Source organism: Galeopterus variegatus, unplaced genomic scaffold (assembly GCF_000696425.1).
Source record: "Galeopterus variegatus unplaced genomic scaffold, G_variegatus-3.0.2 Scaffold850, whole genome shotgun sequence".
In the NCBI taxonomy this organism is placed as follows: domain Eukaryota; kingdom Metazoa; phylum Chordata; class Mammalia; order Dermoptera; family Cynocephalidae; genus Galeopterus; species Galeopterus variegatus.
Genome location: NW_007726961.1, coordinates 79,602 through 202,769, shown reverse-complemented (window position 1 = coordinate 202,769; position 123,168 = coordinate 79,602). Strand labels below are relative to the sequence as shown.

General features: G+C 39.1%; 4 protein-coding genes and 1 pseudogene across 7 annotated transcripts in view; 2 read left to right on the top strand and 3 right to left on the bottom strand.

Annotated features, from left to right (window-relative positions):
* Positions 1–14,073: 14,073 nt before the first annotated feature.
* LOC103590653 lies at positions 14,074–16,491 on the bottom strand (annotated as a pseudogene).
* Positions 16,492–28,067: 11,576 nt separating this feature from the next.
* Positions 28,068–62,637, bottom strand: TOR1AIP1 (torsin A interacting protein 1). 3 transcript variants are annotated; one of them, XM_008572937.1, is made up of 13 exons: positions 62,154–62,637; positions 60,144–60,218; positions 55,932–55,991; positions 54,941–54,985; positions 47,474–47,515; positions 46,556–46,642; positions 44,324–44,380; positions 41,999–42,040; positions 41,394–41,462; positions 38,843–38,908; positions 34,316–34,360; positions 33,893–33,952; positions 28,068–30,521 (listed from the first exon to the last, which is right to left on the bottom strand). In XM_008572937.1, the coding sequence occupies exons 1-13, from the start codon at positions 62,626–62,628 to the stop codon at positions 29,731–29,733; spliced, it is 1,914 nt and encodes a 637-aa protein (XP_008571159.1). In that variant the 5' UTR covers positions 62,629–62,637; the 3' UTR covers positions 28,068–29,730. The 3 variants fall into 3 exon arrangements, with proteins under 3 accessions (XP_008571159.1, XP_008571161.1, XP_008571162.1); XM_008572939.1 differs by having other exon boundaries at positions 42,020–42,040; XM_008572940.1 differs by lacking the exon at positions 34,316–34,360.
* A 303-nt stretch (positions 62,638–62,940) lies between these two features.
* Positions 62,941–80,614, top strand: LOC103590646 (torsin-1A-interacting protein 2). Of its 2 annotated transcripts, none has more exons than XM_008572935.1 (2): positions 62,941–62,953; positions 78,004–80,614. In XM_008572935.1, exon 2 carries the CDS (start codon positions 78,678–78,680, stop codon positions 79,071–79,073), a length of 396 nt encoding a protein of 131 aa, XP_008571157.1. In that variant the 5' UTR covers positions 62,941–62,953; positions 78,004–78,677; the 3' UTR covers positions 79,074–80,614. The 2 variants fall into 2 exon arrangements, with proteins under 2 accessions (XP_008571157.1, XP_008571156.1); XM_008572934.1 differs by lacking the exon at positions 62,941–62,953 and adding an exon at positions 68,201–68,204.
* Positions 68,201–98,481, top strand: LOC103590647 (torsin-1A-interacting protein 2-like). Its single transcript, XM_008572936.1, has 5 exons — positions 68,201–68,204; positions 88,494–88,671; positions 90,745–91,263; positions 93,624–93,719; positions 94,375–98,481. The coding sequence occupies exons 2-5, from the start codon at positions 88,638–88,640 to the stop codon at positions 95,130–95,132; spliced, it is 1,407 nt and encodes a 468-aa protein (XP_008571158.1). The 5' UTR covers positions 68,201–68,204; positions 88,494–88,637; the 3' UTR covers positions 95,133–98,481.
* Positions 98,482–118,636: 20,155 nt separating this feature from the next.
* FAM163A (family with sequence similarity 163, member A) overlaps positions 118,637–123,168 on the bottom strand; it is a 5,844-nt gene continuing 1,312 nt past the window's right edge. Inside the window, exons 2-4 of the mRNA XM_008572933.1 lie at positions 120,763–120,784; positions 119,665–119,779; positions 118,637–119,041 (exon numbers count right to left, since the gene is read on the bottom strand). Coding sequence (XP_008571155.1) covers positions 118,637–119,041; positions 119,665–119,757 — 498 coding nt within the window. The 5' untranslated portion in view covers positions 119,758–119,779; positions 120,763–120,784. The remainder of the gene's footprint in view (positions 119,042–119,664; positions 119,780–120,762; positions 120,785–123,168) is intronic.

The following is a 123,168-nucleotide window of genomic DNA, read 5'->3' as shown; positions in this document are numbered from 1 at the left end:
TCAGCCAGTGAGCGGGAACTGGTCTGTATGTGGAATCCGAACCCTCAGGCGGGAGCGCCGCCGCACTTCCCAAGCGGTGCACTATCCAGTGCGCCACCGGGCCAGCCCCACAAACTGTTAATACTAGTTAACTCTGAGGAGCAGGAGTGAGGGGCCAGGATAAAAAGCAGATTTTTCAGTGTATAAGTTTTTTTAGTTTTTTAAAAGCAAATGCAAATGTCCTTATCACTTTTTGAGGGGGAAAAAACAAGGAAAACAATTTTTTCAAAAGTTTCCTTCCATATTAAATAACTCAGCTAACTGAAAGGCTGTTTAAGGAAATAAAAACTAATTTTTCTTTCATTGGAAGCCCTTACTGACTCCTTGACAGTATAATTGCTTCCTCTTTGTGGCACCACAGCACTTTATCATTCTTCTTACCCGTCTGTACTATTACTTACATAACGGTCCTGCACAGGATGTGGGGATGTTTTATTCCTCTTTATTTTTTATTTATTTTATTTTATTTTTTTTTTGTCTTTTGTCTTTTTCCGTGTCCGGCAACGGATCGCAACCCTCAGTGTTGCCCCCGGACCGGACCGGGGACTGGCAACAGGATCGCAACCCCTGGAGTTGCTCCCGCGCCTCGCTCAGCCAGTGAGCGGGAACTGGTCTGTATGTGGAATCCGAACCCTCGGGCGGGAGCGCCGCCGCGCTTCCCAAGCGGCGCACTTATCCAGTGCGCCACCGGTCCGGCCCGTTTTATTCCTCTTTATATCCCTAGCCCATGCACAATACACAGCTACACACTAGGTGCTCCACACCCGTTTGCTAAACAATGGTCCCATTGATAAATCTCAGAATATAATTCTTAAAAGCAAACAGGCAAAAAACCACATATGAATCCACGTATTTCATACAATATGAAGACATTAGCCTTTCTAAGCAGAAAATGTCTTACTTATATGGTAACATGAAAAAAAAAAGAAAAAAGAAAATTATATGTGTACATATATATTTCATAATTTAAAATAATCCAAAGCTAAAAAGAAATTCTTTAATAAAGTACTCTTATTGTATAAATTTAGACATGAAAATCATGAATGAAATGAAGCCTATTAAGTTGCAGCCAGTGCTAATGCTCATGAATAATTTTTAAACCTAGTTTTAAAAAGGGAAAGTGCCATAATTCCAGCAACAGCTTCTACAAGTCCTCTTATAGCAAGAAAAACTGGAAGTAGCTAAGTTAAAAAAAAAATTCACCAAAACCCAAACTTATCAAAGATAAATCAGATTCTTCTGTTTGCAAAAATATCCTTCCATCTGTAAAATAGGATAGATCTCCTTTACATCATGTAAATATTCATCATACAAAAATGTAGTTTCTACACAAATTTTCAGAGATGCATCTATTGTATAAAGTATAATCTAACTTCATTTATAACTAAGCAGAGAAACGAAGCATACTAACACTGGAAATTAGAGGTCATCTAGCCTCATGTTTTTCAAATGTGTAGTCACAATCCATCAGTAGGTCAAAAAGCAACAACAATCTGATGTGCTGAAGCTAGCATTTTTTAATGAAACCAAACAGAATTGAATTGAAAATATCAGGATATACTGAAAGCAGAGAGGGGATTTTTTTAGTGAAATTTTGTTTCATTTTGTATATAAATATATATATGTATAGCATGTCCTCATATATACTCATATATGAAAATGTATTTCTTACTGTGGGTATCCTGAAAAGAGTTTGAGAACTTCCCAAATATTTTCAGTTCACAGAACCTTTAGTGACTCAGTAATTTTTTCATGGCTCTCCTTAGCCAAAAAAAACCCTAACAGTTACATTTATTAAGTAGTTAGGTCCATACAACCTAACATGTATTTATGTCCTAACAACACAGTAGCAGTTTGAAAAATACATATAAATTGAAAGAAATAACTTTTATTACTAAATAACCACAATTACTTATTAATGGGATGTGTGTACCTACTAGACATTCTACAACTTCACAAACATTGAAATCATTTTGGACATTGCCACCTTCATTTACTGTACCACATTGATTTTTGCATAGTACTTGCTTTTTATCACAGCAACCTCCTAAAACCTAATTTTGTTTTTCGTTTTATTATTGTATGATTCCATTCATATGAAACATCTGGAATAGGGATATCCACAGAGACAGATAGTAGAGTAGTGGTTGCCAGGGGATGGGGAGAAGAGGGAATTGGGAGGTATGGGCTTTCTTTTTGGGGTGATGAAAGTGTTCTAGAACTAGATAGTGGTGACAGTTGCACACTGTGACTATATTAAAAACCACTGAATTATACTTTATTAAATGGTTAAAATGATGTATATTATGTTATGTGAATTTCATCTCAAAAAATAAAAAAGTAAAACACTTCCTAGGGGAAGCCAAGTTTGAGAACATCTTACATAAGGTAACGTGAAAATGTGCTCAGATATTTGCTGTCAAGATGATGCTGTTGACCAGAAGTCTTCAGCTTCAAATGCACATTGGAATGACCTGGGGAACTTCAAAAAATACTAATGCCTGATACCCCCCAAAAGAATCTGATTTAATTGTTCTGGGGTGTAGCCTGGGCAAGGAGGTTCTAATGGGTAACCAAAGTGGAGGCAGTGCGACTATCATGAAGATCAACAGGGGAGTTAAAAACCCAGCTCTTTGAAGACACATTGTCATGGAACAAAATGTAACACAATCTCATGTATACCACCTCATACTGGTAGTTTGAGCAGTGTCCCACAGATGCCAAATATCCCACAGATACCCCACAGCTGTCAAATATTATGTTTCCCTTGAAATTTTTCAAATATCCCTCAGTGCACATGTGAGTTCACTATGGTGCTCCAAGGTACCCCAGTGCATAATTTGGGAACTCTGGGTTTAAGAAACACTGATCTTGCCCATGGGCTTACTTTGCAAATAAATAAGACCAAGGTAACGGGGTTTGGATCCCCGTACCACTGGCTAGCTGCCAAAAACAAACAAACAAACAAAAAAGACTTAAGTTTCATAAAGCTAGCAGATAAATATGTTTATTAGGGATTTTGATAGATTAGCTTCAACCTTCCATTAACAAAAATTTTGAAACAGGATCTAATCATGTGATATTCTGTTGATGAAATCTGTAGGTCTATAAAAACTATATTAAAAACTATATCCAAAAATACATTTATATAATAATAGAAGAAAAATTCTCCTTTAATATTTTCTTTTTTTAGAAAAGTTTCCAAAATTATAAGAGAGGGACTTACAATGAAACAATACAAAAGTTTCTAAAGTAAAAAAGGAAAGTCAACCACTCTCCCAGGGATAACACAGGTAACAGTTTAACATTTACCCTTAAAGAACTTTTTTATGGACATAGAAAATCAAAACAAAACTATGTTTATTTGCCTATTTGTTTATTTTTTTATAAATCAGATCACATTCTACAGTGTAGTGTAACATTTTTTTCACTCAATATTATATCATGAACATTCTTCTATGTCAGTACATAACAGTAATAGCAAACACTTATGTGTTGCTTACTGTGCTTACTTAGGGCATACATATTAACTCATTTAATTCTCACAACAGCCCTGTAAAGTGAGAACTATTATATCTACCTTATAGATAAGTTTTAAAAACTTATTAACGGTCACAACTAGTAAGTGGTGCAGTTACGATTTGAACCCAGAAAGTCCCCTACATGCACTAAAGAATATGCTCAGCTGCTTCTCATGAAATAAAGACAGACATCTCAAAACCTGTTAACTGCATAGTACCTCACAGCATAAATATACTATAATTTTAACTATATATTCCCCTACCAATGGATATTTAGGACATTTTTGTTACTTATAAATTTACTGACATTTATTTATAATGCTAAAACGAACATTCATATAGATTTACTAAAGTGCTCTTGTGTTAAAAGTTATGTAACAAACTCCTAAAAATGAAATGATTCCATCAAAGAGAATGTACACTTTCAATTTTGATAGGTATGCCAAACTTCCTTCCAGAAGGTTGTTCCAGTTGTACTAATTTATAGTTCCAAAGACAGGAGGTGGTTGAGATTCATTTGTATGTTAAATATTTTTGATTCATGAAAAGAGAGGCCTATTTTGACTTTTTAATTAATACTCATGTAGAAAAGAATGCCAGGTTGATTACAATTATCCTCTAATTTGACAATTACCCAACCCATTAAACAAATGTACACTTAGCAACTATACAGTGGATTCTTCCTCCAGTTATGAAACCAATTATGGGTGAGATATTTCCCCATATGATTTCCTGTTTTCTTATGCATAAAATGTGGGATTTGGACTAGCTGGCTCTTAAGATTTAAAACTCCGAATGCTGTGATTAAGAAGTGACTTAAAGTTATAAGTACTCTAATTACAGTACTAGTATAACAGGTTAGTATCTTAAAGCTTGTATTTTCTTTAAATTACAATAAGTATTGCAAGAGCACCTAGGCAAATCATTAAAATAGCCAATAAAGTTTTCAGGATCCACCTGTGGCTTATTCTCAGTGGCTTTTTAATCCCAGGATGTCATTCCCCTGCTACCTAGCAAATTTGAACATACCTCTGGAGTGTATTCATAAGAGCTGAGGTGTGCCTAGGAACTAAGGACAAGTTTTTTGTTTTGTTTTTAAAATATTATCTTGGGACCACTCTTTAGTCAATTTATTCAACTAATACTTACTGACTATCTTACTATATGCTAGACACTGGGTGCAAAGAAATGAATGAAGGATCTCTACCATCATGGAACTTACAGATCAGATGAGAAAGGCAAATAATAACCAAAAATATCCACAAATAAATGTAAAATTACACTTAGAATGACAATGAACAAAAAACAGCAGTGCAGAAAAAAAAAACACGCAATCTTTTGATTACTGTTTGGTTTTTTACTATCTGTGACACTAAAAATATAAATGTAAAATTACACTTAGAATGACAATGAACAAAAAACAGCAGTGCAGAAAAAAAAAAAACATGCAATCTTTTGATTACTGTTTGGTTTTTTACTATCTGTGACACTAAAAATTGTTTTTTGTTTTTTTTTTTCCTTTTTGTCTTTTTCCGTGTCCGGCAACGGATCGCAACCCTCAGTGTCGCCCCCGTACCGGACCGGGACCGGCAACGGGATCGCAACCCTCGGTGTTGCTCCCGCACCTCGCGCTCAGCCAGTGAGCGTGAACCGGTCCGTATGTGGGATCCGAACCCTCGTTGGGAGCGCCACCACGCTCCCAAGCGGTGCACTGTAGCAGTGCGCCACTGGGCCGGCCCAAATTTCTTTTTTTTTTTTTTTTTTTTTTTTTTTTCTTTTTCCGTGTCCGGCAACGGATCGCAACCCTCAGTGTCGCCCCCGTACCGGACCGGGACCGGCAACGGGATCGCAACCCTCGGTGTTGCTCCCGCGCCTCGCTCAGCCAGTGAGCGGGAACCGGTCTGTATGTGGGATCCGAACCCTCGGCGGGAGCGCCACCACACTCCCAAGCGGTGCACTATAGCAGTGCGCCAGCGGGCCGGCGACACTAAAAATTGTTTGACATGGAACGTCAATAAGAAAACTATTTCACAACTTGCCCCACTCTAACAAAAATAACGGTCACAATTGTAGAGTTAACTTTTTAAGTCATCAGTTGTCTCTACAATAAAATCACCAAGATTTTACTACTTTTCTGTTATGCTACTGATCATGAGGCTTGAATATTTGTTTTATATAACCAAGAGTATAAATTATTTGAAGAACCAAACTGAAAATGAAAGTCAATAAATTAACCAGAATTTCTTAAGAAACTTGTTGAAGCAAAAAGTACATATAGAAATAAAGTGGTCCATTATAATAATTCATGACTTGTTAATAATTAACATGTATGAAAATACTAATGTTTTTAAAGAACTGACAATCATCAGCAAAAGGATCAAGTGGCATGTAAAAAGGAACAAAAATGCTATTTGTGTCCTATAGAATTTCTTTTAAATTTTAAAAGAATACTAAATGCCAGAAGTATCTATATTGATGTTTAATTTAAAATAAAATTAATTCTAGATTATCTGCAGAAATACGAGTGGCATTCGCCTAAATAAACTTCCTTGTGTGTCAGTTTTCACAACTGCAAAATAAAGACATTTGCCAAACCTACCTCACAAGATTGCTATGAAGTCTAAATACAACAATGTATGTGGAAGCACACCAAAAAATATAGTTATTTTAGACAACAGCTTCGTTTTTGCTCCCACTATAACTTATAGCAATCTGACATATATAAGGACTTCATCTCTTCTGCCCATGATATGCTGGAAGTGTTATAAAATGGGCCAAAGACTGGCAATCAGAAGCAGAAGAAAAAAATTCAAAAATTTCATAAATTGATTACAACACAGAAGATTGATTATTCAAGTTTTAACCCTCTTACATAACACTACACACCAATATATCTCAGAGAATCAAAGAAATTCACACTTGTATGAAACTGTTCACATATACAACTCACCATTACTACAAACACAAAGTTCTGCTACTGAGTGTGAAAAGATGAGATGATACACATGTATTTATCCACACATACAATGTATTCTAGCTTGACATTTATTTTCTGATTAAAGTATTTTAAATTTTATGTAATGACAGTTTAATGGTTCAGATTTATTTTATTACATTGAATGGAGTTTGTGGGTTTAACACACCAAAATTAATTATTTGAACTGGGTTTGAACTTCTAGTATAGGCCTAACAACTAACTAATCCCCCAAAGTCGTAATCCCATGTTAGCAGCATGTTGCCTTGTTTAAAAACAATATTTTAAACTAAGAAGATTTTTAAACGGAGGGTAGTTTTTAGTAATTTATCATTGCTTCTACAAAACTTTTCAGGTTGTTACTACGTCTGCCTGAGACAGCCTTCCTTTAAAACCCTTAAAATGCAGGGCAGGAGGTATCGTTAACATGGCAACATTAACGACTTCTCCAAATTCAAAACAAGGATCACCATCAAAACAAAACAATCAGGCGGAGTACATGGATATTGATCACTATTCCTGACAATCTGTTTTTCCCCATATGAAGGATTGGGTACTACATTAAAACCACACTGAAATCTATACCTATGTGCAATACTTCCTATCTGAAAATTTAAAATCCAGGCAAACTCCAACCCATACCTATGACATTAGCTAAATATTACTTAGCATGCTGGGCTACCTCTGGAGTGTATTCATAAGAGCTGAGGTGTGCCTAGGAACTAAGGACAAGTTTTTTGTTTTGTTTTTAAAATATTATCTTGGGACCACTCTTTAGTCAATTTATTCAACTAATACTTACTGACTATCTTACTATATGCTAGACACTGGGTGCAAAGAAATGAATGAAGGATCTCTACCATCATGGAACTTACAGATCAGATGAGAAAGGCAAATAATAACCAAAAATATCCGGGGGGGGGGGGGGGGGGAGGGAGAGGAGAATGCTGACAACTTCCAAAGTGTAAAGCTTTTTAAATCTCCCCCTAAATCTTTTGTGAATGAACCGGTAGACAACATTCAGCAGCTGCTTAACTGGAGCAGATCAAAGTTTTCCCTATACTTGAGAATGTTATCCCCACCGAAAAGGAACAGAAAGTGGTCATCCCTGCCACTGAAGCCAGTTCCCCGGAATCTCCCAAAATAAACCTGACTTCCAAACGAAGAAGGGTCACTTCTCCGAAGACCAGAGGCGAGAGGTATCTTACCTCTTGGCAGACGAGGGAGGGGCGAGGGAGGGGGAAAGACACTGGCAGGTAAGGAAGAAAATTCCGTCTTCGGCAGGCACCGGTGGGACCTGAAACCCATGTCTCAGGACTGCCTTCCCCGAAAAGCCTCAGAACCCAGGGAGATTCCCCGAGAGGGACGCTAGGCAGAGCCAGGGCTCCCCGCGCCCCGCCCCGCCTCTCTCGCCGCCACCGGGCACCCGGGACCGCGGAGAGGCAGCTGAGGCTGAGCGAGAGTCCGAGGTCCCAGCCAGGGCTCCCCACAGCTCACCTGAGAGTGTCGCCTCCGCCCTCTGCTCCCACGGTGCATCCCGCGGAGCCTGGCGGAGGGTGCAGTGACGCCGCCCCGACCGGCCCCAGGGCTGCCCGGCCTGGCCTCCCAGCTCCGGGGACGCACCGGGTGCCCGTCTCGCACCGGCTCTGGGATCCGCGGGTCTGCAGAGAAGGAAGGAGAGGCGGAAAGACTGCCTCCCCTCCCCCACAGCGAGCCACCCCCTGAGCTGCTGCTCTCTGCAGTTCCCTCTGGCGCAAGTCTGGCCCCGCTCCCCCGCCCGGGAGTCACTTCGGCGGTGGCGGCCCAGTCGCCATTACAGCCCAACAACTGACACGGAGGAGGAGCGGCGCCAGCGGCAGCGGCTGTGGTGGCGGCGCGAGGCAGGGCGGGAGCGGTCGGGCCCAGGCAAACCTCGCGAGAACTGTGCCGAGAGGGTTCCACGGGAATGCAACTTTCTGTTAGGGCCCTGTTGAGTGTGGCCCAAAGGTGAGCGCGAGAGAAGTGGGGGAGGGGAACCGCAAGGAAGCCATGTTTGGTGTGGCGAAGTATGACCCTTGCGGGACTTGGGAGGAGCCACAGTATATCCGCAGAGGAGACCGCCTCCCTTCCTTCCCTTAGTTGGGCCTTCTCGCTGCGCATTTCACCCCGGGCCGAGAAAACAAGCTGGGGATTTGACAAGAATCAGCTCGAAGTCTGGAAACGGCGTCTTTTGAGAGTTTACGATGTTTCACCAGTTGTCCAATTAATCGTCACCCCCGTCAGTTTCAGAGTAATTGCAGTTCTGCGGCTGCGGCAGTTACCCAGTGCTGTCACTGTGGCCGTTTTCTGCGTGAGGGTTACAGTTCTGTTACCATGCACTCCGTCTAATGGCTTAAGACTCCAAAGCAAGTAAAACGGAGTTTCCACCCATTAGATATTGGCATTGATATAACGGTGGTTTGAGAGACCTTCTGTCGTCAACATATCTTACCATATTTTTGTCGTCCGTGGTGAATTCCATCATCTGTCAAGATTTAGTTTAAAGGACATTCTGCAAATGATGCCACCTTCCGCTAGGTGCTCACTGCACACGAGCTCTCCACTCATCACTTTTCTTCACTTTCTGTACTCCGACATTTATTGACCCAGAGACTGTTTTTCATGTTTAGGTATCTTTAGGAGTTTAAGGTCTCTATTATCCATCAATACCCCAATAGGGCTTAGCATAGTAACTAGAACATTGTAGGTGCTCAGTAAACGTTGAGTAGATCTTAATAACAGCAGGAGGCAGTAACTGGTCCCTCTTTGTGGGGCCTTACGCTAAGTGGATAAACAAAAGTCCTGCACACACGTAAAGTGTATGTGTCTCCAGGAAGCTGCGCTGGAGGGAAGAACAGGACCTGTGGTATCCCAACGGTGCAAGTGGTAGCAAAAAAATAAATAAGTAAACCAAAAAATAAAGAAACAAAAATGAAAACCCAACATGAAGGCGTTGGGCTGGCCAGTTAGCTCAATTGGTTAGAGCACGGTGAAAAACACCGAGATCTAAAGTTGGGATCGCCTTACTAGCCAGCACCAAGGAAAAGTGTTATTCAGTTTTCCCCAACCTTGCTATGTAAAGCAATGGGATGGATGCTTTTCGTATGTTATTTTACTGAATGTGTGCAACCACCTTATTAAGTATATTCCCTTAAAAAAAAGAAAAAAATGAAATGGGTTCTGAAAAGCTAAGTAATTTGCCCAATATTATACCATCAGTAAAAAATAAGATACAAGATTTGGGATTGCTGTTACTCCAAAGGTTATTTATATTTTTCCACCTCCATGCTACTTCCTGGGCAACAAAGAAAACACCAAACGTTTCTGTCACTGTCCCAGAATAATGTTACCCTGGTGTCAGCCTACAGTGCAATTTCTACCTTTTAGAACTTGTGCTGATCTGTAATCTTCCTCGCCTACCAAATATCTCAAACACATCATTCTCTCTCCTTTTTGACATCTCACAACTCTTGTTAACACTCTACAGATTGGCTCTTTAATATATCAAGATTTGCTCATAGTTTCATGAGAGTAATTAATCTCTGGACAAGACTGGAAGCTTAATGAGAAAAGGTTTGTCACCCTTCCCAGAAGTTGCCACAGTGTTAGGTACATAACAGGTGTTCAATATAACTCCCTTTTTTCTCCTACTTCTTAGTAGACATCAAGATACAACCTAATAAGTATTTATGTCCTAACTACATAGTAGCAGTTTGAAAAATAAATACATATAAATTGAAAGAAATATTTTTTGTTACTAAATAACCACAATTATTTATTAATGCAAATCTTGGCTTCATCACTTACTGGTACTATAACCCTCAAGAACCTCCATCTTACTATCTATAAATCAAGGCTAATGATCTACCCTGCAGGGTTGTAATAACATCCATCAAGAGCTTGCCATTAACAGATAGAAATAAGCATTGTCTATTATCACTTCCCACTTAGGAAGAAATTGGGAATGTTACATTCAAACCAAACTAGGTCTCAGACACAACCCACTCATTCCTACTTCTAGGCTTTTGTTTCCTAACCTGGAACACATATTACCCCGGTTTGCAATTTCTGCCACATTCTTTAAGTGCCAGCTCAAAAGCTACGTTCTACAGAAAAAACTCCATGATTACTCACACTTTGCAGGTGCTCTTCCACCACTGAACTCCATGATGCTGTGTATCCCCCACAGGGCAGTATCTACTATCAATAGTTCTGCATTATTTTAAACATCATCATCATGTTAGATTGTAAGGCCATTTGTCTACCTCATAGTGGCTTAAGAGCATGAACTCTGTAGTCAGACAGGCCTGGGTTTGAAGTCTGTCTGAGCTACTTACTACTTGGATGGCTTTTGTCAAGGTACTTAACCTCTTTGTGCCTCAGCTTCCACATCCATACAGTGGAGATTGCAATAGTACCTATCTCATAGGGTTGTGTAAGGAGTAAAAGAAATAACACATGTAAAGGATATAGCATGGTACTTTGGCACATAATAGGTGCTCAAAAATGTTGGTTATTTTTACCAGTTTTATAAGCTGAATCAGAACCTTCCATATACTAGGCATTCAATATTCATTGAATTAAATTGAATGTTTGTTGAATTTAATTAAATTTCAGGTGAATAGTTAAATGTGTTCTCTTCTGGGAATGTGAATTTTAATATTGATCTCTAGACAACAAATTGAGAAATGGAGTGATACAGCTATGGTGATATAATGATGTCATTCACTATTTGTAGTTAGTTGAATAAAATTATGTGTCAGGATTGACCTAAGGAAATGTCTAAGGAAGTGTCAAGCCTGGGTGCCAAGTCTGATCTGTATTCTTATCCACTATCTTTCAATAATAAATTCAACCATTCAGATTACAAATCTCCCATTCTAACGAACTATGCAGACACCAAATTTAGGGGTGGGTTTTCTGGTTAGCTTTTTTTTTTTTCTAGATACAGTCTTTTGACTTAAAAGTTCAGTCTTGAATTTTTCTAGGATATTTGGTATTCTGATGGGAAGAATTATGGATAAACTAAAATTTACCAATCAGAACTTACCTTAACAAGAAAATAGACATATCCACCTATCTTCATATATATAAATATTTGTGTATGTGCTTGAGCATGCAAGCTGAGGATATATTGGTCAGAGAAATCCCTATGACATCAAATTCAGAGAGCAAAAGGAGAATAGGAATATCTACAAAGATGTCATTTAACCATATTTGATGGTAACAGGATATTAAAATTGGAATTTTTGAGTGAGGTCCTCAGACAAACTGATAGCAGCAACCACAGTAAGTTGTGAGACAGTCTCCTAAGATGCACATTTTCAAAGGACAAATATGAAACTAGGTACGTGATTCTTGGGTTCCTCATGCAAGATGCTTCAACCTGGTCACCAGTATGAAAGGATGGAGAAATTGTAGATTTAAAGGATTTAGAGGAAGATTTCTTCAGAGAGAGTAGGCAGCAGGGTGCAGAGATAGCTTCTTCCTTACCTCAAGCTAGTAGCAGGAGCTTGAGGAGACAATACGGAGGGCTTCATGTGTGCACCGGAATGTGGAAGATGGAGTAGCCTGAAGCTGGATTCAGGCCTGAAAAAGGTACAGTGACCTTGGAAGTGTAGTGGAGGATGGTTCCAGGGAAGTTAAGTGTTTCTGCTCCAAAAGGGGAGTCAGATATTGAGAATCTGAGGGACCAAATGTGGAACTGGAAGTAGGAATCATTATAAATTATAAATTGTAAAAGTAGGTGTCATTATAAAGAGAATACTATATGGATAGTAATCTACTATACATATTAAGAAAAAGAAAAGATGGAGAAATAAATAATATTTTCTTGTACATGTAGAAAACATCTTCAAAGGGATTCATAAGAGACTGTTAACACTGGCTGTCTATGTGGAAGAAAACAGATGACGGGAGTAAGAGGGAGACTTAGTTGAACTCTCTTATATTTTTAAAATTTTGAACCATGTGAATATGCTAACTATACAAAAAATAAAATTTTAAAAATAAAGGCATTTTTCTAAAGAAGAAGAAGAAGAAAATTAAAATTAAAGGGATTCCACCCCAAGGAGTTGGCCTAACAGAATGAGAAGACCCCAGAGAAAAAGCATTTGACTAGGGGCAGAAGATGAAAGGACAGAGGGAGTGGCCAGCTGAAGAAGATATAGACAACATACACATCCAGGGAGTTGCAGCCATAGAGGCTGGGCAGGAGAATTTTTTTTAAATACAGAAGAATACTCTTAAGGGGAGAATTGGCTTTAATTGTCTACTAAGCCTGGGGAGAGCAAAGCCACCTGACAACAGGGCTAGTCAGTTGAAAATGTTCTTGTATTTCTTACAGCTCTTCCTGCCTTCCCAATTCCCTGCCTTCCACCCTGGGCAGAGCAGATATCATAATTAGCAAACCTAAGGAAAGGGATATAGCCAAGACAGAAAAACAGAATAAAAGGACTATGCTTTCCCTCCCCAGAAGGAGATAGCACAATTCCAGGAAGCCCTAGATAGGAGAGGGTAGAAGAGGTTGTACCTTTGACTAAAGATTGAAAGGTTGATTCATATATTGGGCTGGATATTTTATTACTGAATTCATACTATGTTTGCTAGCTAATGCAATATAAGACTTTCTATTAACTAAAATTGATCAGAAAAGTCATGAGAGCTGCCTGAGTTTTATCCAAGAGTAAAAAAAGGATTTCCTCCACGGAACGGATTTAAAAGGATTGTGGGAGAACAAAATAAAGTTGCTTTTATTATTACACTCCTGAGCCTTGCTTATTCAACATGCATGAATAATATCTTTGCCAAATTTATGACATGTATCAAAAGTTCCCAAAAGAACTTGAACCAGCAAAGGGTGATAGAGAGGAAAGCAGAAAGCCAGTCATAGGAGCACCATTAACATTCTACAGTCAAGAATGGAATGATAGAAGGGGAAAGAGAGTAGAAGGAGGGGATAAAAACACAATAAGCTGATGTGGTCCACCTTTGGAACATTGACTAAAGGGAAGGACTGAATGAAGGAAAAACTCAAGATTAGCAGCAAAAGTCAAAAAAAGTTCAGTGATTAAAATAACCCTAAAAAGCAATTTAAATAAATGGTAAGATGCTCTACATCACTAGCAATCAGGGAAAGACAAAATAAAACGATAATGAGAAACCATTTTATACCCATCAGTTTGGCAAAAATTAAAAGATCTAATAATACCACATGTTGGCAAAGATGTGAAACAATGGGAATTTTGATTTACTTCTGATAGCTGTGCAAATTGGTACAATGATTTTGGAGAACATTTTGGACACATGCAGTAAAGCTGAAATGTGCCAGTGACCCAACAATTTCACTCACAATGGTCCACCTTCTTAAACTCTTTGTTATTGGACCACAATAAGATAAAGAGCTTGTACAAATATGTAAACCAACTATATCGCTAAGCACCACTGTTTAGGCAGACTGACTTTTTTTTTCTTATTTTGGTTGTCAAATGATTCTTTATTGAAATATTCTCCTCTGACTTCTTAACTAGTTGGAAATTCCTCTGCACCACTGTTGATGTCATCTATGATGTTATGACGGTGGTGCCCATCAACATTGCAGCCCACACTCTAAGCAGTCCCCAGGATCTCTTAAGTGGTTTCACTCAAGAAGTGGTTTCTCTGGCTAAAAAGATCAGGGCCACATCTCTTGGGCAATATTGACAATCTTATCAAAATTGATATTTCTGCTAAATGTTTTTCTGTTTCTTTCTGTCTCTTGGCAATTCCTTGATGATTAAGGCAGAGGCAGAAGGTATTGCCTCAATCTGGGCCTGTCTGTTCTAAATGGTCAGTTTCACTGTAATCCTCAGACCCTTCCAGTCACTGGTTGTCTTGGCAACATCATCAATCTGTTTTGGAGACAGACCCAGTGGGATGGTGTCAGGGGCCAGGGAAGATCTGGCATCAGTTTCGCTACCAGTGCACCTCAGGTATTTCTTGGCAACATCATCAATCTGTTTTGGAGACAGACCCAGTGGGATGGTGTCAGGGGCCAGGGCAGATCTGGCATCAGTTTCGCTACCAGTGCACCTCAGGTATTCGACTTCGGCTGGGGTCAAACTTAACAGGTATGGCAGAGGTGGCCAGTGTCGGATGAACACTGGATTCTGTAAGACAGAAGAAAGTTGCACCTTGGCCTCCTCCGCACAGAAAGCCGAAAGACCTGACTTTTTTTTTTTTTTAAGATAAGACTTTTTTGATGAAAGAAATGGTGTGTTGATTTATACTCTGACACAAGCTCCTTATCTCATTGCAGACTTGTATGGAATAGTTAACTGCCATAAGACACTCAGACGCACAAGGAGAGGAGTACAAGAATTTTTATGGAAGCATCATTTATAACACAAAAATAATAAACAACATGTCCATGAGTAGGAGAAAGGGTAAGTTAAACTGAGGAATACTCATACAATGAAATACTAAGCAGCAGTGAAAATAAAGGATAAATCTCACAAATATAATTTTTAAAAAGCAGATTGCAGAAGGATACATCCAGTATGAGGCCACTTCCATAAAGCTTAAAAACATGCATAATACTTGTATAGATTATTTAGGAATACATTATACTGGTATAGATTATTTAGGACTACGTTATACTGGTATAGATTATTTAGGACTACGTTATACTGGTATAGATTATTTAGGAATAGATTATTTAATAAGGAGCAACCTACCAACTAGGGAATGGTAGCATAGAATCAACTCTACTCATCCTGTCTCTTTACTGTTCCATACCAAAGGAGCAACCTACCAACTAGGGAATGGTAGCATAGAATCAACTCTACTCATCCTGTCTCTTAACTACTGTTCCATACCTGCAAAGAGAGATCATCTAGCTGCCTTGACTCAGCGCCTCCCCTACCTAAATTCCTAGGAAAGAAAGATGTGTGAAAAAACAGTACAGCTGGTTCTGAATAAAAGGAAACTCTAAGATAGTGCTAACATTGTCCAAATTTGAATTTACTCAAGCCAAACAAATTGTCTTCGATGGCAATTTTATTGTGTTCCCATTACATGTTCTTTTTATAAAACAATTTTCTACTCCTTACAGTCACATGAAAAATTCATAGTTTTACTTTGGACTTATTTTATGTGACATTAAGAAAAAAATCAAGATACTAAAATTTAGGGGAGTTAAAAACCAGAAATTAAGTTTTCAAATACACATTTTGCTAATAATAAAAATAGCTCTTTCAAATCAAGGAAGAAAAAAGAGAATGGTCAGTAAGTAGATCTACTCTAAAAGTACAGCATCAAGTATTAATAATTCTAAATAAATAGAAAATGTATTTCAGAATTTGAAGATGTTAGTCCAGCAGATGGTATTCTCCAAACATGGCTGCACCAATATATTTCATCCCACATGATCTTCTTTATAATGTGATGTCAACATTCCTCCACTGAGAGATACGGTGTGTGTCCCCTCCTCTCAAATCTGGGTGGGCCTTTGTAATTACTTCAACCAAAAGAATACAGCAGAGGTGATGCAGTGTGATTTCAGAGGTTAGGTCATAAAAAACAATACAATTGACTGGGCCAGCCAATTAGCTCAGTTGTTTAAAGCGCAGAGTTGTAACACCAAGCACCAAGGTCTGAGGGTTCAGATTCCTCGTACCAACCAGCCACCAAAATAAATAAACAAATAAATAACAATACAGATTCTGCTTTGTGCTCTCTAGAGACACATGCTTTGGGAATCCTGTTCTGACAGGAAAGAAGTTCACTTTAAGCTGCCATGCTTGAAGACCACATTGAGATAAAGAGAGATGCCTAAGAAACTCCAGGTATTCCTGACCCAATTGTTTAACTTTTTCTAGCATTAACCACCAGACACATGATGAAGTGATGATTCCAGTCCTCAGCTGTATTAATCAGGATTCTACAATGAACTTACCACATGATTGTGGAAGCTGGCAAGTCCAACATGTGCAGGGTAGACCGGCAGGTTGGAGACCCAGGGAAGAGTTGATGTTTCAGATCAAGGCTTAAGGCAGTCTGCTGGCAGAATTCCCTCTTCTGTTCCCTCAGTCTGTTTTCTCTTAAGGCCTTCAAATGAATGAATAAGCCCCACCCACATTTTAGAGGGTAAATCTGCTTTACCCAAGGTCTACTGATTTAAATGTTATTCTCACCTAAAAAATACCTTCAAAGAAATGTCCAGACTAGTGTTGGACCAAATATCTGGGTACCATGGTTTAGCCAAATTGACATGTAAAATTAACCATCACACTAGCCTTGAAGCCACCCCATCCAGCATCAGCTAGAGCAGAGACAGGCTGCCCCACTAAGTCCTGCTCAAGTTGTACACTTGTAAGCAAAACGAATATTGTTATTTTAAGCCACTAACTTTCAGGATAATTTGTTGTGCAGCAATAGTAACTAGAAGTTATATTCGTAAACCATAGTGTTAGAGGGTGAACAAAACCAGTGCCATCTTGTACCCCACCTGCCATTTTGACTCCTGTGTAAACTCACTGACCACTTACATCTTAATCTTAGGGCAAGCTGTAAAAGAAACAGGTTTCAGGAAGTGAATGTGTAGTCTGAGCACTAAAATCACAAGGCCCCCTCCCCCACCATGGATCACAAGACACGTGGTGAATTATATTATTACTTTCTTTTTCTTTTTTTTTTTTTGTCTTTTTCCGTGTCTGGCAACGGGATTGCAACCCTCGGCATTGCTCCCGCGCCTCACTCAGCCAGTGAGCGGGAACCGGTCCGTATGTGGGATCCGAACCCTCCGGCGGGAGCGCCGCTGCACTTCCCAAGCGGCGCACTATCCAGTGCGCCACCGGGCTGGCCCCTACTTTATTTTTCTTAAGGTGTTTCCTTGAAGTTATCCTTAGTCACAAGGGCTTTTGTTATATAAACATTGTCTAGCCTGCAGAGAGAGAATGTCTGATTCTTCACTGCATCTGGCTTCCTCACCTCAATTAATGAATATCTCTGATTACCAAATGGATCTGTCTGCTTCCTTCCTCAGTCTCAAAGTACCTTCTCAATTTGGAGGGCATTTATACTTTAACCCCCTCCTCACACACATAGTCTATTTGTATATGCATTTGTTTTTTCATATGCTTTGTTTTTCGCATTTGTTTTAGGCAGGAGTGATATTAAAACATAAACACCAGTAAGGCCGGGAGCCAATCAGAATGGAGCAGGATCAAACCCCCTCCCCCCACTGCCCCCATTGGACTGGGTGTAAACTCCTTACCTGTTAGATCTTGGGATTCAGGGAGCTAAGGGACAGCAGCCACTTATCAATCGGCAGTGTGGAATTATTTTAGTATTTAAACAACCAAACCAGTGCAAGCTAGTTATGTGTCAACTAAGAATTAGGTATATCTTTCTGTAGTGTTTTCAGTGGGCTTTGGCCCATTTGTTTAATCATTGTAATAGCCTTAGAAGAAAAACATGACTAGTATTTGCCTTTGGTAAGAATGCACTGGACTGCCTAAGCAGAGTTTGTTTTTCACTGGTCAAACCTCTATGTATGAGTCTATCTGAACAAAGTTGTGTTTGTCTCATGATGGGTGCCACTCAGTCCTGAGACCATGACTCATCTCAGAGGAATTGCCCTGAGATACTGAGATTCCACAGGAGAGCACATGATGAGGCCTATTGCTGACCAGATAGCCAAAACAAAACAGCCCATAATGTAGAATGTTCCTTAAAGTTCTTTGGGGATTCAGCCATCCATAGTCGCAGATAAAATATACCAGTAAGGCAACAGTGTTTGTCTACTACACAGAAAAAAAGAAACTTGGGGTTTGAGCTCATCATTGGCTCAGCAATCTCACTCTTCTTAAATGTGAGGTTAACCCGACCATTGCAGAAAGCTATAGCTTGGAAAAAAAGAAATTCTAATTATACAAGATCTAGTAAAATTAAAAGATATCCTAAAGATAAATCTTGTTTCGTCTACTTATGATCTCTTGTTAGTAAATATTTGTTCTACCTTATTTCTAGGTAAAAGATGTATTACGGTTTGGGAAAGTCAAGGAATCAAACTTCAGGAAAAAGATCAGAGAGATTTTCAGTCTTCGTTGCAGGTAAATGAATTTAGCAGGAAATAAGCCCAAATAAACACAATCTTATTTGGGATGGTCTTATTTTATGACTTTAAAAAAGCTCTTAAAATCCCCACTCCAAATAATCTATAAATACAATTAACACTAATTTTACACACACCAGTTGCTGAGAATTAAATCCTTTTATGACATAGCCCAGGGTTTATAAGGGCTTGAAATTTTCATGTTTGAGTAGCAGGACATTGTTGATCTAACCTGCATCTGATTCCAAACCTTGTACTCACACTGACTTGCCCTATGACTCTAGAATGAGGAATTTAACTTGTGTGGATCTAGTGTTAGCAGGGCTTCTGGTTTTAAAGTGTATGTCTTTTTTTTGAAGTATAGGATATAACTTGCAGATCTGATAGAACTATAGGACAAACAGTTAAATCAGTTAAATCAGCGGTAGCACCTGCATTTTCTCCCACCACCCTGTTTTTGAGTTATTGGTTCATTGGTAAAGGAAACTAGGATTTAGGAAGTATATCCTGTAATGTGTAAAGCTGACATGAAAAAGGATAAAAATGCCCTTCACAGAGTTAACTCTTCACAATAAAAATAAAACATAAACCTATTTGACACAGTGCTATGCATTTAGCTGACAGTTAATAAAAACTCATTGAATGGATGTATGGATTAATTCATTTCATCAGTGAAGTAGAATAGGAGAACTAATTGGAAATCCAAGGCAGCCCCAGATATACTTCTTAAATATCTGGTTGTTCAGATCAAAGTAGCTTTTTGGGATTGAATTATCTGGAATATGGCTTCAGATTCACACTTCAATTTTGATGGCTAATCTTGCCCTTAAAACCAGTACAGAAGTGCTCTTGGAATAGAGCCAGGCAACGGAACTAGTGAGTTTCTTCCTCCTCTCTTTATTTCTGGTAATAAAATCAGGACTTAGCAAAAACCTAAGGCTTTTTTTTTTAAATAGAGGCTTAGAATCATCGCAATTATGAGATATTAGAAATAATGGGTACGTCTACAAAACATTGTTTAAAAAAAGTATTATGTAAAAAAAAGCAAGTTGCTTGAATGATGTCTATAGTCTGTTTATATAAATAAAAAACAAATTAATTCTATGTGTTTGTACAAAAATATAACAATATATAAAAACAGTGAACTCCAGTGTTGGGAAGAAGATCTGAATTAGGGTGAGGCCAACTTTTGATCATTTTATTGCCATGATCTGCTTCCGTCTTGTTAGATTTCCTCAACAAGATTTATGAATGAGACAGCCAATATATTTGAATCTAAGTACTAAGTCTTTCCTATTTTCCCCAAATTAAGTTTTATACTTGATGGAGAGCAAGAGTACTTCTGAAATGTATAATTTTGGAATGTTTTTAAGCTTTAAAAATTATATTTCCCTACATTTAATGTTCATGAGCCTTCAAAGATTAGTTTCTTTTAGCGCTGAGTACCTTCTTTTCTTTAGTGTTTTCCCTATTGGCATTCTCTTTAAATAGCGTAGCAGACATAGTAATCAATTTAAATGTACAGAGGCAACCCCTTTTTCTTAGAACACTCTTAGAGAGAAGAGCATCTCTCGTTAGAGTACCTCTCTGTTTTGATGCTGATTTATGGATAATAATACAAATGAAATATGCAATGAAATATCTATAGCAAAACAGCTGCAATTAAAAAGAAAAGCTGAAGGATATGTCAGAATGAGGTTTTAGGTAACCAAAGTAGGTTGTATTTTGCAAGGGATGAACCATCCTATTTACAGGCAGTGGAAAGTTTTAAACTTTTGACAGGAGATTTTCTGTGGTCCCTCCCAAAATAGAAAAAGGCAGCTGGGTGCTCAGCCTGGAAGACCCACCGGCTTTAGTGAGGCTTATCAGCCACTAAAAACACTCCTGGAATCCAGGGACTGGGTTCTCCCCACCTGTTGAACAAGGAATGAGAACGTGTGAGCATGTGGTTACAAATCCTACTGCATTAACAAAAGGTCTGCAAAATATTATAAGGGGGCAGAAGCAACTGAAAAACTGACAGAAATAAGAGTGATGGTGAAGAGGTAGCTGGTTTTGGAAATATAAGTGATTGCATATATATTAAGCATGAATTGAAAAACTTGTGTAAACATATACACTGTTTTAACATATGCTAATTATTTATTAAACGTGTGCACTTTCAAATTTCCATTGTCTCACATACATAAATGGTTACTTATAACTAATGCATATGTACTTTATATAACATACATGTAAAAAACATTCATATAATTTCCAATAACCTCAGTACTTTCACACACATTGTCTTGTTTAATTCCATCAAAATCTGTGATATATTAACATCATGTCTCTTTCACAGACAAGGAAGTTGAAAAGTGAAAAGGAGAAGTGACTTGCTCACGGTCACAAGGTTGGAGAGTGGTATAGACTAGAGGTCGAACCTCCATCTTCTGAATTCAGAATGCATGCCTGTTCCATTATACCACGTGGCTGTGCAATGCAGCCCAGAGAGAAACTAGTTGGAAAGGGCACTGGGGTGTGGATTTCAGTGCTTTGGTTACACAAAAAAGATGTGTGACTAAATAAAATATAGTTCTGTTTGTGAGTTGATTATTCCTCTCTTTTCCCCAAGTATCTTTCTACCTTTTAACCAGCCCACAGAGGTGATAAAGAAAGGATTTGTGTATCTATGGATGTTTATATGCAACTCTCTGCCCTAAATTAACTTGATCTCCTGTCAGTAACTTTGATCCTGAGCTCAGGCCAAAATGAAGGAGAAATTTATTAAATTTTGAAAGGTAGAGTTTACATTTTGAAATGTAGTTAGAGTTTATGTGCAGTTGTTATTATAAAACATGTTTTGTCCTGTGATTACAGTTTACATTTAGCACAAGTATTTGATATTATTAGAATAGAATTTATCTTTATTTGTGACTTTTGTCAAAAGTACTAATATGGATGGGCCGGCCCGTGGCTCACTTGGGAGACTGCACTGCTGATGACACCAAGGCCATGGGTTTGGATCCCATATAGGGATGGCCGGTTCGCTCACTGGCTGAGTTTGGTGCTGACAACACCAAGCCAAGGGTTAAGATCCCCTTACCGGTCATCTTTTCAGAAAAAAAAAAAAAAAAAAGGTAGTAATATGGACTACACAGTCGAAAGATTGTGTTCGTAAAGCAGACTATGAATATTTATATGTGCTGGGAGATGAGGACAATAGTGAAAGGGAGAGTAACGTTCTTGAAAGGACAATAACCAAGACCTGCCCCTTCCTCCCAGAATATGTTCCCATACAGATTACAGCATTTTCAGGGTCACTTCTGAGTTAGGTGGGGGTAGGAAGTATAGAAAAATTCCTAGACCACTCCTTCTCCCCTCTTTTACCCCCAAATAACTTATGACACACACACAACAGCTATTAGGACACTGGACACTAACTGATGTAATTCCACTAGTTCTATATTAGTTATCTAAAATGGGTTTTACTAAATAACCTAAACCTAATGTGAATAACTTTTTGAATCTGGTAGAATTTATTTTTAATCACCTCTTAAATTTCTCTCATAAAAAGCAACTGTGATTTATAGCAAAAGTATTTCATTAAATTGTTTTCATAAGATAATAATCAGTTTTAAAAGTACATTTAAGGGCCGAGCCCGTGGCGCACTCAGGAGAGTGCGGCACTGGGTGCACAGCAGCTCTCCCGCTGCGGGTTCGGATCCTATATAGGGATGACCAGTGCGCTCACAGCGCTCACTGGCTGAGCGCGGTACGGCTGGTCTCAAAAAGGACAAAAAAAAAAAAAAAAAAGAAAGTACATTTAATAAAAATTTACACCAGCAAATGTGTTTTGGTATCTAGAAAGCTGACGTAGTGATTCAGATAGAAAAGTAGATTAGATTCTCCAAATAAATTTCTGCTATCATCATCAACTCATTGTGCATGCTTAAGCAATTTATTTAATCTCTTAGTATCTTAGTTTCTCCACCTATAAAATGGGGTAATAATATTTGCTAATAGATAATGTCAGCAAAGCACATGGAGAACCTTGGAAGAAAGGCGCCAGGAGTATTTTGCTATCTGAAGCATGACCTCATCCTGTCTGAGAAATGGACTTTACCGGGCTGGCTGATTATTCCAGCACCTTGATCCCAAACTTTCCCTGTTCAATTTGCTTTTTGGCTTTATTCATTTCTATTTATACTCTTTATGTATTTTAGCTTCATTGTGCTGTTTTTGTTGTTTTGAGGAGAGTTGATGCTTTGAAGAAACCATGAAACTGGACTTTAATTTTTTCGTCATTGTTTGAACTCTTATGCTTATATTTAGGATCTGAAATGAATTTTTTAAAAGCATTTAACTTTGTAATTATGGGAGATGATTATAGCTATGAGTGTTGTATTAGCCTTATCCATTCAATCCTCTTGTTAATTTATAGTTTTTTTCATATTATAAGGTAATATTTAGGGTGGGGTTTTAAAAAAGTAATTTTTAATGTGCATATATATATATATTCCTCTCTCTACATTTTGTGAAAGCTTTAAGGCAGTTGTTGAGACTGCTGTAAATTTTGATGTTTCTGTCCCTTTTCTAGAGGAACAAGGGATGATTTAAGGGTGAGGGATTACCTGCTTAGAATTAAATCTGAGCTTAACCTATAGTCCAATCAACTAATACATGTTGATCTCCTCAGGAAAACTGCAAAGGTCAAGGGGCCATCTTGGGAATAACCAGATGATTGAAAAAACAGGGCTGCTGATTCAATAACAAATCTTAAAGGTAAAGTCAGAGATAGTAAGCTGGCTGCTTTTCCTGAACACAAAAGCACTTCATTCCGTGTGTGTCTATCAACTGCTTATCCAAGGCTAATAAAAATATTTCAGAGGAGCAAATCTTTGGCCTTTGGAACCTACTAGTTAACAACAGAAAACCTATTTCTTTGGAACTATTTCCAAAGGAAAAGATTTCATTGGAATATGTCCACTAAGATGTCCATTTCAAGCAGCAGGTATGACACTACTATAACACAGATTGAGACGGCTGTTGAATGATGGGTTACATGGACTACAAGATCATGGACTACAAGAGATAAAGAGACTCTTTCAGAGGAGACATCAAGCAAAATTCTTCAGGCTTTACAGTATTTTGAACTATTATAATCGTTGCCAATTTTATGCAATCAGCGTTGACAGAGACTTTAAATATCAGCTAGTTCAACTTACATTCAAATTAGGAAATGAGAACTATAGTAGGCCTTTGTTATTAGAAAGAAATTCTCCATAATAGAGTTTCAAACATTATTGTCAGGTTTTTATCTCTATAGAGAGGTGTAAATGTCATTAGATAATCCAGTGATCCTGTGGGTCAGGCACTGTTTCCTTAACTTATCTTGATTATATGTTTACGGTTTATAAGATATGGTTTAATATTTTTGCTCCATAAGAAGTGGATATTATGGGGCCGGCCCGGTGGCGCACTGGAGAGTGCGCCGCCTGGGAGTGTGGCGGCGCTCCCGCCGAGGGTTCGGATCCCATGTGGAGACTGGTTCCCACTCACTGGCTGAGCGCGGTGCGGGCGCAACACCGAGGGTTGCGATCCCGTTGCTGGTCCCCGGTACGGGCATGACACCGAGGGTTGCGATCCCGTTACCGGTCAGTAAAAAAGACAAAAAGGAAAAAAAAAAAAAAGAAGAAGTGGATATTATGATGGGATGCAATGTAGAATGATGGTTAAGAATGCAGTTTTGGAGTCAGGCTGAGTTAAAATCTTAGCTCCACCGGTTACGAGCAGTATAGTTCTGGGTCTGTCTTTCCTCATCTGTAACATGGAGATCGTAATAGTACCTACTTAAAGATTATGAAGATTAAATGAGACACTGTATGTACAGTGCCCAGCATGTTGCCTGGCACATAGTAAGTGCTCAATAAACATTAGTGATTATTTACTCAATTTATAGACTATGCTAAGCTTGGAATATGACATACGTTGTGTTCCCTAAGAAGCAGACTCTGAGACAAAATTTAATGTACAGGTTGTTTATTAGGGTGTGCTCTTGGTATTGACACTTGTGGAAAGGAGAAGGAAGCAGGATAAGGGTGGGGGAAGTCATGGTATAATATAGCCTCAGCCAACCCCATGGGGAAGCTCTGGAGGGCAGATGGCCCATCAGAGTTGCACTGCTGAGAAGGCCAGCCCTTTATCTCCACTCAATCAAGTCATTGGATGTGCACCTCTGTCCCTCTCCCCAGGCAAGGTCTTGCTTGGGTAAGGTGATACTCTGTAGTTGAAGCAATCCATGAAGTGAAGGCTGTCCACTGAACGCACTCCCAGCAGCTGGCACAACAAATTCCTCCTTGAAAGGGGATCTGGCTGGTACATCTGTGTTCAACATGGGGTAGTGTGTGCAGCACTTGGAAAATAGCAAATTACAGTTGCTTGAATAAAAGAAAGTGAGGGCCTTTAAGGATGAGAGTAAGACAGTGAAGATGAATAAGAATAAGCCATGGAAATATAAAAATCATGCGTGTGTGATGGAAAAGCCTTCTTGTCCTTTACAATCCCCGATTTTGGGGGTGGGTGGACTCTGGTAACTGCCAGGTCCTTCGTTTAATGAACATTGTGATAGGCTGGGGTTTGTAATGGAGGTATAAGCTGGCAGAAAGTCCAAGTACTCTGCAAAACAAATCACCTAAGAGGGTGGAAGTAAAAGCCAGTCACAGTTGATGCCACACAGGAAAAGGAGAGAGAATTGTTAATGGTAAGAATTTTGATGAACAAAAATGGCTAACATTGTAGCCCTTTGATGTACTTGGAACTTTCCAAATGCTTGCATGTATTAACTCACTTAATCCTCACAGCAACATGTAAGATAGTGTTTACATTATTTTCCCCACTTTAGAGATGAGAAAACTGAAGCATATAGAGGTTAAGTAATTTGCCAATGTCATTCAGCAGGAAAGGGGTGGAGCTGGGATTTGGACCTAGACAGACTCCAGACTGTACGGCTTGTTCTCTTAATGATACCGTCTTGCATTACAATAGGGGTGAGGATGATTCAGTTTCCCACGGAGTGTGTTGTGTGCTATGGTCAATTTTTTCTCTGTATGAAATTGCCAATGCTCTTGATGCAATTGGAATTAGAGGTGCTGAATTTTGCTGAGAGAGTTCAGAACAGAGGCTGTATGGTATGCAAGGACAGTTAACCAACTCCTGGGTTACATGCAGGCATTCAGAAAGTCAACACTGTGGTAATATGAGTTACAAACATATGATACCTGTGTACCCAAATCCGCATCGATAGGACTGTGTGATGACTGTGTCATTATACTAAAAAAAAAATTTTTTTTTTAAAAAGATGACCGGTAAGGGGATCTCAACCCTTGGCTTGGTGTTGTCAACACCACGCTCAGCCAGTGAGTGAACCGGCCATCCCTATATAGGATCCGAACCCGTGGCCTTGGTGTTATCAGCACCGCACTCTCTCGAGTGAGCCACAGGCCGGCCCCCCAATTTTTTTATTGAAATATAATTAATTGTACATATCCGTGGGGTATAGCATTGAATATCAATATCTGTGTGCAATATGTGATGCTCAAATTAGGATAATTAGTATATTCAACATTTCATTATACTGAAAAATTTTCAGACCATTCTCTCTCAACACTCGCAGCCATCTCTTATCTGGATTATAATACCCTATTTAGGCGATAGAAGATGTAAGGAAACTTGCTATTTTAAGAAAACTCAAATGCCAAATCTGTGGAAAGACCTCATGGCTTCCCCGTCTTTTCCCTTGATAGTAACCTTGCCCTTGAGGATCGTTCAGTAATAATCACTGTCTCTACCAGAGAAGTGCATTTCACTTTTACCATTTGCATTGGTCCTCTTCCTTTTTAAATTATTCATTGCACTGCTGAATCCAGGCTGAAATAAGTTATATAAAGCTTTTAGAAAGGGCTCAGGAATAACAAGAAAAAAAAAAGCCCCTAATTAGGTAGGGGCTTGACCTTTTTATTCAATAAATATTTGAGCACTCTGATTATCGCCGTGCATATACTGATGACAGTTCTCTGCTCTCAAGAGGAATATAGTAGTGGGAGTGTGCTGAAGCTGTGACAGGGGTGATATATGATAAATGAGAGCATGAAGAAGAGGTACCTAGCCACAGTGTTTATCACCTTAGTTACTTTAAAATGCTCAGGAAAGACAGGATGCTGTGCCCTCTTGATCATCTGGAAGATTCACCAGTCATTTGAGTCTTTGGAGTGACTCATTCCCTCCCCACCTTGACTGGTTTGGGTGTGGACATCAGCCAGTTTTGGACAAGAGAACTTGAGCTGACTTCGACTAGCAGCTTGTAGAGGTTTCCCTTTGTCAGGGGCATTATCTGTTGTCTCATGATGGATTTTTCCAGCCTCTGAAGTCACCCAACCCAGGAACTCCCTACCCCACACTGTTGGTTTTTATCATAATAAAGGTCTTATTGTTTAAGCTACAAAAAAATAGATAAAATTAAATTAAAAAATTTAAAAAGGTACTTAAAACAGTATTTGCAGGGAGGGAATTAGAGAAGATTACACTGAAGTTCTGCCTAAGCAGCCAAGGCCTTAAGAACAAATAAGAATTAGCAGAGCACGAGATTGGGGAAAGGGAGAGGGTAGGAAATGAGTATAACAGAAATCTAACAATGTGCAAAAGAGCACAATATGTTTAGGAAATTGCAAGTAGTTCATTATGCCTAGAGTGTAGAGTGCAAGGGGTTCCTCCCTGTTTATGCTCAGGTGATAGGATATAACTTCCCTACCACCCAGAAGGCCATAAAGAGGCCATAAAGAGACAGGCAGTCAAGGGAGTTTCCTCCTCTTCCTCATTCAGCTCAGGGCTGACTTCTTCACCCTTGGTGGTTAATGCCAATAAAATCCTCTTCCTTAGAAAAAGACTCCACCTGCTCATACCACAGAATTTTACAATAACATGAGAGAAAACAGAATAATGTTTTAGGCAGCAATTACCTTAAACATAAATGCTCTTGAGCATGCATTCTCAATGGGGGTGAAAATTGGTTTGTGGTGGGCAAAAAAATCTATTTCGTATAAAGCACAAAAATATATACACTCCATAACAGATCTACAGTATATGTGTGGTATTAAAATCTCATGGGAGGGGATGATTAGGAAAAAAAAAATCTAAAAAGGCTATTTAGAAATGTAATAAAGAAAAGCTTAAGAAATGTTGCTGTAGAGATACTTTTGCCAAGCTAGGAATACCTAAATTAACTCCATTTTAATGATAATTCAGAATAGAACATAATGGATAAAACAGTAAATCATGGCTATTCCATTTCTAACCAACGTACTTGTGAATGGATCCAATTCTTTGTTTCTTCTAACCAAAGTCATTAAAACTGTTCAAGTGTAAAGAAAACACTCAAGATTAATTAAAGAAAAAAAGGGTTTATAAATCAAGAAATTTATAACGCATACAGGGAGTACAAACCAAGAAAGTAAATTTATTTAAATTACTAAAATAGCTTTTAAAGTCATTTACAGATCACCTGCTACAATTACTTTTTTTTTTTAAAGATATATGTAACATATTAATTACTTTAAAATTATTTGGGTCAGTGAAACATTTATTAAAAACATGTTTCTCCATATAATATGTATGTATAAAATAAGACTTTTCAAAAACTCCTGTTTTATAATCCTCTATAAATCAGATGACCTTACTTCTGACAGTCAGAAACAAATTACCATACAGGGTATCAATTTACAGATACTGTAGTACTAATGGAAAGAAATTAGCCCACTCTCTACCACCAGTCGTGGGACCATCAGAGGATAAACGATGAAGCCAATGACCTACTCTAGCACTCTAAACACAATATTTTCATTTAAAGGTTTGTGGACAATAAAACAACAAGGTCGATCCAGAATTATGGTTTTAAGAAAACCAAAGCAGTTAAATGAGAAAGCTTGGTTACAGATGAAAAGTCACAGCTAAAATACTATAGTAGTATGGAAATGCATTTAACTTTTGTTCATATATGGCAAAGCTCACTTTCTTGGCTTGAGGTACTATTAATAACATTTATCATGTGCATAGTAAATCTTTATATTTGTTATGGAGTGTCATTAAAGGACAGACCACAACAAGTGGGCTCACAGAAAATTAAATCCGTCTTCAATATCCCAGGAAAGCTGGTTAACAAATGGTTTATCAATTCCTGAAACTATATTTCTTAATTCAAACAAAAGCTTCGGGATATTTCCAAAATAAACTGCTCTGAATTAACCTACCCTTAAGAGTCAAATGAGCAAATATATTAAACCTCGTGAGATACATGCTTTAAAAATCCTTGGAAGGACCAAGAATTTCTTGGAGAAAAAAAAAAAAAAGGAAATATAAAAAACAAATCTCAACAGAATTCATTGAGTTAACAGAGTTCATATACCTATGTTTGACTAATCTATCTCTCAGTGGGTTATTCTAACATTTCATCTTGAAGTTTTTTTTCTCCTTTTACCCTCCCTATTTCACAATTTCTCTTTCCTAGCCTCCTTCTCTCCACCCTCCAAAGGAAAGAAAAAATTCAAACACACACAGATGACCTTTCATTACTTCTGTTCCTGTAAGCAGAACCTGACTAAGGAACTCACACCTAAATAGTGTAAAAGGGAACATAATGGGAAAACCCATGTTTACATTTAGGGAGCTGCCTTACTAATAAACTCAATAAATTCTGTGAAAAATCCAAGTTAAAAAATCGGGAAGATTCATAAGAAAGGAGCCTAATCCCTCTCATTGGTCACCCATAGCAGTAATGACTCAGTCCAGAATTAAAATAGATCCTCTATGAGACTCCATATAATTTATGTTCTTAAGATACTCTTAACAAAGCTCTCAATGGAAACAGAAATGATTCTCTTGACAGATAATTAGGTTGAATAAATGATTTAGATGTTCCATGTTTACGAAAGAATTTAACTTCCTTTAAAAAGAAACCAATTCTTTCAAGAAGAGCTCTGAATCCTGTCTCTGGTTGGAAAGTCTGAAAAATTCTCAGAACTTCAGACATGACTTTTTCCTGCTCTCACCCCTTATAAGCAGATGCCCCTTTTCAGGGCATTCTCAGGTTGTACAGGTAGGACTAAGTGAGAAATACGGCTCCAGAGCCCATTCAATTTGTCTGGGTCCATATGATTGTAGGAGTTGGGTGTGTTAGAGTTGGTAAACTTGACTTTAAGGAAATCCCTCACTTTTTCTTCAATTTCTTTTAGGCCTAGGCTGGTTCCAAGTGTCTCTTCCTCCAATAAGACAGTCAGGACTAAGGCTACATCTTTGAAGGCTGCATTTTCATGGTCACAATATTTATAGAAGATCAAAGTAGAGCCTGCGGGCAGTGACTCGAAGCGGTGTACCACAGCTGCATTCTGGCCATTTCTGAACCCATTGCTCAGTTCCTGATCTACTTCTAGTTTGACAGTATCACTGTCTTGAGCAGCTTTGCCTGCCCCATCAATCCGGATGGCACGAACACTACGGAAGGAAGAATAGGCATCAGCAATTTGTTCACTCAGACACTTAAGTGCTTCTTCAGCGTCTCGGGCAGCAGTGAGCAGCAAGATGGCAGGCTGAGCCCGAGGACGGGAGCTATTGAGATGTTTTTCCAGGAGCGTTAGGCTCCTTTTCCACAGCTTCTCATCTTGACCTTGGTACTTATCCATAAGTTGTTTCATCTGGTTCTGGAACTCTTGAACTGCAGTGGTTTCTACCTCAGGAGTATGAGTGAACAAAACACTCCCAACGGCAAGAGCAACTATCAGAAAAAGTAGCCACCACCACCTCTTTGCCTTGACAAAAGATGCATTTTTGGGTTGTCCAGTCACTTCTGTTCAGAAAAAAAGAAATGACAGATATAAGTAACATTTTCTTAGATTCAAGGGTGAGTGACTTTTAATTAGTATTAATCTTTATAAATATTAGGCAAAAGAGGAAGGACTTTAAAGAAGGGGGCTGATAATTTTCTTTCTTAAAGAAATAAAATAATTTATAAAGTTTTCAAGAAGATCTCACAGGCTTTAAATTATGTGTATAAATACACACATATCTCTTCAACGTAAAAATGATAAAAAGTCTTTAAGGAAAAAGTAGAATTTAAACATATAAAATGGCATAAACAAGTCAGAAATAAAACCATTTATAAAGAAAAATTTATTACCACCGCTAATAGCTGGCAGATAATATTAAAAGACCCTTTATAAAATATATTTTTTAATTTAGAAACTCAGCAGTTCACACGGGTAATTACCCAAGGTGGAATATTTCTGAAGTATATAAAGGGATAAAGAAAAGGATGCAATATAAGTGAACATCTTCCATGTATCATAATAGCTAGCTGTCCCTTTAGATGCTTACCTATCTTTTTGCGGTATTCAGCTTAACACTGATAAAATTTAGTTTGCAACTCATCCCTAATTATTATTTGCAATAATGAAAATATCAGTTTACATTTACCTAGTGCTTTTCAGTTTATAAAGCACTTTCTCATATACTACTTCATTTAATCAAATAATCATATGACAGTAACAACAATCCTTTTATATGTTTTATTTACTGATTGACTTCTTTAGATAATAATTGTACTAAGGACCTTTCAGAGCAACAGTTCTCAAAGTGTGGTCTGTGGGGTGCCTCAAGACCATATTTTAGGGGAGGATCCATGAGGTTAAAGCTATTCTCATAATAATAAGATATTATTTCACTTTTCCACTGTGTTGACATTAGCACAGGTGGTGCAAAAGCAATGGTGGGAAAAACTTCTGATGCCTTGGCATGAATCACAGGGCAGTCACCAAACTGTACTAGTACAGTTATTGTACTTTTCACTGCCGTGCAGTCAAGGTTAAAAATGGGGGGGGGGGGGCAGTTTCACTTAAAAGTGTCCTTTGTGAAGCTCTTAGTACTTATTTTATTAAATCTTAATCCTTGAGTACATATCGTCTCAATATTCTGTGTGAAGAAATGGGAAGTATACATAAGGAACTTACATATAGCACAGTACAATGGCTGTCTCAAGGAAGAGAACTCTGCAACTAAACTGCAAATTGAATTAGCCCTTTTTTCACGGAATACCATTTTATTTTGAAAGAACAAATAAAAAACCATCATGGTTAATTACATTTGTGTATCTGGCAGACATTCTCTTGAAAATGAACAAAGTGAGCCTGTTACTTCTAGGAAAATTGACAATATTGGTTGCCAATTATAAACTTCAAGTTTTCAAGTGAAAATAAGGACTTGGGAAATATTTTATCTGCCACCATGAGCTTGACCGCTCCCAATACTTAAAGACGTTTTTAAACTTGTGAGATTGGCGGTGATATTAACAAATATGATCTTTTATATTGTATTACAAATGTGTCAACATTTGGAAGAGCTGCATATTTTAGTAAACCAATATTTTTCGAATGACCAGTGCATGATAGCGCAATTCAAAGTACAGTTGGCCCTGTGTATCTGTGGGTTACACATCTGCTGATTCAACCAACCACAGATCAAAAATATTCAGAAAAGAAAAATAAATAAATAAAAAGTAACAACACAACAATAAAAAATACAAATAAAAAACAATACAGTATAACAACTATTTACATAGCATTTACAATATATTATGCTAGAGATAATTTAAAGTATATGGGAGGATGTGCATAGGTTACATGCAAGTATTACACCATTTTATTTTATTTTTTTTTCCTTTTTTTTTTTTGTCTTTTTTACTGACCGGTAACGGGATCGCAACCCTCGGTGTCACGCCCATACCGGGGACCGGCAACGGGATTGCAACCCTCAGTGCTGCGCCCGCACCACGCTCAGCCAATGAGCGGGAACCGGTCGCCACATGGGATCCGAACCCTCGGTGGGAGCGCTGCCACGCTCCCAAGTGGTGCACTCTCCAGTGCGCCACCGGGCCGGCCCTACACCATTTTATATAAGGGACTTGAGCATCTTCTAATTTTGATATCTGTGGGGTCCTGGAACCAACCACCCAGGGATACTGAGGGATGACTGTATTAAAAAGACTAATGCATGGGCCGGCCCGGTGGCGCACTGCTACAGTGCGCTGCTTGGGAGTGCGGCGGCGCTCCCGCCGAGGGTTCGGATCCCACATACAGACCGGCCGCTCACTGGCTGAGCGAGGTGAGGGCGCAACGCCGAGGGTTGCGATCCCGTTGCCGGTCCTGGTCCGGTACGGGCGCAACACTGAGGGTTGCGATCCGTTGCCGGTCACGAAAAAAGACAAAAAGGAAAAAAAAAATGACTAATGCATTTTAATGTAACATAGTACGAAAAGATCATTAATGTGGTTTCAGATTTCTTATTTCAAATAACATTTAAGAAACTACCCCTTGTTGAGTTTCGGATAGCATCAAAAAAGAATATCCACAATTATCTGAAAAGGCTATTAAAATTCTTCATATCTGTATAAAACTGGATTTTCTGCAGATACTTCGATCAAAACAATACATTGTAACAGACTGAACGTGGAAGCAGATATTAGAATACAGCTCCATTTTATTAAGTCAGGCATTAAAAAGATTAGGAAAAATGCAAAGCAATTTGTCACTCTTCTTACTAAATTATTTTTAAATAATAAACTAATAAATATTTAAACAATTTCTCAACTTTAATTTCTAGGTAAATATGGATAGATATAATCCACATTTTTTTAAAAAAAGGTCTTCGGGGTACTTAATAACTTTACTAATATAAAGGTGTACTGGGACCAAAAAAATTTAAGAATCACTGTTAATTAATTTTCTTAGTACTCATTCATGAGAATAAACAGGCTTAGAGAATAAAAGAAACTTGCTCCAAAGCTATACAGGAGGTAAGTGGTCCAATCTAGTTCAAATACAGGTCTGTGGACTCCAAAACTCATGGTAATCCCATTATGTCATGCTATGTGCTCTCTTATGATTCAGCATGGTTCGCTCAGTTGACAGTATTAGTAGCTTTTCTTCTTAACTTTTAATTTTGGTCTTATGGACAATAAAGTGAAGGGGAAAACCAGATGTTATTTCATATAGTTTGCCCATAAAGAATTTTACTGGTAGTAAAATATATGCTTTTCCCTCTGAAGTGCTTAAATATGATTCTTCAAATAGACTAAGTGATACTGCTGTCAAAAACTATTTTTTAACAATTACGGACTACCAATTTTAGAGATTCACTTAATCAAAATGGAACAGACAAACTTACGTTGGCTGGAGGTTGATGGAGGAGACTGGTTTCTAACTTCTGATGTCTGAATGCTGTCATCTAATGAAAAGAGTAATAAAAAAAGACTTTCAATGTACGTTTCTAACTTTGAGTATGTATTTCTAATAGAGAAAGAAGATACAAATTCCACCAAGAGAAAAGAAGGCGGAGATCAACCAGAAGCAGAAGAAAATGCAGAATATTAGAATGCCCATTAGACTGAAAGCTCCTTGAGAAACAATACCTATAGTTATTCACAGCATGTAGTGGTCTAGTACAAAGCACACACTCAACACTTAGTTTTGAGAGAAAGCCTTGAAGTATTTGACCCATAATTATTTAATAAGATTGTTGAAACTTCTGGAATAAAGGTAAGAGAACAAAGAAAATAAGCACACCACAATAAAAGGAAACATATTATACCATCTGAAAAACTGCCATATATTGAACTCTTGCCTGGTGAAGATGCTGTAAAAAGGGGGAAAAAGACAAAATGTGGATTATGGATTACTGAATTATCTGGATAAGGTGTTTCAATATAAAAGTCAATCCTAATCCTCACTATTTGCTACCCCAAACTTATTAAAACATTTTCTCTGGGTCTTCTGATCATTTTTTCAAATATTATTTTTAAAATAATATTTTAAAACTTTTTATCATTTCTGTTAGTAGACAAGTAATTCTGTTTTAGGTCTGTGGTTGAACAATAAAGCTCAATAATAATTTTCTCCCAACTCCATCGAAGCTCTGCTTCCATCATTACTTTAGAAAATAAATCAAAAACTATCCTAACCTTTCCCCTTTCCCTCCATCTTTCTTAGCATGGCAGCAGGTTTTAACATTTAAGAGGAAACGGAGGGACAGGGTTCAGAGGGTGGAGAGGCTGAGTCCTCTTATTCGTATGACCTACATTTACCAGAACTGCCATCTATAACTTGCCTGGAATTTTATAACTTTTATATATATAAATGATCTTCCTAGTGGATCTTCCTTATGTTTCTCAACAGCTTTCATTTGAGAAACACTGGACTAAACCGGAGGAATAAAATTAGCACTGCTAAGATACATAAATAGCCTCATTTTTGGTCATATGACCAAAAAACCCAAATAAAATGACATCAGTCCTAACTCTCAGAGGCACATTGTTTTTCAATTACTAATTCAGCTTAGGAAACTTCATTATTTAGAAGTTTCTAAATTAGGTTATCAAATTTACAACTGTATTACTTAAAACAACAACAACAAAAAATAGCTAAAACAAAAAATCCCTAAACCCAGCAGATAATGGTTATCTTGAATAACTCAGTCCATGATTGCAAAGATCAAATGAGGTAATGTACAGGCATATCTCATTTTATTGCACATTGCTTTACTGTGCTTCACAGATATTGTGGTTTTTACAAATTAAAGGTTTGGGGTAACCCTGCCTGGAGCAAGTCTACTGGTGCACTTTTTCCAACAGCATGTGATCACTTTGTGTCTGGTTCACATTTTGGTAATTCTCATGATATTTCAAACTTTTTCATTATTATTATTATATCTGTTATGATGATCTGTGATCAGTAATCTTTGATGTTACTATTGTAATTGTTTTAGAGTTCCACCAACTGGCTGTTCCCCCATCTGTCTTCCTCTCCTAGGGTCCCTGAGACACAACAATATTGAAATTAGGCCAATTAATGACCCTACCATGGCCTCTAAGTGTTCAAGTGAAAGAAGCAGTCGCACGTTTCTCACTTTAAATCAAAAGCTAGAAATGATTAAGCTTGGTGAAGAAGGCATGTCAAAAGCTGAGACAGGCTGAAAGCTTATCTTCTTGTGCCAAACAGCTAAGTTGTGAATACAAAGGAAAAGTTCTTGAAGAAAATTAAAAGTGCTACTCCAGTGAACACAGGAATAAGAAAGTGAAACAACCTTATTGTTGACAGGGAGAGTTGTAGTGGTCTAGAGAGAATATTAAACCAGCCAAAACATTCCCTAAGCCAAAGCCTAATCCAGAGCAAGGTCCTAACTCTTTAATTTTAGAAAGACTGAGGGAGGTGAGGAAGCTGCAGAAGAAGTCTGAAGCTAGCAGAGGTTGATTCATGAGGTTTTAAGGAAAAAAGCCATCTCCATAACATAAAGGTGCAAGATGAAGCAGCAAGGGCTGATGTGGAAGCTGCAGCAAGTTATGCAAAAGATCTAGCTAAGACAATTGATAAATGTGGCCACACTAACAACAGATTTGCAATGTAGATGCAGTAACTTTATATTGGAAGAAGATGCTATCTAGAACTTTCATAGCTAGAGAGGAGAGGTCAATCCCTGGCTTCAGAGCTTCAAAGGACAGGCTGACTCTTTTGGTAGGTGTTAATGCAGCTGGTGACTTTAACTTGAAAGTCAATGCTCATTTGCCATTCTGAAAATCGTAGGGCCCTTAAGAATTATGCTAAATCTATTTTGCCTGTCCTCTATAAATGGAATAAAGCCTAGAAGACAGCATATCTGTTTACAGCATGGTTTACTAAATATTTTAAGCCCACTGTTGAGACTTACTGCTCAGAAAAAAGATTCCTTTCCGAATATTACTATTCAGGGGCAACCCAAGAGCTCTGATGGAGATGTACAAGATTAATGGTGTTTTCATGCTTGCTAACACAATACCCATTCTACAGCCCACGGATCAAGGAGTAATTTCAACTTTCAAGACTCATGTAAAAAATACATTTCATAAGGCTACAGCTGACATAGACAGTGATTCCTTTGATGGACCTGGGCAAAGTAAATTAAAAAACTTCTGGAAGGGATTCACCATTCTAGATTCCATTAAGAACATTCGTGATTCATGGAAGGAGGTCAAAATATCAACATTAAGGGGCCGGCCCGGTGGCGCACTGCGCTAGTGCGCCGCTTGGGAAGTGCGGTGGTGCTCCCGCCGAGGGTTCGGATCCCACATACAGACCGGTTCCCGCTCACTGGCTGAGCGAGGCGCGGGGGCAACACCAAGGGTTGCGATCCCGTTGCCGGTCCCGATCTGGTACGGGGGCGACACTGAGGGTTGCGATCCGTTGCCGGACACGGAAAAAGACAAAAAAGAAAAAGAAAAGAAAACAGACACAGACAGAGGGAAAGCTATGTGAAGACACAGGAAAAAGATAGCCATCTACAAGTCATGGAGAGAGCCCTCCAAAATAACCAACTTTGCTAACACCTTCATCTAAGACTTCTAGCCTCTAAAATAGGAAATAAATTTCTGTTAAGTTACCCAGTCTGTGGTATTTGTTTTGGCAGCCTTAGCAAACTAATATAAATACAATATAAAGCACTTAGGAAGTGCTACATAACTGCATGTTCTCGTTCCTGTTTTCGTATCTCCACGTGTTCAGTGCTCTATGTACATTTAGTGCATGGTCTCAACCAAAGCTAGCACGAACATAAAATCTGTTCATTGTGCTTCTTGCATTCAAATTTAGAAAAAAAAAAAAAAAAAAAAAAAAAAAAAAAAAAAAAATCAACATTAACAGGCGTTTGGAAGAAGTTCATTCCAACCCTTATGAATGACTTTGGGAGGTTCAAGACTTCAGTGGAAGAAGTAACTGCAGGTGTGATGGAAACAACAAGAGAATTAGAATTAGAAGTGGAGCTTTAAGATGTGACTGAATTACTGCAATCTCATAAAATTTAATAGATAAGAAGTTTCTTCTTATGAATGAGCAAAGAAAGTAGTTTCTTGATATTGAATCTGCTCCTGGTGAAGATGCTGTGAGCCCCGTTGAAATAACAACAAAGGATTTAGAATATTACACAAACTTAGGTGATAAGGCAACGGCAGGATTTAAGAGGACGAACCCTAATTTTTTAAAGAAGTTCAAACAGCATCACATGCTACAGAGAAATCTTTCATGAAAGAAACAGTCAATTGATGCAGCAAACTTTACTGTTGTCTTATTTTATGAAATTACCACAGCCAACCCAACCTTTAGCAACCACCATGCTGATCATTCAGCAGCCATCAACACTGAGGAAAGACCGTCCACCAGCAAAAGATTATAATTTGCTGAAGGCTCAGATGATCCTTACTAGTTTTTGGCAATAAAGTATTTTTTAACTAAGGTATGTACATTGTTTTTTTTATCCCCCAGACATAATGCTATTGCACACATCACAGACTACAGTATAGTGTAAACATAACTTTTATATGCACTTGGAAACCAAAAATTTGTGACTCACTTTATTGTGGTGGTCTAGAACTGAATCCACAATATCACTGAGATATGCTTGTATATGAAAATGCTATGAAGTGCTATTCTATGATGTTAACGATGAATTATGTGTCACACATAATACTAATGTAATTCACAGAACTCAAACACATACTTAGCAGAGTATACACTGCTCAGGCATGGCATTGTCTAAAAGTTAATCTCTATCCCTCTTAACAAAATTTCTGAAAAAATTCTGAAAAAAAACTTCTTAAAAAAGAAAGCTCAAGCTTTTCCAGTCTGAAGAGTAATATAACAATCAATCACTCTATAAAAGTAAAGAGTGTAGGGCATAAATCTTCCATAGTTATTATTGTACAAAATACTGTTAACAATAAACATTAAAACTATGTGATAGCTAGACTTTAAAAAATTGTGTCTACATATATAAGATCACCACAAATAACCTGTTTATAGGCACTTATGTCTCTAAAGGTAAGAACATTGAGGTTCACAAGGTTAGTGACTACCAAGATTACTCAATTAGTAATTGGAGAAGCTAGGACAGTAACCCAAGCGCTCTAACTCCAAACTCTGTCTTCTTTTTTCTACACCAATGTTAGAGGCAGGTTCCAAAGCATGTATACAAGGGTAAGTTCAAAAAGTTTGTGGAAAAATAGAACTGAAAGATGTATTAGCCTGTTTATGCTGCTTATAATAGAATACCTGAAACTGGGTAATTTATAAGAAAATGAAGTTTATTTCTTACAGTTCAGAGGCTCGGAAGACCACAGTCCGGGGGTCACATCTGGAGAGGGCCTTCTTGGTGATGGCTCTAAAGAAATCCAGGGTATCACATGGTGAATGGGCTGCGCAAGATAGTTAACCTCTTCTCTTGTTCTCCTTTTAAGACCATCAGAACCACATTACCACCCATTAAACCATCAATGGATTAATCCATTCAAGAGGGTATAGTCCTTACCTCTTAAAGGCCCCACCTTACATTACCATAATAGGACTTCCCACTCTCTTAACACTGTTACAGTGGGGATTAAGCTTCCAATACATGAACACTTGGGGGACACATTTAGCCCACAGTGAAAGATAATACAAATCTTTCCATGAATTTTTTTTTTTTTTTCTTAAAGATGACCGGTAAGGGGATCTCAACCCTTGGCCTGGTGTTGTCAGCACCACGCTCAGCCAGTGAGCAAACCGGCCATCCCTATATAGGATCCGAACCTGCGGCCTTGGTGTTATCAGCACCGCACTCTACCGAGTGAGCCACGGGCCGGCCCTTTTCCATGAATTTTTTGAAGACCTCTCGTATTAATGGTCTGACCTCTCCATAGACATATTCTTCCCTATGCTGTTTTATCACCTGACAAACAGGAAAACGTAAAAATTGTAGTGCCATCTTCCCTAGAAGGTTATGATGCAGGGGGAAACCTGAACTGGGACCCATCTACCCAGGGAACTGGTGCTAACATGGGGTGACAAGAAGGATCTGAAGTCCCAGGTTCTTGAAATTTAAGAATGACATGTTTTTCTCACCAAAGCAGACAAAAATGTATACTTAAGAGAATGAGATAAATTTGAAATACTAAGAAAAACATTTAAAAAATGATCTTGAGGAGAAATCTATTATAAGGCTATTTGAAAATCACTGTAGTCTTCTACTTCCCGTGAAAATATTTTCTTTCTGGTTTCTGGTTACTGTTTTATCATAAAGTCTTCATGTGGTTAAAGGTCTAAAAAATTATGTTACATGCACATTTCTGGTATGTTACTTCATAAATCTCAAAGGTCGATACAGCACCTATATATGGTAGATGGCTATCTACCAATGTACAACTATATATGCCATAATAAATATTCTAATTTAAGAAAAAGTAGAAATGCAAACAGACAAAATACTAAAAATTGGCTATCAGTTTAGCAGCTAAAAAGATCTACTTCTAAATTTTAATCAAATATTCAATATAATTATTTTTTCTTCTGAATTGCAGTGCCTAATTGGATTCCTCCAATTATATTATATTATATATAAATTATATATATTATATATATAATATAACATATATTATATATAAAAATTATGTAAACATTTTCTGATAATGTGTACTACCTTCACTTACCTGGAAGTCATTTATCTGGTATTAATTACCTTGAATATATAGTTAGGAACTAAGAAATAACATAAGAAGCCTCTAAACTTTTCATAGTATACATAGTGAAACTCACGCATTTTTACTTCTAAGAGTATGTCCTAGGTCTCCAAATTTAATTTTAATTTTTGATTCTGTTATAAACATAATTTTAATAAGCTGAACAATTAATATTTGGTTTTCTAACTACAATAGGTCAGGAAGACCAAATTGCAAGAGGAAATAATTTCTAATAGCAGGCACACACTGTGATAAGAAATGACAGCCAACAATAAGGCAAGGGTAAAAAGCTACTTCAGCTGTAGACAGCTGAAGAACTCATATGTGGGTAAAAATTTCACTACTGAGAAAAAATAAATTGTGACTATTATTACTTTACTGATGATAAAACAAAGCCAGAGAGGTTATCTCGTCCAATTACAGAGTTAATCATTTCATGAGCAAGAGATACATGATGGGGATTTTTATATTATTTGAATAAAAGTAAGGGGATACCTAATGACTTCAAGACTTATTGTGGTAAAGTGACTAAAGAAGGGATAGAGGTTAAAGGTCACTTAAGGCAGAGACTATGCACTATGCATGAAATTTTTTTATACACTCAAGGTTTAATGAGGACACATTTCTACAAAAATTATGATAGGCACTGAGTTCAAAGTATGATTGTTTCATCACATCATTTTATTGTATTTCTTAAATTCTATGACATTTAATCCATCCTAAATCTAAACATGAAAATACAATTTGTAAATGTCAGCCTTTATTAACTAAAATAATGGGTATGCAAAGCTGCTCCAAGTGGTTATTTATACAAACAAAGCCTGCTAAAAGCAAAATACAGGTATTGTCAAGAGCAGAACTGCATTATCATATCCAGATTGTACTGCTGCTAGAACTGAAAACTTGTCAAGTCTTAGACTCATCATCCACTGGTTTTCTCACACCACTGTCTACATTCTATAATACCCAGTCCATCTGCTGTCAGTCCAAGCAAACGAAAACTACTAAACTAGTAATCATAGCTGCACTTTATTAGTGAAATCACAAACAACCTAAATGCTTATATGAAGAACTAAATATTTTTGTATATTTGATAATCAAGAAAAACATAGCAAATAAAATTATTCCAGTAACATAGATATAACTACTTACTTTGCATCCTAGTCCGTATTCCTGTGGTTTGTTCCATCCATTCCTGAGAGTTTTTTTTATATCTCAAGCCTGAAGCAAATACATATATGAAAATACCATTTCACATACTTTGAAAGCTTATACCACATTCAAATATTATAAGATAAATCTATCAGAAAGGCAAAATAAAGAGGGGAGTAAACTGGTGAAAGCAATAGTTTCAGAAGTAAAAGATAATTTCAAAGGATATCAGTGAGGATTATCCACTTTCCACAGCAAAACAGGTAGCAAATAACTATGCAAGAATTATCACCTAAAAGACAAAACTATGTACAAGTCTTTGGTCTGTGAGAATGACTGAGTTTCAAAAACGCTTCATTAGATTTCAATGTTATTTAAGAACAAAAGTTAACCATTTACTCTTGCAAGTAAATTACTTATGGTAAAATAGCCTTGAACACATTTCTACCTCACAAAATAATTATCACATGTAATACCAATGTGTGGTGGATTAAGAAAGCAATGAGGGTAAAATGACTTAAAATCCTATTAGAGCTTTTTGTTGGCAAAAAAAGGCAGGGTTAGATTTGATTGACTGAAAAAAGAGCAGACAACCAACTACTTTCGCAGCACTAAACTTGGCTCACCATGAGTTGTGAAGTCTTGACCTGAAACAGAAAACAGGAATAAGGTCATAGAATCCTTGAGAAAAAAAAATAAAAAAGATACTGTATAGACATTTTTCTTGTTTACTATGGATACTGTAAACCAAAAAAACCCCCCAAAACCCAACAAAAAAATCCAAAACTTTCTCTTGTAAGTCCCAAACATATATGATATATATATATATATATATTTTTTACATTTCTAAACTTCAAAATGTTCAGGAATTGAACAACAGAAGTCAGCTTTAGGATCACTACCATCAAAATAATGGTTAAATGTGATGTTTACCAGATGTCAAGAATAATTTCACTTAACTCTCACATCTTATGTGGTAGAAACTATTAATATCCTTATTTTGCAAATAAGGGAAAACTGAAATTAATAATTTCCCCAAGATTACATATCTAAAAGTAGTGAGGCTGAGATACAAATCCAGGCAGTCTATACTATATACCATATAATATAGAAAGGTATGTACTACATGTGAAAATTTGTGGATACTGCAAAGTAGCTATGAAATAAAAGATGATACTTCAACTTTTAAGATGATATTTAAGGACAACTGTAAAATGATGCAATGGGAAAATTAGAAAATGACATTACAATGATAATGAGGTAAATTTTCAAATCTGACCTACAGAAACTAGCTACTTCTAACCCACTGATGATACATACAAGTATCAATGTAGATTTATTTTCAACTTTACTTTTTCTGAATACAATGCAAAATATGCTAGCTGTAAAAAAAAAACAGTGTCATACTAGAAATGTGTGACTTAACAAATCATGAATATCTAGTAAGTATCTACTATGTGCAAAACATTGAGTGCAGGAATACCATGGTAAATAAGACAGATATTCTTCCAGGTTTGTTTCTAGTCTACACTAATAAAATACTTTTTAAAAAAGTAGACACATGCTTTTTAATATTTTCTTTGATCAAATTCTAAGAAGTACTTTATAAATCAATGGCACCTTAGATTCACTGCAATGTATCTTGATCACCATTCATTAGTATAAAAAGAACTCATTTTTCATATCTGAACAGTATTTTTTTTTTTTTTTTAAAGATGACCGGTAAGGGGATCTTAACCCTTGACGTGGTGTTGTCAGCACCACTCTCTCCCAAGTGAGCTAACCGGCCATCCCTATACAGGGATCCAAACCCGTGGCCTTGGTGTTATCAGCACCACACTCTCCCAAGTGAGCCACGAGCAGGCCCTTGAATAGTATTTCATTGCATGGGTACAGTATCATTTATACAGGTAGACACATTTCAGAGTTTCCAGAGATCAAAGATGTAAAATAGGGCAAACATATAAGATAATTCAAAGAGTAATTTTTCACAAGTGATTTTTTTGTTTCAACAGTTTATTTATTTTATGTCTCAGTTTATAGTCACTAACCCAGAAAATACTAAAAACCAAAATTAAAAAATACAAAAAATGGAATTCTGTGAACACAGTAATTATAAAACAGATTTCCAAAGGCTTTTTCTTGGGTGATGTAGAACGAAAAGAAAGTTCTTGAAGATTTCATACAAAGATATTATCAGTTGATGAATAATTAACTCAAATTCTGAGACTTGATTCGAAAATGGAAAAAGAAAAAAATAGTATTATTTTGCTTAACCTAAGAAATACATATGCATTGTTGATAACCTTCAATTCAAAAAATAATAAAAATGTCACTAATGATTCTATTACACTGAACAAATCATTGTTAGCATGTTAATTTATTACTTTCCAACATTTTTTGTTATATTTTCTAAACACTAGATCATGAAAATTTTCAAAATTGTAAGCAATGTTATAAGACTTTTATAATGAACACTTGTGTACCCCATCACCTAGTTTACCATTAACTTTTTACTATATGTGCTTTATCACTTATCTATTCCTCCAAACATTTGCAACAGAGTTGAAATCATACTACACAAAAAATTTTACACCCTTATTAGAGTATGTCCATAGAAGTAGGCTCAAACTACTACATTAAACTGAAAACAATCAACACAATATTGCAAGCAAGAACATTCAACAAATCACAGAAAGCAATAGTTTTTTATTTTGTTTTATAAATTTAAATTCATTTTGGGTACAGAGAATAATAATTCAACAAGTGAATTTAAGACAGAGGGAGATATCCGATGAGCTTTTTTTTTTTTTTTAGCATTCACTACACCTCTTTTTCAACATGTACATTAAATTGCAAGAGGATCTTCAAAAATAAGGACAGCATTTAACCATGCACACAGGTAGACCTGTAAACATGGCTTTACTTACTTTGTGATGACTGCCAAAGTGATTCTGTGTATTGACTAGATGATCTGTTGGTTTGATCTAAAAAAAAAAAAAAAAACAAAAAAAACCCAGTCCACTATAAATAACATTTAACTTTTTAAACATACATTTTAGAAGAGAACAAGCATTTAACCCAAAGAGCAAAAATATTCAGATAAACCCCAAGGGAATTCAACCCGTGGATGCATAACATATAGTTTCTAAAGAGTCATGTCATATCTAAAAAATTAGCTAATTATGTCTTTTCCCTAACCACTTTTTTTTTTTTTTTAAAGATGACCGGTAAGGGGATCTCCACCCTTGGCTTGGTGTTGTCAGCACCATGCTCAGCCAGTGAGCTAACCTGCCATCCCTACATAGGATCTGAACCCGTGGTCGTGGTGTTATCAGCACCACACTCTCCCGAGTGAGCCATGGGCCGGCCCCCTAACCACTTTTTAAAGAAAAAAATGTAATATGGCATGAGGTAAGGAGATAATGAAACCTTTAAGTTGGAGAAAATTTTGAAAGCTTACAACAATGGATTTTTTAGAAATCATTAATATTCATTTCTGCCTTAAATTTTTCTTGCAAGTGGGCAATATATTATGTATTTTAGTTTACTCTTCTTAAAAACATTTTTTTCATATGAAAGTGGAATTTATAACTAAATTTGTTTAAAAGTGATCTAATTGCTATTTTGGAAACAGAAGATTTTGACAAATAAAAGTATAGTGGCTAAATATTTTTGATAGTGTACTCCTATTGCTAAAAAAAATTTTCAGCATCAATCCCTGAAACATTTTTCTAACATTATATACACGTAGTACTGAAATAGTACATTAACTATGTGTTATGTATATTGTAAAACAAACAAAAATAGACATATCAAATGAATGACATAAAAAATAAAAATACACTCTAATATTTTCTTTCTGCATTCCAATTGTTCTTGTACCTCTTTGGTGATGATTGGCCCAGAAGATAACCTAGGAAGACCAGTATTCTCCTTAATATTCCTCAAAATTTTGTTCTTTAGAGTCATCTTCTACATGTGGGTATGTATGCTTTAATAAAGTCATAAGAACTTAGAATTCTAAAGGGATAAAGGACCTGGACTTTATGTAGTTCCAAATAGCTATATGCTGGTAGCAATAGCAGCAAATTATTGGCTATATTAATGGCTTAGTCTCTAATTTTTAGAGCTTTATATGTGAAAACTAATAATAGCATTAATTTGAGTGTTTACTATTTGCTAGGTACGTTGCATATATGAATTAATTTAATCCTTACAACAATCCAGATGAGAAGACTGAGGAATGCAAAAGTTAAGTAACTCTCTGAGGGTATGCAACTATTAAAATTGTTATATATCAACTTTAAGGATGTCTGCATCAAGAAAGAATGGGGAAAAATGAGGAAAGGTGGGAAATATATAGAATACCAAATGTCCATAAATCATCTTACGGGCTTATTTTAAAAGTGGAATGATGAAATAAAGAAAAGGAATTACAGAAATTCTCAGGAGATGGTGAGGGGAAAGTGGAGAATTACTTTTTTTGTGGGACTAAAATATAAAATTACTTGTCATTTATGAAGTTTACAAATTCAGTCAGTACCCCCTTAAGCCTCAAATTATTGGTATTTTTCCCTCTTCAGTCAACTCTTTCATTGAATAAACTTAAAGATAAATTCATATGAATAATCAGAAACTATTATTAAAAATAAAAAAAGATTTAAAAAAAGAAAAAAAACAAGAAAAAAAAGAAAAAAAAGAAACAGAAACTATTATTGCTAACTTGGTTTGAATTTGAACAATACAGAGACAAAAGCAGGTATCTAAGTATATTAAAACTTCCTTTAAAAGCAAAAAACAAAAAAACAAACAAAAAATTTCCTAAAGCTAAGTAACACTCCTGATAGTGTGGTAAGTACCAATGCCAATGTGATCAGTTTCTCTACAAAATTCAAAAACAACAAAGAACTCTTCTTCTGAGCACAAAAATATCTTATTTTCCATGAATGCCAAAGCAAAGCTAAAAGTGATTTATTTGTTTAGATTATTACATGATATTACATTACTAATCAGATGTATACATGGAATCAACTTTAATAAACATTAAGTATATAACTTTACAAAAATATTTTTTAAAAAAGCAAATTCACAAAATACCTTAATATTTTAACTACAAAGATAGCTCCTATGAGAAGTCATATGTATATAAAGGAATTTACCTCCAGACTCAACAGAATCCCCAGACCTGACCTTAACAGTAGTGAAATCACTGTCAGAGCTGTCTTGATCATCTTCTTCAGTTTCTCCTAAAGAGAAGCAAACAATATAGTAGTATAGCCTTCATTCTAATGCTCAAAAGATCTGGACAAAAACAAAGTAATTTAACATTAAAAAGGCGGCTTTTTAATTACCACATATAGAATCGCTGTTTATTTATTATGCTTACTACTTTGAATCACAAAGTTCTAAGTGAGCTAAAATTGAGCTCATTTATTTAGTGTTCTCTGAGGCACATAATTATTTCCTAAACAAATATTCGGAGTAATATCTAAAAGACTATTCTGAGGCTTTAATGTAGAGTCAAAAACAAACACAGTAAATAGTGGAAAAATTTTACTTTGGGGGGGGGGAACTACAAGTAATTAATGTGCAATTAAATTCAGAAAAGATTAGTGTATACATGTGTATTTGTAAGAGTGTGTTGGGGGAGGTAGGTAGAGTATACACACACCCACATACAAACATTTCAGTAAGCAGTTGACTAATCTCCGACTATGCTGGACTTAAAAATGGACTAAATTTTATTCTGTACTTTTCAAACAGACTAGTTAATAAGAATTTGGAAGAGTGATTATTTTAATACCATAATCAAAAGCCAGCACATGCCAGAAACAGAAAATATTAGCTTTGCTTAAAATTAACTCAAATAGACAAAAGATGCTTAAAATGTACATAAAGGCTATCATCACTCATTTGTCCTATTTTACCTGCCCACTTAAGAGTTCAGATAAGTATGAATTTTTTTTCTGAAGAACACTATAGTCTGCCATCACTTCTTACATACCTACCAAAATAGGTACTTTTTCTAATGTAAAGAAGATTTAGAATATATTGTATAATATTTAGAAAGAAAATACCTTCTTCAGAGAAACTGAACTTCTGTTGGACACTGGTGGTTTCTAGAAGAGAAAAGCATGTACGTTGTATACAACACCAAAAGCTAAAGCTTAGGAATAAATAAGAGGATCTAATTTAGGAAAATGAACATAGAGACACAGCAAATAAACTTTTTTTCTGGTAAATCACCAAGAATCTATTATTTCCTCTCAGACTACTTCAGAAATAAGTCTGACACTAACTAGAATCAAAAATAAAGTGTTTATTTTTCCTTTAGTCACAGGTCTATTTGTACTGTATTGTAAAATGTAACCTGTGTGTGCAGAAAACATTAAGTTCTACATTGTCAAACATTCCGGTCCCTATTGGTTTACTATATGAGGTTTACTATATTCTCATTCTCCTATTTTCCAGATTCCCTACACTGCCTTGAAATGCCTACTGGACCAGCTGAACTGAAGAACTAGTTCTTTAGTGCTTCGGTGTATGCAAAGAGGAGAAAGGTAATAAAACCCTCTTCCTAGTTCTAACAGATCCACGTACATTGCTGTTTCTCAGAGTAACAGAGAATTCGAACAAAGATAATGAGTAAAACATATCAAACTTTAAAATGCAGTATTTTTATATGGGTTATTTCAAAACTTTTTTAAATAAAGGGAGATGGACCAAAATGCAGACATTGCACAACTGGCTAAAATATTGGTTAATGATCATATCTAGAGAAATTGCATGATTCAGGCTTCTTCGAAAAGCTGAGAAAATTTGTCTCTTTTCAGCTTTTTCTTTTTCTTTTTGGCTGCTGGCCAGTATGGGGATCTGAACCACTGACCTTGGTATTACCAGCACCACGCTCTCCCAAGTGAGCTAACCGGCCAGCCCTCTTTTCAGCTTTTATCTCTATGGAGTTCAACTTCTATTTGCTTTTTAAAAGGGAAAACAAGATTATGGAAAACAACTGCCAACACACTATATGGTGAATTTGGAAATATTTTTCTCAAATCAGTTTAATTACATTGGTATAATACTAGTCAAACTTTGAGTTCCACTGAAAATACTTCTCCTTGACAGCGGCAAGTGCAAATCAGTAACTGAAATATATTTGCCAACATTTTTACTAGAAAAAAAAACTAACCCTAAGAAAACTGTTGATAATACCACGCTACCCTTAAAAAGCTAGAATCTGGTATACTAATATGCTCTTTTAATCTAGGCTCCTTAGGGAGATTGTCCTTTCATTTTCTCTTTTTTGGAGGAGAGAAATAGAAAGTCACACTTGTCTTGATGCTGTTCCCTTAAAAATTTGTTACCCATTTTTTTTTTTTCTGGCAGCTGGCTAGTATGGGGATCTGAACCTGTGACCTTGGTGTTACAAGGCTGTGCTCTGACCAACTGAGCTAACCAGCCAGCCCTCCAAATTTTTGTATTAATATTTCCATTCCTACAAAAAGGTATTGCTCCCTTTTTGAAGTTTTATTTTCTAAGTGCATAACTATTACAGTACTTCATTTTTTTTTTTTTTTTTTTTTTTTTTTTTTTTTTTTTTTTTTTTTTTTTTCCGTGTCCGGCAACGGATCGCAACCCTCAGTGTTGCCCCCGTACCGGACCGGGGACCGGCAACGGGATCGCAAGCCTCGGTGTTGCTCCCGCGCCTCGCTCAGCCAGTGAGCGGGAACCGGTCTGTATGTGGGATCCGAACCCTCGGACGGGAGCGCCGCCGCGCTTCCCAAGCGGTGCACTATCCAGTGCGCCACCGGGCCGGCCCACAGTACTTCATTTTTTGTACAGCAGTTTCACTTTATTCTTTCATATAACTATTCACTTAGCATGCAAACGAAAGATGTTTCTTATGAATCAATGCTCATATATTAGTTATTACATTAATAATATTGTCATTAATATCTGCATGGTGCTATTTAGTTTTCCAAAAAACCTTCATGTCTGTTACCTGATTCCCATATCATAAGGGAATACTTTCACAAGTAAGGCTCATAGGTACTAAGTGACTTGTCTAAAGCTGTAGGACTAACATAATAAAAAGGACTTGAATACAGGCTCCTCTGACTTCCAGACTACTACCCTTCTACCACCACATCAGTCTTGTTCATAACAGCACATTGTAATGTACCACCATATCAGTCTTGTTCATAACAGCGCATAGTAAGCACTCAATCATTTTCTGAATAAATGAACGAATGATGAAGAAAAGGCTTAGAGCTGAACTGTTCCTAAAATGAGAGGTTCCAACGACTCCTAAGTGTTTAAGTCACATAATACAGTAGGGTTTACTAAAGTTACATTAGGGCATCAGGTTTTACATAGTTGACTCTAAAAATTATTTGGTATAGCAAAACTTCTTTAGCTATGGCTGAATTGACTTTAGAATCTATAATAATATAAAGAAATCTACAATAGTAGAAAAATTGATTTTAGGGCCGGCCCGGTGGCGCACTGGATAGTGTGCTGCTTGGGAAGCGCGGCAGCACTCCCGCCCGAGGGTTCGGATCCCACATACAGACCGGTTCCCGCTCACTGGCTGAGCGAGGCGCGGGAGCAACACCGAGGGTTGCGATCCTGTTGCCGGTCCCGGTCCGGTACAGGGGCAACACTGTGGGTTGCGATCCGCTGCCGGACACGGAAAAAGACAAAAAAAAAAAGAAAAATTGATTTTAGAATCTATAATATGTTCAAGATTTACATTGATTTATTGAGTTAGAAAACATGAATAGTATAATAATCCCTTTTATTCTAATATATTTTATATTTCCATATACATTTGAAACTTTGAATTTGTCTAGAGCCAATTCACCTAATAATCAATCCTCCATATACCAGCCTGCCTACAACTCTATCTCCTTTCTTCTATTTATCTTTGTGTTGTCTAATTAGCATGGGGTGGTGGTGTTAAGAATTATTTTTTAGCCAGCTTACATTAGGGGGGTTTTCCCATTTATTTTTAATACTTCTAATGTGTCATCATATTTTTTTTTTCCTTTTTGTCTTTTTTACCGACCGGTAACGGGATCGCAACCCTTTTTTTTTTTCCTTTTTGTCTTTTTTACCGACCGGTAACGGGATCGCAACCCTCGGTGTCGCGCCCGTACCGGGCACCGGCAACGGGATCGCAACCTCGGTGTTGCGCCCACACCGCGCTCAGCCAGTGAGCGGGAACCGGTCTCCACATGGGATCCGAACCCTCGGCAGGAGCGCCACCGCGCTCCCAAGCAGCGCACTCTCCAGTGTGCCACCGGGCCAGCCCTGTCATCATAATTTAAGTATTTAATTAAAAATAGATAAAATCCATGACTTAACACTTTAAAGACTTTTTATCTATCTAAAGACCCCATCTTTAGAATTTTATGTTTGTAACAATAAATATTTATAAACAGTATATATATATATATATACTTTTTTTTTTTTTTTAAAGATGACCGGTAAGGGGATCTTAACCCTTGACTTGGTGTTGTCAGCACCACGCTCTCCCAAGTGAGCTAACTGGCCATCCCTATGTAGGAATCTGAACCTGTGGCCTTGGTGTTATCAGCACCACACTCTCCCAAGTGAGCCACAGGCCGGCCCTTATAAACAGTATTTGAGAGATGAACAGTAACTTGTTATACAACGCTATCTTGATTCCATCACTAAAACCAAAAAAACATTATTATTTTGTTTCATAATTCAATAATATCTATGAATTAGACATCTTAATAATAAATCCTATAGATCTGACAAATAATCATCACTGAATCAGGCTATCCACTGTTTTGGCTACATGCACATTTTAAAATATGGTTTTCAGGCCGGCCCGTGGCTCACTCGGGAGAGTGTGGTGCTGATAACACCAAGGCCACGGGTTCGGATCCTATATAGGGATGGCCAGTTGGCTCACTAGCTGAGCATGGTGCTGACAACACCAAGCCAAGGGTTGAGATCCCCTTACCAGTCATCTTTTAAAAAAAAAAATTAAAAAAATAAAATAAAATAAAATATGGTTTTCATTGTAGTAAATGAAGTTCAAGAAACCCAAGCCTACTATGATTAAGAATATCATTCTAAAAATTATTTAACATAAGATGTCTCAGATAAAGAGTCACAGCTAATATGAGAGTGTTGTCTCTAATATAAGGTTTAATTTCTCATACCACATGATCTCTAAAAGTACAAGAATGTCCATTACAAGACAAACTGTAGTATTTGCAAATCTCCTTCCTCACTTTGCCTGGTATTCATCCTTCGAAATTCAATTCAAATGTCATCTCTAACACATAAAGCCTCCTGACAATCTCCCACTGAGTAGTGTGCCTCTCTAGGCTCCCATACACAAATACTGTACCACTATTCTAGCACTTATAAAATTACAATGATTTTTAAACTTGCTTTTCTTTTCCATTATATAATGTACTCCTAAGAGGTATAGAAAAAAATTTTCATAGCTCTTTATGTTCCTAGCATTTAGGTCAGTCACTGACATACAGAAGGTGATTAAAAATAAATGTTTTTTCAATGAATGAACTAATTTTATGATCACAGAATAAATACTCAAGAGTTAAGTTTTGTTAAGACTTTTGGTAATATTTCTTATACTATGATAAATGACATTTCTTAGCAACTTAAGAAAAATAGTCTGAAATTAGTGCTCGATAATTAGATTTCAGGGCTTGCTGGTTAGCTCAGTTGATTAGAGCAAGTTGCTGATAACACCAAGGACCAGGGTTTGATCCCTCTACCAGACAACCACAAAAAAAAAAAAAAAGATTTCATGAAAGGTATTAAACATTGCCTCCCTTTTTATCTTTTTAACCTACACTGCAAAGAACATACAGATAAATATTTAAATACAATCTGATGATGAATCAGCAGCATCTACAATTACATAAGCTTTAATTTCATTTCCCTGTTTTGTTATTCAGCTTCCTTTATTTTAAATTTGGCTGCTACATGTAGAAGGTTAAAGCATTAAAAAATATGTATTTTTTTTGAAAAGGTTCTTCTTCCCCTATGCTTATGCAGAAGCTTTGAGAAATTAATATCTTATCTGGAGCAAAAATATCCTGAATAAAATAAAGTTGTTTTAGAAATTATAAAGGCTGTGGCTTTAACAAATATATAAACAAATGGCAATAATTAAACCATGATGTTAAGTAGGCGATACTTTTCCAACAACCTGAACTGATTAGGGAAGCTACTTTCAGAAGTCCTGGGTCTTTACGTTTGTTTTAAGAATAGATCATTTACAATCATTTCATCTGGTGGAGACCAACCACTTTCTGTTCACTTTCTTTTGCTTGGCCACAGTTTTTAAGGAAAATACAAAGTTTCAGATACATCCTAGCCTGTAAGACTCATAAAAATCCCCAGATATTTTGAAAACCCAGGTGCTGAAGCATCTACATTTCTACTATAGACTTTCTTACTCCTAGACACTTAATGGGAGTGCTTGGTGTGAGGAGTGAAGGGTACTCAAGAAAATAAAAACTCTGCTTACTTTGTGTTTTGTCTGGGGACAAAAATGAAAATATCATAAATGAGACTGCCATTCTTTCTCAAAGGAAGAATAGACAGAATACAGGAGTTATTGTCTCCTTTCTTCTTGTATTGTTGGTACAATCTAGTATGGAGTGTTGTAATAAATATAGGTTCAGGCAAGCATGCAACTCCTGAATTTACTCTTAGAACAAACGAATGACAATTTTGGTGATTTGCTGTCTTTATTCCTGCCATGAGTATAAAAAAGGGGTCAGCAAACTTTTTCCACAGAGGGCCAAATAGTAAATAATTTAGGATTAGTGAGCCACTTAAGGTCTCTGTCACTCTCCCCCCCCCCACAAACATGTAAGAATCCTTTCTTAGTTCATGGGCTGTACAGAAACAGAATGGGCACTGGATTTTTACCCAGAGGCTGTAGCTTGCTGATCCCTGGTATAGATTCCTCTAAGACTGTTCAATGTCAATCATGCCTTTGAGAATAGAGTCAGAGTGGGGCAGCAAGAAAGAAAGGGTAAAGAATAGTTTAAAGACATCATTAGAATTCAAGCTCCATGAATGGCCACTTCATAGACTTCAAGATGTACTAACATTACTATAAAAAGAATTAGATGGTGCCATTCTCTATATTAATCCCACAGAAGATGACTTTAAAAAGTAAAGCACTTTTTTAAAGTTAGTTTTTATTATAAAGTACTTATAAAAATGATTCTTAAATCTAGCTTACAAAGTTAGCGTGTTAGATTATTTCAGTTTCAAGTCTCTTCCAATTAAGAGTAAATGGCTTAAAATTTTTTTTTAAAGTTTTTAAATAAAGTACTTGAGAAACTCTGGTGGTTAAAAGTACACATCATAAGTTGCATCCTACAAGGGTCATTTACATTACCCAGACACCATAAATCTCCAAGTCTCTACAGAAATCAGGATGAGCTTAAGTGAAATATGAATTTAATAGAGGAAGTTGCGGGCCGGCCCGGTGGCGCACTGCTACAGTGCACTGCTTGGGAGCGTGGTGGCGCTCCCGCCGAGGGTTCGGATCCCACATACAGACCGGTTCCTGCTCACTGGCTGAGCGAGGTGCGGATGCAACACCGAGGGTTGCGATCCCGTTGCCGGTCCCAGTCCGGTATGGGCGTGACACTGAGGGTTGCGGTCCGTTGCCGGACACGAAAAAAGACAAAAAGGAAAAAAAAAAATAGAGGAAGTTGCAACTATGTATAAAGAAAAATGAAGCTTCCCTCTTTTTGCCTTATCTTCAAATTTAGAAAAGAATTAAAACTTAAAACTAGGGGCCGGCCCGGTGGCGCACTGGATAGTGCGCCGCTTGGGAAGTGCGGCGGCGCTCCCGCCCGAGGGTTCGGATCCTACATACAGACCGGTTCCCGCTCACTGGCTGAGTGAGCGCGGGAGCAACGCCGAGGGTTGCGATCCCGTTGCCGGTACCCGGTCCGGTACGGGGGCAACACTGAGGGTTGCGATCCGTTGCCGGACACGGAAAAAAGACAAAAGACAAAAAAAAAAAAAAAAAAAAAAAAAAAAAAAAAAAAAACTTAAAACTAAGTCCAACCACATTCAACGTGGGTTCACAGATCCTGGTATCTCATATATCTTACACCAAGGAAAACCCTGAAAAGAGTTTAAATCACCTCAACAAATATGACATGGGACACTAAACTTATCATGAAAAAAACTCAAATTTACTTTCTAAATCAAGGGAAAAATCTTAACATGTAAGGTGATATGTTAATTTAACAAAGGCTAATAAAAACTAAATTGATTTGTTATTACATGTTCTTACATGATTTTAAACAATATAAAACATTATTTCACACAAAATAAAAATCAACGCTATTAAGGTAGGTTATGATCATAGGGACAGTGTTCTACAAGCTCATATAATGAACAAAGTCATATTCTCAAGCCAGTGACCAAATGTGTGTACTCTTATATTTTACTGATAATCAGAACCTTCAAAGAAAACCTATAAGAATCAGAGATAAACAAACCTAATCCACTCATTTTATTATTTCCATTTGTTTTGTATGCCGAATCTGCAAGAGAAGTAGCAAGAATATGATTAGAACTAAAAAGGAAATGCATCATATGGTTTTTTTACCACAGGTTCATCATCAAAACCTTAACAGGTCTTTATTGTTATAATACTTAAAAGGGTAGTCGACTGTCAATCAAATCAACATAATTCTTTCTTAAAGGGAACGACTGAGGAGCAATAGAAACCTAACGTAAAGATTTTTAAAAAGTTTCCATTTTAGTTCCCATGATAAAGCATCCTTAAGGGCCAATAAACAGAAAATGGAGTAGAAATAGATTGCTTGGGGTGATCTTACTAGTTTTATTTCACAGTCATGAAATCAACTTAAGGGCAAGACTTTTTAAGGTTTTAGTCAAAAAGAAATGTAATTGAGGCAGGGAAATTTTACAGCCCCATGCCACAAAGCCTCAGTCTTGAATTTTTTATTAGCACTATATACTGGGAAAATAAAAAGTCCCTGACCTTAGTTTAAAAACATCATGCTAACAAAAAGAACCATAGCAACATATAAGAATCAACTTCTACCCCACAAATATATATAATCAATAATAAAAAAAAAGAAACCATCTCTTAAAAAGAATGATGAAGCCCTTTATATTTTTAGTGGAAAGAACTCTCAATATATGTTAAATGAAAATACAAACAAGAAGGTGCAGAAAAGAGTATTGATTGGGCCAAAATTTATGTTAAAAAAGGAAAGAAAAAATAATTTATACATAAATTTCCTTAAATCTCCAAAAAATATGTCTGGAAAAATTAACTGACAACATTGGTTGCTTCTGATGAAGAGACTGGGTGTCTAAAGGACAGAGGGGACAGGCAGACTTTTCATTATATATCTATAGTAACTTTTAAGGTTTGAACCATATGAATACAGGTACTAGCCTATTTAAAAATAAAACTGTATTTATAAAAATGTTAAACCAACAGACAAAATCTCTTACCAGATCTTGAGCTTCTTAGAGGAGGCCTACATAGGCTGTTGATAAGATCTTCAGTCTCCACTAATATAAGAAAAGAAAAGATTTTAAAAATACAAAATGTGAAACAAACTAGATTATATAATCACCCCTTTATTCAACAAAGGATTATGGAACTTGTCATTATGCTGAGAATGAGAGACAAGTTTCCTGTCATATAAAATTTATGGTCTTGATGGAGAAATTTGCAATTTTTCTTAGCAGACTATATTTGTACAAAAGGAAAGAAATACTAAATAAAACTCTTCTAAATTGCTCAATAAAGAACCAAAATCTGGGCTGGCCAGTTAGCTCAGTTAGTCGGAGTGCAGTGTTATAACACCATGGCCAAGGGTTCAGATCTCCTTACCAGCCAGCCACCAAAAAAAAAAAAAAAAAAAAAAAAAACCAAAACCCGTACCATGGCACCAAATCAATTATATATTCCATTTGGAGCTTACCCTCTTTGTGGATTATTTATGGTGCATTTTAAGTTTAAGGTTAACTTCCTGAGACTAAATGCACTCCTTCCAACTATTTAACCTTGTATGTGTTTAGGAAATGCAAACTCTAATTTTAAAGAAAATGTTATTGTTAGCCAGGGTTCATTTCAGACTGTCTATGGCTTAATGGCATACGGTTAGTGGAAAAGCCAGTCCTATTAAATAAAACATTAATTTTAGTCTAGAAAACCACTTATAAAGGTATGTTTTCTCAAAGAGCCTCAAACAACATAATCTAAACCCAATATATATCTAAATTTGGGCTATATTATGTTTTGTTTCATTCATCTTTACAAAATAGCATTATGTTTTGGCTCTGTATGAGTTGCAAAAATGATACTCTGGAACTCTGAGAATCCCTCTAAATCTTTGGGCTCTAAGATTCTATGAAATATCTATCTTGTTGTTAGCGTTTCACATATCAAGTATTTAGAACTTACATATGTAGGGTACTTGGAGACAGTATCAGAGAGTAAAATAGTCAATACCCTTCTTTGTTAGAAGTCTCCCTCACTTGTTGGCTTTTGCTCACCACTGCACCCCCAGCATCAAGCATGAGGACTGGCACAAAGTAGGTGCTCAATAAATATCTGGAGAATAAATGAATGCTGTAACTACAGCAGCTAAAGAATCAAATGTTCATGACAAAATAACAAGCATTCAAAAATATCTATGAAATTTTACTGAGAAACAACAACTAGTAGAACAAAAATACCTATTTAACTTTAGGAAAAGTAAATGGAATTTGTTCTAATATATTTTTATATTATAAAATTAGTTTCATGATTTCTAGAAAGGAATAAATCTGGCCATTAGGAATAACAGTTATGCAGGTATATATGAACTGAATTGGTTAAACAACCTATTGGCTAATTTAATGAGAAAACAATCCGTTCTGGAATTTCAAACAATGAGAAGATTTTGAACTATATCCCTGTTCTAAACTAATATAATCAACATTTTTCAAATCTTCCAAAAACAAGATGGCCAATGGTGTAGATGTTTTTACTAGGTTGTTTTAGAAGGTGCACTCACCTTGTACCCTCTAAAAGGTCTTGATTATTAAGGGCATCTTTGCATAAATTTCTCTCAGACCACACCAGTGGCCCTACATACAATTACAGCACCATTTTGAATACCAAAGTTAAACTGAAAGTCTACAATTCAATTAGGAGGAAGGGCCTATACTTAAACGTGTACTTAAAGCAGTCCTCCATCAAAGAGTGACTCCTGTTTAAACAATTCTTCTTAGATAGACTTTATAAACATTTATTTAATAATTCCCTAAATTCTTCCTCCTTTCATTAAGAGGCATGAGACTGAAATATGCCAAATTCTTGATACAGTATGATTTTTTTTTTTTCGTCAGCCGGCTGGTAAGGGGATCCCAAACCTGGACCACTCTCTCGCCAACTGAGCTAACCAGCCAGCCCTACAGTATGATTTTTAAAAGCACCTTTTAGAGGAAGAGAACCCTGAGTATCTCAAATCTCCCAAAGATGGACATACCTTATTTCTAATTATATTGAATGCAGAGTGTGCTACTGATATATTTCAGATAATCTACATATGGGTTCTGTAGTGGATTGAGTTATGTTCCCCCAAAACTCACTGAAGCTTGAATTGTGTTCCCAAGTTTTATGTGTTCGAAACTTGGCCCCTACTCTGACTGTTAAGAGGCTGGGAAATCCTATTATGGTAAATGAAAGGTGGAGCCTTGAAGAGGTGATTGGATTGTAAGACCATGCAGTAGTGAATGGATTAATAATGGTGGCCAGGGACATGGTTCCAAGGGCTTTAAAAGAAGAGGAGAGTTTGTCTTTCTAACTCTTCTCTCTGCTTCCACCATCTTGCAATATGAGATACCTGGGTCACTGTCACTGCCACCAGATGGACTTTGGACTTCCCAGCCTCAGAAACTGTAAGCAAGAAATTTCAATTTCTTTATAAATCACCGAATTCCATGTACTTTGTTATAAGCAACATAAATGGACTAATACAGGTTCCCTTCAAAATCTATTGTCTATATAGGGAAATGTTTGGTTTTTTCAATTTCCAATTATGGTATAAGCTTCTTGAGAAAAAGGACACGATTACCAAAAATTTTACGAACTTTATATCTCCTGTAAAGTGCCATGAGAAAAACAAACAAACCCTTATTACCTGCATGTTTTACTGTGTTCAAAGTGATTTCGCATGTACTGTCTCATTTCTCCAGTGGCCCTGTGAGTTACGCAGAGCAAATAATATAGATAAAGGCCTGAGGCTCAAGGTGGGTGGGTAACTTGACCAAGATACAGTAGTGTTTCCACAACATTATGTAGCCATGTACCTCATTTGCAATCTTTAAATACAGGTCTAATATAAATTCCAAAAAGGCTGTTCATGACATTCTATTATATAATAATAGCCTATACGGTGGTGCCCAACAGTCTTCATTATACCAATTTACTTAATTTATAATTCTTATAAATTTATTCTAGATTCGAAAATTGACATATTTTTGCTTTTTCCTGGTATAAGGAACATACAATTAAATCTACTGTAAATAAATTCAACATTATAGTTTTTACAAACGGCCTGGAAAATCTGATGATAGCACTTATTACTCAAAGCATTTTTCTAAGTAGTTTATAATCCTAATACAGTAACACAGACTGTTCAAGGAATTAAGCATAAAGATTTTGTTTATTTGAAACTGAACTTGAACCGGATATACTTTATTCTAAATTGAGAATAGAATAATTCAAATTATAAAGCATAATCTTTTAAAAGCAATAAAGAAGTCAGGATCTGGGTAATAAAAACCAGGGATGATCAGTTTCAACAGCTATAATCTTTTATTATGGTGGGACTTTCCTAATATCAAAAAAAGCAAATTGAAAATAAATGGAATTAAAACCTAAAGCATTAATAATTGAACTTAATCCTTTCCCCAACTTTTCAAAATATTTCAAAGTTTTTAAAACTTAAACAGAGTATTAAATGTAGCCTACTTCCATGTTACATTCTAAGATAATTTTTTTATACTTTAACCTCTCTGAAATTGAGATGCATCATATAATCTATAGCATATTACCATAAATTACAAAATAATTGGCAGCATTTTCTTCCTTCTAGGTAGTACATAAAACAATGATGGTGTATCTTACAAATGACTGGCATCTTAGATTTGATAAAACATAGTATTAAACTGACAAGATTGATCATATTATGTCAAGATTTTACTACACAGTAAAATTGATCCATTTTAAATAGAGGACAGTGTGACATATTCATTCATTTGACACTTCAATTTTATTAAGTGGTTAATTATTGCATAAGAGAGTGATACTGGGCTACCTGGGTGAAAATGAAAAGAGAAGATAAGATCTGGGTTTGAATTTTAGCTCAGTCACATTATCATGTGGTCTTAGAGAGTCTTAGCTATTCTGAGCTCTGATTTTTCTCATCTCTAAAATGGGTGTAATATCTATCCTGCAAGGTTGTATGGATTAATATACACAAAGTGGCTGGTACTTTGAGTAGGCACTCAAGTGTCCACCATCTTGCAAAATTCAATGAACATCTGATAAAAGAAAACTCATGAAACTCTTAATGTGATACGATTTGAGAACTTGATGAACCAGGCCAAAATCTGTACATAAAGAATGTTGGCAGGTAAAGAGAAAAACAAAAAATTAACTATTCTTACCTGGAGACTCTTGTGTTCTCCTGACAGTTTTTGAAACTGTTTGGTTTAAAACAGTTTGGGAAGATGGTTCATCCTCTAAAGAACAAACATGAAAAGAGTTAAAAGTCAGAATATATGACCTGGGGGATTATGGTACAGATTATAAATATCAACAGCAATATATAAGCAAAAATGCAAATAATTTTTTTAGAAACATTAAGTATACCAAGACTTAGGAATTAAACTAGTCATTGCTACTTTTAAGACAAAATATAACTAATTCATCAGAATATAAAAATAAACCATTCACCATTGTTGCTTTACAACAAAACTACATTACTTTAGAAAACTAAAAAGATGGGTTAGAGTATCAAAATAATGTGGAAAAAAGTAGTTAAAAGAATGAAAATGTTCTGGTCCTTAAATATTTACTAAAATAGAGGTAAATTTCTTACTTGTTTAAAAAAAATGTGGCCTATATATAACTGTACTAGGTTCTGAGAGTTAATACAAAGTAACACTTATTTATTACACACCATGTGCAAAGCATTCTCCCTAACCCAAATACTTAAGTTACTATCAAAAACATATAATAGGATCCTTGTCCTAAGAAGTTTATAATATTAAAAGATAAAACTAACATGTATAAGGGCTAAACTTTCTTGAATTGCTACACCCAAACTTACATAAGTTTAATATAAAGTTTCCAAGATCAACAAGTCTTCAAATGTGTCGGCACATTAAGCCTCAGCAGGTAAACTTGCAGCCTATTACTGTGCTCTAGACTGAAAATCCACTCTTCATTTCCATCAATGGTCTATCACTAACTACATCATCTCATGGTGACTTACATCCCTTTACTTTTACCTCAAAGGTGCCTTACATGGGGCTAACATGAAACCTTAGCTGTGACTCAGTGTTAGATCCGAGAGCGGGGGTCAGGGTAGAAAAAGATGGGTTAAGGAAATTGATTCACCTGTGACTTAAATCTGAAGCTACATACTCAGCATCCTTTTGGTTGGTCCATTTATATGAAAACTTTGTTTTTTAGGTTATAGCTGTAATGTTTATTTTTCCATTTTTTAATTGAAACTTAATTGACTATACATATTTGTGTCCATCGATGGATGACGGGACAAGAAAAATTTGGTATATATACACTACGGAATACTACTCAGAAAAAATAATGTTAAGTGAAATAAGCCAGGTACAGAAAGAGAAATACCGCATGTCCTCACTAATAAGTGGGAGCTAAAAAAAAAAAAAGAAAAAGAAAAAAAGAAAAAAAAGAAAACTTTTAAACTAATAGAGTATCGTTTTGTCAGGTTCCTTGAGGGTACTGTGAGGGCCACCAACGAGGCGCATTTCTAGCGCAGACCTGAGGAACCTGAGGAAGAGCGATCAGTTTAAGTTCATCAGACACCGGGGAGCTTCAGTTCAGAATAACTGAGTTACTCCACTTCGGGGTATTGGGTTGGGTCTCAAATCAATTCACGAACTCCACTATCCCTCGAAACGCCCATTCACAAAATTTCCCCTCCTCCTCTCCCCACCTGGGTGGGGTCAGAAAAAGATTGGAAGGTTACATTAGAACCGTGATCCTCAGCTGGGGGCTTCTTGCCTCTAGGCGTTAAAGAAGGAAATGGAAGTGGCTTCGGCAGAAACATCCGCAAGACAGAGGGAACTGAAATGAAACCGAGCCTGGGGCCCCTCGCCATCCCCTCGTGAAGGCCTGCAGAAAGAGGCTGCCCTGACTCCCCTAAACTGATGCCCAGGGATGGGCAGAGCGTCCGGTCCGCTCCGCACGACCATCTCTCTTCTCCTCCCTTCGGCGCCTCCTTCCCGCCCGCGGGTCGAGTAGACCCCGCGCGGGGGCGCACGTCCAGCAGGGGCCGAGGAGCCACCGGTACCCCGGGGGACGTGAGCTCCACGGAGGTGCACGCCTGTCCGAGGAGCGCACCCACTCGAGCGCCCGCCGGCTGCGCGCGCTGCCCGGCTTGCGGCTGAGACTGTTACCTCCACCGTCCTCACCTTCGGAGGAGTGAGAATCTCGTAACCCTCTCCTGGTCGTAACCGGAGACGGCTGTAGCTGAGGCTGCTGTGACTGCTGCTGCTGTAGGCGGGTAGTCCTGCGCGTCTTCATCTCCTCGGCTTCCTGAAGTCTCGGCTGCCTTCGCTGCCTAGACCGAAGGTAGTAGGCGTTTTCTTTCACTTCCTCTTTCGCAAAATCGGGCCGGAACTCTTCTGGCGGGGCTCGTTTTCCCACCGGGGACCTTTCTTTGATCACCCGGGGCTCGAAGTCGCCGTACACTTTTGGCGGCTCCTCTGAGAACCTCACTTCCCGCCGGCCCTGGCGCGACGGAGGAGTTCCGTACGCAGGCGCGTCACTCCCGCCGCCATTTTGGGGGGCCAGCCGGCGCCTTCCCTCTCGAAGGGGGGCCCTGGGCGTGACGTACACCCCCCATCCTTCCCACACCGGCTCCGCCCGCCGCTCCTCGCCCGCCATAGTTGTTGACGTAGCTTGAGTCGATCGCTAAGGTGGTTTTGCTGCCCGTAGATTGTCTTGCCGGTGGTGGCGATGGCTTCTCGGGGGTGATGGGCGGTGGTCGCGGTAGTCAGGGAGGCAGTTGAGAGTCGCCGGGGCCGCCGCCCGCGTCGTCGCTGCTGTGCAGCAGACCTGCCTCTGGGCCCATGGTGTGTTCTGAGGGCTGTGAAAGAGGCAGTGCCTGGGCTGGGTCAGCTGCTGTGGGTCACTCCCGCCTCCTGGCTGGAGGCACCAAAGAGGAGGAGAAGGGGGAGGAGGACGTCTCTGTCCTAGGCCTTGAGGGAGGGTGAGTGGGGGCGACGGAAGGGTGGCAGGGCAAATTGCTTGTCCCAAGTCCAGCCGCTGGTCCCCTAGAGTACCAAGTCTCCGGGAAAGGGCGAGTGAGACGGAGGTGGAGAAGAACGAGTTTCAGCCCTCGCCCCAGGCTGTTGCGCAGTTTTCCTGGAACGTTTTTGGTCGGCTACTTTGGCCATGCCTTCCCAAGCATCCCTAGAAGGAGTGATGGTCAGAGAGATACTTTTGCATGTGTCATCTTTATATGGCGAATATTTTAGTTTCGATATCGTTATGAAGACGGTTTACCAAGTTTAAAATTTTAAATCACCTGTTGAGGGTGTACGAAATCGTATCTACAGTCATACTCACTGGGTGGATTGCCACTTGCGAAATGTACCCATAGCAAACATAACCTTATTCCTGGTCTTTCATGTAAAAATTCTATTCCAGCAGCACTGCAGTTCTGTTCGGAAGACCTTATCAGTGCTGCGTTATCACCATGAGAAATGAACAAATACTTTGTTTAAAGGCAGCATTGTAATTTTCAGTTGTGATCCATTATTTTTGCTTTCATCTGGGCATGACAGCATACTGCATTTGATTTAGGGTTCTTGCGTTTAGTTTACGGAATAAGAAAGCATGATAAAACCTATTTGTTTCACCTTTGTATACCATATTTATAGATATGGATAATATGCAAATATTTAACCAAATGTAGACAAACCGAGGGAAGGTTGAATAAGTTACTGTAAAGTCTGAATAATTATTGAAAGAAAGCTAATGTTACCTTCAATTATACAACTTATCTTCTTGGAGGATTTTCTATGATTGGTTTCAGTGAACATATTTTAAAAATAGTAATTTAGTTACCAATTAACAATTAATGATTCTGGAAATTTAAAGGTGCTTATTCTTTAAGTATTTTAAGAAATACTTTAGAATGTTTTGGGGGAACTCATTTGTTGCTCAAACTTGGCATAAGTTTCAATTGCTTAGGTCTTAAGGTGTACTATGTCTTCACTAATAGTCCGTAAATTTGGCTACAGACACAAGGAATTACATTTTTTAGAGAGTCAACATAGGTTTAAGCATGTTAGGAGTGTAGTTTAGTTTAGCTTTATTATATACAGTATAGCCAAAGACACTGGAGGAGCAGTAGCAAGAGAGTGCTACTTTTTTTTTTCCCCCAGTCCTATTAGGGAAAATGAAGAGGATACTTTCTCTTCTTAGCCTGAGTTAGATGGTATATTTAGAAGCTTAGGAGACCATTTCCAACGAAGTGCTGAATAGTATTGATACTGGGTAATACTTAGCTTTTATTTACTTATGTTTTAAGTAATGCAGTCTCTGTAAGGTAGCAATTACATTACTCATTAACACATAATAGTAAAAGTTCTTTAATAGATATAATTATTAAAGGATATAAATTTCATAGTATTAATATTCTAAGTTCATATTATAAACATTAATGTATATGTTAAGAGCCTCCTTAAAACACTTACCCGGACAGCTGACTATATAAAAACTTGGATACAGACTTGTAAAACTTAGGTTTAGGGAACATATTAAAAAAGACAAGAGGTTCTACATATTATTAAATAATTAGTACATGTGTTATTTTATAATTAAAACTGTAAAGGCTTAGGAATGGCTTTTCAAAGAAATGAATAGAGAATGTAAAAGTAAAATCAGAGGCATGGTAACTTTAATGTTAACACATATTTGCTTAGGATTTTCCCTTCTTTGTCTAGGTTATAAGAATACATAACTCTAGCTTGTACCATAACTGCCTCCCACACCTAGAAAATTTACAAATGCCAAACTTTCATCACTAACTGAGGTAAAGCTAAACTCTTGTCAAACCAGATATTCTGCTGTAGATATTTTTCAAACTGCAAGGTTGTCACAAAAGAGGTGACATAACAGAGACATTAGACTCATAGCCAATATTATAAGGGATTTGCTGGGCCACCAATATCAAGAGGAGGCCTGAACCCTGGATATTAAATAGTTACTTTGGGAATCTGCGAAATTTAGAGGAATTCAGTGAGTCAAGACAGGTAAGAAATGATTATAACAAAGAATAGACTCATTAATTCATAGATTTATTACACATCTATTCTGTGCCAACAAAGATGATGACCACATTTGTTCTGTATTAGGGGAGAGAGATACACAAAAAGTTGTAATTCAGATTATATGACTGGCATTAATTCACATGCTTGGCTTTTAGGGCTAGGTTTAGAAATCCTGTGCCCTTGACACCAGATCTCTAAATCAGCCATTTTAGATGAAACTCATTTTATTTTAAAATAATAAATTTGTGCAAGAGTCTTTTTGTTTAGGGTAAGCAGAAATTCAGCTATTTAAAGAGAGCATCTATCAATTCATTATGTATAATATTCATGTTTCTAGTTGGATAGGGAAATAAGTAACTTTGGGGTTGTGGCGTGGTAGAAAGGGGCAACATTGTTGATTTCAATAAGGAAGAGATGTTTAAGATATTAAATAAGAGGAAGTCAATTAAAGACAGTAGCTGGCTCCATTTATCCCCCATTCTCACAAGTGATAGAAAAATATTTTAAAGACTTAATACAAGTGAAAATGTGTAGCTGAAAATGTTATACTGAAAGTAAAAAAATGAAGTGAATAGAATATAATATTCTTCCCTTCATTTTTGGTTGAATTAGAAATTGCAGTCAATTCAGCAGCAACTGAGTGTTCCCAAATCCTGTGACATCTGCCAAAAGAGAAAAATTGAAAGGTAAAGGCACCGAAAATCATGTTATCCAGGAATCATTAATTTAGTAAATAGTTGAGCTTCTGCTATGTAGTAGGCCATCCCTGTTTTAGGTGCCAGGGATACACTTCTCACTGTGTGATGGAGACACAAAGATTACTCAGAGCCCAAATATTAAGAGCAACGAGAAGCCCAAAGGGCCTGCACTGAGACAACTCACTCAAGAAGGGAGAAACAAGGCACAGCCTCGAGTTGGTATTTGCTTCAGCTTTTTATTGTAAAGACAAGGAAATACAAGAGAAAAAACAACTTATCATTTATCAAAGGAAGGAAAAGAAATTGGCTATGGGGCAGTCTCTGGAAAACATGTTGAGAAACAAAGGAAAGGGAGTATAAAGCTGGATAAGAAATGACCTTAATGTTCTCATCTAATCTAGCAGAAACTATTTGCTGTTTTCAGCACTTAGGTTCTGCATAAGGGCATTTAGGACTTTTGCCCTTTGTGTACTTCCTGTTCTTTGTCAAGCCTATGTGCTCCTATAAGCAGTGAGCAAAATAAAGTAAAAATCAGAAAACCCTTCCTGAATGCAAATGAAAACCACAATGAGATATCTCACTCCAGTTAGAATGGCTATTTTTAATAAGACAGAAAATAACAATTGCTGGCAAGGGTGCAGAGAAAAAGGAACTCTCCTACATTGTTGGTGGAAATGTAAATTGGTCCAGCCATTGTGTAAAATACTATGGAGATTCCTCAGAGAACTAAAAGTAGATCTACCTTACACCCACCTATCCCACTGTTAGGTATATATCCAAAGGAAATGAAATCAATATATTGAAGAGACACCTGCACTCACATGTTCATTGCAGTACTATTCACATTAGCCAAGTGATGGGTTCAGCCTAAATGCCCATCAATAGATGAATGGGTTAAAAAATTGAAATACTATTTACACAGTGGAATACTATTACGGTATTTTTTAAAACCTATCATTTGCAGGAACATGAATGGAACTGCAAACTATCATGTTAAGCAGTCAAAGACAAATACTGCATGATCTCACTCATGTGTAATCTTATAAAAAAAAGAAAAGAAAAAAGAAAAAAAGGAGTGGTTTTCATAGAAGTAGAGAGTAGAATAATGGTTACCAGAGCCTGGGAGGGAAGAGGGAACAGAGGCGAGGGAGGTGGTGGATTAACGGTACAAAGCTAGGCTATCTAAGTAGCATTGTACATTGGTACAGCACAAATATATACAAGTAAGTGTTAAAAAAAAAAAGCACAAAAAACACCTGCTTCTTGGAGTTTGTATTCTGTGGGAGGAGACAGACAAAAATCAAAATAAGTAAAATAATGTGTTGATCAGAAGTGTTATGGGAAAAAAATGAGGAGAGGGAAAGGGAGATTTACATGAGTAGATGTCTTCTCTGTTGTCTTGAACTGGTGTAGCTCAGAAACAGGAATTTAGACCTACTTGACTTTGCACCTAACTGGTTATATTTCTTGGGTAAATTGCTTGCCATCTCTCAGTTTTCACATTTATACAATTAATAGGTCAAACAAATAGCTGATTTTCATCATTTACTACTATCATTTAACAGACACACTACATACATCATCTCATTTACTCATAACAACTTTATGAGGTATGTAGCATTGTCCCCACTTGACACATGAGCAACCTGAGGTTTAGATTAAGCAACTCTTTTGAGGACACGCTCTTAGTAATGGCAGAGGCCGGGTTTCAAGTCATGTTTAACAGGTACTTGCCAGTATCAGTACTGCCTCTCACTGTGTTGGTCTCATGGGTTCTTCGAGTCTATGAATTTCAGGTCATTATAAGGGTCAGGGTGGTCAGACGTCTTGCAGAGGTGCCTGCAATCCCCTCAGATGTCAGCATGAGAACTCGAGGACATCTGTTCGGTTGCGTGCACTCACCACGCTCCTCCCCTTGCTGGCTGCTCCATTTATCCCCCATTCTCACAAGTGATAGAAAAATATTTTAAAGACTTAATACAAGTGAAAATGTGTAGCTGAAAATGTTATACTGAAAGTAAAAAAATGAAGTGAATAGAATATAATATTCTTCCCTTCATTTTTGGTTGAATTAGAAATTGCAGTCAATTCAGCAGCAACTGAGTGTTCCCAAATCCTGTGACATCTGCCAAAAGAGAAAAATTGAAAGGTAAAGGCACCGAAAATCATGTTATCCAGGAATCATTAATTTAGTAAATAGTTGAGCTTCTGCTATGTAGTAGGCCATCCCTGTTTTAGGTGCCAGGGATACACTTCTCACTGTGTGATGGAGACACAAAGATTACTCAGAGCCCAAATGGGGACTACCAATCCCAGCATTCCGCGGGCGCCTCCCAGCGGAGGTCGCCATCACGTGGGCGGGGACCCGGGCGACATTCGGCAGCGGTGGCGGCCGCAGGGTGCAGCTGGACGTTCTGGGCAGAAGAAATTCCCGAACGGCTTCTCAGATATTGACGGTTCTGCGATTTAAACCCCGCTATAGTTTGTAAGTAAACAAAATGAACATACAACTTTTCTATGTTTTATTATTTTAACTAACTTCCCCTTTCAAAGGTGTTTAAGAAACGGTCCCTCCCCGCCCCCACCTTCTTACCGCGCAAACAGTAAACGAGGTAGATTGGGAAATATACTTTTTGGAGTAAAAAAGAAACAGAATCTTATAAACATTAAACGGATTAAGGTGGGAGCAACATTTTGGTTGGACTTTAAGATGAAAACCAGAATTCCTTTAAGGTTCGAAATACAAAGGAGAAATCTGACTTAGTAGTGTAGGTGGCGATTACTTTTCCTCCGTGCCTAACAGGATCCCAACATTCATCTTAATCCTTAAAAGATAGTTTTTTTGTTTTTTTTTTCTTCAAAGTAAACCTTAATGGTGCTAAAAAGGACAAAGTTTGAAGGTTTTGTAATACCCTATAATTACTGTTTTGCTTATGTATTATATGCTCGTATGTGCCCTGCTCTCGATAGTATTTCGTACCCGATGAAATATCTTTTTTTCACACCTTTTCCTTCTTTGAACAAATTCTATAGTACTATCTGCCAGTAGCGCTTAATTTTTAGACCTTATACTGTTAACACAGATCCAGAAATGAGTTATCTTATTCTAATTAAATTTACTGGTTTTGTTTTTATCTGTCTTTAGGGCTTAAGACATTTTATTTTGGATCTTTATGAGAGATCCTTCCATGTCTTTATTTTTTAAGAATTAAGGTTGTGGCAGCTATTCAAATTTATTTTGTTAAAAAATTTATTTTTTAACAAAAATGATTAGCGTATAAATGGCCATTTAATGAAAAAAGGAACCTCATGGTAGAGGAACTGACAGTGTTCTTGGAAGCCTTAGTGTGAATTAGAACAGCTTGAAAAACTAGCATTTACTATGAAAACTTTAAGTGGGAACCTTTCTACAGTAATGTTTTTTATGCAGAATGCAGAGTCCACAACTTGATAATCAGTTTTGCCGCAGGTTATCATGTAACCTTGGGTGACTCATTTAAGCTCTATTTTACCTAGTTTCTTTCTTACTGTAGATATAATACTAGCCTAGTATATAAAACTAGAGTTTTATATATTTTCATTCAGACCTTTACCATAGGTATGCATAATGTAGACATAATAAAGTAATTTCAGAATTTAGCTAATTATTTGAGGATTATTGTGTATTTTAACAATGCATTGTGTCTTGTACATAATTTATTTTTGTCTAAGAAGTCACTTTAAACTGTATTCCATAGAAATCCACCTTTCTTTGAAGTGCCACTTGAATTTCTTAAAAGAAAGTTTACTCAGAGAAGCTTTGTCTGCTTTATCACTTTGAGGTTGCACCCTAAGCCAACTGTGAAAGCACATAAACATTGAGGTTCTACAACCTTCAAAAAAAATTAAATAATAAAGAATTGGCTGTTTTTGTTTTAGAATTTAGAATTTTAATTGTGTTTAAATTTCATTAATATTTCTACATCTTATAAACTACTTATTAAACTGTATCCTACAGAGATAATTCATTGTGGTGATTATGTTTCATCATAAATTTTGCACAGAAAATCAAGCATTTTTGAGTAAGAAAGGATGTGTTTAACATTGTTTATGAGCATGAACTTTGGAGTCAGAGCTGGGTTTGAATTCTTCTTATGTCACTGCATGACTTTGGCAGGTTACTTTATCACTCCTAGCCCATTTTCTCATCAGTAAAGTGGAGATTCATGGGGTCATTTGGAGTATTAAATGGACTAGTTTAAGGGCTCAATAAGTGGAAACTGTCATTACTGATTGGGTTACTTTCCTCTTTTCTAATATTAAAGGAGTTGGCTCATGATTTTGGTAATCAAAATAGAAATGAAGAAAATTCCCCTATAATTCCACTATATCAGATCAAATTTTATTTATTTATTTTTAATTTTGATTTATCAATACACAGTGTAGTTGATTTTCGAATCCCTTTACCAATTCCTCTTTTCCTCTTCCCTCTTCCTCCTTCCGCCCATCAGCATCGTATCTGTTCAACTTGTCTTAACAAGTTCAAGGAATTGTTGTGATTGTTGTGTCTTCTTCCCCACTCTCCCCCCGCATCGTTTGTATATTTATTTATTTATTTATTTTTAGCTTCCACAAATAAATGAGAACATGTGGTATTTCTCTTTCTGTGCCTGACTTATTTCACTTAATATAATTTTTTCTAAGTCCATCCATGTTGCTGCAGATGGTAGTATTTCATTCTTTTTTATAGCTGAGTAAGTATTCCATCGTATAGATATACCACATTTTATTTATCCACTCATCTGATGATGGACATTTGGGCTGGCTCCAACTCTTGGCTATTATAAATAGTGCTGCAGTAAACACTGGAGTACAGGTATCCCTTCGACATGATGATTTCCATTCCTCTGTGTATATTCCCAGCAGTGGGATAGCTGGGTCATATGGTAGATCCATCTGTAATTGTTTGAGGAACCTCTATACCAATTTTCCAAAAAGGCTGCACCATTTTGCAGTCCCACCAACAGTGTATGAGGGTTCCTTTTTCTCTGCAACCTCACGAGCATTTTTTTTTTATATATTTCCCTTCAGCCCTTGACCATAATGTATATATAATGTAGAAGTAGTAACATTTTTACAGAGTCAAATTTAAAGCATTAGTTTGTTAACTTTTGAGGATTCTATTTTAATTATATAAATAGAGCCGTCTGGTTCTGCCGTTGTTCTGATCTACTGGTGAAGAAGCAACAGAACTTTCCTTTAGTGCAGTTCCCACTTGCTTTCCCCATTCCAAAAAAATAAAACCTCTAGTTGTACTTTCATTTAATAATTCAAATAATAATAATAAACAGTTTTTGAGGACTTCTTTTGTGTCCCCTTAGTGGTATGTGTTGCATATGATCTCATTTAACCCTCACACTACTACTTTTATTTAGGTAGTGTTACCCATTTTGTGGTAAAAAAAAAAAAAAAAAAACCCAAAGGGGTAGAGAGAAAGTTCACTGTGGCAGAAGCTGGAGCAGTCATTCAGGCCTAGGTAGTCTAACTTTAGAGGACAGTGATGTATTGGGTTCTATATTTGTAGATTCTCTATATGGATATCTATCCATATGCATACATATAGGTTCATAGATATAGGCAGGAGTCAATCCTGGAGACTCACTTACAACTTCTTTGTATAAAAGTAACAGTATTTATAATTTACAACTATTTTGACCACCAGATTTTTAAAAAATTTTGTAGGAAAACAATAAGAATGACTTAATGCTTTGACAGATGAGGCCATTTACTTATCGTAAATGACAGTAGACATGGTGCAGAGGAGTGGTCAAGACTTAGAAATTTAGTTTTAAACACAGACACAAATAGTACAAGTACAGAAATACCTAAGCTTGGCTCCAGGTCTGATTGTTGAAGACTGCATATTAACCTTATAAAGTTTGGCTCCTGGTGTTCTAAATTGAAACTGTAGACAGAATTTGAACCATGGACTTTTGGTCCATTAGGGCAATATAGATGGAAATGTACCAGTCAATTTTTAAACCAGTTCTTCTTCTTTATGCTCTCCACCCCCCAAAAAGTACGTGCCCCACCCCCCCAAAAAACAACGTGTGTGTGTGTGTGTGTGTGTGTGTGTGTGTCACACCTGTTTTGTTTATCAGTTCCTGGGGTGAGAGAGAGGAGAACATTCTTTAGCTGTTTTCTAACCTAGGATCATATCAGCTAATCTGTTGTTCTTAAGGGGGAACAGTATGTATGCTAAATAGTACTGAAGGTAGTCATCCACCTGCCTTCTCAGGAATCCCAAGACGTTGCTAAATTAAAAGTAGTTTTTCACAAAACAAAGTGAAGGCTTTTTTCAGGAGCAATTATTTTTATAATGTATTTTCAATGAAGAGTTATTTTACATTATGTGAATTAAAAAAGAAGAGTGATTCCTTTTTTATATACTCTCTAATCTCCCATTATCTAATTTCAGAACTAGTTATGAAATAGGAAGCTCTTAAGATTTCGCTTTGTGTATGAAACTTATTGGAGAAGCTGTTTCATACAAAAAGTCGACAATTATGATTATTGATGAGCCTTACAATGTAATATTTTATGGAAGAAAATATTTAAAATGGGAATTCCAGAGAGCTTAAAGCATTTGTATTTTTTCTGTGTGCCTATCTTTTGATTTTATATATAATATGAGGAGTTGGTTGAGGCTGAAGTCTAAGGGATATTGTCTAGGAAAGTCACCCCAATCCTGACTCAGTCTGAAACTTGATTATTATGCTACCACTGAAAAGAACAAGGGAATTTTTCTGTCTCCAACGCAGATCTGATCTCATATGCTAACATCCATTCAGGAAATAGCAAAGAATGAAACAGAATCAGAATATTTAGAGAAAGTAATTATTTAGTATGTATAAAGCTGCCATGGTTAGTTGATGTAAGTTTCTAAATAGAGCTGCACTTTGTATTTTGGTGTGAAAGTGCCATATTTTTTTCTAAGTTTTCTTCTAATAGAGTTTAAGGAAGAAATAAATTTACTTTAGTTCTCACACAAAAAAACCCTGATTTATAATTTCTTTTGTGTAGCATTTGTTCTTTAAACTTTGGTTTTTGCCTACTATTTTTGATCAGCAGGTTTGTGTGAAAATACAGGAATTCCAGCTTCTTCTGTCGGCCTTTCTAAATTTCCAAAGATCTCAACAGGCCACCTTTTTAATATTCATCTACAAGCCTAACCTTCACCTAAAGCGTTGGTTCCTATCTGGATTCCCTGGACATTGAAAATTCCTGAAAGGTTGTTCTCTGTGTATCCACAGTACTTGGCATTGGGCCTCTGACATGGTGGTTTCCTCAGTAACTTAAATAATTATGTTTAATAATCAGTAGAGTAATGGTAGTTCACAAGTTTTTTTCAGCGTTTCTAAAAGCCTAGTGATAGTCATATGTTTACCTTAAATCAACTGCTTTTGACTTAAGCTAATGGAGTTGAGAAGGAAGCAGATTCAGGATATCTAAATCTCCAACTTTATGATATAGGCATTTTGAATGTTATATCTAATTTAAAATATTGAAAGTTTCTTTTTTTTTTTAAAAGATGACCGGTAAGGGGATCTTAACCCTTGACTTGGTGTTGTCAGCACCACGCTCACCCAGTGAGCTAACCGGCCATCCCTATATGGGATCCGAACCCGGGGCCTTGGTGTTATCAGCACCACACTCTCCTGAGTGAGCCAAGGGCCGGCCCTAAAATATTGAAAATTTCCAAACCAAGGCTACTGACATTAGCTTTTTGTTTTATTAGAAGTTCTCCTTGGTAAATCTACATGTCTGATTAATAAAAATGAGAAAATTAAATTATTACAGGGCCGAGCCCGTGGCGCACTCGGGAGAGTGCGGCGCTGGGAGCGCTCCCGCCGCGGGTTCGGAACCTATATAGGGATGACCGGTGCGCTCACAGCGCTCACTGGCCGAGCGCGGTGCATCCGGTCTCAAAAAGGACAAAAAAATAAAATAAATTATTACAAGAGTGCAGATTGTTTGGATATCTTTCCAAAATGAGATTGTGTGTGTGTGTGTGTGTGTGTGTGTGTGTGTGTGTGTGTGCGTGCGCGCGCGCGCGCGCGCGCACTAGGAGTGAAGGTTGCCTTTGGTAGTAAAAAGACTAGGAGCCATTAATGCCTAATGGTTCTAAACCATTTCAGATTCCTTTGACAGTCTGAAAGTTTGTACCCTCTTTCTGGAGAAAATGCACATATATACATAAAACTTATTACATGTAATTTCAGGGGATTCAGGACCCCCTGAAACCTATCCTGAATCTTTTTGTGTGGAAGTGGAGAATTATGAAGGGTGATTTCCTCCACCCCCACCCTAATATATACATAGAATTGAAGAGTATCCTGTAGCTTTGTAAACAGCTTGTGAAATAGCTTTCTAAAGCTTAACAGTCGCTGCTTCAGAAAGTCATATCTTATCCTGGTTAAGGGTCTAGGCTCTGGAACCAGTCTGTCTGGATTAAAATCTGGTTTCTCTACAACTACCTGTATGACATTCGGCAAGTTGCTTAACTCTCTGTTTTGTTAACTGTAAAGTGGAGGTAATAATCCCTCACTGGATTATTGTAAAGATTAAAATGACTTAATACACATACAATGTTTAGAACAGAAAGTTGCACTCCATGCTAGCTATTATTACTGTTATCTAACAGACATGGGTTACTGTGTTCTGTTGAATACTTGGCCAAGTGAGGTTCTCTGGACTGCAACTTGCATGGAGGACAGTTGACTTCTAATTTGCCCAAAGGCACCACCCGAAATAACAATATCCCTACACACAGATTCATGCCATCAAGGAGTATAAACTCTCTTTTTCATACCAGTATTAGGTAGGCCTCTCTTACCTTATTCTGTGAAGAGATGGTTGCTTACAATTTTATGAGGAAAAAAGATCCGTATACTTCTTCTTTTTTTTTTTTAAAGATGACTGGTAAGGGGATCTTAACCCTTGACTTGGTGTTGTTAGCACCACGCTCAACCAGTGAGCAACAAGCCATCCCTATATGAGATCCAAACCCATGGCCTTGGTGTTATCAGCACCGCACTCTCCCGAGTGAGTCACGGGCCGGCCCCAAGATCCGTATACTTCTGTAGGGCTACTCTTTTTCTCAATCTGTCAGTCGCCTGTTTTGTCTATGAGCTGAATAACTCCTGCTGCTCTTCTTGTCCACAGTGTGAAAAAGTTTGGTTTTGCCTATTAATCTCTTTCTCTATCTGATTCCTATTTCCACTCTACTCTTTTTTTTTTAAGTTATAAAATGTTGAATAGAGATACTATAAGCTATTAGGATTCTTGTATCTCCATACAATTAAAGGGAAAAAAACTAGTTATCTTTGAAATTCTTTGAATGCCCTCCCATCCCATCCCCTTCCCTCTCCCATCAAAGGTAATAATTATCCTGAGTTTTGTGCTTATCCTTCTTTTCTTTTTAGCCTTATTGCATATTTATCCCTAAGTAATATATTAATTTTATATGCTTTTGAAACTTTATGTAAATGGAAAGTTTATATAAGAATTGTGCGTGTGTATATATTTTTTTGCTACTTGATTTTTTTTAGCTCAACATTCTTGTACATTGAGTGTCATCTCTGTTTATATGCATAGTATTCCACTGTATGACAATACCTTGATTAATTTATCCATTCTACCATTCATGGACATTTTGGCTGTTATTTTGCTATTACACAGTGCTACCACAAATATTTTTATTCGTGTTTTTAAATGCACACGTGCAAGTTTCTCTGGGATATATGCTTAAGAGTGGAATTGCTGAGTTATAGGAAATACACGTCTTCAGTTTTACTGGATAATGCAAGTTTATTCCAAAAGTGGTTGTACTGATTTACACTTGTATCATTAGAGTATAAGGATTCAAGTTGCTTTTTATTCTTGCTTTTTATTCTCTCCAAATAATATTTATTGGGTACTTATAGCAGTAAATAAAAAGACAAAAAGTCCTTCTGTCAGGGAGTTTATATTTTAGTGGAGGAAAATATGTAAAATGTATAATAAAACAAAATGGTGCATGATTTATGGGGAAAAAAATAAAGCGAGAGGAGTGGGTGTCATCTCACTGTTCTTAGAGTCATATGGTGGATTAGAGTCTAAGGTTATGAAGTATAACCAAGAAGTCCTGGGCTTCATGTAGTGTTTGACATGAACAGAGACTAAGGTATGAGATTGCTCCTGGTGCTTTCAAGCAGGTAATGGCAGTGAAACTGTGAATGTGAGGGTATGGGGGGTGGGGTGGGAATCTTGCCAGGAGCATTTCTGGGGCCCCTTGCTTCACTCCTACTTCCCTAGTAGTGATAAGACTAAAGAATGAGAGAGGCTGCTGGTAATGGGTGATATTATTCTAAGCACTTGGAGCTCTGGACCTCCTTTTGACTCTCACCCTTAGTAGGTTGAAGGACCCAGGAGAGGGTCAGCCTTTCTGGAACACAAGGAACAGTGGAGTTCTCTTAATTCAGGAATACTTGGAGCTCTGGTGCTTGCTTGACTTTCAAAGTTGGAGAAATGAAGATTAGGGAAAGAGTGGAGTTATTCTGAGCACTTGGAGCTTTAGGGCTTTCTCTTAATTCCTGCCAGTGGAGATGTGGAGTCCTGGGGGAGGGGGGTGGTTTTGCCTAGAGTTTGTGGAGCCCTTGTTGTCAAACTTGGTAATTTTGTGTCAGTCTGGTGGATGTGAAATCATATCTTACTGTGCTTTTAACTGCATTTCCCTAATTTCACTATAAAAATCCAAAATTCCATATCTTTTAAATATGAGACTTAGTCATATTACTCTACTTTTATCTTCTGTATTTAATGAGCTCAATGATTGTGGACGTTTTGTCATCCATGTTTACCATGACTAAACACCCAAGTTTTAATTCAGTAATTGAAACCTTTACTCTGGTAGGTCTTGTCAACAGACCCTCAGAGAAATCTATCACACCCTGTGTTATCACCACCAAGCATAAGGCCATTGAGTCAGGAACCCTACTTTTTGTCTGCTCTGCCCAAGGAGCCAAATTGGTCGCCCTCACCCATTGTTACCTGACCTCAAAAAACACATCAATAAATCTACACTGACTTTATTTCACCTCCTTTGGGGCTCCTATCAAAATATGAGCCCCATGTTGTAGCACTGTCAGAGGCTCTTCAGTTGCCTTTTAAATGTGCCGTTTTAAAATCTGGTACTGATAGTCTGTAAGGAAGATGCTTTGACCGCAAGGAGCTATTCTGGGATCGCACTGCTAGTAAGTGGCTGATGACACTAAACTGGATCAATCACTGAGTTCAGAGACTGAGTTGCAATTGAGTGAAAAATAGACAGCGAAAGGCTATAATTCCTGCTTTTCAGGTCAGATCTTTATACAGTTTTAATACCTGTGCAGTCCCTAATGTCCCTTATTACTCTCACCAGCTCAAGTCTCAGAATTTACAAAAAGAATACTAGAGAAAGGCAGGGTATATGTTGTACTCTGATGAACTGTGACACTCCCTAGGTGGCCATCTAGTTTCATATGTCCTCCTACCCCACCTTGTTTAGATGTTACATTCAGTGTCATGAAGGGAATGCAAAGATAATGATAGCCTCTGCAAATTTCAACCGATTTACTGCGTATTTTCCAAGAATAGCTTAGGAATGTTGCTCAGAGCTATGCCTTTACTTGCCTTCTCAAACTGGCAATGTGCATAAACCTGTAAAGACAGATGTGGGCAATAAGACCCACCCCTCTTGGTTTCGTCAGAAGGATTTCATCCAACTTCCTATGGGTAGCTTTTAAGAGTACTGTGTAATAATTTCATAAGCTTTTTCTGGGATGGACTGAGACCTATAATGGAAAGGCTGTCATCATTAATGTTACCCCACACATTTTGGGAATTCTGTATATGGCATCAATTTTTATAGAAAAGATATACAAGAGATCTCAGAGTTTTACCAGGTTAAACATTATTATACAAACCTTACTATTCTCAAGGTGCAAAAGGAATAGAAAAAAGAAATACAGTCCTAAAAAGAAAAAAATTAAGCTAGTCCTAGTACAAATCTTAAATGATCCAAAACCTTCCCTAGTTCCCATATAAGCATAAAGAATAACTCCCAACAGATAAATTGGTTTGAGCCCACGTTAAATTGTCATCGGGAAACCTATGAAACAATTCTCATCCACCTTCACTGACCCAAATAATTTCCAAATGCATGTTTCTATACTGTGAGCAACTGCAAAGCCCATATGAGTCGTCTGAAGTTTTATCATTTGCAGGTATGTGACGCATTCCCAGACCCTCCAACCAACTCATCATCAGCTACTTCTCTGTGACTGGGTCCTGTTTAAGGTCCTCCCAAGACAGACTTCATTGGATCCACGCTCAAGAGGACTCTACCAGGTTTTCCTGATCCCCCTACATCGCTGTAAAGTGCCAAGGCCTTAAGAGTTGGGTACGTGTATTACAACAGCGAGAGTGCCAGCGCCAACAAAAGACCTATTGGATCTGTCAGCTCCTCTGTTTCACCAAGCAGACATAATAACCTTACCAACAAAGCAGAGTAAGCCAAGTGCCTCTGTGTGACACCACCACCAGCTGATAACACATAAGAAAAAAATAACTTATTTAGACTAGAGCCTTATCTTTTCTTGAGAAACTGGGACTTGGGAAGCTATTCTGAGATCTGTGCTGCTAGTAAGTGACTGATGACACCATAGACTGGATCAGTCCCTGAGTTCAGAGACGGAGTTGCAACTGAGTGAAAAATAGACAACGAAATCTTGAAGAATTGCACTGAGGTGCAAGCCAAATTTAACCCTCTCCAAGTAATGTTTGTTGAACTGAGAAATTGCTAAACCAGCCCTGTAATAGGACTGGTTATTTGGGTGTCTGTTTGTCATTGCTGCCTCTTACTGTTACGTTGCTCCCGGTGTTTTCTTTCTAGGTCCAGATGTTCTCAGATAATTCACATTGCCCTGATTGTGGACAACAGTGGTTTCCTAGTTTAGAACTAGGCCATTGGTTGTACCAAACTGAACTTGTTGAAAATGAATGTTACCAAGTATTCTTAGACCGTATTAACAGAGCTGATTATTGCCCTGAGTGTTATCCTGATAATCCTGCTAATAGAAGCCTTGTTCTTCCTTGGTCTTTCCCACTTGAGTGGGCTCCCCAAAATCTCAGCAGGTGGACCTTTGAAAAAGCTTGCCATCCATTTCTTCTGGGTCCTCCGCTGGTTAGAAAAAGGATACATGAATCCAGAGTAGCTGGTTTTAACCCTGCATTACAGTTAATCTTGACCAGAACAGACAAAACCTTAAACAAAAAACTTGGCCAAAACAAATAACTTTTATAACAGTCAAAATCATAGAGATTCTAGAGGGTTTTGTGGTAGTAGCCCAAGGAGGATGATAGAAAAATAAAACCTTTCTAAATCTGACCCAGACTGTCACTACTTTGGGGAACTGCTTAAATTGTTGGATCCGCTTCCATGGCCTGTTTATATTTTATTCATCATGAATTCAGTCAGTATTCCAGCCAGACTGTTCATCTAGAACCAGACTAATTTATGTTCCATATGAACGATGTATTTGAACTAGCTTGTCTCTCCTAAAAAGTTCTACAGCTTGATTATTGACATATGACAAGTTCTAGAGGAGGGGAGGCCCCATACTGTGTGCTCCATATGGTATTTCTAATGATAACTTTTGTGGGACAGTGTTCTTGTTGTAGCTGGATCCTAGATTTTTCCAGTAAATTTTAGTAAGAAATTACCTTGTTCTAAATTCCATCTTTTGTACATTGATCAGTGATAATGATAAATATATATACAATTTATTCATATGTAACCATTTATCATTGGCTCTGTTTGGCCCATCCTCAGTGTGGCTGTGACATTATTGATAACTGGTCACTGCCAGAGAAATCACATTCTATCAGGCAGCACTTCCATAAGTTACACAAAAACAGGTAGAAATGTCACCTGTCTAGACTTGCTTGGCTCTACTTAAACAAAGACTATCCTATCTTTGTGGTGACTGAACTTAACAGTGTCCTCCCCTGGAAATGGAAAAGTACCTACACTATGAGATATATGACTAAAGAAATTATCAAATCTTACTCCATAAGTATTATGAACAGTCCAGAGGAAGCATCTTTCTTAGAACTAAGAAGTTCTTGCTAGACACTGGCTACATTCTGTCCTCCTCTTGTTCATGAAAATCATGGAACCAGAATTGGAGTGAAGCACCTTAGAAAAAGCTATTGAAAACATATCAGAGGCCACTGAACAATTTTTAATTTCCACTTAAGATGCTAGGTAATCTAGTGCTTGTGTAGCAGCTCAACAATATTATCAAGGACCCAGGCTCTTTCTATCCTTACCTTCTGGGAGCCTTACCATGTTTGCTTTTTGTCCTCATGGTTGTTTCCTCAGTGAGTACAATGTGGCTTGTTGCTGCACCAGATATTTCAATCCCAACCAGAAGCTGGAAGTAGGGAGCAAAAGGCTTTCTCCTTTCAAGTCTGTCTTGTATCTGGGAATAAAATCTTTCCCAAAAGTCCCTAGCAGATTTCTTCTTACAGCTCATTAGAGGGTACTGGTTCACAAGGGAGCCTGGGAAAGCCTGGCAAAGGGGAATGGGATTGACATTGCATGGATAGGGCACATTGCCTCCACTGAAAAAATCAGGGCTCTTTTAGGAAGTAAGAAGTGGGAGATGAGTAGCTGTTGGTATGGAACAAATCATACTTGCCACATGTGAAACCTAAATTTATTTGTTTGTATAAAGAATGTACCACAGAGATCCACCTTGTATCTGCCTTATGTCTATTACGATGGAGTTTCTCTCCTGCTATATTGCTGAATAAACTGTGTGGACTGCTAAATTGAGTGAAGACTAGTTAGTTAATCATTAAAAACTCCTTCACTATAGTAAAGCTCTTCCTAAAAAAGTGAAAATTTACTTTGAGATACTGCTTTTGAGGATGGTATTATGATCAATATTATTGTCTCTAATTTTTTTCTATTAAGAGAATGCTTTTTGCTGCAAGGATACATACTAAGAAACATTCTGCATGTGTGAAATTTTAAGTATCAGCAAAATAGAGAAGGGCTTTGTTTTTATTTTAACAAAATCTCTCCTTTAAATAGGTCAAGTTAAAAGGATTTATGCCATTGATTTCTCAAATCAATACCTAAGTAATACCAGGGAGAGCTTGTAAAAAATGGGGATTTTTTGGTATGCTATAGAAATTTTGGTTCCTTAGGTTACTTGTAGGGCCCAGGAATCTGCATATTATATAAATAGCACCTCAGGAGATTCTTATGCAGGTGCTCTGTGGACCATATTTAGGAAATACTAGCAGCACATCCAGTGTTTACTTATCGGGCATAAAAGGATGGGAGCTGAGTACTTGTAATACTGCAAAGTAATAATATTTATTGTACTTTGCTTTGCCAAAGTACAATACCAAGAGGTTTCATGTCAAACTGAAGGTCACTATTGATATTGTAGGTCGTAATTCAGTCACACTTTTCTCATTAATTAACCTAATCAGGACTGTTCCAGCCCTCCTCACAAACAGTTCTGTTTGGTCTCATTATAAGCTACGTGAGTATATGGACAAGAGAAAGGAATAAAAAATATTAATTTTTATATTAAGAAGGATACTTTGCCTTCAAACATGGTTATATTATCTATGTATACATGTATACCTGCTATACAGTCAGCCCTCAGAATCCATGTCATGTGGTAGAGCTCATAAGATTGAGCAAAGGAGCCTTTGTAGCTTTTCAGCTTAGGTCTTTTTAGTATGACTTCATGTGGCTAAAAATATTGCAGATTATTATAGAATACTCCATAGTTGGTATGAATGATGGGTTTTATTAAAGGATATGTTGCTAAAATTAATTCTAGCAACAAGTGATCTGGGGGGTTACCTAGCCATATTAGTCTGCTTTCATAGCGTGGAAGAGTTTTTAATATTATAATACATAATGGTGGCATTTCTAAAATGCCCAGTATAACTACTCACTGTTATTATATGGCAGACCTGGGAGTGGGAGGGTTAATGGGAACATGCTGGGACAGACTGGGAAGAAAATATATCCACCAAAGAGGTGGCTCTCATGGAATATGGGTGAGGTGAATCTGAGGTAAGATTCATCTCTGAGTTAAAGGAGAAGGAAGCCCAGGCAAACAGCAAGGAAAAAAGTAAGTTCATGGCATCCAAAGAATATGTGGCAATCCACATGTCATAGTGTCTGTAAAAGTGAGAAGAGCCAAACCCCTTTCATCTCTCCAGTCTCCCCTGGCATCCTTTGAGTTGGCTTGAAAACTGCTTTTTATAGAATGAAAATAATGGCCTTTCAGCTAGCTGGGTTTGTATTCTAATTCTGACATTATTAAGTGATCTTGGGCATTTTAACCTCTGTTATGTAGTTTCTTCACCTGTGAAATATATGTAGTGTAATAATACCTACCTCACACTGTGTAGGGTTTAAATGTGATAACATATATCAATCATATAGCACATAGTAAACCTTCAGGACTAGGGAAGTTACAGGACAGCAAGGCAGAAGTTAGAACTAGGGAGTAAGATAGTCTTAGTTTTAGAACAGTGATTAAAGCCAATTGTTAGAACTTGATGCTGAATTATTTAAAACTCCTTAAATCTCTCCCAGTGAAGGACAAGATTGGTCTTGGGACTGAGGTTGAGCCTGTAGTTGTCAGTCAAATGGTCTTAGGTATAAAGATTAAGAGGCCCGGAGGGATGGATGACCCAAGGCAGATCCTTGTCACATTTTTTAGGTCCATTTATAATCTTAATTATGGTAGATGTAATTGCTGTATGATTTAATATATCACCTGAGACTTTCCACAACACTGAAATAGCAGGTTGAGAAAAGTTGAAGGATTTGTGCAAATCGCTGAGGTTATATGTGCTAGAGTCACAATTCAAACCTACATTCAGGTATTCCAGAGTCAGGGTGTTTTGTAGTATGTTTAATATAAGCTTCTTTAGCATCATGATTAAAAGCTTGGGTCCCATAGCCACACTACCTGAGTTTAAATCCTGACTCTGTCCTTTGTAGTTGTGTTTTCTTGGATAAAATTCCTAATCTTTCTGTATCTCAGTTTCCTCATCTGTAAAATAGTAGGAATATTAATAGTTCATGCCTCAAGATAGTTTTGCAGATTGAATGAGTTAATACATAAAATACTTTGAATGCTGCCTAGCACAAAGAAGGTGCAGCACAAAGAAGGTGCTCAGTAAATATTAGGTATTATAGTTGTTGTGTATGCTTTATATGTTGTTTGTTTCCACACCAGGATTGTAAATTGTGTGAGGGTCAAGATATCTGTCTTATAACCCTAGAGCTTAAATCCTTAATACATTTGTCATAGGTGGCATTCATATCTAATCTACCATCCTTGACTGACTGGTTCTCTTTTGCTCTTCTTAGCTGCTAAACTTCTAATTTCCCTCTCCTTTTTTTTTTTTTTTTTTTTTTTTTTAATTTAAATCTAAGTGCTTCTTGTTGCCTTACCCCTTCCCTCTTTCCCAGGGTTCCCCCAGGTCTCCATGGCAACACTAGAGGTTTGCAGGATGAAGTGGAGGATGGGTAAGGTCTACTGCTCTCCCAGCCTGGGTTTTGTTCTCACAGGCAGCTTGTCCTTGTCCTATCTCCTCCCAGCTGCTTGTGACACAATGTATAGGAGGCTGTGGTTGAAGCATACCTCTGTAATATAAGGGCACTTCAAAAAGTTCGTGGAAAAATAGCATTAAAAGATAAAATGAATCTTTCCATGAACTTTTTGAAATACCTCACATAACTTCATTGTGTGTGGACTCAAAGAGTTACCATTACAGACCTTTCCTTTTGATTCTTACTTTTCCTACAGAGGCTAATTTATTTTACTACTCATTTTAAAAAATCATTACTACATCAAACATACAGAAAAGTGCAGAGAATAATATAATAAACACCTGTGTACTCACATCTACACTACATTAACATTTTGCCACATTTACCTCAGTTCTTTTTATTTTCTTAAGGAACTGCATATACAGTTAAAACTCACTCTTATTCCTTGAAGAAGCAAGCACTGAGTTGAAGTTGATGTGTATCCTGTTTATGTGTTTATTTTTGTTACATGTTTATATACACGTAAACAATATACAGGAACAAAAGTAATTGAATACTTTCAAAACTTGATTAGTATCAAATTTATACATATACATCAATTGTTGTTACTTTTACAGCACTTAATTTTGTACATTAGTATCTTCTAAACTTGGTTATGTGACTGCAGTACAAAAGTCATTTGGTGTACCAGACAGTGACATCCACCACTTGTCAAAGTGTTTACCATTGTACAATGAGATGAAGCAGAAAGAGTACAACTTAAAAGACAGAGCACAGGGCAGCCACGTACACAGAGGAAGCAGTGAGGCAAATTTGCATCCCTCTTTAGGGAAGTCCCAGGAAATCAAAATTAATCAAGTCATTCTTCAGCCTACTCCTACATTTAGTGCATTCTTCATAAAGGGAGAATAAAACCTTACATCTTTAACTTCTTTCAAGCCCTAATGGAAATAGTTACAGCAAAATGATACAAGTTTTGCTGCAGATTTTAGGGTTACAGGGAAGTAGAGACAACTGTTAGTGATGAAGCTAGTTTTGCTTAAGTCGAGAAATGAGTCATTATCATCTCCACGTATGGGGCATTGAAAACCAATATTTCACAATTGGACTTATAAGGGATTCACCATATAAAACACATGGTCTTCATCAGTTTCTTGTTGCAAAAGAAACCATCAGTTATATTTTTTGGACACTCATATGGAATGGCTTTTTCTGCAACTACTAAAAGTCTCCAGCAACCGCATTTTCCATCAGGATGAAGCTCTGCCTCACATCCATTACTCAGTCCAGAGGTTCCTACTGGGACACATTTCCTGATATGGATTGGACACTGTTCAAAAGAGGACTTGCCCCTGGAACAGTGGCCTCCAGATCTCTCAGATACCCTGCCATGTGACTTTTTGTGAGTTTGTGTCAAGAACCGTGTTTGTGGGCCGGCCCTGTGGCTCACTCTGGAGAGTGTGGCGCTTGTAGCGCCGAGGCTGCGGGTTCGGATCCTACATAGGGTGGCTGGTGTGCTCACTGGCTGAGCGTGGTGCAGACAGCACCGTGCTGAGGGTTGCGATCCCTTTACCGGTCAAAAAAAAAAAAAAAAAGAACGTTGTTTGTCCCACTTTTTCCTTGCAGCTGTGAGGGTATGCCATTTCAACAATGAACAGTGGTGACATGTTACAAAGCGGCTGAATGAAGTGGGCTACATAATTGATGTGTGCTTTTTGATAGGAAAAGTGTGTTGAGCATTCATAAGATTATAGAAATATCAGTGATGGTTCCTTTGCATATTGTTTTTGACTGCAACTTCATTATCAAGTAATATGTTTTGTAATGCATTCAGTTCTGTTTGCAATAAAGTTTGTTGAGGATAATCTACATAAAATAAATACAGAGATTTTAAGTTTATGACAAATGGAACCATCGCAGTAAAGATGTGAAACACTCTCATTACCCCAAAAGGTTTCCTCATGCTGTTTTCCAGCCTATACTCCTTCCCTCAGTAACCATTAACCTGTTTTCTATCACTGTAGAAAATAATCATCTGCTTATTCTAGAACTTCATATGAGTGGACATAAACTCTTATGTGTCACTTCTTCCATTTATGTTTTTTGGATTCATTCATGTTGTGGCATGTATCAGTAGTTGGTTCATTTTTATTCCATTGTCCAATTCTTTTTGAATCACTCTATATAGTATTGTTTTATGTTTCTTAAATTTTATATAAATGCTTTAATGCTGTATTCTTACAACTTTTTGAGATAATCTAATTCTTTCATTTTAGTTGTTACACATAGTATTACGCTGTAAGAATATGCCATTGTTTCTTTAACTCATTTCCTTATTAATGAATATTTAGGTTTTCTAATTTTTCCTCATTTTAATGCTGTAACAGATGTCCTTGGGTATGTGAGTTTCTCTAGCATATATCTAAAAGTGGAGTTGCTGATCTGTAGAATATGTGTGTCTTTACATGCCATATTGCTCTCCAAAGTTGTAGTAACAGTTTACTTCACTGCCAGTTGGGTTCAAGAGCTCTCCAGATCTCGCTAACATTTGATATTGCCTGACTTTTAACTTTTTGTTAATCTGCTTATTGTGAAGTAGCATCTCATCATTAATTTATTTTGCATTTCCTTGGCTACTGTTTTTACATATTCATTAGACTTTTAGGTTTCTTCTTTGTTGAACTGTTTGTTCATCTCTTCTGCCCACTTTTTAATAGCACTATTTGTCTTTTACTGATTTATGGGAGTTTTTATGTATTCTAGATATTAATCCCTTACTGGTTGTATGTGTTACAGATATTTTTTAGATCAGTGACATATCTTTTAATTTTGATATCTTTTCTGGTGTAGAAATTAAAAATTTTGTAATGTGATCACATTTGTCAAATTTTCCTTTACGGTTTGTGTATTTTATATCTTACTTAAGAAACCCTTAAGGTTATAAAGATGTTTGATATTTTGTTCTGAAAGTTTCAAAGTTTCGCTTTTCAAATTTAGGTCCTTAATCTGGAATTGATTTTTGTGTGAGATGGGAGATAGAAATGTAATTTTTTTCCCCATTTGAATAGTCACTTGCACCCAAACTATCTATTTATTAATCCATTCTTTCTCTTTTGTCACTTAGCCAGTTTCCTTTACATATATATGCATATTTCCTATTTGTTCTTTTTGTCTATTCTTGCACAAGTGCCCCATTATTATTATTACTGTAAATTGATAGTAAGTCTTTGACATCTGTGATGAAAGCCCCCATTCTTCAGAATTATCTTGACTCTTCTTGATCCTTTGGTACTTTTTGTGAATTTTTGGATCAGCTTGTGCATTCAATTAGAAACCAACAATAATCAAAAAGCTCACTTGAGATTTTGTTTCAAATTGCACTGAATTTAGAGATTAATTTGCAGAAATTTGGCATCAATGGTTTTGAATCTTGCTGTCTATGCACATGATGTTTTTCTGTTTATTTAGGTCTTCTTTATAGCCTTCAATAAAGTTTTATGCTTTTTCTCTAAAATTCTTTTTTTAAAAAACAGCTTTATTGAGATGTAAATTACATGACGTAAAATTCACCTCTCTCCAAAGTTTTTGCACAACTCTTGTTAGATTTATTACTAGGTACCTTTTTATTTTTATTACTAGGTACCTTACAGTTATTGTGAATAGCATCTTTGCTTTCTAAAAGTTTTGTCACTGGTACACAGCAAACTTTTTACCTATTGTTTTCTTTGTTTGGCTGGCAGGAAAATTTTTTTTTTAAGAAACCTAAAAAGGACTAGGGACTTTTTACTTTCTGTCATGAGCTAGGATAGGAGAGAAACCCTCATTGCAACATATGATGGCAAAATTAAAAGAAAAGCCAAAACCCCAGTCCTGGGAGCTTGAAGATAAAAGGGGTGACAAGGAACACTCCAAATGTGAGACATGTTCATAAGTGTTCACACCAGCAGAAAGAAGGGCCTGTCCCTAACTTCCCCCTTCCGTTAGGGAATCACTCTTTATTCATACATTCATTCATTTTTTTCATATGCTTTTTGATTAAAATACAGAGTTCTTACTCTGCACTAGGCACTGTGCGAGGCATTTGGAATTAAACGTTTTAATTGGTAAAATTTAATTTTACAAAAGAATACTGTGAGAAAAACACAAAGAAGCCTAGTTGGCTAGCCTCTCAACTATGCTATCAAAAAATATAACACTATACAAAGCTTTTCTGTATTTAATCCTCTTAGCAATCCTTACTTTCATTTTTTACAGGTAATGAAGGTTAAGTAACTTGCTGATCAATTTTTTTTGACAAAAAATAAGATTTAGCTATAAAATGATATGATTAAGTTTATTGCTTATAAATTGCCTCTGATTTTGATTTCTTTTGTAGAAAGCTCATAATAGTTTATCTGTCTTCTTTGAGCATTGCATGAAAAGGTATCATATAAAGGGATATCTGTCTCCATATTTTACAAAGAATACTGTGAGAAAACCACTAAGAAAGCAGCAATGTAATTCCAAATCTGTATTTCCTAGTACTTCAAGGCAGGTATCTTTGTTTATAGGTAGCCTATGTGCATTGTTATGTGTTAGTGGGAAGTGAAAGCTTTATATAGGTAGACTGGGAGAAAATTATATGGGACAGAATTGAACACATAAAGGAATCTGCAGTGATTGCCTCAGTAGCAACTTAAATTTCCACTCTTAGAATTATATTTTATTTTGGTTTCAAAGCTATTCTTCTTAAATTTTGTCACTTGATCTTTTTTTTGCAACTGGCTGGTGCGGAGATCGAACTCTTGACCTTGCTGCTGTCAGCACCGCGCTCTAACCAACTGAGCTAACCTGCTAGCCCACTCGATCTTTTTATACTCTTTAAACTACACAAGAATCTATTAGGAGATTAAGACATATATGCAAGGTTAATAGTCTGGGGTTTTTTTCTTTTTGCAGCCTAGGATTTGGAGTATGATCCTCATGAAAACTGGAAAGCACTTTTCACTAAAAAAGTTTTAAAAGTTTCAGAGAAGAAATACAACTCAAATAAACAGATGTAAGAACTAATGCTGAAACTGGTATTTCTCCCTTGTATGGATAAAAAGTCATTTAATTTTTTTTATTTTATTTTAGTCACCCTATATATGCCTTGTTTCCTGGGTCCACGGAAAGCATGAGTCTGTTGGGACTTGGGACAAGAAGAAAACAAGACATCTTTACAAGGAAAACCAGATACTAAAAAAAGTATCCCAAACTCTGAAGAGATAGAACACAAACATGACCGACAGTGGACTTAGGGATCCTCAAGAGGGTAAGACTAGTTTGTACAGCACTGACGTTTGTGCTGTAGGAAACTAGGGCTGTAGTAAGGGAAAATTTCTGATGACTAAAACCTGAAGTTTTGAAGTAAAAAAGCTAATTCAGTGGATTGAATTGTTATGATTATTCTTATTCTTTCATATTTATTGAATTTTACCATTATATGGAAGGTAAATGTTTTAAAGGCTCCAACAGCAGGAACCTATAGTATTGGAAAAATACAGTGCATCTTTAAAAACAGATAGTAGACAAATCTTCAGAGTTATATTTGTAAAATTAAAAAGAATTAATATGATGTGCTATATTTAGAGGGGAACTTTCAATTATAGGTAAGGATGAAATTTAAGTTTATCCAGCTTATATGAGGGTGCTTCAAAAAGTTCATGGAAAAATAAAAGCTAATATGAATATTTTCATGAACTTTTTTGAAGTACCTGTGTATGTATATATAGGAGATATAAAACAGGCAGAATATGAAATTGGTTTCTCAGAAGAGAAAGAGGACATATTTATTTTAAACCTTTTATTATATGAGTTTTTAAATATATAAAAGTAGAACAGTATAATGAACCCCGCATATACTCAACATCCATCTTCAACTATTACCAACATAAAGCTGACCTTGTTGCCTGTCCTGGATTATTTGAACTTAAATCCAAGATATTTTATTTGTAAATAGTTTATATCTCTTAAGGATAGATGCTTTTAAAAAAACATAACCAAAATATTATCATCACACCTAAAAAACAAATTAGCAATTATTCCTTAATATCACATGTCTTGCCAGTATTCACATTTCCCAAATTGTCTCATAATTTTTTTTCTCCTACAGTTGGGCCACACACTGCACAATCGACTGATAGATCTTCTAGGTTGCTTTTTTTTTTTTTTTAAAGCTTTGTTATAGAAAATTTCAAACATATATAAGAGGAAATAGAGAGGTGAAGTGAACCTCTGTGTACTCATTAAACAGCTTCATCTGCTGTCAACATGTAGCTAATATTATTTCGTCTGTGCTTCCTCACTTTTCCCTTTCCTCATATCATTTAACTGAAGCAAATTCTAGACATTCTGTAATTTTAGCCTTAAATACTTGAATACCTATCTCTAAAAGATAGGATTTTTAAAAGAAATCATGATGCCCTTATCACAACTAGAAAGATGAATAAAAATCCCTTAATATTGTCAAATATCTGGTGGTCAGATTTTCCTGGTGTCTCATAAATGTTTCTTTAATGACTGGTTTATTTGAAACTGGATGTAAACATTGTAATCCACATATTGTATTTGCTTTATGTGTCTCTTAAGTTTCTCTTAATCAATAGCTTGCCCCTTCCCCCCGCCTTTCATTCCATTTATTTTTATTTCTTGCCATTATTAAAGAGATAGAATCTTTTGTCCCTTGGAATTTCCCACATTCTGTTGATTACATTCTTGAGGAACAGTTTAATATATTCCTCTATCCCTGAATTTCTTGGGAATTGGTAGTTAGCTCGAGAAGCTTGATCTGATTCCAGTTCAGTTGTTGGCAAGAATACCTCATATGTGTGTAGTGTACTTCCCTTTGCATTGTATTGGGAAGTTAACGATGCCTGTTTTTGTCATTGATCAGTGAGTTCAGTAGTTGTCAATCTGATTCATCCATTATAAAATTCCCCATCAGCCATCTATTTGCATAATGGTTTTAGCTACCACTGATAATCATTGCCTCTCATTAGGGAAGAAGATATACAAGGGGTCTTCAAAAAAGTTCATGTAAAGATTCGTATTATCTTTTAATTCAGTTTTTCCACGAACTTTTTGAAGTACACTCATATTTAATATAACCAAAAGTTGCTTCTGCCATTCAAGATTGTTTTACATTAGTGTTATTTGTTAGATTTATTAACATGATAAGTTTGTCTGTTTTAATCACTTTTAGTGGGAGCCAAGAGAAATAATGTTTAGAAAGGGTGCCTTGTAAACCATGAAAACCCTATAAATATTATTAATCAGAGACCTTGTTAAAATACAAAAATATGAAGAAATTTCTTTCAATAAAAATTGTAAATTTTTATCTCAATAGACTGTCAAAAGGATTTGGAAAATGATCCATCAATACATTCTCAGGCCCAGGAGACCACAGTCACAGCAAGTACCACTGAAGAAGCTCAAACCCCACACCTTGCCTCTGGTCTTAACAGAGACCACCAAGACATACAAGTAATAGGTCCAGAAAGTGCAGATCTGGGTGATAAAACAGAAAGTCCAGATGAAACAAATTTGGGGAAATATCCAAAGGATAAAATAGAACATGAGAACAACCAGAGTTTTCAGGATGGAGAACAAGGGCGTCATCTTCCTTCAGAAAGTCTGGGTGAAGAACCCTTGGATCCAGATCCTAACTGTTCTCCAAGTGACAAAGTAGGAAGAGCAGGTGCACACTCAGGAAGCAGCTCGGCAGCCCTCCCTGAGGAAGCGAGTGACAGTACCGGGGCTTCTCAGGAGCCACCTGCTGCAGACTTCTGGGAGGCCCAGAGTCCTGGTCATTCCAGTTTAGGGCTGGAGAGCCAGGATACCCTGAGGAGGCGACTGCTGACACCAGGTGAGAGAACCCACTGAATTACTATCCTGTTTTGTATTGCTCTGTTACTGAGAACACAGTGTAAGTCAAGGTCCTTCTTTTCAGAGGAGTTTAGTCTGTCTTTATAGGATTAAAGCCTTTGGGCCTTGCCCAAGGTTGCACAAAGCTGTATGGCTGAGTTGAGATTTGATGAGGTTTCTCATCTCCTACACTAGTTATTCCTGTACATTAAGTTGCTTCCTCTACATTAAGTTACATTAAATGCATAAACTGCATTTGTAAACAATCTTTATTTTTTGAAGGCTGGCCATAAACAATCTTTTTATTTACTGTTTGTATTAATGCAATATTACAAAAAGCAGCATAACTTTAAAAATTTGCCTCTGGCTTTTTCTCTGTTTCTTATGAGAATTTTTTTTTTTTTTTTAAGATGACCAGTAAGGGGATCTTAACCCTTGACTTGGTGTTGTCAGCACCACTCTCTCCCAAGTGAGCCAACCGGCCATCCCTGTACAGGGATCAGCACCACACTCTCCCAAGTGAGCCACGGGTCGGCCCTTCTTATGAGAATATTTTGACTTAACAATTTTTAAAATCTTTTACTTTTGGGGAAACTAAATGTATAAATCAAGAGATGGGTATATTTTAAAATAAATATTAATGGTGCACTATCCTTAACTCAGTCATATTTCAGTTTTAAAGGACTTTGAGCAAATCAATATACCTGATATTCTCCCTGCTTGTATAATAGGAGGAACAAGTGTATCTTCCCTTATGAAGGTAAAGAGTTGCAGTGTGCTAAATCCTTAACTGGCACTAAAGAGATGTGGATTCTAGTTGTGGCCCTACTGCTTGCTAATTTGGGTGACTTTGGGCAAGTCTCTTTTAACTTTTTGGTATTTACTTTTCTATTTATAAAATGAAGGAGTTGGATGCGATGATATCCAAGGTCTCTTTTGACTCTCACCTTCTGCGATTGTGTATGTGGAGTTGTACTTTAAGTACTCTGAAGAGCTCAGTCAAAAATGCCCATTTGACAGTGCAAAGGAATATAAAATATAAGACATTCTCTTCATCAGGGACTTGACCAAGGGCTAGTAATTCATATTTCACTGCAAATCAGTAACTGATCTCGAATATATGTTTCATTCATTAATCATGAGAATAGTCTGTAACTTCAGTGCAGGCAAGAACTGCTTCTCTCTCATTCTTTGTATATCTCTGGCACCTGGCATATAGAAGCAACTTTATGAATGTCTGTCAAATAAATGAATGAATGATTTATATGGACCATTATCTGCCATCACAATTTCACCATTAAGTAGGTTCACTGTGAGCAGAAAAAGAAAATAGTTTAAAAAGTGCAGTTTATATGTGGGAAGCAACTCTGTATAGTGGAATGAGCTCCTCTATAATCTAGGAGATGAAAAACCTCATTCTAAGCACAACTCAGCCACATCTCTATGTGACCTTGGGCAAGGCCCTTAACATCCCTGGACCTTTTTTTTAACCGTACATTAAGTAGGGGGTTGGAGTAGGTGATTGTTAAAAATCATTTCAGTCTTTAATTCCATGGTAGGATATTTTAAGAACCTATTTGTTGGTGTGATGTGAACTATCCTTTATAGGTGAAGATGATTCCACTTCTCTATGCTAATAGATGTACCTGGCTAGGATCAAGCGCACATCTAGACTCTAGAGTGTTTTAGTTTAGAGTGCTACAAAATATTGCTTGTCTTTTCACCCACATATTTTAAAATTGGTATGCTCACCCTGCACCTAGGTTTTTACATAGTTTATAAATTTTCTTCACCTATAATCCTTGCTTTGTATACCTCCTTTACAGTCTCAAACTTGCTTTTGTAAGCTATGGTGCAGCTGTGCAGTAATCTCTCCTATTTCTGCACTTAGTACCCGTGTTATTTTTATACTTGAGGTCTTGAGGGGCCATGTGAGACTTGAACACTGGAATTAGAGCATCATTGAACTGTGATGTTGAGTATTGTGTACAGATATTTCTTAAATCTCTTCTCAATTTTGTACATTTTGTTGAACCACATTTTAGGTAGGTTGGGCTGTACTATTAGAATGCTTCTTTGTACTTGATGTAAGGGGCCATGAGGAACTGTGAATGTAGCAATAGTATCCTTGAGTGAATTTCACAGCACTTCATTTTATTCTTCCAAGTAGAATAAAAGTAATAGTGAGCCTTAAGGAAAAGACAGGAAAAAATTTAGCTTTGTTTAAAATAAAAGAAGATTTTTACAAAGTATAGAAATCCTCTCAGTCAAAGGATTCTTTGGCTTGGTGAAAGCTACAAAGGTATATGTACTTTCATTAGTGTACTGTGTAAAAGTGATATTGTTCCTTTTTTCCCTCAGAGGCTGAAAGTCATCAACAAGAAACACAAAAATTGGAAGAAAACAAAGAGAATGCACTGGACACAAAGACTAATAAAAAGGGTTTTTGGATCTATGGTGAGAACAAACTTTATTTTATTTACTGTTGATTCATATTTAGAAATCCTAAGTGAAAATGCCTAGAAAACTAGCAGATTTAAACAGTTTTAACATAATATTAATATATATTTTTTTAATGTTTGATAATAAGTCTTAGTAAAATAAAGCAATAGAGTTTTAGGGATTTTTTTTCTCTTAGGGATGCTGGGTGATATTTTTGCTTACCAATGAAAATTCCTACTTTGGTAGGAAGTGTTTTTCATAAACAAGAAACTAAAACTGCTTTTTCAGTTAGTAATAACTTCTCAGGGGGCATTAGGGTTTGACCCCTAAAAAAGAAATGATCTGCTGTAGGTTGAAGTACTTTGAGAAGGTGCAAGAAAATCCTGATAGCTTATTTCTGAATCACATTATTAGTTATAACAACAAATACATAAACTCGGCTTTTACCTTTTAACAAATAAATTGTATCTTTGTATAATTAGAGAACAGATTAGAAAAAAAGGTATTTCTGGTAGACCTTAATAACAGAAAGTTTAAACAAGTTAGGCAAAAGAAACTTGCCACTTCTAGTAAAACCTGACGGAATCTCTGCATCATTTGACCTTACTGCGGGCTTTGTTTCTGACTCGTATTCTCTCCGATTTTCTATTCTTTTCTCATGCTTTGACAGGCCGCATCTTTCTTGGCTTCCTGGTTGTTGCCATTGTGCTGGGTTCTGTTCATAGCTACTATTCCTCTCCAGCCCAGCAAGTACCCAAAAATCCAGCTTTGGAAGCCTTCTTAGCTCAGTTCAGCCAATTGAAGGATAAATTTCCAGGCCAGAGTTCCTTCGTGTGGCACAGAGGATGTAAGTTTCTCCAGAAGCACCTCAATGCTTCAAACCCCACTGAGCCAGCCACCATCATATTTACAGCAGCTCGAGAGGGAAGAGAGACCCTGAAGTGCCTGAGCCGCCATGTTGCTGATGCCTACACCTCTTTCCAGAAAGCCTCTGCCATTGAGATTGATGGGGCTGGAAGAACCTCGCAGGACAGTGACACAGTCAAGCTGTTGGTTGACATGGAGCTGAGCTATGGATTTGAGAATGGCCAGAAGGCTGCCGTGGTGTACCACTTTGAATCCCTTCCTGCGGGCTCCACCTTGATCTTCTACAAATATTGTGATCATGAGAATGCTGCCTTTAAAGATGTGGCCCTGGTCCTGACTGTCCTACTAGAAGAGGAAACATTAAAAGCAAGTGTAGGCCCAAGAGAAACTGAAGAAAAAGTGAGGGATTTACTGTGGGCCAAGTTTACCAACTCTGACACTCCCAGCTCCTTCAACCACATGGACTCAGACAAATTGAGTGGGCTGTGGAGCCGCATTTCACACCTGGTTCTCCCGGTCCAGCCAGTGAGGAACATAGAAGAACAGGGATGCCTTTTATAGAGCTAAGCACAGAGTTGGTTATGGAAAGCATAGGTTTATGAAAAGTCAGTTTAAAGGCCTTCCATTTACATGGAAGGTGGTTGATAAATATGAGGAAATAGCCTGAAAAGCATAAATGAGCTTATTTTAGAAAAAAAATTTTCATTTGTTACTTTTTCTAAAATCTTTCTAATCTAAGCTTTGACAGAGTTAAAAATTGACCTTTTTTTGTTTGCCTTTTCAAGCAAATCAGGTTTGAAATATATCATGTTATGTATGCTGAGTAATATATATCATGTAATTTTTTTAAATCCCAAAATATAGCAATAGAATTATTGCACATGAAAATATCCTTCTCAGAGTAACTACAGAGTGATTTTTGTTTTCTTAAGTGAGATTCAGCCTTTTGGAAAGTGTTTATAGCTGGACTAAAGTAATTACAGTTATCAAGCAATGATAATTTTTAGAAAAATTTTCTATCACATATTAAATATTTTAAAAACTTGCTTTAATAACCTAGTTCTGAGATTGTATCTTATACTAGTTTCCACTTTTGAGTACTATGAAAAATAAAACCATCAGATCTTACCTAAATACTATATGTTAGGCACTGTGCTTTTATTCCGTTAATGAGCTGAGGAAAAAACAGCTGTACTAAAAACATTCTTAAGAAATGGAATCAATGGGGAAATTGTTTATAATAATTGGAAATGAAGAAATCCCAATTGGCTATATCTTTACTTCAGCTTTCTTGAATAATTTCGAGCAGTGGTTTTCAAGCTGTGTCTGCTGGCAGCCCTCCCCTTTGTATCAGAGCAGTTCTGCTTTTGACTATTTTATATATTGGGGTTCTCCATAAAATTTCATTGGAACAAAGAGTTTCACTGATAATGAAGTTTGAAAACCACTGATTACGTGAAAAAACATCCTAGAAAATAGGAAATGAGTAGAAAAAAATGAATGTATTAAAACTTAAAATAGGACAAAGATGAAATATAGGTTTATTGTATAGATACACTATTTACAAAGGATAAAGACCTACAGATGAACAGCAGAATGTATAAGCTAGCATTTACTAGCATGTTTCTGATGCTTTTGTTCATTTCTGTTAATCATCATTTCTGTCTCCCCTGAATGAAATTTTATAATTGTCTAGCATGAGAGTTTGAATGCCCTTTCAGCAGAATGTATTTTAATAACCAATTTAATAGTAGATTTTATATGGACATATTGGCTTAACTTCGCCATAGCTTATTTGCTATGCAGGGATGGAACATTATATAATGCAGCTTATTTCTTGACCAACCAATTAGAAGTACTCTTAGGTTAAGAATTAGAGAAATGCAAGAGATACTATACTTAGTGAGGGGAAGCAGAAATGGTAGATAGATTCACAGAGATTTTAATGGCCAGTGTTAATTGTTGGATCATGTTCTGTGATTGTAACAAAGATTCAGAACAGTATATGTGAAGAAAGTAGTTGCTGATTAGTATTTGAGCTCTGTAAGCAGAACTCTAGTAAAATGATCTAGACCTAACAAAGGGTCTGTTCCATTATATGGACTATCACCATGATCCTGGAATGTTTCAACTAGGTTTTGGCCTTTTCTGCTTCTATGAGATCATATATAAGAAGTCATGTGATTAAAATATGGAAGGATTTTAGGAAACAGTAAGAAGATATAGGGATCTTTATTGATACCTGAAAAGATCACAAAGATATGTGGAAGGAAGTCACAGGAAAAACACATAAATCTGTTCTCAAGTTGTGCTCAATTGAGTGTAGAGGCGTAGCTGAAGGAACAATTTGCATGTGGGACTTTGAAGGAATCTTCCAATAGATTTGAGAAAAGACCTGAACGCAAAATTAAAGCATAGTGAATCAATGTAAATTCAATATAAAATCAGAGAAAATTGAAAAATCTATATGCCATATTTGATTTTTTTTCTGTATTTCTAGTCTTAGATGCTAGCATTACATCAAACAAAATCCATAGTGCCTTGTAGAACTGTTATGTTGGCCTGCTGACTTGTGCTATCTCAGGTCTATAAAAGAATAAGTATGAAGTATACACACCACCTAATCAATGTCTGTGACTCAGACCATGGTTGAAACAAAGATTCTTGTTTCTTCCTTCAACTGAGTATCATTTACTTTCAATATAATTTAGAAAAATAGATTTATCGAAGTCACAATTTTTTTTTACTGTTGAGCCTTTGTTAAAAACACTTTTCCTTCCATGTATAAGTGCAGTTGACAGGCTTGTTAGTTTCCTGTCCACTCACTATTTCAAAAACCATTTTAAAAGGAAGCAGTATGTTAGTTCTGGGTCTTTTCATGAATAAAATGATTACTTTTAAAGTATATAACTTTATATTTTTTTAAATATACAAATATTAAAATCTGTTACCTAATGTACTCTCAGGTTAATTTCTATTCGATTGTTTTTATTTTTTACATTTTTTAAGTTTTCAAATTTTCTTTCGTGTATCTAATAGTTCACCTTTCATTATTGTAGTAGATAATTTGCTTATTTGACTTAGAAAAATGATTTGTGGGCATATGATACCATACATGGTACCTAAACATCACCATTTAATTATTATCACAGGACAACTTTCGTTACGTTATATATTAATATAAATCACTTCTTGAGTAATACCAGAGTTGTAGAAGCAAGTGATAGAATCAGAAACTGTCTTTGCATTGTTTTCCCCCCATAGGATAAATTTTAGGTTTTCTAGTTAGTTTCCAGGGCTTGGCAGAAAAGTTCTAGGGGGTTCAATCACTAAAGGTAGTGATGCTGTTTGTTTTTATTTCTATTTTTTAGATTAATCAGTTAGCAATTCCAATACATTTTATTTGGAAGCTGCCAAGCTTATGGGGGTTAGTTAGCCTCAGCGTACCTGTGACTCACTGTCCTCTCAGCTAATGACCCCACTGAACAATGCTACTTCACTGAGGTGGTTTTGGCACTTTACATAACAGCTTTTAATTGTTTGACTTATACTTTTATCTGTTAAACAAGAAGCATAATGAGCATTGATGTTAAAACATAACAAACATGTGTGGCGTGTGAGAGTGATAGTAATTCAGCAAGATGATCTTCACCAGCACTGTATTTACATATATCCGACCAGAATTTTTATGCAGCAATACAGGTCTCTAGTACTGCAAACAATGGTGTTAAATAGAAAATATAATTATTATATTTGATTAGGGTTATCATTTAATGGGAATAAAGCTTATATTCATACAGTTTACTTGTAGATAAGTACTCGCAAAAAGCAACATGAAAACTTTCTTTTGTCATTTGAAAACAAAACATAACAATTATAAAAATAAAGTACATCTTTGTAAAGCCCTTAATATATCATTTTGTGAAACCAGTTTTTATCTGTTTTTCAAGTCGAACACAAGGGTACTTCAAAAAGTTTGTGGGAAAATAGAATTGAAAGATAATATACTTTTTGAAGACCCTTTGTATGTAATTAAACATCAGTCTTCATTTTAATGTTTTGTTCACTAATCTGAGCATAATATATTTCATTTTTAATTTGTTGAGGAGTCATGGTGGTTTTTTTGTTTTTGTTTTTGTTTTGAAGCTAAGTACCCTGAACACTGTATCACTTGTTCAACGAGAAAGTTGATTCTTATCTTTATGGAAAATGCTTGTGAATAATATATTTGCAAAGAAAATATTACCAATTCTAGAGAGAAATAAGTAAAGTTAAGATATCTATGTAAAACAGTTTGTCCAGATAACTTTAATGTAAGCTTTATTCCTATTTATGTTAAGTTTTAGGTGCTAGGTTGTGAAATACCTAACAATGTGGGCCTAAATTTGCCTCATTCTGACTGAAGCTGGACTGTTAAAACTCATTTCCAACTAATGAACTGCCCTATAACTTCTGATTTGTACAGCACTGCTTTTCAGCCTCTTTTTAAAAATGTAATATTTAGTATATATGTACATACACACACACACGAGGGTACTTCAGAAAGCTTGTAGAAGGATTCGTATTATCTTTTAATTCTTTTTTTCCCACAAACTTTAAATACCTTCATACTTGTGAACGGCACTAACCCAATCCAAATGGCCTAAGAATACAACCAGTATCCTCTAATCTGTAAAGACATAAATTGAGTCTTCAGTGCCTTTCCTTCCAGTGTTACCTGCAGTGTCTGTTTCAGCTTGCTTTGATGTCTTTAAAAATCCATAGATGGCTACTTGTGTTGGTTCTTGTATTGGGAAATGGTCTCCCACTTTTCCTCGTTGAGGCTCATAAACTAAATTTGCCCCTCGTTAAGAGCACTTACATGAACAAAAAATAATATTTTGGACTTTGGAAGCAACCGGCTGAGTAATATTGCACAGGGCAGGGTTGGCAAGACAGTGTTATGCTTGCCACCCCTGGCCCCCAGCAATTACAAGCTCCCTTCTCCCCGTGCCCATACTGGGCCTCAACATGATATTAACACAAAGCTCCAGGCGATTTCTCCCAGTCATCAGAGATTACATGAGATTTAAACCTATTTGCCATCCCTGTCATTTAAAAAAAGCAGCACACTGACTTTCAAACCCACCTGCATTTTGCTTTTTTTGTACTTAAAAAATAAATGGGCTTTGCCATTATTAATGTCAGACTTCTTGGCATTTCCCTTCTCTCTTATGTAACGGCAGTTGCTTTTGCATTTGTTTCTTATGGATGTTGAAGAATGTGCCTTATTCAAATTAGTTGTCTTGTTATTACCAAAAATAAATCTTCATTTTTCTCAGTTTACTGATTCTTGATTCCAAAAATAGCAACTTACAGAAATGGGCATGTGGTCCTTAATGGTTGGAGAGGAATCTGCCCTCATTTGGCTATTAGCAGAAGAACCAAAGAATTCTGTGAGGGTCAGGCGTATTCATGACCATCAATGAAGTGATAGAGGGCAATACACTGTGCCTAGAATCTACTGCAGTTACCAAGTTGTGTTCTTTGTATGTTACTCCCACTTAAGGCTTTCTTGAGTAGAGGAAAGAGTGGGGTAGTTAGCTTCCTGGGAATTGCTCCTAACTCAGGGTGTGCTGATTGTGAATGTGTTTGAAGTGTGGACATCCCTCATCTTGTGTGTTGGGAGTGGAGAGATAGAGAGTGTTCAGAATTTCTGCCTTAAAATGTTGCCAAACCAGAATTAGAGACCAGGAGTCCCTGAATGTTCTCCTTCGTCCCTAACCCACCCTTCTCCCAGCTTTCTGCCCCACTATCTATACCTGAGTAAAACTAAAGGACTTATTGACATCTTACAGAATAGTTTTCTACCAAATCTGAATTGAATTTTGAAAATTTGATTTATTCTTGCAGTTTAGAAAAATAGGAACTCTCAGGAGTTAGCATATCTTAAAATATGAACTTTCAGTGAAATGGGCTGAAGTCAAGTGGTAAGATGAGCCTGAGGCAAAGAACATAGGATTTCCTAACATCCGCAGTGGATTAGCAGCGACATGATCTTTTTAATGTTACATACCTCACTAAACACACCAGAACAGACTGAGGCCTCAATACCACAAAAACTGATTGATTATGAATTATTTGGTTACTGTAGGAATTGTAATTTTAAACTGCATATGATAAAAATGAAGCGAAGTCTAAAGTTATAACCTGGGTCACGGAATGTTTGATGCAGAAGTAGCTCCATCAATCTAAACTAAGAAAAAGATCATAGCTACTTTAAGAAAAGGGAACGAGTAGGCAGACCCTACGATATGTGTATATAGTGTATGTGTATATATTTTGTATAGTATAGTATGTTATGTATATGTGCACGGCACACATTACTGAGGAATCCACCCACATGGTATATGATTTGAAGGCCCCCATACACTAAAAATGAGACACTTCACCTGTCTTCTTGACCTATAGTCTGACACTTTCTAGGATCCCTAGTTTCTTAATATCATATAATTCAATATTTCAGATAAACCATTAACTTAGTGAACGCCTTTTGTTATATTACCTGAGATGCCATTTGAAGTTCTCACTTGGAGTTTGCACTCCTTTGTAACTCCAAACACATGACAATAGGTAAACTATTTCAAGAAAATTTTGAAAAGACAAAGCCAGGCTCTAAAGCAAGAGATGCATCTCCGAGGATCAGAAAAAATAAAAAGTCAACGTGGTGAGTGGGGCTGAAGTCACAGGCCTACCAGACCCAGTATCCAAAGTCAGGCAAAGACCCTGGGAGCTTGGAACTAAGTGTGCCCCATGTGAGGCACACCAGGTTGGTTACGTAAGCAACATTGCTTGTTGGCAAGCCCTGTAATATTGGTATTGATATACATGCAAATATTCAGTAATTATTTTATCTCAAGCAGCCTTCTTAAAAACCTCTTGTTCGAATGCCTTGTGTAAACTATGCTCCAAATCAGTTTCATAATTTCTTGTCATGTAGTTTGTCTTTGGCTGAATAAGGTTAACATGAATGTGCCCCCACTATCTTCCTGCTAATAGCCAGTATTCTGTTACATGATGTTGAGCTGTAATTACTTACCAAACACATCCCTGGACAGTGTGACCAAGCATCATGTGCTTCTGTTTACTGAATTGCCGTGTTCGTTCTATTGTCAATGACAATTGCGTGACAGTTGCCTTTATCAGTTTTCTATTCTCTATGTATTTCTTCTATCAGATTTTCACTATTTTCCTGTGAGAACCAGAAATCTCTCAGAAAGCAAGAAAAGTAGAAACATAGAGGAATTTGTCATTAGCCCACTGTACTGTCAAAACCATTAATGGTTGTTTCCAAATGACCAAATGTCCCTTTGTTTTACAAGATACTGAATTTTATTTAATATTGAGAAATAGGATTTATATTGTCCTTCTTTCCTTCATACTCCGTATTCTTTATTATATCTGATTCATGGATGTTCTCATACATAATTTTGGAGTTTTTTTTCCTCTTCATGAAATTTTGAGGTGGCAAAGCTGACATTCTATTTTTAATACATCTTTACAAGATGTGAAAAATTCCTAATGGGACTTTTTTAAAAAAGACTTGGCATAAGTGGAAATAAATACGTAAAACTTAAGTGCAGTTTTTAAAGGCTTTTGTTAAATGAGCACCCCAAATAATCATACAAAGATTAGAATTATATCTAATCTCTTATCTGCTTTGTATTTTCATTTTAATAAGTGGTGTCTGTTTTAAAAAGAATGTTATTTTTCTAAAGATATCTCTCAATGTTTATACTGTCAATTTAACTATTGAATGTTTTCAAGTTCATAATTTTTGTGCATAAAGTTAACCTTCACAATCATAAGTTATTGCAGCATTTTACTCTTGCAATAATAACTTTATTAAATTGAATGGTAGGTTTTCGAATCTAAAGCACGTATGGTGATTTACTCTCCAAGTTAAGTCAGACTACATTTATATATTTGAAAGCGAATATTCAGATTTAACAATAAGTCTGAATGACATGCTTCATTTGAATTACTATAGCTGTTCAAACATTTATTGAGAATCCATTTTTCCCCTACTAATTTGAAACATACTGGATTTGTCATACTTTGTCACATACTGGATTCCCATGTGTATCTGTGGCTATTTCTGAATTTCTATTCTGATCTACTGATGTGGCTATTAGGCATAAGTACCTGATGGAGTTTGGATGTGTTGTCCCCTCCAAAACTCATGTGGAAATTTGATCTCCAATGTGGCAGTGTTGGAAACTGATTGAGTCATGGGCGCAGATCCCTCATGAATGGATTAATACTCTCCCTGGCGGAGGAGAGGTAGTGAGTGAAATCTCGCTATATTAGTTCCCGCGAGAGCTGGTTGCTTAAAAAGACCCTGGCATCTTCTCTCTCTCTCTTGCTTCCTCTCCCCATGTGATCTGCTTGTACCCACCGGCTGCCTGACACTTTCCACCGTGAGTAGAAGCAGCCTGAGGCCCATGCCAGATGCAGCTGTCCCAGAATCGTAAGCCAAATAAACCTCTTTCCTTTATAAATTACCCAGTCTCAGGTATTTCTGTTATAGCAACACAAAACGAACTAAAACGGTACCACACAGTTTTAATTATTGTGGCTTTAATATCTGGTGGTGATTCATTTATTTTCTTTTCAGATTTTTCCTAGCATTATTACTTATTTTTTCAAATAAGCTTTAAAATTTCCTGTCTAAAAAAATTAATATTTTTATAGGAATTGCATTAATTTTTTAAAATGATCTGGTAGGAAATAGGCAACTTTATGATATTTCCTCTGCATATCTAGGAAGAGGCAAGTGAACTCTGTTTAGTCTGGGTAGCCTTGTTTTTATCATTACAATTTAGCTAGGAGAAACTAGAATGTTGTATCTCTCAAACCTAAGAACCCACATCTGGTGAAGCTCTAACTTCTGTGCTATAAAAACACCAGTTTTTTTTTGTACTCAAATACGAAAGATGAGAGTAGGTTCCCTCTCTTCCTTCTTGTCTCTCCCCCCAACACCAGGAGATTTCCTTCCATTACCTGGAAGCAAGGAATCTTTATTTATCTTTGGACTCATTCAATTCACTGAAGATCTCACAGAGATAAATACTGCCTGAGTTGCTCTCTAACTGCCATGGTTACCTGTGAAAGGAAGCCCCTCTCTACTGGAATTGGATTATTTTGCAAATAATGTTGAGTAATGGAAGCTCTATGAAAATATTTATTTTGAGGCTAAGAATGTAACACCTTCATACCAAAGCTATTGGTGGTCTTTAGTTCTTCTCCAAGTACTCCTAATCCTGTAATCCTTTTATCTCCTCTTCTTTTTTGCTTTCTGTAGTCTTGGGTATGAGGCTACACATTCAATTCAGCAAATATTAATGTGCACCTTGTGTCAAGAACTGAGCTGAACATTGGCTATCTCTTTTTTTTTTTTTTTTTTCCTTTTTGTCTTTTTTCATGTCCGGCAACGGATCGCAACCCTCAGTGTCGCGCCCGTACCGGACCGGGACCGGCAACGGGATCGCAACCCTCGGTGTTGCGTCCGCACCTCGCTCAGTCAGTGAGCGGGAACCGGTCCGTATGTGGGATCCGAACCCTTGGCGGGAATGCAGCCGCGCTCCCAAGCAGCGCACTGTAGCAGTGTGCCACCGGGCCGGCCCAACATTGGCTATCTCAATGATATAGTGGGAAAAAAACCCTCATACGGTTTGGGAGAATATTTCCTTCCACCCCAAGGTTTATAATCTTGAATGGGAACTTTCCTCCTCTATCTGTGGGAAATACTCATACGACTGAGAATGTCTGCGTGGCAGAATGTCCTTTTTTGCTGACAGTGGGGTACTCATAAACAATGAGGCTGTTCAAAGCCTCAGAGCAGATCAACATTTTGGGGCTTAATAGCAGCATGCTTTGAAGAGGACACAGGAGGAGTAACCAGCCCTGTATTAGAAATTATCCACCCCACCAGCCCCTATGGGTCACTCCTCACAGCAGATAACAATGTTCCCAGCCGTGATTTGGGGCTGGTTGTCCCCTGACAGGTTTTCATACATGGCACTAGGTCTGAAACACAAAGAAAATGCAAATGTGCCTCGGATAGATCTGAAGGGGTGACCCTTTCAGGCCCATTGGGGATGCCACAGTTGCCCTGCAGAAAGGTCTCAAAGAGATGTGATCTGATGGGGAGAATAAACTGGGTAAAGACCCTGAGCAGGTGTTGTCAAGACAGCATTTAGTCCCCTTCATTTCACCTCTCCCTACTTCCTGGTGGGCAGCATTGCACAAAGGTTTTTGTCACATAACACACTAAATAAAGACTAGTGGGAAGGCTTTTGCAGAGGAATGATGACAACTCATAGATTTATGTTGTTCAGTGTCTTATCTTTCCAAACACCAACCCAAGCTGGTGGCATGAATGAACAGGAATTTTCATAGTCATCCTGAGAAAACACACCATTTTAAAAAGCAGAAGCAAACCACTTTATAGGGGAAGGGCTTTGCAGATGTATTTGGGAAGAATTAGTGAATGGCCCTTTGCTTACCATTTTCACTGTTTTCCTTTTCATCCTTTAATGTCCAGTGGTCTTGGGATCACACATTTGAAACAGATGCCCATGAGAGGCATAGAAATGCCCCTGTGAAAAAAACACAGTTATACACTGTTATTTAGTTTAGTTTCCCATTCTTAAACTATTGAAGCCTGGAGTGAGACCTGGCTTCCTGGCTGTGAGGTAAAGCTGGAGACTGAAGGTGGCCTGGTGAGCTGTTCCTACTGGGGGGTGAAGGTAGTCTCGCTGAGTACCGCCTGCCAGGTTTGATCGTCCCCCTCTTTAGCAGTCCTGCCAAGGGCTTCCATCTCTTTTCCTCAACGCTGCCTCAGGCTAGCCGTGACCTGGCCTCATGGCCACAGCTCAGATGACTCAGTACAGGGCTTTGGCTCTGTCAGCCATGTGGGGTACAGACACAAATGCATGCATGACCAAGGCCTGCTACATTTGATACAACTCCTGTAAACATACTTCCTCACAGGATCACAAAGATGTAGGAAGTCCTGCAGCCCCCATCTGCTTCCTACCCACCCTGCAGCCACTCCCGGGTCTCCTATTTTAGTCCTTATGTGGCTCCAGTGTCTAAGAAACTAACACTCATATGGAAATTATACCCTCCCCCCACCTTTAAGAATTTTTTTTGTGTGGCTGGCTGGTAAGGGGATCTGTACCCTTGAACTTGGTGTCATAAGCACCATGCTCTCACCAAGTGAGCTAACCAGCCGGCCCATCCTTTTCAACTTAAGTGCCTTCTGCCCAAGTATTTTCTGTAGCTCACTCCTTTCCTTCCCTTTTACTGAGAAGCAGCAGAGGCTTGAGTTTTTTGAGAGGAATGAGAGGACAAAGGCAAGTCCTTTCCCTTGAACATTTTACCGCAGACTCACTCAAAAATAGTTGCCAACCACCAGCGGGTCAGGCTCTGCCAAGGCTGCCTTTGCTCTGTAATGAACACTCTGGACTCCAGGATTGCCTGATTAGCCTTTGGAACTGGACACATTTTTTCTAATCAGATGGTTTCTGTGGAAGTGCATTGAGGGGGGGGTGGACGTGATGACCTCGGACGGTCCTTCCAGCCCTAGGACTCTGTGATCCTAACTGCCAGGATCATCTTCTTTCTTCTCTTGTCTCTTTAATTCACCACACTATCTGGCATCTAGCACACCCTCTGTGTGTATGTGCACCCAGCTCTGGAACTTCAGTCGGCTTCATTGTCTACAAATTGCTTTTTTTTTTTTTTTAAATGACTGGTAAGGGGATCTTAACCCTTGACTGGTGTTGTCAGCACCAGGCTCTCCCAAGTGAGCTAACCGGCCATCCCTATATAGGGATCTGAACCCGTGGCCTTGGTGTTATCAGCACCACACTCTCCCAAGTGAGCCACGGGCCAGCCCATACAAGTTGCTTTGATCAGTGGTTTCCTGCCCTTCCCTAGTGACCTAGGACCCATTCTTAGTAATTTCACTCTCTTCTTTCTCGCCTGGGGACAAAGTCTGGTGGGAAAGAAATGTTGAGGCCAATACCAGCTTCCTGAAGTAATTATTCCACATCTGGCAGGCAGATGCACCCACCCAGTCTCTGACCATGGCTGGCCTTATAGCACCTGTACCCTCAGTCTCCACTATGTATTTATTTTAGTCCACAGCAAGCAAATACCTAGAAGGGTTTAGTACTATACTAAACCATTTAGGGTGATGTCTAAAATTTTCAACCCTGAAGTTTAATAAACTCCTTGAGGGCAGGGATGGTATTTTCATTTCTATTTCTTTCAACTTAACACTATGTTTAGCACCTAGTGTAGGTCCCCAACAAATGTTAGTTGAATGAACATATTTCCTATGTTAGCCCTGCTCCACAATGGAATTTTTTCAAAACTGATGCTTGGGTGGCCTTAACTGCCCATTTCAGCTTAGGGCTGTGGCTCACCGTTAGAGTCATTGTTGGATCACATGAGTCACAGCAGATACAGCTGTAGAGGAAACCACAGGGCTCACCAAGGGAATGATGGTTTCTGGCCACTTTATATGTAACTTTATGCAACACACAGATTTCTGAAAATTACACGTGAGTTGGATTTCTGAAAATCAAGTTCTTTTGTCTTTACTGAAATGTTCTAACTTCATTTGATTGGACTTTGGCTTTAAGCTTCTTTGCCTAGAGGCCTGTAAGTCAAAAAGGCGTAGAAAAAAAGGGGCATGAAATACTAAAACAGAATGATTGAAAGGGTCCTATGGTCTAACCCCCTCATTTTACAGATGGGTAAACTTAGGGGCTCAGTGACTTTCTACACAAGGTTATAGTGCAAGCCTGAGACCAGAACCTGGATCCTGAGCCCTAGGCCACTGCTCTTTACACTGAGGAGAAACCTAACAAGTGAACCAGGGAAGTACACTATTTAAAAGAACCCACTACTGGACTATCTGTGATGTGGGAAATTGCTGTTTGCCTCAATCTGTGTATCAGCATTCTACACTTTCACAGAGTACACTTTCCCTTCCCCTGCTTTGAGGTGCTTAATGTCTATAGCACCCATGACTGCAGGACCGGCAGCTTGGAAGGGGCCTTGGTGGGAGGATGCAGGAGACCCTCGCTCGGTGTTCACCTGTACCTCTGCCCACATGGTGCACAGGCACATTGTGCTCCTTCCTTCCTGGCTCAATCCTCCTCTGCTCGCAGCGTTCCCATGTCTGACGATCCAAAAAGCACCCTGTGCACCAGCCAGTGCAGGTATTAACAGACACGTCAGCTGCAGGGAGGGGCCGCTCCAGGGCTTCCAGCCAGGCCTGATGGCCTTTGTGTGGTCATAGCAGATGAGGCAGGTGGGCAGAGCCACCAGATAGGTAAGGCACAGGAACAGGGCTTGATGCAGAACTGGAAGAGGAGGGATTTGCCCCAGAGCCTCCACTGGTTAGGCTGGGAACAGTGTGTAGACATTGGTACATGTGCTTGCTTGTTCTCCAAGCTCCTGCTTATGGGGCAGAGCTACAGTTGCTACTGCTGTACCAGGAGGCTGGCTGTCCTTGGTGTGCCCACTCCAGGAGATAACCACAGGCTGGGAACAGTGTGTAGACATTGGTACATGTGCTTGCTTGTTCTCCAAGCTCCTGCTTACGGGGCAGAGCTACAGTTGCTACTGCTGTACCAGGAGGCTGGCTGTCCTTGGTGTGCCCACTCCAGGAGATAACCACGCTTTGTGTGTTTGCAGCCCTGCCCAGCCCACTCAGAGAGCTATGCACAGCAGCAGTGCTCCAATTTCAGTGCCTAGGCCCTTGGGAGGCACCACTATCTGTGGCTGCCTCTCTATCCAGGTCAGTCTATGACTCCTGTAAAACCTGCACCTGAAAAAAATCAAAACCTCCGCCTCCAGATTGGTGCCAAAGGCTCTAGAATCCTGCCTTTTCACAGCTGGACATGGAAGCAAGAGGAGAGATAAGACCAATTGGGATGAGTTGATTTGGGGGAGCTTCATTCTGGAAGAATCTTTAAATGACCAGCTTGTTTTGTTAAGGTTGGTCCCAATTGCTCCCAGAAGGGAGGGAGCTCAGAGCAGCAGTAACAGAGAAACTGAAAACTCAGATGTTGCCAAAAGAGCATAGCTTTGAATGTTCAGCACTCTCTGCTCCGGGTCATGAGTAAATAGGGAAGCACTGGCAGCTCTCTGAGTGGCCTGAGGTATGGCTCCCCGGCAGCCCATGACCTCCTTCAGATTCCTCAGAATTACCCACTTTGTTGCGAATGGACTGTGGAATCATTTTCTCCAGGAGTTTAGACTCCAATCTTATTAAATCTCTACCATCATTGTGTGCTTGGATGTGAGTGAAGTCCCAGTATTTCATCTTTTTAAACGTTGTAACCCAATGCCACTTAAAAGACACATTGCAAAGGAATAAGGGACAGTCTTGTCTTCCTGAGCTTGAATCTTTTCTTGTACTCTTCTATTTACTGCATTGTTCTGTTTCTTCCTTTCCCTTCTCTGAATACACCTGCCTCTTTTAAAATATTTAAAATGGCCTAATCCACCTCACACCCATTAGGATGGCTACTTTGAGAAAAACTGAAAACAGCAAGTGCTGAGAAGGATGTGGTATAATCGGAACCCTGGTGCACAGCTGGTGGGAACGGAAGATGGTAAAACTTCTCGGGAAAACAATATGGCAGTTTCCCCCCAAATTAAACATTGAATAACCACATACAGAAATTCCACTGCTGGATATAAACCCCCCAAAATTGAAAGCACGGTCCCAAAGAGATATTCGTACATCCATGGTCATAGCAGCATTATTCACAATAGCTAACATGTGGAAACAACACAGGTGTCCATCTGCAGTTGAATGGTTAGGCAAAATGTTATAGATACATACAATGGAATATTATTCAGCTATAAAAGAAAGGAAATTCTGACATGCTACATGGAAGAATCTTGAGGATATTATGCTAGGTGAAGTAAGCCAGTCACAAAAAGACAAATACTGTATGATTCCACTAATGTAAGGTCTTTAGAGTAGTGAAAATCACAGACACAGGAGGAAGAACGGTGTGTGCCAGGGACTGGGGGTGGGGGTGACGAGTCATTGTTTAATGGGTACAGAGTTTCAGTTTTGCAAGATGGAAAGAGTTCTGGAGATAGATGGTGGTGATGACTGCACAATGATATGAATGTGCTTAATACCACTGAACTGTACAGTTAAAATAGTTAAGATGGTAAATTTTACGTTATGTGTATTTTACCACAATTAAAAAAAAACTGCGAAAAACAACAACAAAAAAACCCAAAAAATAAAAAAAACCCAGCCTAATGAAAGTAGAAGTTCATTGTTTCTTTAGCAGACTGTGCAAGGCTCTGTGCTGGGGGCTGGGGCTGATGTAGTGGTCAATCAGCCTGGAGCTACCACCTGTCTGCAATGGAAGATGACGGGCGTGCCAGACACCAGGGATGCAATGTCACAGGGAGGCAGAGATAGCATGTTTTGCTTATTCAGAAAAGAGAATAATTATTTCCAGGTGTAGCAGGGGTGTAAATCATAGAACCATGGAAAAGGTTCGAAGGAGCGGTAGGATTTGGGTGGTAGAGATCGATGTGTGGGGTTAGGATTGTAACTGAAAAGTCATTCCGGGTGGGGTGAAAAGGATGGAGGAAATTTCTAGTGTTTTTTAAAACTCTTTAGGATGAGGGGCACGGACCATTTTTGAATACCTGATGCTCACGTTTCTGTTGAATCCCTGCAGGTTCCTAGACTTCATGATCATTTAAATGAATCAACTTGGGCTGGGTTTAAGGTGGAGAGTCTGGTGATGCCGGGAGCATGCCCCTGGTCTGCCTGCCCACTCCATCCCCTGTGTCAGCACTCCACTCGCTGTGGCAGTCTGGGGACCATAAAGAGATGACCTCGTGCAGAAAAGCCTGGAAGGAGAAGGCTGCGGGGACTGCCCTAATGGATGGCTGTGTCTGGGAGCCTGTGACTGGCACAGTCCTGGGCCTCGGGGTGCTAACAGTCGGGGAGGAAGGAGACCAGGCTGCAGGGGGGTGCTGGTGAGGCTGAGCTGCCCAGCCCACCGTGAGCCTACTTTGGCCTGAATTTTGCACCCTCCCAGGTGAGCTTCTGTCCACTTCTGTATCCTTGCATATCCACTTCTCTCACACCTCTCCACTGTCTAGATCCTCTTCCTTTTTGTCTTAAAATATGCTGCCTGCCCCAGCCTCCCCCTGCCCAGTCCCTAGGACAGGCCGCTACGTTCCTCTTTGGAGTCTCCTTGAAGCCAGGTTTTGCTCAGGAGGTTGCATCATGGGAGAAGAGAAGTGGTGATCTCTCATCATCCCGCCTTCCTCCCACTTCCTGAGCCCCATCCTTCTGGCAGGATGGGCAGGTTGAGCCCACCTTAAAACTTTGTTTTAATACAAAGATAGAACATACCTGTTATAAACAATTCAAACACGAATGGTTCCAGGGTTTCTGTTTGGGGTGAGGAAAAAGCTTTGGAAACAGGTCATGTGGTCATGGTTGCATAGTATTGTGAATGTAATTAATGCCTCCTGATTTGTATACTTCGAAGGGTTAAAATTGCAAATTTTACATTATATATATTTATATATATAATTTTACCACAACAAAAATATTTTTTAAAAATTCATATGATATGAACCTATTTTGACTGGCCCTGTTTTTCACCCTTGGACTTGAGGGAGAAAATTGCTTTGCAATTGGAGCATCTGGGCAGGCCCTTTGTGTACTGGAAGCCCCCGGAGAGGCTCATTGGCAGCCAAGTCCCAGCTCTGGAGCCAGAAGGAGCAGAGTGTGGCAGCGTCTTGCGACTCTCAGGACGTGCCCAGGTGGCCACTCTCAGCTACCTGGGCATCTCGCTGCATGAGGATCCCAGCAGAGCCCCCAACACCGCTCTCTTCTCAGACATGGTTTTTGCATAATTTTACTTAGAAATATTTCTTATTGAAATGTACAGTGATGAAAATCAAAATAACATAACAAGGCGTCAGTTGAAAAGCCTTGTTTCTGCCCCCAACTCATTTATTCCCTATTTCCTCCCAATAGGAAACCATTTTCATTCATTTTTGTGTGTATCCTTCCCATTTTTCTTTATCTCAGGAACATTTTACATTACAGCTTTCGTCTTATTTAAAAGTCTCAATTACTGATTTTTCTCTTTTAGGTCCCTCCTCATTCATTGTCACCAGCTCCTGACTCCTTGTCAGATGGCGGCATGACAGCTGGGTGGGGTACAAGAAAGGCAGAGTCAAGAGAAAGGTGGGGACTGGCCAGACCCTCAGGTTCCAAGGGGCCTGGGTTTGGAGTCTCCTGATCATTCTGGAGCCCTTTGGTTTGGAGAAAGAGTTCAGAGGACTTTGTAAGGAAGGTCAGGACTCCACTTTAATTTCAAAATTAAATCCAGAACACAACTTCTCTCAGGAGAGTGGTCTTTTGTTGGTTTTAGGAATAAGAATGTAATTCCCAATGGATGGAAAAGGTCTGGGTCAAGGCAAAACCCAGCCCAGTAGGGTGGCCCATATAGGGATGGGCTGGAGGGGATGCAGACCTGGCTTGTAGACCCCTGTGTTCCACGTGCTCAGGTGTCTGTGGCCAGGGCTGGGTGAGCCACATTGTCCAGACATGGAAGGGAAGGTGATCTCAGATGCCCGGTGTGACCCAGCCACGCAGCCTCTGGCCATCCACTCCCCTATGGACACGGGAACTGTCCTGACCACTTGGAGTCTGGAGGAGAGGGCTGCCTCGCCTATCCCCCTAACCCAGACTGTGGCCGGGGCTCCCAGCTGTTGGTGTGTGTATGTGTGGGGGTCAGTTGGTGACAGAGAGGAATTAGGGAGGCCAGGTAGTTCCCTGTAGGTCTGGGCAAAGTTTCCCCCAGGGACCAGCCACCTTGATAAAGGACCTTCTGAGGAGCTAGGTTCGTCTGGGATGGTGGAGAGGAAGTCTTCTGGAGGGAGGGGTGACTTCTGCCTCGGTTGGGGCCGGGGCCCTGGCTGGATGTTTATCTCCTAAACCTCAGGAACTGTTCGGGGCTGCCCAAGAAATGAACTAAGTAGAAAATATGTTTTTTAAGAATATTCTTGATAGGTGTATTTATCCTGAATGTATTTGAATTTGTTCATTGGACAATAATTTCACAGATTTGGAGAATGTTAAGCTTTTCATTGTCTGCGGGTAGGTGTAGCTGCTCTCAATGATCTCGCCTTTTAGGAATTAGGAACAAGAAGATGACCTGCCTTCCTCTCACCTTCCTCCCATCCCTCTATCCAGGACTCTGTCCTAACAATTCCTGCCTGGGAAGAGTCAGAGAAACCCCCTCTGGGGTTTGAGTTATGACCCCCTAAACTATACTGTTATTGTGGAGGAGGCCTCTCCCTCTGGTTGGACCCATATGTTTGAGAAAAGTGTTCAGAGGACTTTGTGAGGAGAGCCTCTGTTTAAGCTTGGGTTGTTTAGTTAGATCCAGGACAAAAACTCTCATGACTAAGGTGTCATTGAGCACACTTTTAGGTTTTATTTCTTTCCATCTAAAAAGTACCCTTTATGCGCTTGCTCCGATGAAGCCCTGTTCCACCCCCACCGCAGGGCACAGAAGAGAGATGAAGGCAGATGTGTGTGGGTGCTTGATAGTGGGTGGTGGCACTTGGTGGGCTGTCTAAATCCTGCCAGCCATCCTCCAAGGGTGCAAGTGGAAGGTGGTCTGGCACTCTATTAAAACTGGCAGAATTAGGCCCCCAGAGTCCTGTTTCCCATATTTCAGTTGCCTAGCACCAGTCAAGCTGCTGTAACTCATCCTGAAGTGGAAATACGTTTGTGGATACAGCACTCCCCAAATAGCTCAGAGTTGCATGGAAAACTTGCCTAACATCGCGTAGTACACAGTGTGACAGAACCGGGATTTGTTAGATGAACAGGGGGACAGCAGGGTTGAAGAGCTGGCTTAACCATTTTGTAAGCCAAACAGAGAAAGAGAACCTTGATTTTATTCCTTAGGAAGTTTCCATCCATTGGAAGGAGGGATGTAAGTGACCATATGATCGTTAGTCAGGGAACTAGAGTCCCCTGTGACCCCCAGGCGAGGGCTTATCGCTGTGCCATCATTTCCCTCCCACCTCCGTGGAGCCTGGCAGGACATCAGTGAGGAGGATTCGGGACAGCGGGGAGGTGGGTCCCACAGAGCCAGCACTGGCAGGGCGATGGGCATGGGGCAGGTCCAGCCCTCCGGGTGGCCTCCTTTGCTTCCTGACTCTGGGAAGATGGACGTCTGGGCACCCTCCCTCCTGCCCTTCTTCCCCTCTCACCTTCCCAGTAACACCTGGAGGGGAGGCAGCGTGTGTGACGAGTTCTGAGTGAAGCCTCTCAGAAGCAGGGAAGGACAATTTGAGAAATCCAGGCTCAAGAGGAAGGGCTGGAGGTCCTCTGGCTTCCTTCTGACCCTCCTGTCAAACCCAAGCCTTGAACGTGGTAGCCAGTGACACAAGCAGCCCAGAGCCAAGCTGAGAGCTGTGCTCCCGAGTAGGGATATGAACACTCTCCTTCATTCGTTCAGTGGATTGGGGCAAGTGTGAGGCAAAAATGCAGCTCCTGGTTGATGGGAGCATTGGTTCCTCAAAGATTGCCAGCAGAGTTATTGGGGAGGGGGAGTTCCAAATGGAGAGAGAGGCAGTAGTGAGTGGAGAGGTGGTCCCAGCAATGCCTGGCACAGGCAGGCAGAGGTGACGAGGGCACAGGCCTTGGGAAAGGTGTGGGCAGGAGTGGGGCTGGGGAGAGAAAGAGGGCTCCAGCTGGAGCCTCCCGCCCTGAGGCCAGGGCAGTCCCAGCCGGGGGCCTTGCTGCCTCATGACTCGGATTTGGGTCTACAAATCCTACTGATACCACAGTGGAATAAGGGGGGGCAGTATGATCCCAGTTTTACAGATGAGGAAACCAAGACTCAGAGAGATCCAAACAGTTGCCTGAAGCCACACAGTAAGTCACAGAGCCAGAGCCAGGATTCAAACTGAAGTTTGATTCAAAATGCCACCTCTGACCACCACGACTAGATCGTTGCCTCTGCTGGGGTGGTAGGCTTGCACGGGCTCTGTGACCCAGAATGTCCTCCTTCCCTCTTCCCACTGTCCCCAGCACAAGGCCAGCCGTGTAGACAGTGCCGTGTGCTGGGCTGGAGGTTGGGTGGTCCACGAGTACCCCAAGGCATGCTGTGAAAGCACCCAGAAATCCAGGGTGCAAGCAGTGTGTTCTGGGGATCGTGTACTGCTTTGTCTCCACAGCGGAAGAGGATGGGCGATGGGAATGGTGGCCATAGGGATGGGGGATGGGGTACGGAGAGGGGCCAGACAGGGAGGAGAGTGGAAGAGCAGCTGATCAGAGCGAGGACGGCTGGGGAGGTGCTGGCCATCCCTGTTACCAGGGAAATGCCCAGGTCAGTGCCTGAGGTTCAGGAGTGTGGGCCATTATCTTCCTGAGCAAAGAGAGCTGGGGACAGGGAACTCCAGTTATGCCTTTTCTTGCTGCTGGGCTGTCCTGGGAGTCTCAGCCATAGATGTTTATGGTTTGGTGATCTTCCCCTGGAAATAATCAGTGGCCTCTGAGCAGCACTTGTAAACTTGAGTGTAGAAAACTAGGTGAGAAGTTGTCATGGTGAAAGAAGTTTCTCCTTGAAGTCCCTGCAGAAACTCAGTGATAGGGTGGCAGGGACAGGCTTGGGGGTCTGGGCTGGCAGACACAGTGTCTAGGGTTGCAGAGCTGACTTGGTCAGAGAGACCCACGGTACTAGGCTATGGGCTTGCGATCTTGATCTTGCTTCTGCCCTCCCCGCCCCTCCCCTTTTGGCCTTGGACAGTGCAGTTGCCTGAGACTGAGGCTAAGGGAGGTCAAGGACATCCAGGGAGAAGAGCTGGGCCAGGGCTGTGACACCATCACCAAGCCCAAGGCCAAGCAGAGGTGCCCGGCGAGAGGCTGGAGGTGGGGTGGGCGCTGGCTGCTCTGCAGGAGTAGAGATGGCTTGAGTTTGGGGTGGGCGCAGCAAAGAGATTTGCTCCAGTGCCTCGTTTCTGTTCCCAGAGGACAACTATGGTGACAGAGTTGCAGCCAGCTGCTCCCTGGCTGAGGGGGAGCCTGCTCAGGCCCGGCTGCCCACTGCCCACTGCCCACCCAGCTGTAGTCAGGGCTCGCTGTGGCCCTGAGGTGGAGCGAGGGCGTCTCTGTCTCACACACACCCACGAGTGTGTGCGCGTGCACGCACACAGACACACTTCATCCCTGCACTCTCCCTTTCACACACAGCTGTTTCCTGGTTCTCGGGCCCACCCCACACCTGTCCTGTTTTGCAGTCTCTTTCTGCTAGTGTCTGAGCTGAGGATCTGGTCCCAACTCCCTTCCTTACCTCCTTCCCACACAACAAAGGGCTGGCTGTGTGACACTCGGAGTCTCCTCAGGCTTCAGAGAGTTGGTGATCTGACCTGGAGCTACACAGGTGGGGTGAGGGAGAGCAGGGACCAAGCCTGGATTGTTCCCCAGTGAGGCTCACCATCCTCAGCAGGGCCACTTCAACCTCGGGGACAGCAGCAACCACTCTTCAAATCTCCTTTCCTGACAAACAATACGTCTTTGCTGGGTGTGAACTCTGGCTGAGGCAGTGAGGGGCTACCTGGCAATAAGGTGGAAGGGATTTGTTAATGTGTGACAGGAGGGGAGAGGAAGCTGCAAGATTGTAGTGCTGAAAATCTGGGTGTTGAAAAGGAGTATTCTCTCTTAAATCCATGCCCAACTGCCCCTCCCCGGGTAAAGAAGGGAGGACCACATGAGATTTCTATTTCAAATTCCTCATTTATTTTGACATTCACTTGGTTGCAACTCCAAGTTATCAAAGATGTAAGACCAGAAATCTGAGCAGGAGAAGTGAGGTGGCAGTGGAGAGAGATGGCCGAGGGGACCGAGTGTGGCCGGCCCCTCCTCCTCCTCTTCCTGTTTAGGCTGCAGTTTGGAGAGTGGACAAACAGTGTCTCATAGGACAGACTCCACAGCTAAAAAGGACAGTGCATCTGAGCGGGATGAGCTTCCTTGTCCACAGGGTAGGCCCTCGCAGCTACAGGGAGGTGGACAGGCAACCTGAGCCTGGGTCGGAGCCTTGCGCCCTGAGCAATGTGGGCTGTGTGGGGAAGAGCTGGGGCCCACCATTGCTCCACACCTCGAGCCCAGATTTCCTGTGTGGGTTGACAGGATTTAGACTGGGAAGGCTACAGGAGGAGATGGGATTGCACAGGATGCTTTGTACTCAGGGACCCCAATATATCATGAGCAAGAGGCAGGTGAGATTTAACTGGGTTGTCTTGACTTTTACAAAGGCAGGAAATATGATGACATTTTTGGTGAGGAAGGATGTGGCTGCTGTGGACGACTGGCTGTGGAACTGCAGGGGAGCAAGGCACTGGGGTTGGTCGTCAGGAAGTAGGGAGGGCTGCCAGGCTCGGCAGCTGGTCAAGAGGCGGCGCGTGGCCCAGTAAGGGCTGGTGGTGGGATGGGGTGTGTTAAAGCGGTTGGCCTAAGCTGCCCCCTCTGCACTGGGAGACGGACCTCATTACCCCACCCAGAGCTGCTTCCTGGTATTAGAGAAGTGTTCCTGTGGGATGGCATCACGGGTGGATGCCCAAGTAGAACGCTGGCCTCTAGAGGAGCTGATGCGGCTTCAACCATTGCAGCATCACCCCATGGATACCTGGAGCTCTTCTTATACCGGCTGGCTGGTTGCCGTGGGGACTGGCCACCTCAATCACCTCTCGTTCATGCTGTCTGGGAGTCAGATTTTTCTTTCTAGCTGGTACATCTGAGACCTCTTCACCCTGCAAAACCTGAAACAGCAAAGCGCCCAGTGTCTGCTGGTGGTGACTGGTGTGTGTGCCCGTGTGCACACACCCGGGAGTGCACACACCCTCCCAGGACTGCATCCATGCACGCTGCTCAGTGTGCTGGACTGGGGCCGACAGCCAGCCAGATCTCATTTGCTAAGCAATTAGAACTCTAGAAACAAAACTTGAAAAAAAGCTTCTCCAGTAAGGGGCAGCTAGTTCCTAAGGCAGAGAAAGGATTTTGGGGGAGACAAAGACAGAGAATCACTTTTTGGTGCAGTCTCCACAAATAATCTTATGCCATAGCCTTTAAAGTCAACATGTTCCACAAAGAAGGGGGCAGATACAGATGCGGTGAATCAATGTCCCCGTTGGAGCAGCTACAGTGACAACAGTACCTGTGATAACCAAAGTACAAAACTAGATTGTGGGGCCGGCCCGTGGCTCACTCGGGAGAGTGCGGTGCTGATAACACCAAGGCCGCGGGTTCGGATCCCATATAGGGATGGCCGGTTGGCTCACTGGCTGAGCGTGGTGCTGACAACACCAAGTCAAGGGTTAAGATCCCCTTACCGGTCATCTTTTAAAAAAAAAAACAAAAAAAACAAAAACAAAAACAAAACTAGATTGTGAGTTAGCTCTTGGATTGGTTTTAGCAAGCAAGTGGTAAAAAGGTCCTTTCAAAATTCCTTCCCTTTTCTTCTCGGATTCTGGACCGTTTTGGTTTCCCTTCTCCCTTTGCCCTTTGTCCCCCTTTCTTCTAGGCATGGCTACTTCATTTCCCAAGGACTCTGGAAGCCTCAGAGCCTTTGCTTAGCTTTCCCAGGTGCTCCTTTTCCCAGTCCAGCAAAGCCAGGAATTTGGGAGGTACTGATGGGGGTTGCTGTGGTGCTGGGGCTGCAAGAGGAATGTCCCAACAGAGAAACTGGCAAAGCTGCAAACTCAACCTATCAGGCCCCCACTGCTGGGCCATGGAGTTGGGGCCAGGCCCTGCCCTTGTTCTTGATGCACTCAGTAGCTTGAGTCCTGGTACACCCTCCAGTGTGCAGCAAAAGAAACCAAAGAAACTGAGACAGTCCTCATGGGGCTGCTGGAGGGTCATCCACTGCCCCCACTGCTCCTGCTGGGGCAGCAGTGCTGATGTGTGTGCAGGTCGGGGGTGAAAGGGGTTACACGTCTGTACTAATAGCCCTTGGATTGGTGAAGGCCTCACGCCCAGAGCCTGGCCAGGTCACCGGGTAACTCTGGGGCACTGCCAATTTGAGGGGTGGGGGTCCCCCCTCTTTGTAGTATGTAGGAGCAAAGGAGAGCCTCTCGCCCCCACCCCCATTGGGCACCATGTCAGCCGTCCGTATGTAGAAGGGGGAGCTGTACGGGGAGCAGGTGGTACAGTGGCTTGCTGCCACCCCGCACGGCTGGCTACAGGGCTCGCCGCTGAGAGGCGCCAGTCTGCCTCTGCTGTCCAGGGCTTGGGAGCTGCAGGCATTGCAGCTGGGGCCTCTGGGGTGCGTGGTGAGGTCGTGCTCCTCCTCCTCGTCTGCATCCTCAGCTTCGCTCTTCTTGCAGCAGTAATACTGGGGAAGGGGAGAGGGGTGCCTGAGAGGGGCACATGCTCCCCCACCCAGTGCACTGTTGAGCATGCACAGGCACCCACACCCTCTGCTGCACTGAGTACCTTGTGCGGGGCACTTTGTTGGTGCTGGGGATAAAACTGAACATCAGCATTCCACAAGTGTATATTCCCAGCCTTGCAAGGCCAATACTTCTTTCCTTTTTCCTTCCCCCTACTTCTCAGTGTATTAATTCCAGCCCATGGTGAGGGGGACAGAGGGGCAGAGAGGGAGGGACATGTACATCATGTTGTGGACAGAGCTGGGGGGTGCTGCTGGCACCAGCTTTCAGAGCCTCCCCAGAATGCTGCTCTTCCCACCGTTCCTCAGATCTCAGAGGTGCTGGAGACACAATATGATGACCCAGTCTCTTCTCAGCACACTCCCTCTGGGTGCCCCGAAGGGTGCAGCGTGTGGGGGATGCATAGCTCCCTTGTGACCACCCCTAACTCCCAGTCTCCTTGACTTACACCTCCCACATTCCATGGCTTTGGGCTTGGGTAGCCCTCCAGTGGGCCTCCAGTTTCTGCCCCTTAATGAAGAAGTGGTTTGCTGGTGGCCTCTGGCTACAGGCCCTGGGGACTGACCTGGAGCCTACAGTAGCACAGGACTGCGATGATGCAGAGGAGGATCACCGTAGCTAGGATTCCGCCAGTGATCACAACTGTTCCCGCTGTCATCCGCCCGACGCCCCATCAAACTCTGCAAAGATGTGTGTGGAGGGGTGAGGAGCAGCTGCAGCTGCCACGCTGCGCATGGGCGGGGAGCTGCCCTGGAACTCTGTGCAGCTGGAGGCAGGTGCTCCTGGGAGCAGCGGGAGTGAGGCAGGCCCCAGGCCCCCACGTGTGTCCTGAAGACCGGGGACTGGTTATGACTGGAGGCTGGGGCCAGCTTAAGCCAGAGTGGGGGGCTACAGCTGCAGGAGGGAAGAGAGGAGGCGGAGTGCTAATTCTGCTCCCTGTTTCTGTCCAGTTTCAAAAGGTTCTTGCCGTCTCTCTCTTTAGTCCTCTCCTCACACCCTTCTCAACCTCCCCCTCCCCATGGCTCCGAGACACACGCATGATCGCTTCTGTAGCTGAGGGCTTGGCCCGTGGGAGGCGGTGTGCTAAGTCACCCTTGCCTTACCCAACTGGATCCTCACAACCACCTTTAGGGACAGTTATTAATTATGCCAATTATACATGTGATGAACTAAGGCTCAGATTAACTTGACTTGTACTCCACCCAGCCTGGTTCATCCTAAAGGCCATGCTATGTGTCACTGCCCTCCTGGGTACAAACCCCAGTGCTCCCTGAGCCATTGGCCCAACTCTCAAAAGTTCCACCTGGTGCTGCCCTGGCTCAGACCCACACTCCTTTTGGTGGTGTCTCTCCTCTCCTTCATGCCCTCATGGAAAACAAGGGTAAGGCGAGCCCAGAGCAAGCGAGCAGGCAGCAGCACCCCTGCTCCCGGAAGGCTGTGGCCAGGCTGGGGAGATGGGTCCTGGCTAATGGGGCTGAATGATCAGGACAGAGGCACCCTCTGGGTGTGAGGCTGTCCCAGCCTAGGGCAGACTCTCCTTTCAGGTCAGTGAATGGGGATTTCTGAGCCTCCCAGGCACATCAGGACCAAGGCTGGCTGTGCCAAGGGGCCGGTGGCGGGGACTTGGCATGTCAAGGATGGGAGAATGGCCATGAGCACTTACGTTCAGTAAAGGGAACGGTAACCTGCAAGACAACAAAAGGGAAGAAACGTTGGAAGAAGAGTGTTGCCCACTGAGAAAGGCCTCAAGGGCTGCACTGTGCCCTAAGCTCTACCCCACCCTCATCTCGCTTTCCTCATCAATAAGCCTGTGGATCCCCAATCCGGGTCTCCAGTAGCATCTTCAACTGCTCGTGGATAGACAGTTTGCTTGGATCACATCTCAAACTCAATATGACAGGAGAAAGTCATCACCCTGCTCTCCAAATGGGCTCTGCACCTCCAACCTCTCTGTCTCTGTGAGTGGTCCCACTAGAGCTGCTCTGAAGGGTTTTGTGGGTTGTGCAGCACTCAGAGGACAAGTGGAGGCTCAGACTCAACCGCACACTGCTCACAAAGCCATGCACCCAGGTGTGTTCACCCAGAGGAAAGAGCACCTTTTTCTTCACCCAAAGACACCACTGTGCCCCTAGAGGGCTACACGCACCCAGCGGCACTGCCTCCAGTTTACTCAAAGGTGCTGTGCAGCCCCACTGCTCACAGTGTGATGTGTGGACCAGCAGCGTGGGCATCTCCTGGGATTGTGGCAGAAATGCAGCAGCTCAGGCCCCACCACAGGCCTACTGAGTCTGAGCCTGTGCTTTAACGATGTCTCAGTTGATTCATTTGCATGTTAGAGTTTGACTAGGCCATGGGATGTTCCCCTAGTTGCCCAGACTTTACAGTCCTCCAATTCTTCTTCGACTTCCCCCAGTCTTCTGGTCCCCACACCAGTTAAGGTTCTGTGTCTCTCAACCCTGCCCTGGTGCAATGGTCTCCTCATTAGCCTCCCTGGCTTTATCTAGCTCCCTTCCTACCACCAGCAGTTTAGCCTTTCTCTACTCCCCTGTGACCCTCTATGACTCCCCCACCTTCCTGGCACCACACTTCCTGCAGGACACATTTATCTGGGCACGAACTTCTAGACAGAGCTCCACAGGCTCCCACATTTCCCTGCATACTCGCCACTAATTTATCTTTCCCTCCTTTCCTCCCATTTTCCCCCTATGAATCCTCTACAGCACCAGGCAGTCCTGGTTCTTAGGAAGCTTATAGCCTAGTGATGAAAAGACACTTAGCATACCTTATGATCTGGTGTAAGACATGCAACCAAAGAAGGGTCTGTGGGAGCACAGAAGAGGGGCAACTAATTCCATAGATGTTGTTTGGCCTGAATCATAAAGCCTGAGTAAGAGCATGTACAGTAGCCAAGGTGGGGAGGGCAAGGCAGGGGTGGGGGTTCCAGGAACTGTAAGAATATGGAAAGGCTGGGACAGGCCAGGAGAAGGCATGAAGCTGGAGAGGCTGTAAGCCAGGCACGGAATTGGGATTTAACTCTCTTGGAGTCAATGCGGATTCCTGAGGGGCTTTCAGTAGGGGAGTGCACAACTTTTCTTTTCTTTCTCTGGCTGTTTAAATGCTGCCCATCCTTCGAGGCTCTGAGAAGCCTTCCCTGGTGCTCTCTCTCATTTCTGGACTCCTACTGCATACCTTTCCTTGTTCCACTCTTCAAATCCTGTCTTGGTGGGAGGCTAGTCCAACTATTCAAATGGGAACGTCTTGACTCCTCCACTAAATTATAAGGCCTTTGGGATCAGGAGTTGTGTCTTATGTTGTTTCCTGTCCCCCCTGCAGCATTATACACTACGCCTGGCACACAGCAGGTACCTAATAAATGTTAGATAATCATGTCATTATTTAACATACAGGCCTGGCAGTTATGACTCTGGCTGACCACCAGGGGGCAGCAAGTCACATCGCATCTCAATCCCATCTGCAGACTTGAGCATCACTGTTCAGGACCAATTTGACCTTGCCCTGATGCACGGTGGGCCATGCTTCAGGAGTTCCCTGGGGCAACTGGTGGGGGACAGATGAATCTCAGCCTGGGGAGGATGTACACACCTTCACTACAATATCCCTTCATCCTCCCCCACTTCCCTGCCTGCTCACCAGTGAGGGCTGCTTACCAGACCATGAGGCCTGTGTGGTTACCTGAAGTTGGGGAGGTGGTAGTGACCCTCCCTACTCAATGTCTCAGCCTAGTCCCCCGGGATGTTCCTAGCCTGTCTGAGGAGGCAGGGGATTAAGGAGAAGCCATATAAGAACAGTGCCCCCTCCTCTCTGCCTGCTGTGCCTGGCCTCCGCTCTTTCAATACCACAGAGCCCGCACAGCAGCAGTGTCCTGGAAATGGGGCACACGGCAGCACAGGCAGAGCCAGGGGTCTGAAGGCCCAGGTCTGAGGCCCAACTGTGCCACTTAGCAGCTACCCCATGTTGGAAACTGACCTTCTTTCTTACTTTAGAAACAGAGATTAACAAAAAACTCAAGTTTGATTACAAGTGTGATTATGAGGAAAAAGTGAGATGT

Coding starts and splice junctions, on each gene's coding strand:
- LOC103590647 (XM_008572936.1), top strand. CDS start 88,638: ATGACCGACAGTGGACTTAGGGATCCTCAAGAGG. Junction 91,264..93,623: donor GAGGCGACTGCTGACACCAG/GTGAGAGAACCC, acceptor TTTTTCCCTCAG/AGGCTGAAAGTCATCAACAA. Junction 93,720..94,374: donor AAAGGGTTTTTGGATCTATG/GTGAGAACAAAC, acceptor ATGCTTTGACAG/GCCGCATCTTTCTTGGCTTC.
- LOC103590646 (XM_008572935.1), top strand. CDS start 78,678: ATGTTCTCAGATAATTCACATTGCCCTGATTGTGGACAACAGTGGTTT.
- TOR1AIP1 (XM_008572937.1), bottom strand. CDS start 62,628: ATGGCGGGCGAGGAGCGGCGGGCGGAGCCGGTGTGGGAAGGATGGGGG. Junction 47,516..54,940: donor TAATAAAATGAGTGGATTAG/GTTTGTTTATCT, acceptor TTTCTCTTCTAG/AAACCACCAGTGTCCAACAG. Junction 30,522..33,892: donor TCCATCAACCTCCAGCCAAC/GTAAGTTTGTCT, acceptor TTTTCTGAACAG/AAGTGACTGGACAACCCAAA.